Source organism: Gobius niger (assembly GCF_951799975.1).
Source record: "Gobius niger genome assembly, chromosome: 1".
NCBI lineage: Eukaryota > Metazoa > Chordata > Actinopteri > Gobiiformes > Gobiidae > Gobius > Gobius niger.
In genome coordinates, this window is record NC_136852.1 from 74,461,956 (window position 1) to 74,606,134 (window position 144,179).

Here is a 144,179-nt window from a genome sequence, read left to right on the forward strand (position 1 = left end):
CTCGGTTCAGGTGGGGGTTAAGAGGTTAATAAATAGGATTCATGCACAGAAAAATCTTCCTACGGCTCTGTTCTCCTGTGTCCACTCGCCTTCCTTTGTGTCTTCATATTCCTTTAGGACAGTTTGAGGAACCTTCAGTCTTTTCAGCTTTGAGGCCCGGTCTGAGCTGCAGGAGTGTGTTCTGGACCACAGGTTGTGCAGCTTTAGCAGAGTTCAATCCAAAAACATTTTTTTTTAACTCCACAATCAACAGGTCTCCATAGAGTTTATACCAACAGCCAACGAGACCTGCTGTTAAATCTGCATCTCATGGACTCGACAAACATCTTTTACAGTGGAGCTCACCTGCGTCCTAAAGCTAAGACTAAATACTCGACCTGCTGAAATGTTTGAAGATAAAAAAACATTTCATTTTTTCATTTTATTTATTTACTTCATTCAAAAGTGATGTCATGCAATCACAATAAAACCGCCAACACAGTATGAATGAAACGGAGCAGAGGAGAAGAACAAGTCTTACAATATCTGCCCCTTTTCTTACTTCACACTACAGAAAGTGAATATCAAGCATTGGCTTAAATGACTGGAATTGAGGAAATGTATCTTGTTTTGAGCGGTTTTCACTCATTTAGACACTTTTCCTGATCGGACCGAGTTCACTTTGCTTGTTTGAGGACATTTCAGACCAGTTCTAGGGTAAATCTCGCTTGAAATAAGAAAGTAAAACTGCCAATGAGATAAAAAGACCAATTTTCTTTCCCCATTGGCAAAGACAATGACCTGAAATAAGGACGAAACGTATCGAAACGAGTCAGAAACATCTCAGAACAAGTGAAATAATCAAAGACAAATGCCCAACAACTTCTTAACTAGTCAAAACAAGAGACTTTTTGCAGTGCACACTTTACACTTCACACTGCAAAAAGTAATTAACTAGATCAGTATAAACATCTCAATTTGAGCACAATAATCCAGATTTTAGTTGTTTTGCCAAGTTAAGAAGTTGTTGGGCATTTGTCCTGGATTATTCCACTTGTTCTGAGATGTTTCTGACTCGTTTCGATACGTTTCCTTATTTCAGGTCATTTTCTTTGCCAATGGGGAAAGAAAATTGGTCTTATCTCATTGGCAACTTTACTTTCTTATTTCAAGCCAGATTTACCCTAGAACTGGTCTGAAATGTCCTCAAACAAGCAAAGCAAACTCGGTCCGATCAGGAAAAGTGTCTAAATGAGTGAAAACCGCTCAAAACAAGAAACATTTCCTCAATTCAAGTCATTTAAGCCAATGCTTGATATTTACTTTTTGTAGTGCACACTGTTGTCCTTTGGAAAATGGTATGTATTTATGTCTACATTCATATATTTACAGTCTTATGTATATACATATGTATATTTACAGTATTAACAGATGTTTTTGTATTCTATATTCAGTTTTTTCACTATATAAAATACAGAACCTTTGTATTCTTGAATGTTCACAAATGAAAAGAAACAAACCGTCGTATTCATGTTTGTTCAAATCAAATATCCCACATTATTCATGTCCAAGTACTTCATCCTTTTTTAACATTGTAGCTTTTATGTGTATTTTAAACTCCAGGAGAGTTTCTGACTTTTTCACGTCTTTCTGGAGTTTCTTCCTTAAACTGATTCCTGTCACTGTAACAGTTCGTTCCATCGCTTTAAAATTGAACCTGGGTTTGTTAAAGACCTTTCAGTTCCTTTCAGATCACAGTGACTTTCTCTTTTCTCAAACATTTCTCGAATGTTCACAGGCAATATTTTTCTATTTGCTTTATACAAAACCTGGAGGATGTGAAACATTTAAAAGCAGTGAATGAACTGCTGAACGCGTCATAAAGGTTGCACCATCAGTAAACAAGATGGCGCAGAGTCGGGATGTGGAAAGGCTTTGAGTAAAGGCTTAACTCCAGTAGAGCCTCTGTTGAAATAAATAAATAATGTGGCCACTCTTCATCCTTTGTTTCCGCTCATGGATTTGTTTTTAACCCTGTCCCCTCACCTGTTTGTTTGTTTCTGCTGTCGCACCACGCCTGGGCAGGTGATCTGAGGACAGGTTTAAAAGCTCATCTAAAAGAGAAATGAAGAGGAAGCTTTGCCTGCAGACGGTTACTGTTTGTAATTGGAACAAATCCCCAAATCATTATCATTTATATCACATTTATTTTACAGCAGGTCACGGACATCCAGCGAAAGAGTAAAACAAGACGAATACTCCGAGTTTTATTTTTCGGTGGGGTTCGTATTGAGAGATTACCCAGTCGTGCCGATATTGTGCGAATATTAACGAGTTAAAGGGGGGGTGTTATGCAAAATGGACTTTTTCAAGCTTTCCATCATGTTATTCTGTCATTCCCTCATTAAAAACATGGCTGAAGTGTTGCCTTGGCACATTCACGTATTTCTGAGTCATCTGTAAAAACTCTGATGGCGGCCATTTTAGGGATAGGTTTTTGTCACATTTTTGTTCAATTTTTGTCACATTTTTGTTCAATTTTTGTCACATTTTTGTTCAATTTTTGTCACATTTTTGTCAAATTTTTGTCACATTTTTGGTTGAATTTTTGTCACTTTTTGGTTGATTTTTTGTCATTTTTTGTCACATTTTTGTTGAATTTTTGTTGAAAATTTGTTGAAAATTTGTCACATTTTTGGTCATTTTTTTGTTGAATTTTTGTCACATTTTTGTTGAATTTTTGTCACATTTTTGTCGAATTTTTGTCACATTTTTGTCGAATTTTTGTCACATTTTTGTTGAATTTTTGTCACATTTTTGTTGAATTTTTGTCACATTTTTGTTGAATTTTTGTCACATTTTTGTTGAATTTTTGTCACATTTTTGTCACATTTTTGTCGAATTTTTGTCGAATTTTTGTCACATTTTTGTCGAATTTTTGTCACATTTTTGTTGAATTTTTGGCTGATGGCGGCCATTTTAGGGATAGGTTTTTGTCACATTTTTGTTCAATTTTTGTTCAATTTTTGTTCAATTTTTGTCACATTTTTGTCGAATTTTTGTCATATTTTTGGTTGAATTTTTGTCACTTTTTGGTTGATTTTTTGTCATTTTTTGTCACATTTTTGTTGAATTTTTGTTGAAAATTTGTTGAAAATTTGTCACATTTTTGGTCATTTTTTTGTTGAATTTTTGTCACATTTTTGTTGAATTTTTGTCACAATTTTGTTGAATTTTTGTCACATTTTTGTCGAATTTTTGTCGAATTTTTGTCACATTTTTGTCACATTTTTGTCGAATTTTTGTCACATTTTTGTCCAATTTTTGTCACATTTTTGTCGAATTTTTGGCTGATGGCGGCCATTTTAGGGATAGGTTTTTGTCACATTTTTGTTCAATTTTTGTTCAATTTTTGTTCAATTTTTGTCACATTTTTGTCGAATTTTTGTCATATTTTTGGTTGAATTTTTGTCACTTTTTGGTTGATTTTTTGTCATTTTTTGTCACATTTTTGTTGAATTTTTGTTGAAAATTTGTTGAAAATTTGTCACATTTTTGGTCATTTTTTTGTTGAATTTTTGTCACATTTTTGTTGAATTTTTGTCACAATTTTGTTGAATTTTTGTCACATTTTTGTCGAATTTTTGTCACATTTTTGTCACATTTTTGTCACATTTTTGTCGAATTTTTGTCACATTTTTGTCCAATTTTTGTCACATTTTTGTCGAATTTTTGGCTGATGGCGGCCATTTTAGGGATAGGTTTGCCTGAGTCCTCCTAGGAACGCCCCCACCTCCTGGAGACGCCTCCGAGCTTTGGTCACCAGCCGAGTAACCGACCACTGCTCCTCAGCAGAACCCCCTCCCCACTGATGCCACAGACAGCGTGTGGAGGGGGCGTGTCTAAAGGCTCAGAGGTTCTTAAAGAGACAGAGGCCTATTTCAAGACATTCACTACAGCCATTTTGAGAGAGACATTTTATACAAGGCAGTTATTCTGATTTACTGCATTTACAGACCAACAGAAGGTTTGTCATCAGTGTAGTGTGATATAGACTGGTGCTGTGGGACTGAGAAAAGCACAATACCCCCCCTTTAAGACGTCACAAAGGGCATAACACACGGCCACCAGGGGGAGCTGTTCCCCAATGCTGACAGAGAAGAGCAATCCATAAACTCGCTCATGTAATTTCCAAAAAATACCGAATCTTCCGATCGTCTGACAGCGAGTTGATGAGTCTGGGTTCTTTTTTATCCTCAGGGTGAGAAGTGAGGTGGGGGCTCCCCCCCCCCCCCCCCAAACATTTATGCATCTTTCTAATGGTTTTATGGAGGAAGTTCCCTCGTTACTGAGATATTCCCTTTTGTCAATATCGTCCGGTTCTACTGCAGTATTTAACCCCTTAACTCCCACCTGAACGAGCACATTTTCTCCAGTTTGGCTTTGCCCCAATCCAAAAGCTTCTGGAAAAAAGGTGAGAAAGTAGCGACAGAACTGAGACAAAAACAATGATGAAGATGTGACAAAAAAGTGAGAAACTTAGACAAAAAACGGAACAAAAAATTGAGAAACATTTGACAAAAAATATATGAAAAAATGACCAAAAAATGAAAATAAATTGACCAAAAAGTGAGAAAACTTAGACAAAAAATTGACAAAAAAGGACAAAAAAACTGATGAAAAATAGACACAAAAAAAGTAAAAAAATGATGAAAAAATTATTAAAAAGTTGCAAAAATGTCACAAAAATGTCACAAAAAATTGACAAAAAAGGACAAAAAAATGACTAAAAATTATGAAAAAGTGTCAAAAATGTGACAAAGATTTGACAAAAAATTGACAAAAATTTGACAACAAAATGACAAATGTGACGAAAAATGTACAAAAAAATGATGAAAAAATAACAAAAATGTGACAAAAATGTGAGAAACACAAAAAACGGACGAAAAATTGACGGAAAATTGACGGAAAATTGACGATTCAGATTCATTTTATTGGCCATTTACAGTTTGAAAAACCACATTGGAAAGAAATGTGCAAAGAGCTCAAAGTGCGATATGTAAAACACGTAAAAAGATACAATATAGAAAACAGAACAAACAAACAATGCCACATTAAAGCCTAAGGGCAAAATATTGTACAATAAAAGTCAACACAGATAAATAAATAGAAGTGATGGAAAAATGATGAAAAAGTATCAAAAATGTGACAAAGATTTGACGAAAAATGTACAAAAATGTACAAAAAAGTTACAAAAATTAGTTGAAACTCCCCCAAAAAAATGATGGGAAAAAAATCTGATGACGTGAGGAAAAAGATCCATTTATATGAGTTTTGTAGATCTTAGCTTTCAAATGTGGCGTTAAACTGGCCTACAGGATTTGGGTGAAGCTGACCTGGAGAAAATGCTCTCGGTTCAGGCGGGAGTTAAGAGGTTAAGTGATCATCCAATGTCCAAAGACACTAAGCTTCATCATGTGGATATTGTTAGTTGCACATCACATGTATGACCAAAGGTTTGGATCATATTGTCTCATATGCCGCACCTGTGAACTTAACCAATTCTCATTTCTTAATGTTTATTCCTTGCATAAGAAAATGCAAATGTGAAGTTAACCTCCACCCTCTGGCTTGTATAAAGGAGGCTCTGCTCGAGCAGCAGCACAACATTCCCCTGGTTCATCTAAGCAACACAAGACTATTGTTCTTAGGTAAGATTATTATTCACATTATTGTTATTTTGATGATTACAAAGCTGTAATGGAAGAATATCTGTTGTTTTTCGGATGTGTTTCAGGTGTGTAACCATGCTGCAAGTACCTCTGATTCTGGGATGTCTCCTGAGCCTCACGTTGGCTTTTCCTGTAAGTCACAGACGATTCACCTTTCGCCAAAGCCCCGCCCCTTTAGCAACTGTTTATCAGACTCTAAATTTGACTACAACCCCGATTAAAGTTCTAAAACTAAATGAATCCACTGTAGAGATGTAGGATAACCGGGGAACAGGCTAGTTAGCTTACTGACTCATTCATTCCTATGTGTAGCTTAGCCTAGTAGCTTCTATTCATTTACATGTATCAGTTAGCATTAGATTTAAGCCATGTTTATTTGTACTTGACACGTGAATATATTTGGTTTCATTTTAAAGGAGCAGGCCCGAGTTTTTAAATACTGAGATCTGTTCTTACCTGAGCTTAGACGAGTTGATGTGAACCTGGTCTTTACAGCTGCGTCTGAAACCATCAAATTGTCTCCTCTAAGCTCTAACACTGGCAACAAACTCCTTAACCTTTCATGGGTCGACTGTTAGATCTGTGCAGTTAGTGAACTAGAGCACACTTTTCCCTTTAGTCTTATTTTATCTCCACAGCTGTTTCTTAAAGCTACAGCAGCAAATGATCCATGTGGCTTAAGTTTCTACTAAATGAAAACAAAAGCATTTAATCTGTTTCCTGAGTTTCCTCTTTAACACTGACATGTGACTGAGCTGTGGGGACGACAACATGGATTTATCACTTTATAAAGTTTGGCTTGTGCAGAATCTTATTTTTTATTATTATTATTTTATTATTAAATGTGCTCCTGTCAATCAACAGTGGTTGCGCATGAATCACTCGAGGGCGGGGCCGAGGGGGGTGGGGGGGGTTTGGCGCAGTGGCTTATGGGACGGCACATAGCTCCTAATCACTGGTTAGTTAGCATCAGAGGTCCCTGTGCTAAAGTGGCTATGATAGTTAGCATCAGAGGTCCCTATGCTAAAGTGGCTATGATAGTTAGCATCAGAGGTCCCTATGCTAAAGTGGCTATGATAGTTAGCATCACAGGTCCCTATGCTAAAGTGGCTATGATAGTTAGCACCAGAGGTCCCTATGCTAAAGTGGCTATGATAGTTAGCATCACAGGTCCCTATGCTAAAGTGGCTATGATAGTTAGCCTCAGAGGTCCCTATGCTAAAGTGGCTATGATAGTTAGCATCACAGGTCCCTATGCTAAAGTGGCTATGATAGTTAGCCTCAGAGGTCCCTATGCTAAAGTGGCTATGATAGTTAGCACCAGAGGTCCCTATGCTAAAGTGGCTATGATAGTTAGCCTCAGAGGTCCCTATGCTAAAGTGGCTATGATAGTTAGCATCAGAGGTCCCTATGCTAAAGTGGCTATGATAGTTAGCATCAGAGGTCCCTATGCTAAAGTGGCTATGATAGTTAGCACCAGAGGTCCCTGTGCTAAAGTGGCTATGATAGTTAGCACCAGAGGTCCCTGTGCTAAAGTGGCTATGATAGTTAGCACCAGAGGTCCCTGTGCTAAAGTGGCTATGATAGTTAGCACCAGAGGTCCCTGTGCTAAAGTGGCTATGATAGTTAGCATCAGAGGTCCCTGTGCTAAAGTGGCTATGATAGTTAGCATCAGAGGTCCCTGTGCTAAAGTGGCTATGATAGTTAGCATCAGAGGTCCCTGTGCTAAAGTGGCTATGATAGTTAGCATCAGAGGTCCCTGTGCTAAAGTGGCTATGATAGTTAGCATCAGAGGTCCCTGTGCTAAAGTGGCTATGATAGTTAGCATCAGAGGTCCCTATGCTAAAGTGGCTATGATAGTTAGCATCAGAGGTCCCTATGCTAAAGTGGCTATGATAGTTAGCATCAGAGGTCCCTGTGCTAAAGTGGCTATGATAGTTAGCATCAGAGGTCCCTGTGCTAAAGTGGCTATGATAGTTAGCATCAGAGGTCCCTATGCTAAAGTGGCTATGATAGTTAGCATCAGAGGTCCCTATGCTAAAGTGGCTATGATAGTTAGCATCAGAGGTCCCTATGCTAAAGTGGCTATGATAGTTAGCATCAGAGGTCCCTGTGCTAAAGTGGCTATGATAGTTAGCATCAGAGGTCCCTATGCTAAAGTGGCTATGATAGTTAGCATCAGAGGTCCCTATGCTAAAGTGGCTATGATAGTTAGCATCAGAGGTCCCTGTGCTAAAGTGGCTATGATAGTTAGCATCAGAGGTCCCTATGCTAAAGTGGCTATGATAGTTAGCATTAGAGGTCCCTATGCTAAAGTGGCTATGATAGTTAGCATCAGAGGTCCCTATGCTAAAGTGGCTATGATAGTTAGCATCAGAGGTCCCTGTGCTAAAGTGGCTATGATAGTTAGCATCAGAGGTCCCTATGCTAAAGTGGCTATGATAGTTAGCATCAGAGGTCCCTATGCTAAAGTGGCTATGATAGTTAGCATCAGAGGTCCCTATGCTTAAGTGGCTATGATAGTTAGCACCAGAGGTCCATATGCTAAAGTGGCTATGATAGTTAGCACCAGGGGTTTTGTGAAAAGTCAATACTCTCAAGCTATTTGTAAATCTTGCTTGATTCTTTTTGACCTCCTGAAATGTTTACTGCAATCAGACCGGCATTTCTAAAGTAACAATGTTGTGTTTTAACGTATAGGTGAATGAGGAGCGCCGGCGTGATGCTCGCTCAACTGGCACGCCCGGCACAACCGACCCTCGTGGCGTTTACTACTCAACCTACAATCCCGGCTCTAATGGCGATTACGAAACAACTGACTCTAATGGCTACTACCGCACAACCGACGATCCCGACACTAATGGCGTTTACGAAACAACTGACTCTAATGGCTATTACCGCACAACCAATGATCCCGACACTAATGGCGTTTACGGCACAAGCAACTATCCCGACACTAATGGCTATTACAGCACAACTGACTATCCCGACTCTACCGGCACATTCGACTCTCTTGCTAAACTCCTTGTGGCACTCCGGGAGTTCTTTGGATAATTGCTTGTTTTGGTAAAGATTTAACCAGAGTGTGCTGTTGCATAATGAATAACTTAATCTTGTCTGTGATGAACTGATTTTATGTTGATGTTTCATTGTAATTCTCTGTGAAACACTTCGAATTGCCTCGTGTATAAGAGATGTGCTCTACAAATAAACTTGCCTTGCTTCAATGCGACATGTGCCTCCTCTTGTGTTGTTTTATGTAAGGATTTCATTTCAAAACCTCTCCTTTGAAACATGTTTGACCTATATCACACTACAATGACGACCAAACCTTCTGTTGGTCTGTAAATGCAGGAAATTAGAATAACTGCCTTGTATAAAATGTCTCTCTCAAAATGGCTGCCCTGAATGTCTTGAAATAGGCCTCTGTCTCTTTAAGGCGAGACACGGCAGTTTGTATTGATTTTTCACGCAGTGGTCGAAGTGGAAATTTGTATCTATTTTCCTCCCTTTACATCTTAGTTTTCATGTCAGATATAGAAATGATGATGTTTATTTGATGATGTTTTGTCTGCGAGGTGGGGGCGACCCGGAAGTAGAAAGGCCGTCTTTCCCGCGGGTTTTCATTCATAAATATTGACAGATTTGACATCCACGTGTCCTGCTAAGGGGCCCCGTGATGACGCTTTCACCAAAATATTGTGTTTTTCCTCCTACGAGACGCTGGAGCGGAAAAGTGGAAGAACGGGCCGAGCATGCGCACTCGCTACAAAACTTCAGGGCTGGTTTTCTCTGAATGAGAGAAGCCGCACTCGGGCAGAGCCTGAGCCCTTATAGAAGCTCCCACAGACTCCAAACTTTACAGCCTGAGACACAACAAGGTTTAGAAGGTTTTTTCAGAGGGATTTTTTAATATCTAATTCCTAGCCTGATTTATTCAGCTTTGAAACCAAAAAAACAGGCGGAATTTGAGTTTTTACAGATTTTTTCCACTGATGATTAGTTTATTGAAAAACTAAACAAAATATCCAAAATCCCCTCTGAAGAAATCTTAGTTACTAATATGTCAATGAAATAAAACCATAACATTTAATCTGGCTCAATTCATTATTTTGATTTTGTTGCCCAAAATATAGGCATTTGAGCATTTAATACTCAAAATGCCTTATTTTTTTGTGAAAACATAAAATGACAGAAACAATGCACTACATTTTTTTCTCATATTTATATCTGTGATGTTCAGCAAAAGTTTCAAATTGACATCTCTACATTAATTATTTTTCCCTATTCCCGCCATCAGAGTTTTTACAGATTACTCAAAAATACGTGAATGTGCCAAGGCAACACTGGGAATGACAGAATAACATGATGTAAAGCTTGAAAAAGTCAGTGTTTGTTCCACATTTCTGGGCCTTTACACGCCACACTAAGACTTGTGCACTCGAGTGTCCTCGTTTTTCCCTTTAAGAGGGTTTTATGTCTTATGTTGTGATCATGAGCAGGTGCAGAGGTTGGGATGAGTTGAGCCAGTCTATCCTTAGGTCTAGACATGACAGTATACATCTCGGTTGTTATTTTTGTACAGTTCTGTGATGTATTGTACATAGTACATGTTCGAGTTTAGTTTTGTTAATGCCAACAGTATTAAATGTATTTACTGAGGTTGATAGATAGATAGATGAACTTTATGTGCGCACAATGATTTAACTCAGGGTCTTGTGTTTTACTGAGGCCAGGTCCTCAAGTCTTGGATGGGGAGCTGTAGACAGGCCTCGAGCCCGAGCCTAAGGATCTCCACCTCAACCTGAGCTCCACCCGGTCTGGTCGGGCCGGTAGGCGGCTTATAGCCACAACCCCTTACCTCGTACCTCACTGCTCTGCGGCCCTTTGCACTATCCCATACACCCCGTTCCTATAAACTGAACTCTCATGACGAACTGTCATTCAAATCCCATTAGGCCTGACAGTGCGACTCTTGGTGCCCTCAGTTCAACAGCATGTGTAAGAAGCTGAGGCTCCAGGGCCACCAGCCTGTAGGAGATACTCAACAGGCTCTTGATATTTGTGACGTCTTTCTAAGTCCTGCGTTTGTCGCCGAGGTTCATCACCTCTGGGACATATGTTGTGTTCACTCTTGTATAAACATGTCCTTGATTGTGCTGGAGGGCAGAACACTGTGAGCCGACTGTCGTGTTGTCCTGTGTTCTCCCTGTGCTCAGAAAATAAACATCCTTTTGACTCAGACTCCATCTCTCTCTGATCGATTATTCTTTATTGACACAAAAACCCATAACAGGATGAACTGTTGCAAATGAACTCTTGAACAGTTCGTGGGAACCGTGAACTGAACTCCATGAACTCTCGATCCTATTTGCATGAATTGCAGACTAAATGAACTATCGAAGTAATGAACTCACCCAGCATTGTTGTTGACGTTTTCTATTTATTTTTGTTTATTTGAATGGACATTCCTGTGCAGGTTTTGTATGTCCACTTTTAACAACTAATAACACTGATACCATCTAAAAGCAATGTCTGTCCTATCCCTCCGAGAGTCGTAATCTAGACTTCTGATTAACCCAATAACGACTATACTCTACTACAATAACTACTATACTCTACTACAATAACTACTATACTTTCTAAAGTACCTGCTACATGTGCACAATAAATCTGAACAGAAAGAGACATTTCAACAACAGTTCAAAAGGAGTTTTATTTCACAAACCTGTTACGAGACATTGATTTTCTAAAGGGTTCAGAGTCGTGAGACAGTGAGACAGTGAGAAACCGTGAGACAGTGAGACAGTGAGAAACCGTGAGACAGTGAGACAGTGAGACAATGAGACAGTGAGAAACCGTGAGACAGTGAGACAATGAGACAGTGAGAAACCGTGAGAAACCGTGAGACACAGTGAGACAGTGAGACAATGAGACAATGAGACAATGGGAGACAGAGAGACAGTGAGACCGTGAGCCGTGAGAAACAGTGAGACAGTGTGAGACAGTGAGACAGTGAGACAGTGAGAGACGGTGAGACAGTGAGACATTAGAGACCGTGAGACAATGAGAAACCGTGAGCCCGTGAGACAGTGAGACAGGGAGACAGTGAGAAACCACGAGAGACCGTGAGACAGTGAGAGACAGAGAGACAGTGAGAGACAGAGAGACAGTGAGAGACAGAGAGACAGTGAGAGACAGAGAGACAGTGAGAGACAGAGAGACAGTGAGACAGTGAGAGACCGTGAGACAGTGAGACAATGAGAGACAGTGAGAGACAGAGAGACAGAGAGACAGTGAGAAACAGAGAGACAGTGAGACAGGAGGGAGGCAGCAAGTCTTCAAAGCAGGCAGGATTTAAAGACCACATAGAAAAGAACTCCTCTGACACCAGACATAAGTCCTGCTTCAGTCCTCTGTCTCTGGTGGTTCTCGTCCTCGGTGAACAGGTCCTGCTTTAGTCCTCTGTCTCTGGTGGTTCTCGTCCTCGGTGAACAGTCCTGCTTCAGTCCTCTGTCTCTGGTGGTTCTCGGTGAACAGGACCTGCTTCAGTCCTCTGTCTCTGGTGGTTCTGGTCCTCGGTGAACAGTCCTGCTTCAGTCCGCTGTCTCTGGTGGTCCTCGTCCTCGGTGAACAGTCCTGCTTCAGTCCACGGTCACTGGTGGTTCTGGTCCTCGGTGAACAGGTCCTGCTTCAGTCGCTGTCTCTGGTGGTTCTGGTCCTCGGTGAACAGTCCTGCTTTAGTCGCTGTCTCTGGTGGTTCTGGTCCTCGGTGAACAGTCCTGCTTCAGTCCGCTGTTTCTGGTGGTTCTGGTCCTCGGTGAACAGTCCTGCTTCAGTCCGCTGTCTCTGGTGGTCCTCGTCCTCGGTGAACAGTCCTGCTTCAGTCCGCTGTTTCTGGTGGTTCTCGTCCTCGGTGAACAGGTCCTGCTTCAGTCCGCGGTCACTGGTGGTTCTCGCCCTCGGTGAACAGGACCTGCCGCTGTCTCTGGTGGTTCTCGTCCTCGGTGAACAGCAGGAACCCGCTGAACTGACTGTCCTTCACCAACCCGCTGCGGCCGTCCTTGACCACCACGTACACCCGGTCGCCCGTGCGCAGGTTGGCGATGGTGCTGCCGCTGGACATGATGTACCCGCGGTGCCGCGTGTTGTAGGAGTGCAGCAGGACGGCGTCGTTCCGCATGAGGTCCACCCCGACGTCGGCGTTGTAGATGGCCAGGGTCATGTGGAACTCGTACACCCCGGGGACCACGCACGTGAAGACGCCCGAGCGCGGGTCGTAGTGTCCCGGCCGGTTGTAGATGACCTCGTGGAAGACGATGGGCTTGCGTTTTGTTAATTTGCTGCTGCCCAGGCGAGCGGAGAAGGCCACTTTGTGAGCGGGGCCGGAGGGGCCGGGGGGACCAGGGGGGCCTGCACAAGAACACAGCATATTTGCTAAATGCTGACAACATCTTTGGTTTCTGTGTGACTGTCACATTTTTGTCATTTTTTCGTCTATTTTTTTTAATCAAATTTTTATAATTTGTTTTTCATTTTTTTGTCACATTTTTGTCTTTTTTTTTAATTTGTATCAAATGGTATCACTTTTTTTTCCATTTTTTGTCACATTTTTGTCATTTTTTCCTCTATTTTTTTGTCACATTTTGTCACATTTTTTTCTTTTTTTTTTCTTTTTTTATCAAATTTTTATCACATTTTTTTCATTTTTTTTGTCACGTTTTTGTCTTTTTTTCCTCTATTTTTTCATCAAATTTTTATCATTTTTTTTTTTCATTTTTTCACATTTTTGTCTTTTTTTCGTCAATTTTTTTGTCACATTTTTATTATTTTTTGTCACATTTTTTTCATTTTTTATCAAATTTTTATCAATTTTTGTTCTTTTTTTTGTCACGTTTTTGTCATTTTTTCCTCTATTTTTTCATCAAATTTTTATTCGTTTTTTGTTCATTTTTTGTCACATTTTTGTCATTTTTTTTTCATTTTTTCACATTTTTGTCATTTTTTCGTCTATTTTTTTAATCAAATTTTTATCATTTTTTTGTCATTTTTTTTGCCACATTTTTTTCTTCTTTTTTTAAAATGCTAACAACATCTTTGGTTTCTGTGTGACTGTCACATTTTTGTCTTTTTTTTGTCACATTTTGTCACATTTTTGTCTTTTTTTTTCATTTTTTGTCACATTTTTATAATTTTTTTTGTCAAATTTTGTCACATTTTTGTCCTTTTTTCGTCTATTTTTATATCACATTTTTATCATTAGTTTTTTTTTGTCCCATTTTTGTCTTCTTTTTTTTTTACATTTTTGTCATTTTTTCGTGTATTTTTTATTAATTTTGTATCTTTTTGTCACATTTTTGTCTTTTTTTTCAATTTTCTCAAATTTTATCACATTTTTTTTTCATTTTTTGTCACATTTTTGTCTTTTTTTTCAATTTTCTCAAATTTTATCACATTTTTTTTTCATTTTTTGTCACATTTTTGTCTTTTTTTCATTTTTTGTCACATTTTTGTCTTTTTTTTTTCATTTTTTCACATTTTTTTCATTTTTTTGTCACATTTTTTTCCGTTTGTCATTTTTTGTCACATTTTTTTTTCATTTTTTTTATTTTATCACATTTTTGTCATTTTTTCGTTTATTTTTTAGAACATTTTTATCAAATCTTTTTCATTTTTTGTCACATTTTGCCACATTTTTTTCTTCTTTTTTTTTTCTTAGTTTGTTGCTGCCCACTTTGTGAGCGGGGCTGGGGGGACCAGGGGGGCCTGCACAAGAACACAGCATGTTTGCTAAATGCTAACAACATCTTTGGTTTCTGTGTGACTGAGCGCACAAAGACCAGGCAGGTACACATCAACTCGTCTAAGCTCAGGTAAGAACAGAGTGTGGAAACGGTTCCTGTTCCTTTAAGAGCTGCTATTCTAAACTAACCCAGCCTTTTCTTCACAGTTTTCCTTTTATGGGCCCAAGAGATATTAACTGTAGGCTCTTAGCATGATTTTGACTTGTGGATGTTGCTTCAAAGATAAAATAATACATTTTGGATTTACCTGGTGGTCCTGGGGGTCCTTGACCTAGAAAGACAAACAGGTCGGGTTAGAACATTCAGATTGAATTTGACGCGGCATCTTTCTATATCATGAGCAATGAATGGAATCTACCGCATGCCTAAACTTTTATGAAGGTTCAAAAACAACACAAAACTATGACAGAGCAATGGAATGGGTCTGTAGCTTTGAATAGGAATACTTAAAGGGCCGATATTGTACTTTATTCAAGCCGCATTGTTAAAAAACGTATCCTTTCTAATGATCAGTTTAAGGTAATCGGTGTAGAAAAGAAATAAAGGTAAATGTTTAGTATCAGCCGGTTACATAATATTAACCTCTTAACTCCCGCCTGAACCGAGAGGATCTTTTTAATCACGTCATCAGATTTTTTTTTCATCATTTTTTTGTTGGGTTTTCAACTCATTTTTGTAACTTTTTGGTCATTTTTTGGTCATTTTTGGTCATTTTTTGTTTTCATTTTTGTTTTCATTTTTTAATCATTTTTTTGTCTTTTTTTGTCAAATTTTTATTACATTTTTGTCACATTTCTCTAATTTTTTTGTCACATTTTGACACATTTTTGTCATTTTTTTTTCCATTTTTATCAAATTTTAATATTTTTTTTCATTTTTTGTCACATTTTTGTCATTTTTTTCATCTATTTTTTCGTCTATTTTTTATCAATTTTTTATCATTTTTTTGTCACATATAATTTTTTATTTTATTTTTTTTAATCAAATTTTAATAATTTTTTTTCATTTTTTGTCAAATTTTTGCCACATTTTTGTCATTTTTTGGTCTATTTTTTTATCAATTTTCTATAAATTTTTTTGTCACATTTTTGTTATTTTTTTGTGATTTTTTGTCACATTTTGTCACATTTTTGTCATTTTTTCGTCTGTTTTTTATCAATTTTTTATATTTTTTTTGTCACATTTGTTTTTGTCTTTTTTTTCATTTTTTTATCAAATTTTAATATTTTTTTTTTCATTTTTTGTCACATTTTTGTCATTTTTTCATCTATTTTTTCATCTATTTTTTCGTCTATTTTTTATAATTTTTTTGTCACATATTTTTTTTTGTTTTTTTTTTTCATTTTTTATCAAATTTTAATAATTATTTTTTTATAATTTTTTTGTCACATTTTGCCACATTTTTGTCTTTTTTTTTTTAATCAATTTTTTATCATTTTTTTGTCATTTTTTTTGTCACATTTTTGCCACTTTTTCATCCATTTTTCGTCACTTTTTTGTCACATTTCCATCATTGTTTTCGTCTCAGTTCTGTCACTATTTTCACACCTTTTTTCCAGAAGCTTTTGGACAGAGCTAAAGCCAAACTGGAGAGAATGTGCTCGGTTCAGGCGGGAGTTAAGGGCTTAAAGCAGAACATCTTCTAACATCTCTGTAGACTCATTGTCTTCTGTGTGATAGTTGGAGGGTCTTACGTGACTTCTCCTGCCAGGGGGACAGGTCCATCTCCGGGATGTTCGAGCAGGAGGTGTAGCCGTAGCCCCGCGGGCGGTACCGGAAGGGCTGGTCCGGGACCTCCGTGATGCCGGTGTTGTCACAAAGGATCCGTGGGAAGGAGGCGTCTCGCAGCGACCTTCTCTGGCGCTCCGTGAACACACCTTCGTTCTCCCACCACAGCCTGCAACACAACCACAAACAATTTAATTGACATATTAGTCACAAAGATTGTTTCAGTTCATCGCAGGCTTTGTTGACTCTAAAAACGTTATAGTTGAGGCCAAAAAGTTCTGTTTTGGTTTCATCCAAATGACTTTGTTTCAGAAATGTTGGGGCTTGTCTCTGTGCTGTTTGGCATATCCCATCCAGTGAGCGCCTCCTTATTGTGCAGCTTGAAAACGGCTACACCACTAGCACAGTATTAAGTGGTTATATGCCTTTAATTTGAGCGTACGCCACACTCAAAGCACTAAGATCCGTGTATAATCAGGCTTTAAAGGCACTCGATAAAAAAACACTTCATCATCATCACTGCAATATCCTGAGTAAGTACAAAGTGCTCAGTTTTGACAATCTCATTTTATACAATAATGTAAGAACTATATTCAAAATCACCAATAACGCAGCTCCACCACCACTGAAGAACTTTGTCAGATTTTGTTCTGAGCAAAATACAAGAGCCACTCGATCCACTGCAAATAAAAACTGTGTCAAACCAAAAAGATGGTCGGCCTTTGCACAATGTGCCTCCTCGTTTCGCTCCATTAAACAGTGGAACGAACTTCTAGACCGTCTGAAAGTGTCTGTGGATTTTAACAGTTTTACTCGAAATTTGAAAATGTACATTTTAGATCATCAGTCGTGTCAGCATTAATGAATGTAAACTATAGAGATTGTTTAGTTTTGTTGTTGTTGTGTGTACACTTTTAGGAAAAGCAAAGAACGTATTTTAGACAGTGATTTTATTGTAGATTGGATTTATAGATTGTAATTGTAATGTTTTATGTTCACACCTGTCCAGGGACTGCGGATGGAAAATAGCTACTGAGCTAAATCTGGTACAAACCATCTCCTCTTGTAAAGACTCATGCTTCTGTAAATTGTCCCTGTTTCAATAAATAATGATAATAATAACGTGTATTACCGAATGTGCCCAGTAGAGGGTGCTGCAAGTTTTGCTGTGAGCAACACCCCCATCTTGTGGAAAAGCCAATTGCCAGATGTACTGGAGGAGAGGATTTGTCCCGTTTTGTTTTCATCTTCTCTCCGGTTGGTTTTTGATCGACCTGATTCGAGTCGGACCATTCGATGTGAGCCTGGACTGGAGTTTCTGGATCCTCAGTCGAGGACGTTCTGGACGTTCTAACATCCTTGGTGGACCTGGGTCCCGTCGTACACCGTTAAGCTGAGGTATTGTGCACGAAAGGTCATACAGAGCTCTGAGCATTCTTTTTATTTGTATGGACATTCGAGCCCTCTTGGGTGTTTTTGAGTTTTGTGAATTGGATCGAGGATGGAAGGACTGTGAGGACTCTTTAGGGGTAAACAAAAGAAACTTCTGGAACTTGTGGAAATGGAAAATAAATGCCGGCTTTGTTCATCTTTATTATAAACAGTGTTCTATTTTTATTTCACCTTCATTCCTCCTTTAGAACCTAGATTCCTGGTACTTGTATTGAGCTTAGTGGTTCACTTTATACAGGCTACTAGGGCTGCAACTAAAGATTGATCGATTAATCTATTGAATATTTTTACGATTAATCGATGAATCGCTTGGCTGTGAATGGTGGAGGAAAATTGGATTTATAAAAAACAAAAGAAAAATCACATGAAGCTAAAGTGGCGCCGCTCGAGGACATGTTGATGGAGGAAACTTAAAGTAAACGTTTGTTGGAGGCTCTTGGCGCTAATTCTGCTTCAGATTGGACGAGGATATTTATGAAATTTACAATATACAAAACACTACAGACACTTACTATGAAAAACAAAGTAGGTTTTCTTTAAAAAATACTGCATTTTCATGTCAGTTTTGCTCTATTTGAGTCTGTGTGAACCAGAAAACGATTAATCGATCACTAAAATAGTTGTCGACTATTTCAATAATCGATTAGTCGTTTCAGCCCTACATGCTACACTTGGGTATCTTTTTTGTAACCATTTTCCATTTTATACAGTTCACCCACCTATTTTCATAGCTCTTTACTTACCTTTTATTCTCATTTTCAGACGGAAAAATGTTTCCAACGACAAAGACGGAGCCAGAGCCGTGGGAAGATAGTTTAGTTAGGGGGCGCTGAGGGACAAAATGTACCCCCAAAGTACTTTTTCTGTGCATAAATCCTGTTTATTAACCTCTTAACTCCCGCCTGAACCGAGAGCATTTTCTCCAGTTCAGCTTTACCCAAATCCTGTAGGCCAGTGTGACGCCTCATTTGAAAGACCTACAAAACTAAATTGATCTTTTTCCTCACATCAGGTTTTTTTTTCATCACTTTTTTTGTTGGGCAGTAGACTCATTTTTGTCAAATTTTCGTGACTTTTTTGTCACTTTTTCGTCAAATTATTCGCATTTTTTTGTCAAATTTTTAGCACTTTTTCGTCAATTTTTTCTCAATTTTTTGTGTAATTTTTCTAATTTTTTTGTCAAATTTTTGTCATTTTTTGTAAATTTTTCGTCATATTTTTGTCAAATACTTAGCATTTTTACGTCAATTTTTTATCACTTTTTCGTCAAATTTTTCTAACTTTTTTTTCAAATTTCTGTCCATTTTTGTCATTTTTTCTCAATTTTTCGTCACTTTTTCGTCAAATTATTCGCATTTTTTTGTCAAATTCTTATCACTTTTTCGTCCATTTTTTCTCACTTTTTCTTCAAATTTTTCCAACTTTTTTGTCAATTTTTTGTCAATTTTTTTCACTTTTTTTACAAATTTTTGCCCATTTTTTGTAAACTTTTTTGCCAAATCATTCGCATTTTTTTGTCTAAATCCTTATCACTTTTTCGTCCATTTTTTCTCAACTTTTCGTCAGATTTTCGTCAAATTTGTGTACATTTTTTGTCACTTTTTCGTCAAATTATTCGTATTTTTTTGTCAAATTCTCATCACTTTTTCGTCCTTTTTTCCCGTAATTTTTCAGCAAATTTTTCTCGCTTTTTTGTCAAATTCTTGTCCATTTTTGTCACTTTTTCGTCAATGTTTTCTCACTTTTTTCACATTTCCATCCTTGTTTTCATCTCAGTTTTGTCACTATTTTCTCACCTTTTTCCCAGAAGCTTTTGGATTGGGGTAAAGCTGGAGAAAATGCGCTCGGTTCAGGTGGGAGTTAAGGGGTTAATATTGCCTGCAGTTCACCAACTATCCGCCAGGGGGTGCTGCAGCGCCCTCAGCACCCTGGGTTCCCACGGCCTTGGACGGAGCCCGTTACGAGCCTCCTGCAGCGCGTTACCTGTCGCCCTGCTGGATCCTCCTGAACTGGTCGGCGATGAGGCAGGCGAACAGCGGCCCCACTCGCCCCCCACACACAAAGGGCTCGGCCAAACCCCCCAGCCACACGTCGATGTTGTCCGGGGTCTTGTAGATGTTTATGAGTCGCCGAGCCAGCTGAGGGTTCCTCAGGACTTTCCCCAACTCCTGCGCGTTACTCGGCTGGGACAGGCCGCAGAAGCGTCGCCACGTGTTGTAGCCTGGAACCAAAAACACACGGGTGAGGACGGGCTGGCAGAGGAATGTGGAGGCGTCCCTTCTTAAAGGGGGGTATTATGCAAAATGGACTTTTTCAAGCTTTCCATCATGTTATTCTGTCACTCCCTCATTAAAAACATGGCTGAAGTGTTGCCTTGGCACATTCACGTATTTCTGAGTAATCTGTAAAAACTCCGATGGCGGCCATTTTAGGGATAGGTTTTTGTCACATTTTTGTTGAATTTTTGTCACATTTTTGTTCAATTTTTGTCATTTTTTTATTGAATTTTTGTCACTTTTTTGTTGAATTTTTGTCACATTTTTGTTGAATTTTTGTCATTTTTTGTCACATTTTTGTTGAATTTTTGTTGAATTTTTGTTGAATTTTTGTCATTTTTTTGTCATTTTTTGTCATTTTTTGTTGAATTTTTGTCATTTTTGGTCATTTTTTTGTTGATTTTTTGTCATTTTTTTGTTGAATTTTTGTCACATTTTTGTTGAATTTTTGTCACATTTTTGTTGAATTTTTGTCATTTTTTGTCACATTTTTGTTGAATTTTTGTTGAATTTTTGTTGAATTTTTGTCATTTTTTTGTCATTTTTTGTCATTTTTTGTTGAATTTTTGTCATTTTTGGTCATTTTTTTGTTGATTTTTTGTCATTTTTTTGTTGAATTTTTGTCACATTTTTGTTGAATTTTTGTCACATTTTTGTTGAATTTTTGTCACATTTTTGTTGAATTTTTGGCTGATGGCGGCCATTTTAGGGATAGGTTTGCCTGAGTCCTCCTAGGAACGCCCCCACCTCCTGGAGACGCCTCCGAGCTTTCGTCACCAGCCGAGTAACCGACCACTGCTCCTCAGCAGAACCCCCTCCCCACTGATGCCACAGACAGCGTGTGGAGGGGGCGTGTCTAAAGGCTCAGAGGTTCTTAACCTCTTAACTCCCGCCTGAACCGAGAGGATCTTTTTCCTCACGTCATCAGATTTTTTTCCCATCATTTTTTTGTTGGGTATTCAACTCATTTTTGTAACTTTTTTGTCATTTTTTCATCAATTTTTTATCACATTTTTGTCACATTTTTTGTAATTTTTTTGGGTCAAATTTTTATCATTTTTTTTTTTTTTGTTGTCAATTTTTTATCACATTTTTGTAAAAACAATTGTCACATGTCACATTTTTTTTTCATTTTTTCGTCATTTTTTTTCATCAAATTTTGGTCATTTTTTTGTCATTTTTGCCACTTTTTCATCCATTTTTCGTCACTTTTTCGTCACATTTCCATCATTGTTTTCGTCTCAGTTTTGTTGCTATTTTCGCAGCTTTTTTCCAGAAGCTTTTGGATTGGGGTAAAGCCAAACTGGAGAAAATGTGCTCGGTTCAGGTGGGAGTTAAGGGGTTAAAGAGACAGAGGCCTATTTCAAGACATTCACTACGGCCATTTTGAGAGAGACATTTTATACAAGGCAGTTATTCTAATTTCCTGCATTTACAGACCGACAGAAGGTTTGTCATCATTGTAGTGAGATATAGACTGGTGCTATGGGACTGAAAAAAGCAGAACACCCCCTCTTTAAATTAAACATGTCATTTAGTGCTACGTCTCATGTCCTAATTCCGCTCGGACAGGGGGGAGTATCCCGGCGGAGGGAGTACCTGGCAGGCCGTGGTCCCGCCCTCTCTGCAGGTTGAGCGAGGCCAGGTCCAGAGCCAGTTCTTCGCTGAACTTGAACAGCCTCTCCCGGATCTCGTCGGGCGCCATGTTCTGCTGGGTGTTCAGCTTGGCCGGACGTCCCACCACTCCCCGCAGTATGGGGTCCAGACCACCTGAGGGCAGCGCACACCGCACAGTCAGAGGGGAGGAGCCACAGATACAGTATATATACTAATAAAGACAATCTACTGGAAATAACGTGATGGCCCATTGTACTCAAGAAGTCGTATACATTAAGTAGAGGAAAAAGTGACCCTTTAGTTGCCGGTAAATGCTGTAATATAGTCCGGGGGCCTTTATTTACTCAAGGGCATCAGGACCAGGCCTTTATTGGAACCAGGCCACAATTAGAGACAGGCCTTTATTTCTATTTGAGCAAAACGGACGACCAGGAAAAACGAAGAAAAACGAGATTTGTGTCCATTTGCACCTAAAATATTAGGTTCATTTATTAATTAACATTTCAAACCCTCTCCCAGCGGCTGGAAACACTGACGCCTTTTATTTTGTCGGGACAACAGGAAGTGTTTCGTTGCTGTTAGCGGAGCTTTGACATCAGTCAGTCACTGCAGGTTTCTGTTTCGTTTTACCGCGGACCGGATTATTTGTTGTTATCTTGTGTAAAAGTTGAGTTTAGACGGAGCGTTTGTGTTTGTGATCGATCATGAGACTGACCACGAGAGAAGACGAGACGCTCGCGCTGATGGGAGGAGTTATTTTGAGGCGTGGGACTGACCTGCCACACGGAGCAGCTGGACGTGCTTTGAAGACGCGATGGAGACTTTATTAAAACCCTGGAGGGTCACACAACATTTGCCCTGTTTCCAAATATGGTCACAGGAGGTTGAAAAGTGGCTAAATCTGTGTCAAAGTTACGCTCGGATCAGCTCCTCCGCAGCGTCCCCCCCTCGGCCCGGGTTCAGTTTGTTACTTCCTGCACGTGAGTTTTCATTTACACCAGTATGAGACAAATTCCTAACATGGGGAATATTTCTACTGTTATAGTTTCTAATAAAAGCCCCGGCCTGTTTTAGAGACCGGCTTTAATTTGCCTCCGCCAGCAACGAACCCGGCCCCTGTCGGAGACCCGGCCGCTGATGGAATACAGGCCAGTATTAAAGAATTTACGGTAATGTACATTTCAGGGGGCTGGGGGTGTGGGGATGCTAATGTGTGAGTGGGGTGTGCAATAATACTGTGGGTGTACGTGGGTCTGGGAAGGCGGCCTATGTGCAGAATCGATGTTGATTGACTGATTGTTGCTTTGTGAGTGAGTGGTGCGTAGCCGGGCCTGGTCCGGTTGGGGACAGAGTAGTAAGTATATTAAGTAAGTATATTTCTTTTTTAATTGTAAATGCATTGTCCCTTTAAATAGATACATGCAAATACAAGTAATAATAAGCGCCTCGTGATGCGCCTCGACCTATTTTCTTTGCGGGGGTCAGAGCGAAGTCGCCCCTCTGTGTTTCCTTTAAACTCTTCATATTTCATTCTCTGGCGTGGCCTCCCTGAACTCCACAAGGACAGAGTCACACCTTCAAACACCAGCCTCCACGGGGCGAAGAACGCTCGGTGCAGGAGCGGGCTGGGGAAGTCCGGGTGCTCTTTGTAGTTCTCGTCCAGTCTGAACAGGTGCGGCTGGACCGTGAGGTGTCCGAAGCGGAGCGCCGCGGTGGCGAACACGTTGGAGATGCTGGGGTCCACCTCGCTGTCGTAGCCTGGGTACACGGACAGGCGCTTGGACATGGCATTAGAGCCCACGATGTGCCCCAGGTAGTCCCGGAACGTGATGACCTGCAGACGGAGACAGGAGGTGAGGAGGATTCCAACAGGGAGCCGTGTCAGAAACAAACTGCTGGACTTTCTACACAGGGAGACCACAGCATTCACTGCAATTGACCTTTCGCAAAAGCCCGTCTACTCAGCTACTGCTGCTGGAGTGACTTGTGTTAGTGACTCTTACTGGATCAACACCAGTGCGATATCCTCCAGATCGAGGCCAAAGGGGCAGCAATCTGCAACACGTTGGACATATACCGTAAATGCTCTAATATAGGCCGGGGCCTTTATTTACTCAAGGGCATCTGGGACCAGGCCTTTATTGGAACCAGGCCACAATTAGAGCAAAACGGACGACCAGGAAAACGAAGAAAAACGAGATTTGTGTCCATTTGCACCTAAAATATTAGGTTAATTTACTAATGAACATTTCAAACACTCTTTCCCAGCGGCTGGAACATTGACGCCTTTTATTTTGTCGGGACAACAGGAAGTGTTTCGTTGCTGTTAGCGGAGCTTTGACATCAGTGTCACTGCAGGTTTCTGTTTCGTTTTTACCGCAGACCGGATTATTTGTTGTTATCTTGTGTAAAAGGCGAGTTTAGACGGAGCGTTTGTGTTTGTGATCGATCATGAGACTGACCCGAGAGAAGACGAGACGCTCGCGCTGATGGGAGGAGTTATTTTGAGGCGTGGGACTGACCTGCACACGGAGCAGCTGGACGTGCTTTGAAGACACGATGGAGACTTTATTAAAACCCTGGAGGGTCACACAACATTTACCCTGTTTCCAAACATCGTCACAGGAGGTTTGAAAAGTGGCTAAATCTGTGTCAAAGTTACGCTCGGATCAGCTCCTCCGCAGCGTCGCCCCCTCGGCCCGGGTTCAGTTTGTTACTTCCTGCACGTGAGTTTTCATTTACACCAGTATGAGACAAATTCCTAACATGGGGAATATTTCTACTGCTATAGTTTCTAATAAAAGCCCCGGCCTGTTTTAGAGACCGGCTTTAATTTGCCTCCGCCAGCCGCGACCCCGGCCTCTGTCAGAGACCCGGCCTCTAATGGAATACAGGCCATTATTTGAGAATTTACGGTATTCAAGGTATTAAACTATCTAACAAAGGGTAAAGGACTCTTGAGACTAAAGCAAACAAGAAAAACCTCATGATCTCGTCCTGAAATGAAGCCGCACAGGTTTGTGGACCAGTCGTGCCCGGTGAGCACTCTCTTATCTTTGTCGCATTGTTTAAAATAAGAGCATTGCTGGTTTGCTAAAGTTAGCTAACGCCAGCTAAACCTACAGGTGCCCAAAGATAATCAGCTGCAGTTATTGTTAGAACTGTGACAAAATGCATAATATTCTGATCATAAAGAGAGACGGCTACCTGGCTCCAGTTTGTGTACATTTTGTGACTGCCAGTTGCTAGATGTTAGCTACCTAAGCCTTTAGCCTAGCATTATCTTAGAGCAGACGTAAGCCTGTTTATCTCACATTTAGCTTTTGTTTTTGACTTTGGGAAAGAACTCCCCCAGACACCTATGGTACCTGGTGTCTGAGTCTCCATAGGCAGATCGCTTCACCACTTTTTTTTTCTTCTTCATCTGGTCGGGCAGGGACGTGCACAGAGAGAGCCCAGGTGGTGCTCAAGCACCTGCCCCTTTGCCCTGTGCCCTTTAAGTGCCCTATTTTTTTTTTTATTAGCCAATATGTTCTGAAAATACAGCTTTAATTCTCAACTTCAAATTGAGAATTCCTGCCGCTCGTGATCACAAATGGGCATCTGCACTGTCCCCGTGTTTCCCGCTTGAGAAGATATTAAGTTAACTTTTATGTACAAACAAGCGCAACAAGACTGGATGATTAAGAGAACTTGAAATGAGAAGGGCCGATAGGGTGAGGACGTCAGCGCCAGCAGTAAGAAGTCAGGAGCTTTAGCGGTTCTGTTTGTCGCGCTATAAAATGTTTTTAAAATGAGCTCTATTGAGCTCTCTCTAAGTCACCGGGCGTAGACCAGGGCCAGACCAGGGTGAGGAGGAGAGGTGCCTGGGCTCTGGAAACTGTGCCTCTGTGGGAGGAACACAGGAACAACCCAGTGGATAATTATTAGCATGTAAGCATGATATAGACAAAACAATGATATTGGACAAACCAGCTGTAAGTTTTAAGTGTATAGTACCTTTTCATTACTTATTAATATTTATGTTAGTCGTAAATGCAGAGCCTTGTGATTGACTTTGTAGGGCGAGGTAGAACAAACAAGTTAGTATCTTATTAGGTCCACATTATGGAACATCGCATTTTGCATGTTACATTACATTTCGAAGTCAGTGGCAGTGTCATAGTTACAAAAAATAAAGAAATCACTTTTTTTTTCCGACAGGAGAAGGAGCCCTTTTTTCATGGTTGAGCACCTGCCCCTCAAAATGTCTGTGCACGTCGGGTTTTTCATGGTTTTCTTCTCAGTGCTGGTTTGTACCTTTGTTTTGCAGCTTGATGGACCTATAGCTTCATAGTAACGGTTGCTCGGATGTGTGATTGGACAATTACCTTTTTGGGCCGGGTTTTGCGAAAGGTCAATTCCAGAACCATCTCGCTGAACAAAGGTGGCCCACAGGGTTGTGTGCTGACCCCCCTCCTGTTCTCTCTCCTTCCCCATGATCATGAAGTTTGCGTGTGAAGTCGTACCTGGCTCATGGCTCCCTGGATCTTACGGGCCTCCTGGTACAGGCGCTCCCCGTCCCAGTGCGGGTTGAGCTCGGACAGTTTCCGGGCCAGACGGTTGTGCTGCCTCATCATCAGAGTGTGCATGGCGGTCAGGGCGATGTTCTCGTTTGCACGGGAATCGCCTGGGGAGGAACACGTTAAGAACACGTTAAGAACTTTAGGATCGCACTTAGTAGATTAACATCCGGGCACTTCCGCTGAATGTCCTTTTATCCTGTGCCGGGGCAAACTAAATGTTGGATCTTGTGAGGTCAGTGGCAACAGACGGGATCGATCGGGAGCTTTTTTTCTTCGGAATGGAACAATGAGAGCCATGTTCTGGATTGCTACTCTCTGCCGAGGATCATTACTGGGGAAACAGCTCCACACGGTGGCTGTGAATCAAACCTTCGTTGTCTTCTTTAATCGGTGAACTTTGGGGCTTATTAAATTGCTCAGCATTAGGCCTAATTTATGATTCCACATTGTCCTGCTCAGAGCTTCGTATAAATTAGGGAGGCACCGATACCACTTTTTCTAAAACCGATACGAGTACTTTGATTTAAGTACTCGCCGATACCGAATACCGATACGAGTACAAGGCATTTTCTTCAACGTTCTTACTTTTTTCACAGCAGATTGGTTTGTAATTAGTAAATTCACTCATTTACATTTCCTTAAGTAAAGCAGGCGACACATTTAAGAGCAGTTATATTAGAATTGTGCTGATGCCATTTATTTATTTATTTTATTTTCATTCAATATAATTTATTTTTATGTCTCTGTCCATCATAGACAGAAAAGCCCATGTCCTAAAGCTCCCAATGCCTGAGCTGTATTCATTGATGTGTTTTTATTTAACAATAGTATTGAGATGTGACTTAAATGGTCTCTTCTCGTCTTTACTTCAGCTCCTGTAGATTTTCTCGTGTGTTTGTAGTAACTTAGCGAGAAGCTACAGCGTTTTCATTGCTCTGCTGCAGCTCATTTTCCCTCAATATAAACATGCTGTATGTCTTTACTTTGGATTTTCTGAGGACTTTTTAGTCGCTGGGTTAGTTTTTCAGATGAATAAACCCCAGGGCATAAAACGGCGTCAGAATGGCCAAAACTGCTAGCCGTGAGTTAGCAACGTTAGCATCGTTAGCCTGTATGTTGTAAACACTGCAGACGCTGCAGCTCTAAGAACATTAAGCTCTGGTTAAATCCAGCTCAGACTCTGGTTTAGAGAGCGCAGTCTGTAATAAAGTCAGCTCTATGTGGATTATTGTGTTTACACTAAACTATTCTCCAGTTCGTTGCTTCTTCTCTCCTCAGCTGAGAGCTGCGCCTCGTAGCTGCGCCTCGTAGCTGCACTGGCCGCACATCTAATGGTATTGGTTTCTGGTTTTGGGACCTCATGAATGAGTACAAGCATGTGGTATCGGCCCGATACTCGATACCGTTATCGGTATCTGTGCATCCCTATTATAAATATGTTGCTATTGTAATTATCAGGAAAGGTTCAACATCCTCTCTCTCCACTCTGAGGGCATCGAGCACCACACAGGAAAGTAAATACTCGCTGCACTGACTATTTTAACGAAAATGTCACTATTTTGCACAAAATGACCTCAGTATTTCCACTCTGCAGAAGCCTATTACTTTACAAAACAATCACACAACACGATTACACTTTTATCGCCCTCATTCACGTAACCTTTCTCTGCACCTCTGTCCCTCCACGCAGGAGAGAACAAAACTGAAAGAGAAGTTTGAAAGTGTAGACTGTCTTCCTCTGCCTCCTTTTCATATTTGACAAATAAATAAAACAAATAAAATGAAAGTTCTCAACTAAACTCATTACATGATTCAAATCAAGGCCGTGGGAACCCAGGGTGCTGAGGGCGCTGCAGCACCCCCTGGTGGATAGTTTGTGAACTGCAGGCAATATTAACCCCCTTAACTCCCACCTGAACCGAGCACATTTTCTCCAGCTTTACCCCAGTCCTAAAGCTTCTGGGAAAAAGGTGTGAAAATAGCAACAAAACTGAGATGAAAACAAGGATGAAAATGTGAAAAAAGTGAGAAAACATTGACGAAAAAGTGACTAAAAATTTACAAAAAATGGACAAAAATTTGACATAAAAGTGAGAAAAATTTGACAAAAAATGGAGAAAAATGGACGAAAAATGTACAAAAAAATGACAAAAATTGACAAAAAAGTGAAAAAAATTGACAAAAAATGGACGAAAAATTGACAAAAAAATGGACGAAAAATGTACAAAAAAATGACAAAAATTGACAAAAAAGTGAAAAAAATTGACAAAAAATGGACAAAAAATGACAAAAAATTGCGGAAAAAAATGACAAAAAGTGATAAGAATTTGACAAAAAAATTCGAATAATTTGACGAAAAAGTGACAAAAAATGACCAAAATTGACCAAAATTTGACAAAAAAGTCACAAAAATGTGACAAAAATGAGACGACTGCCCAACAAAAAAAGTGATGAAAAAAAATCTGACGTGAGGAAAAAGATCAATTTAGTTTTGTAGATCTTAGCTTTCAAATGAGGCGTTACACTGGCCTACAGGATTTGGGTAAAGCTGAACTGGAGAAAATGCTCTCGGTTCAGGCGGGAGTTAAGAGGTTTGGGGGTAAATTTTGTCCCTCAGCGCCCCCTAACTAAAATAACTTCCCACGGCTCTGATTCAAACTGAAGTCCAGCTGCTGACCCTCTCACTACAAGACACAAACGTCTGCCTTCCACTCGCCGTGTCCCAAGAACATCCCTCTTTAAGTCCCGCTCACCGGCCTGAAAGCAGGGCACCTCCTTGGCGTTGCCGTCGCCCGTCATGCGCCTCCTGGTGGCGCAGATGTTGCCGGTCATGGGGCTGAAGTGCAGCAGCTCGCGCCCGTTGTCGTTGTACTCCTGGTTGACCCTCAGGAGCCCCTTGTCGGAGTCGAAGTCCCGGAGCTCCAGGGCCTTGACGTGGTCGGCTCCGTACACCTGCCCCATGTCCACGAAGGCCGTGATGGCGTTGATCTGCTGCCGGACCTGCCCCCCCGTGCACGCCGGAGACGAGCGCACGAAAGGCATGCACTCGCCCCGGGTCAGCCTGGAGTCTCCACGAGGAACCTGGACATGACGGGATCACACTTAGTTTATGAACCAGAAGCCTGTGATGACAGTGAGGACACAGTGACCACACATCAGGGCTGACCTTTATGGGGAAGCAGGGCTCGGCGCGCTCGCACGTCTCCTCACAGTTGCTGGAGGAGTTGTAGGACCGGGTGACCGGAGTGATGGGCGTCAGCGTGATGTCGTGGGTGATCCACTGTCCGAACAACGTCAGCAGCATGGAGAACGAGCCGTCGTTGATCACCATGTTCCCGGTGGCCAGGATGTGAGTGGACACGGCTCTGACCTGCAGGAGCCACACCCAGCGTCAGACAGAGAATAAAGGCCCTGTACCTGATGATTTTGGATTACAATGGAATTTTATTGTCTACCGAGGTAGAAATTCATCTTTGGCCCAACGACACACAGAAATACAAGACTGTGGACAACACAAACATGCCCGATAAAAAGATAAAACAAAAACACATATATAAGAACAGTTCATTTCTGTGGCGGTCGCTGCTTCATTCAGAATCCCACAGCACAGGGGACAAAAGGTTTCTGAAACACAGCCTTTTTAGGTCGAAGAAGCTTTAACCTCTTTCCACCCGCCTAAACTGAAGACATGCTGTCCTCTTTCGCTATTGGCCTGTGTAACACCTCATTTGAAAGCTAAGACCCACTTGTTGAGTTTTTGTCACTTTTTTGTTGAATTTTTGTCAATTTTTTTGTCAATTTTTTGTCACTTTTTTGTTGATTTTTTGTCATTTTTTTTGTTGAGTTTTTGTCACATTTTTGTTGAATTTTTGTCATTTTTTTGTTGAGTTTTTGTCACTTTTTTGTTGATTTTTTGTCATTTTTTTGTTGAATTTTAGTCAATTTTTTTGTTGAGTTTTTGTCACTTTTTTGTTGATTTTTTGTCATTTTTTTGTTGAGTTTTTGTCACATTTTTGTTGAATTTTTGTCATTTTTTTGTTGAGTTTTTGTCACTTTTTTGTTGATTTTTTGTCATTTTTTTTTTGAGTTTTTGTCATTTTTTTGTTGAATTTTTGTCAATTTTTTGTTAAATTTTTGTCACTTTTTTGTTGAATTTTTGTCAATTTTTTGTTGAGTTTTTGTCACTTTTTTGTTGAGTTTTTGTCACTTTTTTGTTGAGTTTTTATCTCTTTTTTGTAGAATTTTTGTCAATTTTTTTGTTGAGTTTTTGTCATTTTTTTGTTGAGTTTTTGTCATTTTTTTGTTGAATTTTTGTCGATTTTTTTGTTGAGTTTTTGTCACTTTTTTGTTGAGTTTTTGTCATTTTTTTGTTGAGTTTTTGTCATTTTTTTGTTGAGTTTTTGTCAATTTTTTTGTTGAGTTTTTGTCACTTTTTTTTTGAATTTTTGTCGATTTTTTTGTTGATTTTTTGTCACTTTTTTGTTGAGTTTTTGTCACTTTTTTGTTGAGTTTTTGTCACTTTTTTGTTGAGTTTTTGTCCATTTTTTTTGTTGAGTTTTTGTCAATTTTTTTGTTGATTTTTTGTAAAAAATTTTGTTGAGTTTTTGTCAAAAAAAAGACAAAAAAACTGCAAAAAAAGACAAAAATCTATCAGAAAAATGACAAAAATCCAGCAAAAAAGTGACAATAATCCAGCAAAAAAGTAATAAAAAAGTGACAAAAACACATAAGGGAAATAAAAATGGCAAAGAGGAGAGAATGCATTTGGTTTTGGCGGTACCACTTTTTAATAACTACACATTATTCATCCTTTATAAATGATGAGTTAACAGTTAATTAATCATGTACAATGCATTAGTTAAGTGTTACTAACACTTAATAACTATTTAACCAAGCAATAAGGCAAGTATTTAAACGATTCATTATGAGTTTGGCATTAAATGTAGTAGTTAAGTAGTTATTAAGTGTTGAAGTAGTAGTGGTGGTAGTGTTAACTCATCATTTATTAAGGCTAAATAAGGTGTAGTTATTATAAAGTGTTACTCTGGTTAAACTGCATTATACTACATGCATATATATATAGTACATGTGTATATGAAGTACTGTATACGTCTGAAATAGAAACAGTACCAGTGGGAGCTTGTGTCCGTTGACCAGGACATCGGGGTCCCAGCCTTTAGGCAGAGAGAAGCCGTCCTGGTACTCGGCGGGCAGCTGCCGCAGTAACGGGCCGTTGGAGGCCCCCCACAGCGGGTACTCCCTGGGCAACAAACACAAGCATGTTAGCAGGAAGTACCGTAAATTCTCTAATACTGGCCTGTATTCCATTAGAGGCCGGGTCTCTGACAGGGGCCGGGTTCGCGGCTGGTGGAGGCAAATTAAAGCCGGTCTCTAAAACAGGCCGGGGCTTTTATTAGAAACTATAGCTGTAGAAATATTCCCCATGATTTGTAGCTTATACTGTTTTAGTTCAAGCCAAGGGTTTATTGTTTTGCTCATCACCTCGACTATTGAATATGACTGTTTTTTTTTTTTTTTAGAGGGCCGGTCTTGACCCAAAAGTCCCGGGCCCATTTTTTATGCCAGTCCAGCCCTGCTAGAACCTGAAAACAAACAATCATGAAGCTTCTGTCCCACGTCAGCCTCCTGCCAGGAGGACCAAAGAGAAGGGCAAACACACTATCGCAGAGCCGTGGGAAGATATGTTAGTTAGGGGGCGCTGAGGGACAAAATGTACCCCCAAAATACTTTTTCTGTGCATAAATCCTATTTATTAACCTCTTAACTCCCGCCTGAACCGAGAGCATTTTCTCCAGTTCAGCTTTACCCAAATCCTGTAGGCCAGTGTAACACCTCATTTGAAAGATCTACAAAAGTAAATGGATCTTTTTCCTCACGTCAGGTTTTTTTTCATCACTTTTTTTGTTGGGCAGTCGTCTCATTTTTGTCAAATTTTCGTGACTTTTTCGTCAAATTATTCACATTTTTTTGTCAAATTCTTATCACTTTTTCTTCAATTTTTTCTCAATTTTGCGTCAAATTTTTCTCACTTTTTTGTCAATTTTTTGAAAAAATTTTGTGTCAAATTTTAGTGACTTTTTCGTCAAATTTTTCGTTTTTTTTTTTTTTTTGTCACTTTTTCGTCAAATTATTCACATTTTTTTGTCAAATTCTTGTCACTTTTTCTTCAATTTTTTCTAAATTTTTCGTCAATTTTTTCTTACTTTTTTGTCAAATTTTTGGTCAATTTTTTTTCAATTTTTGTCATTTTTTGTAAATTTTTTGGTCAAATTTTTGTCACTTTTTCGTATTTTTTTTCAAAATTTTTGTCCATTTTTGTCATTTTTTGTCACGTTTTCGTCAAATTTTTCGTTTTTTTTTTTTTTTCGTTTTTTGTCACTTTTTTGTACATTTTTGTCCATTTTTGTCATTTTTTGTAAATTTGTTGTTCAAATTTTTGTCACTTTTTCGTAATATTTTTCTAAATTTTTCGTCAAATTTTTGTCCATTTTTGTCATTTTTTGTCACTTTTTCGTCAAATTATTCACATTTTTTTGTCAAATTCTTATCACTTTTTCTTCTATTTTTTCTCAATTTTGCGTAAAATTTTTCTCGCTTTTTTGTCAAATTTTTGCCCATTTTTGTCATTTTTTGTAAAAAAAAATGTCAAATTTTTGTCTCTTTTTTGGTAATTTTTTGTAAATTTCTTGTCACTTTTTTGTCACATTTTCATCCTTGTTTTCGTCTCAGTTTTGTCACTATTTTCACACCTTTTCTCCAGAAGCTTTTGGATTGGGGTAAAGCTGGAGAAAATGTGCTCGGTTCATGTGGGAGTTCAGGGGTTAACATTGCCTGCAGTTCACAAACTATCCGCCAGGGGGTGCTGCAGCGCCCTCAGCACCCTGGGTTCCCACAGCCTGGCCTGTTGTACATGTTTTTAGTGTTCGGGGACAGTGGACTCCCTGTTTCCTGGTGGCGAGTGTGTGAAACAAACACGAGTGCGTCTCACAGGTTGTTGCAGACGGAGTCAGCCGTGCGGTACTTGTGCAGGTTGGGGATGTATTCACAAGGGGGCGCTGTGGTCACGCGCGAGCAGCCGGACGCCGCAATGAGGTCCTCCATGTCCAAGTCCGACAGCTCTATCTCGCTGTGATGCTCTGCAGAGGAAGGATCAGGGTCAGTGGACACGTCAGAGCTCTTCTGTTCCAGCTGCTTCTGTATCTGGATTTTCTACACGCTTTCTTCTTCGTGTTTGTCTCCACATGTGTGTGTCGCTCACTGACCTGGGGCCCTGGACATGGACAACCTCTTGCACTGGGCGTGGAGGTCGCTGAGCGCGGCGTTCAGGTAGTCGGCGAACAGAACCGCCTTCTTGGTCTGACCCGTCGGCTGCTTCATCAGCCGCAGGACGTCCCCGGGAGAGACACTGTTGTCCTTCATGCGGCTCTGGCTCCTGGAGCAGACGGTTCACAAACACGTGAACATATATTTAACGTTATGATACAATACGGAAACCGATACAAACAGCAATACTTTACCCTCATGATTTAATACGAAAGCACAGGTTTTCAGAGGTTTTACTAAACGTCAGACATGGGCTGTGTCCGAATGTCCACCCTCGTCCCTGACCCCTCATTCACTACACAGGCCGCACTATATAGTGACTGATTCTGTTGGCGATTCGGACACAAGCCACTACTTTCTCCAAGCTGCGTGACGTCAAAAAAAATTTAATCAATTAATCTGAATTTATTTATTTTTACAAACGTTTATTTTAAGAAACAGAACGACTGTTTTGGCACTTTTACAGGCGTTACTCTCATCACAAAAAAAAAAATCACCCCAGCGTGAGCTCAGAGACGCCGAAAGTCGGTCAGGCCGGTGTCCGAACACCAGCAGATTGAGCGACTACATCTGATAAAGTTCGCTAAACTCCGGGAATAAAGTATTTCTGTGATAAAAAACAAACTCAGAGACAGTGGAATATTTATGGATTAATACGAGTCAGATATGCTTTATTTCACATGGATTTTACATGAATGACTTGGATTATTCGAGAGGAAGCGATCGGTCATTTAACAGCTCAAGCTAAAGGTTAGCAGCTAACGTTAGCATCTTTTCACCGTAACCGTTTATATTTAAGTCGTTTATTCATGAGAAACACAAACACACGACTGAAACAGCTGATTTACTTCAGTCGTGTTTAGTTCAAAGACCTGTCTCTGTCAGGCTCTTCTCCCACTCTCGCAATGCATTGTGGTCTATATTGACCCGTTTAGTGACCATCGATGCTCACTACTTTTCCAGATGCATTGTGGGAAATTTCGACTGCACAAATTTTTTCTCTCTGGACATTCGGACACCCCTACAACATGTGACCACTATATAGTGACTATATACTGACTATATAGTCACTATATAGTGACTATATAGTCAGTATATAGTCACTATATAGTGACTATATACTGACTGTATAGGGGATAGTCTGGACATTCGGACACAGCCATGGAGTCAAATCGCAGAAAATTGAAAATGGCCGACACATTTTAAAAGTATCGTCTTTTGTTTAAACCGGGGGGGTCGAACTCATTGGGGCCTGACAGCGCTGTGATAAATAATTACGGCTTACACTTGTTGCACTTTACAACCCTGTGTCACCAGTGACTCAGAGCACACTGTAGTCATTATTATGTAGCCACAGCCGCCCTGGGGCAGACTGACCATTTACCGTAGCTATAATGTGTTGTTCATATCCTGATTTTTTAATTTAAGTTGCCCTCTAGTGACTGTAATGAGCAAACTGGTTATTTCCTTTACAAACACTGCATGACCAGACTGCTCCGAGTTCAGATACTAATGATCACAGTTTAAAGTGGACATTCCCAGCCTTTCACAGCCTTCATTATGTTGGATAATTAAAGTGATTACAGCGTGTGTTCTGAAGTGAGCGTGTGAGGTGTTTCTGCCTCACACGTCGGCTCTTTACTCACTCGTACTTGGACGTCTCATAGGCCGAGTCCACACAGGCTTTAGCCGCTCTCACCGCCCTCTGCAGCTCCCGCCTGCTCAGATCTGCAACAAACACACACAGTTTAACCTCCCCTTTATCTGTGAGGCGTTAAAGGGATGGTTCAGGGTGTTTGACAGAGGGCCTCACTGCCAAGTTATCCAGAGTGGTGCTGATTTCTGGAGATTTTTGGAGATTTTTTGAGCTTTCTTATTCATGCAGTCATTATATTTGGAGAGTTTAGTGGTGCTAAGGCTAGTGCTAGGCTAGTGCATGTCTATGGTAACTAGTAGCCTGCATTAAAAACAGTCTGACCGGAGCACTGAGCACCTGAGGAAAATCACTTATAACACCAGACTAGCCATAGAAATATGAATCATGTTTGAAGTATAACCATTTTGCATTTAAAATAACTTATATCTGAGCAGCATCAGCTTCCTGGTTGTAGCTACGCAGCAGCAGCGGAGTGATCTGCTCGGTGACCGGATCTACATTAGTTTGTTTACCTGCGGCCGCCATTACTACACGTGGAAATCACAAAGGAGCTTCTACAAATCAGGTATGGCAACGTTTGGAGGTTTTTAATGCAGGCTACTAGTTACCATAGACATGCACTAGCCTAGCACTAGCTTAGCACTAGCCTAGCACTAGCCTAGCACTAGCCTAGCACCACTAAACTCTTCAAATATAAGAACTGCATGAATAAAAAAAATATATAATATCTCCAGAAATCAGCAGCAACACTCTGGATAACTAGGAAATATCCCTTTAAAGTAAAATATCAACGTCCTTTAGTTTAGACTGGATTTTATTTGTTTAGAAGTGTTTCTGTTTAACCTCTGCTTTAACTGAGCACATCTTCTCCAGGTTTGACTCTACCCAAATCTAAAAGCTGCTTGAAATAAGCATCAACTTACTGACTACTGAGGAAAATAAGGATGAAAAAGAGAAATAAAGTGACGAAAAGGTGGCATAAAATGATGAAAAAGAGACAAAAAAGTGATGAAAAAGAGACAAAAAAGTGATGAAACAGAGACGAAAAAGTGAAAAAGAGACAAAAAATTTATGAAAAATCGACAAAAAAGTGAAAAAGAGACAAAAAAGTGATGAAAAAGAGACAAAAAAGTGAAAAAGAGACAAAAAAAAAGTGATGAAACAGAGACAAAAAATTTATGAAAAAGAGACAAAAAATTGATGAAAAAGAGACAAAAAATTGATGAAAAAGAGACAAAAAATTGATGAAAAAGAGACAAAAAATTGATGAAAAAGAGACAAAAAAGTGAAAAAGAGACAAAAAATTGATGAAAAAGAGACAAAAAATTGATGAAAAAGAGACAAAAAATTGATGAAAAAGAGACAAAAAAGTGATGAAAAAGAGACAAAAAATTGATGAAAAAGAGACAAAAAATTGATGAAAAAGAGACAAAAAATTGATGAAAAAGAGACAAAAAAGTGAAAAAGAGACAAAAAATTGATGAAAAAGAGACAAAAAAGTGAAAAAGAGACAAAAAATTGATGAAAAAGAGACAAAAAATTGATTAAAAAGAGACAAAAAAGTGATGAAAAAGAGACAAAAAATTGATGAAAAAGAGACAAAAAAGTGAAAAAGAGACAAAAAATTGATGAAAAAGAGACAAAAAATTGATGAAAAAGAGACAAAAAATTGATGAAAAAGAGACAAAAAATTGATGAAAAAGAGACAAAAAATTGATGAAAAAGAGACAAAAAAAAAAGTGATGAAACAGAGACAAAAAATTGATGAAAAAGAGACAAAAAATTGATGAAAAAGAGACAAAAAATTGATGAAAAAGAGACAAAAAATTGATGAAAAAGAGACAAAAAAGTGAAAAAGAGACAAAAAATTGATGAAAAAGAGACAAAAAATTGATGAAAAAGAGACAAAAAATTGATGAAAAGAGACAAAAAAGTGATGAAAAAGAGACAAAAAATTGATGAAAAAGAGACAAAAAATTGATGAAAAAGAGACAAAAAATTGATGAAAAAGAGACAAAAAAGTGAAAAAGAGACAAAAAATTGATGAAAAAGAGACAAAAAAGTGATGAAAAAGAGACAAAAAAATGATGAAAAAGAGATGAAAAAGTGATGAAAAAGAGACAAAAAAGTGATGAAACAGAGACAAAAAAGTGATGAAAAAGAGACAAAAAAGTGATGAAAAAGAGACAAAAAAGTGATGAAACAGAGACAAAAAAGTGATGAAAAAGAGACAAAAAAGTGATGAAACAGAGACAAAAAAGTGAAAAAGAGACAAAAAAGGGATGAAAAAGAGACAAAAAATTGATGAAAAAGAGACAAAAAAGTGATGAAAAAGAGACAAAAAAATGATGAAAAAGAGACAAAAAAATGATGAAAAAGAGATGAAAAAGTGATGAAAAAGAGACAAAAAAGTGATGAAACAGAGACAAAAAAGTGAAAAAGAGACAAAAAAGGGATGAAAAAGAGACAAAAAATTGATGAAAAAGAGACAAAAAAGTGACGAAAAAGAGACAAAAAGTGATGAAAAAGAGACTAAAAAGTGATGAAAAAGAGACAAAAAAGTGATGAAAAAGAGACAAAAAAGAGACAAAAAAGTGATGAAAAAGAGACAAAAAAGTGATGAAAAAGAGACAAAAAAGAGACAAAAAAGTGATGAAAAAATTGACAATAAAGTGATGAAAAAATTGACAAAAAAGTGATGAAAAAATTGACAATAAAGTGATGAAAAAATCGACCAAAAAATAATGAAAAAGAGACAAAAAAGTGATGAAAAAGAGACAAAAATGGATGAAAAAGAAACAAAAAAATGATGAAAAAGAAACAAAAATGTGATGAAAAAGAGATGAAAAAGTGATGAAAAATCGACAAAAATGTGATGAAATAATCGACAAAACAAGTGATGAAAAATGGACAAAAAAATGATGAAAAAGAGACAAAAAAGTGATGAAAAAAATCGACAAAAAAGTGATGAAAAAATCGACAAAAAAGTGATGAAAAAATTTGACAAAAAAATGATGAAAAAGAGAAATAAAGTGACGAATAGGTGGCATAAAATGATGAAAAATCGACAAAAAAATGATGAAAAAATGGACAAAAAAGTGATGAAAAAGAAACAAAAAAGTGCTGAAAAAGAGACAAAAAAATGATGAAAAAGAGACAAAAAAAGAGATGAAAAAGTGATGAAAAATAAAAAAGTGATGAAAAAATCGACAAAAATATGATGAAAAAGAGAAAAAAGTGATGAAAAAGAGAAAAAAGTGATGAAAAAATTTACAAAAATGTGATGAAAAAGAGACAAAAAAGTGAAAAAGAGACAAAAAATTGATGAAAAAGAGACAAAAAAGTGAAAAAGAGACAAAAAATTGATGAAAAAGAGACAAAAAATTGATGAAAAAGAGACAAAAAATTGATGAAAAAGAGACAAAAAAGTGAAAAAGAGACAAAAAATTGATGAAAAAGAGACAAAAAATTGATGAAAAAGAGACAAAAAATTGATGAAAAAGAGACAAAAAATTGATGAAAAAGAGACAAAAAATTGATGAAAAAGAGACAAAAAAAAAGTGATGAAACAGAGACAAAAAATTGATGAAAAAGAGACAAAAAATTGATGAAAAAGAGACAAAAAATTGATGAAAAAGAGACAAAAAATTGATGAAAAAGAGACAAAAAAGTGAAAAAGAGACAAAAAATTGATGAAAAAGAGACAAAAAATTGATGAAAAAGAGACAAAAAATTGATGAAAAAGAGACAAAAAAGTGATGAAAAAGAGACAAAAAATTGATGAAAAAGAGACAAAAAATTGATGAAAAAGAGACAAAAAATTGATGAAAAAGAGACAAAAAAGTGAAAAAGAGACAAAAAATTGATGAAAAAGAGACAAAAAAGTGATGAAAAAGAGACAAAAAAATGATGAAAAAGAGACAAAAAAATGATGAAAAAGAGATGAAAAAGTGATGAAAAAGAGACAAAAAAGTGATGAAACAGAGACAAAAAAATGATGAAACAGAGACAAAAAAGTGAAAAAGAGACAAAAAAGGGATGAAAAAGAGACAAAAAATTGATGAAAAAGAGACAAAAAAGTGATGAAAAAGAGACAAAAAAATGATGAAAAAGAGACAAAAAAATGATGAAAAAGAGATGAAAAAGTGATGAAAAAGAGACAAAAAAGTGATGAAACAGAGACAAAAAAGTGAAAAAGAGACAAAAAAGGGATGAAAAAGAGACAAAAAATTGATGAAAAAGAGACAAAAAAGTGACGAAAAAGAGACAAAAAGTGATGAAAAAGAGACAAAAAAGTGATGAAAAAGAGACAAAAAAGTGATGAAAAAGAGACAAAAAAGAGACAAAAAAGTGATGAAAAAGAGACAAAAAAGTGATGAAAAAGAGACAAAAAAGAGACAAAAAAGTGATGAAAAAATTGACAATAAAGTGATGAAAAAATTGACAAAAAAGTGATGAAAAAATTGACAATAAAGTGATGAAAAAATCGACCAAAAAATAATGAAAAAGAGACAAAAAAGTGATGAAAAAGAGACAAAAATGGATGAAAAAGAAACAAAAAAATGATGAAAAAGAAACAAAAATGTGATGAAAAAGAGATGAAAAAGTGATGAAAAATCGACAAAAATGTGATGAAATAATCGACAAAACAAGTGATGAAAAATGGACAAAAAAATGATGAAAAAGAGACAAAAAAGTGATGAAAAAAATCGACAAAAAAGTGATGAAAAAATCGACAAAAAAGTGATGAAAAAATTTGACAAAAAAATGATGAAAAAGAGAAATAAAGTGACGAATAGGTGGCATAAAATGATGAAAAATCGACAAAAAAATGATGAAAAAATGGACAAAAAAGTGATGAAAAAGAAACAAAAAAGTGCTGAAAAAGAGACAAAAAAATGATGAAAAAGAGACAAAAAAAGAGATGAAAAAGTGATGAAAAATAAAAAAGTGATGAAAAAATCGACAAAAATATGATGAAAAAGAGAAAAAAGTGATGAAAAAGAGAAAAAAGTGATGAAAAAATTTACAAAAATGTGATGAAAAAGAGACAAAAAAAGTGATGAAAAAATTTACAAAAATGTGATGAAAAAGAGACGAAAAAATGATGAAAACACATCAACAATGTGAGGAAAAGATGTGTTTGAATAAACCACTGATGCTGAGTTGACTCACCCGCCTGCACGAGCCAGCCCGCACACAGCAGCACGGCACACAGAGTCACACACAGCCTCATGTCTGCAAACACATCAGGACAGTCGTACATAAAACCTTTCTTTATCACTGTTAATGGACTGTGGTGTTTCTCCCGGAGGTTTAAATGACAGAAGCAGAGGGCGGGGCTTCGGGGAGGCTTTGTTATGGCACAGATAACGCGGGACAAACACCACTTTATCATGAAGAATGTCAGCTCGAGTCCTTGGTCGGGTCGACATGACAGCGGCGGCTCAGACACGAAGCCTCTGGGACCTCCCGCTGCTTCAGGGAGAGGTCGCACGTGTGGAGCAGCGTTCCATGTGTTACATTGTGTTTTGTGTCGTTCATTTGTGTCTTTTCGTCTGAGTGGAGGCGGGAGCGCTTCAAGATGGAGTCTGGGGTGTTTGTGAAGTCACATGACACCAGCGAACCCTCACACGTCATCTTAGTCAGCAGGGGCGGACCGGCCATATGTCCAACAGAGGGGCCACCGGTCCCGCCTCAACCGAGCTTTACCCAAATCTAAAAGCTAAAAAGAAAAGCATCAAAATAGCGAGAAAAAGGGGATGAAAAGTCAACAAAAACGTGAGAAAAACAAAACAAAAAATGATATAAAAAAATAATTAAAAATATGACAAAAATGCGGCGACGTGACGAAAAGTTTCCATCACTTTTGTAGGTCTTAGCTTTCAAATGAGGCGTTACATTGTTGATCTCCAGTCGAGACGCTTTTAGATTTGGGTAAAGCCCAGTATAAAAAAACATGAATCTAAAAGGAATTCCGTGGAGTATGGTGCACCACAAGGTTCAGTTTTGGGACCATTATTATTTATTATTTATATGAATGGTTTTGCTTCTGTTTCTACGACCGTCTTTCCCGTTCTTTTTGCTGATGATGCCGATCAAAATAATAATAATAAAAAGCCGAACTGGGGAAAATGCACTCGGTAATGTGAAGGCGGGGGGTAAGAGGTTTAACCTCTTAACTCCCGCCTGAACCGAGAGGAGCTTTTTCCTCACGGCATCAGATTTTTTTTTGGATCATTTTTTTGTTGGGTATTCAACTCATTTTTGTTACTTTTTTGTCAATTGTTAGTCATTTTTTTGATACATTTTTATCAAATTTTTGTAATTTTTTTGTCACATTTTTGTCATTTTTTGTCAATTCAAACAAAAAAAATTGTCGGATTTTTGTAATTTTTTGGTCATTTTTTGTCACTTTTTTGTCATTTTTTCATCAAATTTTTATCATTTTTTCGAAAAACATTTTGTTACATTTGTTTTTATTTTTTTGTCTTTTTTTTTCACATTTTTGTCATTTTTTGTCAATTTCTTTATAAATTTTTTGTCCGATTTTTGTCATTTTTTTTTTGTCATTTTTCGTCAATTTTTTGTAATTTTTTCATCAAATTTGTATCATTTTTTCGGAAAAATTTTTGTTACATTTTTTTTTTGGGTCATTTTTTGTCACATTTTTGTCAATTTTTTGTAAAAAAAAAAAAAAAATTCACATTTTTTAAAAATTTTTGTCACATTTTTTTTATTATTTGTCATTTTTTCAGCAATTTTTCGTCACTTTTCCATCATTGTTTTCGTCTCAGTTTTGTTGCTATTTTCACACCTTTATTCCAGAAGCTTTTGGATTGGGATAAAGCCAAACTGGAGAAAATGTGCTCGGTTCAGGTAAGGGGTTAAAATATGTATTTGTGTCACAAGTGTCACAATTACGCTAATTTGGGCCAGGTTGGTCAGAGTCCAGGGCTGTTCTTTAGTCCCAGTCCTTTTCAGTGAGTGAATCGTTTTAAAGGGATATTTCAGGATTTTTGACACAGAGCCTCAGGAAGCTGATGCCGCTCAGATATAAGTTCTTTTAAATGCAAATCTGGCGTTTAAGTGATTTGCCTCAGGTGCTCCGTGCTCGGGTCAGACTGGTTTTAAAGCAACAGGCCAGTGTTTTTCCACACTGAGATATGTTCTTACCTGAGCTGTGACGAGTTCTTTAGGACCTGTCTGATCTTCAGTCACGTAAACACAGCGCAGACGGCGTTAGCATTTAGCCTCTCCCTCTCTCCTCTATAGCTCCAAAACAGGTCAAGATAGAAGCTACCAAGCTCTTCCACGTTTTCCCTATTTAAATATGGTTACGTGAAGTGTTCCACTACAAAGTATAATTACACACAATTAAACAATGTGGATTTTCTAAGCGGATAAAAGGGGGAACTATATTGTAAGGCGTAGTAATACCAGGAGTAATTTGGCATCCGCACAGTAAAGTGAAGAACGGACAATTTTTTTTTTTTAAATTGACGAAAAAATTACAAAAAAGTGGCAAAAATGTGATAAAAAAAACTGACAAAAGACGGACAAAAAAATGGAAAAAAAAATGATGAAAAAGTGGTAAAAATGTCACAAAAATTGACAAAAAATGACAAAAAAGTTACAAAAATATGACAAAAAATTGACAAAAAATGACGAAAAAATTTACAAAAAAATGACGAATAAATAACAAAAAAGTGGCAAAAATGTGATAAAAAAAAACTGACAAAAGACGGACAAAAAAATGGAAAAAAAATGATGAAAAAGTGGTAAAAATGTCACAAAAATGTACAAAAAATGACAAAAAAGTGACAAAAATATGACAAAAAATTGACAAAAAATGACGAAAAAATTTACAAAAAAATGACGAATAAATAATAAAAAAGTGGCAAAAATGTGATAAAAAAAACTGACAAAAGACGGACAAAAAAATGGAAAAAAAATGATGAAAAAGTGGTAAAAATGTCACAAAAATTGACAAAAAATGACAAAAAAGTTACAAAAATATTACAAAAAAATGACAAAAAATGACGAAAAAATTTACGAAAAAATGACGAAAAAATAACAAAAAAGTGGAAAAAATGTGATAAAAAAAATGATACAAATTTACAAACATTTTACAAAAAGTCTACTAAAAATTAGTTTAAAAGCCCCCAAAATTGATGAAAAAACAAATCTGAATGCTAACGCCGTCTGCGCTGTGTTTACGTGACTGAAGATCAGACAGGTCCTAAAGAACTCGTCACAGCTCAGGTAAGAACATATCTCAGTATGGAAAAACGGTGGCCTGTTCCTTTAAAACCAGTCTGACCCGAGCACGGAGCACCTGAGGCAAATCACTTAAACGCCAGATTTGCATTCAAAAGAACTTATATCTGAGCGGCATCAGCTTCCTGAGGCTCTGTGTCAAAAATCCTGAAATATCACTTTAAAACGATCCACCCACTGAAAAGGAAACTTCAGGGGTTTCGTGTAACTGACAAACAGGGGCCGGACTGGGACTGAAAAACAGCCCTGGACTCTGACCAGCCTGGCCCAAATTAGCGTAATTGTGACACTTCCACAGATACATGTTTTAACCCCTTACCCCCCGCCTGAACCGAGCACATTTTCTCCAGTTTGGCTTTACCCCAATCCAAAAGCTTCTGGAATAAAGGTGTGGAAATAGCAACAAAAGTGAGACGAAAACAATGATGGAAATGGGACAAAAAAGTGATGAAAAATTGATGAAAAAGTGACAAAAAATTGAAGAAAAAATTACAAAAATGTGACAAAAATGTGACGAAAAAGAGACGAAAAAGTGATGAAAAAATGGAGAAAAAAGTGATGAAAAAGAGACGAAAAAATGATGAAAAAGAGACGAAAAAGTGACGAAAAAGAGACGAAAAAGTGATGAAAAAGAGACAAAAAAATAATGAAAAATCAACAAAAAATAATGAAAAAGAGAGAAAAAAGTGATGAAAAAGAGACAAAAAATGATGAAAAAGAGACGAAAAAGTGACGAAAAAGAGACAAAAAAGTGATGAAAAAGAGACAAAAAATGATTAAAAAAAGACAAAAAAGTGATGAAAAATTGAAGAAAAAATTACAAAAATGTGACAAAAATGTGACAAAAATGTGATAAAAAATGGATGAAAAAATGACAAAAAATAAATAAAAAAATGTGACAAAAAAATGACAAAATGAAAAAAAAAGAAAAATATGACAAAAAATTTGTGTAACTGACAAACAGGGGCGGACTGGGACTGAAGAACAGCCCTGGACTCGGACCAGCCTGGCCCAAATTAGCGTAATTATGACACTTCCACAAATACATATTTTAACCCCTTACCTCCCGCCTTAACCGAGCACATTTTCTCCAGTTTGGCTTTATCCCAATTCAAAAGCTTCTGGAATAAAGGTGTGGAAATAGCAACAAAAGTGAGACGAAAACAATGATGGAAATGTGACAAAAAAGTGATGAAAAATTGATGAAAAAGTGACAAAAAATTGAAGAAAAAATTACAAAAATGTGACAAAAATGTGACGAAAAAGAGACGAAAAAGTGACGAAAAAGAGACGAAAAAGTGATGAAAAAGAGACAAAAAAATAATGAAAAATCAACAAAAAATAATGAAAAAGAGAGAAAAAAGTGATGAAAAATTGAAGAAAAAATTACAAAAATGTGACAAAAATGTGACAAAAATGTGATAAAAAATGGATGAAAAAATGACAAAAAATAAATAAAAAAATGTGACAAAAAAATGACAAAATAAAAAAAAAGAAAATATGACAAAAAATGTGTGTAACTGACAAACAGGGGCGGACGGGGACTGAAGAACGGCCCTGGACTCGGACCAGCCCGGCCCAAATTAGCGTAATTATGACACTTCCACAAATACATATTTTAACCTCTTACCCCCTGCCTGAACCGAGCACATTTTCTCCAGGGTGATATAGGGTTTAATATAGAACCTGCAGTTACACGTTTGACCTGAGGTGGCAGTAGTGAGCACAAAATGGCCAACTTGCATTTAGCATCCAGGCCAGGGGCGCCCAAACTTTTTGTCTCCGAGGGCCAAACACGGCGATGTCAAGCGTGAAAAACATAGAACTGCAAATAATAATAGCTACTTTATTTTATTTTTTCGATAACCTATACATTTGCATTTGATTCTGTCCACGCAAATAACCTGCTATATTAAAACAAATGTTAACTCTGGCAAAAGCCTAGTTTTAGTAGAAGAAAATCAACAATTGTAGCAATATAGTACAAAATGTAAAAAAAAACATGTGTATCTACAGCTCCTACAGTGACTTTACCTCATTCGTTTGTTAACTCAAAGAAAATGCCACATTCGATCATTTTGAAAGTGTCAGTTCAGCATCGATTCTTTTATAAGTCACTTTTCAAACATGTACCTTTGTAATAAAAGTCGGAAAACGGTGAAACTTGATGCTTACAAGGCTCTGTGAGAAACACCAAGACACCAACAACTGTGTTTCCTTAACTTTGGGAAAGGAGTGAAACAGCGCCCCCAATTTGACGCTGGTGGTCAAAAAGTGTACTGCGTCTATGTTTGCCTTTGAGGATGAAATGGAAGAGAATTAGTTTTAGCCACACGCAGCGGAAAAGAAGGTCACTCTCTGGCGGGCCCCACTTTGGGCACCCCTGATCCAGCCCCTTTAAACACAAGCTCTTGATTTAAAAGAATAAAGTGGTAAAATATGACTCAAGTGGAAAAGTCAGAAGTGAAATCCATCCATGTCAGTCTCACTCACCTGCTCAGCTCTGGAGTTTCCACCCCCGTCTGACTCCTTCTCTCTCTCACGCTGACTTTATATCCTTCACAGACCTGTCCACGTGCTCCTCAGGCTCCTCAGGCTCCTCCTCAGGTTCCTCCTCAGGCTCCTCAGGCTCCTCAGGCTCCTCCTCAGGTTCCTCCTCAGGTTCCTCAGGTTCCTCAGGCTCTTCAGGCTCCGTCTCTGTTCACAGGAGATAAAAGAGGGAATGTGTGTGTGGGAATGTGAACATTGAATAAATCAACACTTTTTCCCCTCGGGTCTTAGTTTTAGGATTTTTTGGAACACACAACACGCCCTCTCGGTTTCTGACAAAGCTTTTGTGTTTTTTTGACCACGCTGACTCTGCGCTGACACACAGAGAACATTAGTATGAATTTGTATCACACTGTATCTGCAAACTGAAGCATATTTTTTACACTTTGGATCCTCACGTCTCTAGATCTTTTTTCACCAGGAGGAGAAAAAGCTCACGTCGCTGAATTTACGCGAGATTGACATTTTCTTTTTCTCATTCTCGACCAGCTCTCAGACGACTTTGCCTCTGACTGTGTTTATCAGACACAGTCATGAAGTCAGCACAGATAATGAATTACATTATGTACAAATACACATAGTATTTTAATCATCCAAACTGCGCTGAGCTGATTATCAAACACAGTCATCAGATAAACACCACACGTCTGTTATAGTGAAGAGTAAAGAACGTCTGGTCCGAGATAAAACAACATGACGACGACATGACCTGCATGTTTTAACCTCTTAACTCCCGCCTGAACCGAGAGGAGCTTTTTCCTCAAGTCATCAGGTTTTATTTACATACATTTTTTTGTTGGGTGTTCAACTCATTTTTGTAACTTTGTCATTTTTTTGTCACTTTTGTCATTTTTTTGTGACATTTTTTTCATATTTTTGTAATCATTTTTTGTCACCTTTTTTTTTCATTTTTTGTCACATTTTTGTCATTTTTTGTCATTTTTTCGTCAATTTTTTATCATGTTTTTGTCACTTTTTTTTCATTTGTCATTTTTTGTCTTTTTTTTTCATTTTGTCAATTTTTTATCATATTTGTGTCATTTTTTCGTCCATTTTTTCGTCCATTTTTTTAATTATATTTTTGTCATTTTTTTGTCACATTTTTGTCATTTTTTGTCATTTTTTGTCATTTTTTCGTCGATTTTTTATCACATTTCGTGTCATTTTTTCGTCCATTTTTTAATCATTTTTTGTCACTTTTTTCTCATGTTTTTGTCACATTTTATCAATTTCTTGCGACATTTTTGTCATTTTTTCGTCCATTTTTTTATCATTTTTTGTCACTTTTTTGTCATTTTTGGTAATTTTTTTCATACATTTTTTATCACATTTTTGTCTTTTTTTCGTCAATTTTTTAATCATTTTTGTCTTTTTTTTTGTCTTTTTTTTGTCATTTTTAGTCACATTTTTGTCACTTTTTGTCTTTTTTTTTCATTTTGTCAATTTTTTATCATATTTGTGTCATTTTTTCGTCCATTTTTTCGTCCATTTTTTTTATTATATTTTTGTCCGATTTTTGTCATTTTTTCGTCAATTTTTTATCACATTTCGTGTCATTTTTGTCATTTTTTCGTCCATTTTTTAATCATTTTTTGTCTCTTTTTTATCATTTTTTTGTCACATTTTTCTCATGTTTTTGTCACATTTTATCAATTTCTTGGGACATTTTTGTCATTTTTTCATCCATTTTTTAATCATTTTTTTGTCACTTTTTTGTCATTTTTGGTAATTTTTTTCATAAATTTTTTATCACATTTTTGCCTTTTTTTGTCACATTTTTGTCACATTTTTTCGTCAATTTTTTAATCATTTTTTGTCACTTTTTTTTCATTTTTTTGTCATTTCTAGTCACATTTTTGTCACTTTTTGTCTTTTTTTTTCATTTTGTCAATTTTTTATCATATTTGTGTCATTTTTTCGTCCATTTTTTCGTCCATTTTTTTGTCACATTTTTGTCATTTTTTGTCATTTTTTGTCATTTTTTCGTCCATTTTTTAATCATTTTTTTGTCATTTTTGGTAATTTTTTTCATAAATTTTTTATCACATTTTTGTCTTTTTTTTGTCAATTTTTTAATCATTTTTTGTCACTTTTTTTTCCATTTTTTTGTCATTTTTAGTCAAATTTTTGTTACTTTTTGTCTTTTTTTTTTTTCATTTTGTCAATTTTTTTTGTCATATTTGTGTCATTTTTTCGTCCATTTTTTCGTCCATTTTTTTTATTATATTTTTGTCACATTTTGTCACATTTTGTCACTTTTTTGTCACATTTTGTCACTTTTTTGTCACATTTCCATCATTGTTTTCGTCTCAGTTTTGTCGCTATTTTCTCACCTTTTTTCCAGAAGCTTTTGGATTGGGGTAAAGCCAAACTGGAGAAAATGTGCTCGGTTCAGGCGGGAGTTAAGGGGTTAAAAATAGCTTGATCTTTTCATTACATGTGTCACTTTATTCTACAAAACGTACTTGGTTTAAACACATTTTCATCACATTTCATATCAAAGTGATTAGAAAAGTTAAATACAGATAATATTCTGAGATCATGAGAGGTTTTCATTGGTCGTCCTGAAGCTTTTTCACTAAAACCAGAAGATCCTGGACTGAGACTCACATGAAGTCGTTACATCAGCGCCATCACCGTCTAAAAACATGGCCGACCTTCATTTATCCAGGACAAAGAGTCGAGACGCAGCAGAAACTACATCTGTGCAACAATAATCAAACAAGATAATAACACACTCAGATAAAGCAGCTCCATGAGAAAGACTTTGTTTCTAGATTTGAAAGTGTTCTTTTCACCCCGGCCGTGGAATAAAGCTTTGAAGATGAACCAAAACTATCTTTCTAAAGGTTTGTTTCTGTTGAGCCTCTTTGTACCAGAGTCGTGTTCACAAAATATGGCATTTTTAAATTACAAACAGTTTCAAATCATAAAGATGAAAAGAAGAAACTAAAATCATCCAAACTTCCACCGACAGTTCCTCACGTCTCTGAGATTCCAGAAGCCGAGATTAAAAATGACTTGGATCAATATCATCAGTGCAAATTCATCTCACATTTAGCTCAGACATGTGAACACAGCATGATCTATAGCAGTGGTTCTCAACCTCCATTTTTTTGTCAAATTTTTATCACATTTTTGTAATGTTTTTGTAACATTTTGTCACATTTTTGTCATTTTTTTGTCACATTTTTGTCATTTTTTTGTCACATTTTTGTTATTTTTTTGTCACATTTTTGTCATTTTTTTGTAAATTTTTTGTCATTTTTTGTCAATTTTTTGTCATTTTTTCGTCACATTTTTGTCACATTTTTGTCATTTTTTCGTCAATTTTTTAATCGTTTTTTGTCACTTTTTTTTCATTTTTTTGTCATTTCTAGTCACATTTTTGTCACTTTTTGTCTTTTTTTTTCATTTTGTCAATTTTTTATCATATTTGTGTCATTTTTTCGTCCATTTTTTCGTCCATTTTTTTTGTCACATTTTTTGTCATTTTTTGTCATTTTTTCGTCCATTTTTTAATCATTTTTTGTCACTTTTTTCTCATGTTTTTGTCACATTTTATCAATTTCTTGCGACATTTTTGTCATTTTTTCGTCCATTTTTTAATCATTTTTTTGTCACTTTTTTGTCACATTTTTGTTATTTTTTTGTCACATTTTTGTCATTTTTTTGTCAATTTTTTGTCATTTTTTGTCAATTTTTTGTCATTTTTTCGTCACATTTTTGTCACATTTTTGTCATTTTTTTCAAATTTTTGTCATTTTTTTTGTCACATTTTTGCTTTTTTTGTCGCATTTTTGTCATTTTTTTGTCACATTTTTGTCACATTTTTGTCACATTTTCGTCACATTTTTGTCATATTTTGTCACATTTTTTTGTAATTTTTTTTGTCAAAATAATACAAACAGTTCCAAATCATAAAGATGAAAAGAAGAGACTGAAATCATCCAAACTTCCACCGACAGTTCCTCACGTCTCTGAGTTTCCAGAAGCCGAGATAAAAAATGACTAGAATAAACATCATCAGTGCAAATTCATCTCACATTTAGCTCAGACATGTGAACACAGCATGATCTATAGCAGTGGTTCTCAACCTCAATTTTTTTGTCAAATTTTTATCACATTTTTGTAATGTTTTTGTAACAATTTGTCACATTTTTGTCATTTTTTTGTCACATTTTTGTCATTTTTTTAGTCACATTTTTGTCATTTTTTTGTCACATTTTTGTCATTTTTTTGTCACATTTTTGTCATTTTTTTGTCACATTTTTGTTATTTTTTTGTCACATTTTTGTCATTTTTTTGTCATTTTTTTTCAAATTTTTGTCATTTTTTTTGTCACATTTTTGTCATTTTTTTGTCAATTTTTTGTCATTTTTTGTCAATTTTTTGTCATTTTTTCGTCACATTTTTGTCATTTTTTTGTCAATTTTTTGTCATTTTTTTTCAAATTTTTGTCATTTTTTTTGTCACATTTTTGTTTTTTTTTGTCGCATTTTTGTCATTTTTTTGTCACATTTTTGTCACATTTTTGTCACATTTTTGTCACATTTTTGTCATTTTTTTGTCAAATTTTTGTCATTTTCGTCACATTTTTGTCATTTTTTGTCACATTTTTTTGTAATTTTTTTGTCAAAATAATACAAACAGTTCCAAATCATAAAGATGAAAAGAAGAGACTGAAATCATCCAAACTTCCACCGACAGTTCCTCACGTCTCTGAGATTCCAGAAGCCGAGATTAAAAATGACTTGGATCAATATCATCAGTGCAAATTCATCTCACATTTAGCTGAGACATGTGAACACAGCATGATCTATAGCAGTGGTTCTCAACCTCCATTTTTTTGTCAAATTTTTATCACATTTTTGTAATGTTTTTGTAACATTTTGTCACATTTTTGTCATTTTTTTGTCACATTTTTGTCAATTTTTTGTCCATTTTTTGTCATTTTTTCGTCACATTTTTGTCACATTTTTGTCATTTTTTTTTCAAATTTTTGTCATTTTTTTGTCACATTTTTGTCAATTTTTTGTCCATTTTTTGTCATTTTTTCGTCACATTTTTGTCACATTTTTGTCATTTTTTTTTTCAAATTTTTGTCATTTTTTTGTCACATTTTTGTCATTTTTTTGTCACATTTTTGTCATTTTTTTGTCAATTTTTTGTGATTTTTTTGTCAATTTTTTGTCATTTTTTTGTCACATTTTTGTCACATTTTTGTCATTTTTTTTCAAATTTTTGTCATTTTTTTTGTCACATTTTTGTTATTTTTTTGTCATATTTTCGTCACATTTTTGTCACATTTTTGTCACATTTTTGTCACATTTTTGTCATTTTTTTGTCAAATTTTTGTCATTTTCGTCACATTTTTGTCATTTTTTGTCACATTTTTTTGTAATTTTTTGTCAAAATAATACAAACAGTTTCAAATCATAAAGATGAAAAGAAGAGACTGAAATCATCCAAACTTCCACCGAAAGTTCCTCACGTCTCTGAGATTCCAGAAGCCGAGATTAAAGATGATTAGGATCAATATCATCAGTGCAAATTCATCTCACATTTAGCTCAGACATGTGAACACAGCATGATCTATAGCAGTGGTTCTCAACCTCCATTTTTTTGTCAAATTTTTATCACATTTTTGTAATGTTTTTGTAACATTTTGTCACATTTTTGTCACATTTTTGTCATTTTTTTGTCACATTTTTGTTATTTTTTTGTCACATTTTTGTCACATTTTTGTCACACTTTTGTTATTTTTTTGTCACATTTTTGTCATTTTTTTGTCACATTTTTGTCATTTTTTTTCAAATTTTTGTCATTTTTTCGTCACATTTTTGTCATTTTTTTTCAAATTTTTGTCATTTTTTTTGTCACATTTTTGTTTTTTTTGTCGTATTTTTGTCATTTTTTTGTCAATTTTTTGTGATTTTTTTGTCAATTTTTTGTCATTTTTTTGTCACATTTTTGTCACATTTTTGTCATTTTTTTTCAAATTTTTGTCATTTTTTTTGTCACATTTTTGTTATTTTTTTGTCATATTTTCGTCACATTTTTGTCATTTTCGTCACATTTTTGTCATTTTTTGTCACATTTTTTTGTAATTTTTTGTCAAAATAATACAAACAGTTTCAAATCATAAAGATGAAAAGAAGAGACTGAAATCATCCAAACTTCCACCGAAAGTTCCTCACGTCTCTGAGATTCCAGAAGCCGAGATTAAAGATGATTAGGATCAATATCATCAGTGCAAATTCATCTCACATTTAGCTGAGACATGTGAACACAGCATGATCTATAGCAGTGGTTCTCAACCTCAATTTTTTTGTCAAATTTTTATCACATTTTTGTAATGTTTTTGTAACATTTTGTCACATTTTTGTCACATTTTTGTCATTTTTTTGTCACATTTTTGTTATTTTTTTTTCACATTTTTGTCACATTTTTGTCACACTTTTGTTATTTTTTTGTCACATTTTTGTCATTTTTTTGTCACATTTTTGTCATTTTTTTTCAAATTTTTGTCATTTTTTCGTCACATTTTTGTCATTTTTTTTCAAATTTTTGTCATTTTTTTTGTCACATTTTTGTTTTTTTTGTCGTATTTTTGTCATTTTTTAGTCACATTTTAGTCACATTTTAGTCACATTTTTGTCATTTTTTTGTCACATTTTTGTCATTTTTTTGTCACATTTTTGTCATTTTTTTTCAAATTTTTGTCATTTTTTTTGTCACATTTTTGTTTTTTTCGTCACATTTTTGTCATTTTTTGTCACATTTTTGTCACATTTTTGTCACATTTTTGTCATTTTTTGTCACATTTTTTTGTCATTTTTTTGTCAAAATAATACAAACAGTTTCAAATCATAAAGATGAAAAGAAGAGACTGAAATCATCCAAACTTCCACCGACAGTTCCTCACGTCTCTGAGTTTCCAGAAGCCGAGATTAAATATGACTAGAATCAATATCATCAGTGCAAATTCATCTCACATTTAGTCGACTAGATTTACTACAAAACTGAAAGACTGGATGAAAATACAGTCAGTCCATAAACATCAGGACATCCACACCATGGATTTCAAATGAAAGAACGAAGATGGACATAAAGAATTTCAGCTTTTCTTTGAGAATATTTACCAGCCTGGTTAAACCGGCTGTACCGGCTGTACCGGCTATACCGGATATACCGGCGACACCGGCTCATGTTCCGGTAGGAGAGGTGTGGCTCACGCTCGGTTATTGTGCTGAATGTCTCTCATGTGCGTCTGCTCGAGGCTCAGTGACCCGGGAGGAGCTCACTTTGAAGATCGTCTCTTAGATTGTTGAAAAAATGTCGGCCGTGGTCACATCTTTCTTTAACCTCTTAACTCCCGCCTGAACCGAGAGGAGCTTTTTCATCACAAAATCAATTTTTTTTTACATCATTTTTTTGTTGGGGATTCAACTCATTTTTGTAACTTTTTTGTCATTTTTTTGTCATTTTTTTTGGTCACTTTTGTCACATTTTTGTTTGGTTTTTTTTGTCACATTTATGTCCTTTTTTGTCCCATTTTGTCCCATTTTTGTCCCATTTTTGTCTTTTTTTGTCTTCAAATTTTTGTCACATTTTTGTAATTTTTTTTGTATTTTTTTGTCACTTTTTTTTTATTTTTTGTCATTTTTTGTCAATTTTTTATCACATTTTAGTCTTTTTTTGTCATTTTTTTGTCATTTTTTTGGTCATTATTGTCTTTTTTTTTGTATTTTTTTGTCCCATTTTTGTCTTTTTTTTTTCAAATTTTTATCACATTTTTGTCACATTTTTGTCACATTTTTGTATTTTTTTTGTCATTTTTTGTCAATTTTTTTATCAAATTTTTGTCATTTTTTGTCACATTTTTGTCATTTTTTTGTCAAATTTTTATCACATTTTGGTCTTTTTTTGGTCATTTTTTTTGTAATTTTTTTTTGTCAATTTCTTGTGATATTTTTGCCACTTTTTCATACATTTTTCGTCACTTTTTTGTCAATATTTTCGTCACTTTTTTGTCACATTTCCATCATTGTTTTCGTCTCAGTTTTGTTGCTATTTTCACACCTTTTTTCCAGAAGCTTTTGGATTGGGGTAAAGCCAAACTGGAGAAAATGTGCTCAGTTCAGGTGGGGGTTAGTACGTTCTCTGCTAATCATATTTAACCCTATTCCTTCAGTGTTGACAAAGCAGCTCATTAGCGCCATCCTGTGGGCTCTTCTTTGCTCTGCATTTAACCCTGTCAGTGTGAAGTGAAGAGCAGAGCGATCCTGGCGTCCTGTGCGACATGTTTGATAGAACAACAGAGGGGCGGAGCCGTCACCTCTGTTTCCTGACCCCCCCCCCCCCCCATGTGCTGCTGCTGTGGGGGCTTCAGTATCACAGACTCCAGCCTGTTTGATCCCAATACACAAAGTCCCACAGAGCTGATGACCTCAGGCGGGAGCTGGACTGGGACTGAAGAACAGCCCTGGACTCGGACCAGCCCGGCCCAAAGTAGCTTAAATGTGACACTTCCACAAATACATGTTTTAACCTCTTACCCCCCGCCTTAACCGAGAGCATTTTCTCTAGTTTGGCTTTACCCCAATTCAAAAGCATCTGGAAAAAAGCTGTGAAAATAGCAACAAAACTGAGACGAAAACAATGATGGAAATGTGACGAAAAAGTGACAAAAATGTGATAAAAAAATGACAAAAATGTGACAAAAATGTGACAAAAAAATACAAAAAATGTGACAAAAATGTGATAAAAATGTGATAAAAAATGGATAAAAAATTGACGAAAAAATGACAAAAATGTGACAAAAAGTTACAAAAAAGTTACAAAAAATGTGACAAAAATGTGATAAAAAAATGACAAAAAAATTTGAAAAAAATGACGAAAAATTTGAAAAAAATGACAAAAAAATTACAAAAAATGTGACAAAAATGTGATAAAATTTTGATAAAAAATTGACGAAAAAATGATAAAAATGTGACAAAAAAAGGACAAAAAAAGGACAAAAATTTGATTTAAAAAAAATCACGAACAAATGACAAAAGGTGACAAAAAATGACAAAAGTGTGACAAAAATGTGACAAAAATTTGAGAAAAAATTTACGAAAAAATGTGACAAAAAAATGACCAAAAAAATTAAAAACGTGACGAAAAAATGACAAAAATGTGACAAAAAATTGAAGAAAAAAATGACAAAAAATTACACAAAATTACAAAAAAATGACAAAAAATGTGACAAAAAATTGACGAAAAAATTGTAAAAATGTGACAAAAAATGAAAAAAACTAATTACAAAAATGACAACAAAGTTACAAAAATGAGTTGAACACCCAGCAAAAAAATGATGGAAAAAAAAAGTGATGACGTGAGGAAAAAGATCCTCTCGGTTCAGGTGGAAGTTAAGAGTTTAACCTCTGACCCCCCGCCTTCACATTAACGAGTTTATTTTCCCCAGTTCGACTTTTTATTATTATTGTTTTGATCGGCATCATCAGCAAAAAGAGCGGGAAAGGCGGTCGTAGAAACAGAAGCAAAATCATTCATATAAATAATAAATAATAATGGTCCCAAAACTGAACCTTGTGGCACACCATACTCCACGGAATTCCTTTTAGATTCATGTTTTTTTATACTGGGCTTTACCCAAATCTAAGCTTCTCGACTGGAGATCAACAATGTAACGCCTCATTTGAAAGCTAAGACCTACAAAAGTGACGGAAACTTTTTGTCACGTCGCCACATTTTTGTCGTTTTTTTGTTGTTTTTTTAAATTATTTTTTCAATCATTTTTTGTCCGTGTTTTTCTCATGTTTTTGTTGACTTTTCATCCCCCAACATGCTCCAGGAACGACACCGAGCAGTGTGGGGTGAGCAGTGTGGGGTGAGCAGTGTGGGCTGAGCAGTGTGGGGTGAGCAGTGTGGGGTGAGCAGTGCGGGGTGAGCAGTGTGGGAGGCTCCACTAAAACATGCTCTGTCTCCAGACTTTGGTGAAATAAATTAAAACCTGAAGAAGTGACATTGACGAATAAGTTGGAAAACAAAGGAAAACGGCTGAATCTTGTCTCATTTATGTTTTTGGATTTGGTTAACCTCTTAACTCCCGCCTGAACCGAGAGCATTTTCTCCAGTTCAGCTTTACCCAAATCCTGTAGGCCAGTGTAACGCCTCATTTGAAAGCTAAGATCTACAAAACTCATCTGTGATCGCCATCACATTTTTTTCCCATCATTTTTTGGAGGGGTTTTCAACTCATTTTTGTAACTTTTTGGTTAATTTTTTTGTCACATTTGTCCTTTTTTTGTCAAATTTTTGTCAAATTTTTGTCCATTTTTTAATCTCATTTTTGCCACTTTTTCATCATTTTTTTGTCATTTTTTTGTACATTTTTCATAATTTTTTGTCCGTTTTTTGTCAATTGTTTTGTCGATTTTTCGTTACATTTTTGCAACTTTTTCATCATTTTTTGTACATTTTTGTCAATTTTTTTGTCCATTTTTTGTCAATTTTGTATCACATTTTTTCCACTTTTTCATCATTTTTTGGTCAATTTTGTGCCACTTTTTGTTGTTTTTTCGTCATTTTTTTGTACATTTTTCGTCATTTTTTGTAACATTTCTGTCATTTTTTTGTCATTTTTTGTAATTTTTTTTGTCCATTTTTTTGTCCGTTTTTTGTCTTAGTTTTCTCACTTTTTTGTCACATCTTCATCATTGTTTTCGTCTCAGTTCCGTCGTTATTTTCTCACCTTTTTTCCAGGAGCTTTTGGATTGGGGTAAAGCCAAACTGGAGAAAATGTGCTCGGTTCAGGCGGGGGTTAAAGGTCAATAACGTCGTGTAACAGTTACTTTAGAGCCTTTTCATCGGCTCCGTTGGTTTGTGTATTGCCCTGAGATAAACAGTCCGACTCTAATGACCCGGGACACAGTGTCACAGTCAATCCACAGAACTGCACTGGGGTCACAGGTTCACGTCCTGCCAGCCTGTAGTTCTGTGGTGAAGCAGCTAAATGTCAAACGATGAAGGGGCGCTACGTGCAGATGCTACGCTAACACCAGTTCAATATTAATATGACCAAGACGACCTCCTAATTTATTCAGTTTAACCTCTTAACCCCCGCCTTAACCGAGCACAAGCATTAACCTCTTAACTCCCGCCTGAACCGAGAGCATTTTCTCCAGTTCAGCTTTACCCAAATCCTGTAGGCCAGTGTAACGCCTCAAAACTAAATTGATCTTTTTCCTCACATCAGATTTTTTTTCATCACTTTTTTTGTTGGGCAGTCGCCTCATTTTTGTCAAATTTTATCTTAATTTTTCGTCAAATTTTTCTCACATTTTTGTCAAATTTTGTGACTTTTTTGTGACTTTTTAGTCATTTGTTTTTGGTTAATTTTTTGCCACTTTTTGTTATTTTTTCGTCCATTTTTTGTATTTTTTTTGTAATTTTTTGCCACTTTTTTGTCACTTTTTCGTCCATTTTTTCTTCATTTTCCGTCCATATTTTCTCACATTCTTGTCAAATTTTGTGACTTTTTTGTCACTTTTTCATCAGTTTTTTTGTCAATTTTTTTTGCCACTTTTTGTTATTTTTTCGGCATTTTTTTGTCATTTTTTCGTCAAATTATTCGCATTTTTTTGGTCCATTTTTCCTCACTTTTTGTCACATTTCCATCATTGTTTTCGTCTCAGTTTTGTCACCATTTTCACACCTTTTTTCCAGAAGCTTTTGGATTGGGGTAAAGCTGGAGAAAATGTGCTCGGTTCAGGTGGGAGGTAAGGGGTTAATATGAGCAAAGTCTAAAGTTAGTGTAATTATTGTGATGTGCAATACAATTATTACAAAAAGAAATGATCTTTAAAACATATTTTAATAATATACGTCATATGATAATGTATAATACAATATAACAAAAGCAGCAGGGTCAGCATGAAGTGCAGATACAGATGGGGACTAGAACTCAAACTGGCTTCATTAAAGGGGAGGTATTATCATGTTATTCTGTCACTCCCTCATTAAAAACATGGCTGAAGTGTTGCCTTGGCACATTCACGTATTTCTGAGTAATCTGTAAAAACTCTGATGGCGGCCATTTTAGGGATAGGTTTGCCTGAGTCCTCCTAGGAACGCCCCCACCTCCTGGAGACACCTCCGAGCTTTCGTCACCAGCCGAGTAACCAACCACGAACCCCCTCCCCACTGATGCCACAGACAGCGTGTGGAGGGGGCGTGTCTAAAGGCTCAGAGGTTCTTAACCTCGTAACTCCCGCATGAACCGAGAGGATCTTTTTCCATCATTTTTTTGTTGGGTATTCAACTCATTTATGTTACTTTTTTGTAATTTTTTGTCACATTTTTGTCATTTTTTCGTAAATTTTTTGCTATTTTTCTGTTGAATTTTTATCACAGTTTTCGTCATTTTTTGGTCAATTTTGCCACTTTTTCATCAATTTTTTGTCACTTTTTTGTGACATTTCCATCATTGTTTTCGTCTTAGTTTTGTTGCTATCTTCACAGCTTTTTTCCCAATTTTTTGCCACTTTTTTGTTATTTTTTCCTCAATTTTTTTGTAAATTTTTCGTCATTTTTCTGTCCTTTTTTTGTCCATTTTTTGTCCATTTTTTGTCACATTTTTGCCACTTTTGTATCATTTTTTCATCATTTTTTGGTCACTTTTTTGCCACTTTTTTGTTATTTTTTCCTCAATTTTTTGCCACTTTTTCATCATTTTTTTTGTCCATTTTTTGTCCGTTTTTTGTCTTAGTTTTCTCACTTTTTTGTCACATCTTTATCATTATTTTCTCACCTTTTTTCCAGAAGCTTTTGGATTGGGGTAAAGCCAAACTGGAGAAAATGTGCTCGGTTCAGGCGGGAGTTAAGGGGTTAAAGAGACAGAGGCCTATTTCAAGACATTCACTACAGCCATTTTGAGAGAGACATTTTATACAAGGCAGTTATTCTAATTTACTGCATTTACAGACAAACAGAAGGTTTCATTCATATCATTGTAGTGAGATATAGACTGGTGCTGTGGGACTGAAAAAAGCAGAACACCCCCTCTTTAAAACACTATGGTTATAAACTCCCAAAGGTCCGGTCCATGTCCAATCATTAAAAGAATTCCTGTCCAAACAGAGAGCCCCACCTGGACCGATCTCCATTCCAGTTTTCAACAAAGTTATGAAATAAATCTCCAGAACTGTGGGACTGTCCTGCTTTAAAACACTGAGCAGAGTATATGTTTTATATCGTATATATATAAAAACATCAACATGAAATGAATCGATCACAATAAAAGGCGAGAGTGCAGATAAAATACTATCAGTCGTATTCACGGGTACAAAGATCTGTTTTCAGCCTCATGAAGACTGTTCCAGCCTCAGCGTGTTTAGTCCTGACTCTGGAACCACCAGGAGGCCCCTCCCTGAGATGGTTCATGTTCCTGATGTGGCTCCTTGTGAAAATGAACTGCTCACCCCGTTGTAGATTTACGCTTTCCCTCAGTCACGTAACGGAATCTACATCACACTTGTCATAGGAAAAATGTATGAAAAATGTGGAGCGGATCATATTCACTTTAACCCCTTAACCCCCACCTGAACCGAGCACATTTTCTGCAGTTTGGCTTTACCCCAATCCAAAAGCTTCTGGAAAAAAGGTGTGGAAAAAGCAACAAAACTGAGACGAAAACAATGATGGAAATGTGACAAAAAAGTGAGAAAACATTGACAAAAAAGTGAGGAAAAATTGATGAAAAAGTGGCAAAAATGTGACAAAAAAATGACCAAAAAATAAAAAAAATAATGATAAAAAAATAACAAAAAAATTACAAAAAAATAATATAAAATTGATGAAAAAATGAAAAAAATGTGACAAAAAAATGTGAAAAAATGACAAAAATTTGACAAAAAATCCAAAAAAAATTGACAAAAAATGTACCAAAAAATTACAAAAAATGTGACAAAAATGTAACAAAAAAATGACAAAAATTTCATATAAAATTGATGAAAAAATGAAAAAAAAATGTAACAAAAAAATGACCAAAATGTGATAAAAAATTTGACAAAAAATTACAAATAAAATTACCAAAAAAAATTACTAAAAAAGTTACAAAAATGAGTTGAATACCCTGCAAAAAAAATGATGGAAAAAAAATGTGATGACGTGAGGAAAAAGATCCTCTCGGTTCAGGCGGGAGTTAAGAGGTTAACTTTTCACTAAGACGTTAAAGGGACTATACAGAGTTTAAAATGTTATAACTAAGTATTTTCCTCCCCTACATGTTCCTCCATGTCCTCATGTGTAGAATGAGCTCAGACCTGTTCACCACAACTAAAATCCTATCCCTCAGAAAGCTCCGTCATGCACGAGCTTAATATAGAAGCTGCAGTTACACGTATGACCAGAGGTGGCAGTAGTGAGTATAACATGGCTAACCTGCCCCTTTAAGGTCAGTAGGTATTTGCCATAATCAACAAAACAAAATCACAATAAAAGAAGTTCCAATAAGAGCGTTTAATAAATGTTCCATCTTATGTACAAAATATACATCCAAAAGATAAATAGTACAAATATAAATCTGATTTTCTTTATGTACATGATCAAAGTTCTTCGTGATCCATCATCTCCATAGGTTGTTTAATCTCCGTCCTGAAGGTCCTTGGTCCTGGAGCTCAGCGTGGGTCAGTGACAGCCCTGACTGAAGGTCCTGGAGCTCAGCGTGGGTCAGTGACAGCCCTGACTGAAGGTCCTGGAGCTCAGCGTGGGTCCTGACAGCCCTGACTGAAGGTCCTGGAGCTCAGCGTGGGTCAGTGACAGCCCTGACTGAAGGTCCTGGAGCTCAGCGTGGGTCAGTGACAGCCCTGACTGAAGGTCCTGGGGCTCAGCGTGGGTCAGTGACAGCCCTGACTGAAGGTCCTGGAGCTCAGCGTGGGTCAGTGACAGCCCTGACTGAAGGTCCTGGAGCTCAGCGTGGGTCAGTGACAGCCCTGACTGAAGGTCCTGGAGCTCAGCGTGGGTCAGTGACAGCCCTGACTGAAGGTCCTGGAGCTCAGCGTGGGTCAGTGACAGCCCTGACTGAAGGTCCTGGAGCTCAGCGTGGGTCAGTGACAGCCCTGACTGAAGGTCCTGGAGCTCAGCGTGGGTCAGTGACAGCCCTGACTGAAGGTCCTGGAGCTCACAGTGGGTCAGTGACAGCCCTGACTGAAGGTCCTGGAGCTCAGCGTGGGTCAGTGACAGCCCTGACTGAAGGTCCTGGAGCTCAGCGTGGGTCAGTGACAGCCCTGACTGAAGGTCCTGGAGCTCAGCGTGGGTCCTGACAGCCCTGACTGAAGGTCCTGGAGCTCAGCGTGGGTCAGTGACAGCCCTGACTGAAGGTCCTGGAGCTCAGCGTGGGTCAGTGACAGCCCTGACTGAAGGTCCTGGAGCTCAGCGTGGGTCAGTGACAGCCCTGACTGAAGGTCCTGGAGCTCAGCGTGGGTCAGTGACAGCCCTGACTGAAGGTCCTGGAGCTCAGCGTGGGTCCTGACAGCCCTGACTGAAGGTCCTGGAGCTCAGCGTGGGTCAGTGACAGCCCTGACTGAAGGTCCTGGAGCTCAGCGTGGGTCAGTGACAGCCCTGACTGAAGGTCCTGGAGCTCAGCGTGGGTCAGTGACAGCCCTGACTGAAGGTCCTGGAGCTCACAGTGGGTCCTGACAGCCCTGACTGAAGGTCCTGGAGCTCAGCGTGGGTCAGTGACAGCCCTGACTGAAGGTCCTGGAGCTCAGCGTGGGTCAGTGACAGCCCTGACTGAAGGTCCTGGAGCTCAGCGTGGGTCAGTGACAGCCCTGACTGAAGGTCCTGGAGCTCAGCGTGGGTCAGTGACAGCCCTGACTGAAGGTCCTGGAGCTCAGCGTGGGTCAGTGACAGCCCTGACTGAAGGTCCTGGAGCTCAGCGTGGGTCCTGACAGCCCTGACTGAAGGTCCTGGAGCTCAGCGTGGGTCAGTGACAGCCCTGACTGAAGGTCCTGGAGCTCAGCGTGGGTCAGTGACAGCCCTGACTGAAGGTCCTGGAGCTCAGCGTGGGTCAGTGACAGCCCTGACTGAAGGTCCTGGAGCTCACAGTGGGTCCTGACAGCCCTGACTGAAGGTCCTGGAGCTCAGCGTGGGTCAGTGACAGCCCTGACTGAAGGTCCTGGAGCTCAGCGTGGGTCAGTGACAGCCCTGACTGAAGGTCCTGGAGCTCAGCGTGGGTCAGTGACAGCCCTGACTGAAGGTCCTGGAGCTCAGCGTGGGTCCTGACAGCCCTGACTGAAGGTCCTGGAGCTCAGCGTGGGTCAGTGACAGCCCTGACTGAAGGTCCTGGAGCTCACAGTGGGTCAGTGACAGCCACACTCCTCCACCATCATGTCCTCGTGGTGCCTCAGGGTGAGGTCGTCGTTCTCGTAGTAGAGCATGGAGAGCGGGCTGAGGCGCGTGGGCACACAGGAGGGGCAGCTCACCCTGTCGGGCTGGTGGAGGAGCACCAGGCTCTGGGGGAACAGCAGGGGGACACGTGAACATCAGGAGAAACCAGAGAGACACGTGAACATCAGGAGAAACCAGGCAGAGACATGAACATCAGGAGAAACCAGACACATGAACATCAGGAGAAACCAGGCAGACACATGAACATCAGGAGAAACCAGGCAGACACATGAACATCAGGAGAAACCAGGCAGAGACATGAACATCAGCAGAAACCAGGCAGATACATGAACATCAGTCAAGTACCTGCATGTAGGCGTGGTTGTAAAGGAAAAGTGACAAAAAGTGACAAAAAACGGACAAAAATTTGACCAAAAAGTGAGAAAATTTTCACGAAAAATTGAGAAAAATTGATGAAAAAAAGTGACAAAAATTTGACAAAAAATGTACGAAAAACGGAGAGAAAATGGACAAAAAATGAGATTTTTTTTACGAAAAATTTACGAAAAATTTACAAAAAAATGAGAAAAAATTGACAAAAAAGTGACGAAAACATTTACGAAAATTTGAGAAAAATGGATGAAAAAAAGGGACAAAACATCAGGAGACACCAGGCAGATACATGAACATCTGTCCTATTCCTGCATGTAGGCGTGTTTGTAAAGTGGGTGTGGCTGTAAAGTGGGCGTGTCCCCGTACCTGCATGTAGGCGTGTTTGTAAAGTGGGTGTGGCTGTAAAGTGGGCGTGTCCCCGTACCTGCATGTAGGCGTGGTTATAAAGTGGGCGTGGCTGTAAAGTGGGCGTGTACCTGCATGTAGGCGTGGTTATAAAGTGGGCGTGGCTGTAAAGTGGGCGTGTACCTGCATGTAGGCGTGGTTATAAAGTGGGCGTGGCTGTAAAGTGGGCGTGTACCTGCATGTAGGCATGGTTGGTGGGGCTGAAGGACTCGTCCAGGGGGGTGTGGTTGTAAAGTGGGCGTGGTTGTAAAGTGGGCGTGTACCTGCATGTAGGCGTGGCTGTAAAGTGGGCGTGGCTGTAAAATGGGCGTGTACCTGCATGTAGGCGTGGCTGTAAAGTGGGCGTGGCTGTAAAGTGGGCGTGTACCTGCATGTAGGCGTGGTTGGTGGGGCTGAAGGACTCGTCCAGGGGGGTGTGGTTATAAAGTGGGCGTGGTTGTAAAGTGGGCGTGTACCTGCATGTAGGCGTGGTTGTAAAGTGGGCGTGGCTGTAAAGTGGGCGTGTACCTGCATGTAGGCGTGGTTGTAAAGGGGGCGTGGCTGTAAAGTGGGCGTGTACCTGCATGTAGGCGTGGTGTAAAGGGGGCGTGGCTGTAAAGTGGGCGTGTACCTGCATGTAGGCGTGGTGTAAAGTGGGCGTGGCTGTAAAGTGGGCGTGTACCTGCATGTAGGCGTGGTTGGTGGGGCTGAAGGACTCGTCCAGGGGGGTGTGGTTGTAAAGTGGGCGTGGCTGTAAAGTGGGCGTGTACCTGCATGTAGGCGTGGTTGTAAAGGGGGCGTGGCTGTAAAGTGGGCGTGTACCTACATGTAGGCGTGGCTGTAAAGTGGGTGTGGTTATAAAGTGGGCGTGTACCTGCATGTAGGCGTGGCTGTAAAGTGGGTGTGGTTGTAAAGTGGGCGTGTACCTGCATGTAGGCGTGGCTGTAAAGTGGGCGTGGTTATAAAGTGGGCGTGTACCTGCATGTAGGCGTGGTTATAAAGTGGGCGTGGTTGTAAAGTGGGCGTGTACCTGCATGTAGGCGTGGTTGTAAAGTGGGCGGGTACCTGCATGTAGGCGTGGTTATAAAGTGGGCGTGTACCTGCATGTAGGCGTGGTTGGTGGGGCTGAAGGACTCGTCCAGGGGGTGTGGTTATAAAGTGGGCGTGTACCTGCATGTAGGCGTGGTTATAAAGTGGGCGTGTACCTGCATGTAGGCGTGTTTTTAAAGTGGGTGTGGCTGTAAAGTGGGCGTGTACCTGCATGTAGGCGTGGTTGGTGGGGCTGAAGGACTCGTCCAGGGGGGTGGGACACGCCCCCTCACAGCGGTAGGCGTTGAAGCGTTTGGGGTGGACGATCCAGGCGTCCCAGCCGATGTGGTCGAAGTCCACCCACATGTCCACCCGCCGGCACCGGGGCCCGGCGAGGGGGCCGGCGAGGGGGCCGGCGCGGGGGCCGGCGAGGGGGCCGGCGCGGGGGCCGGCGCGAGGGCCGCCCTCCTCCGGGGCCCCTGTGGGAACCGCCCCCTCCGCCCCGCGCAGCCTCTGGTTCACCACTGCACACAACACAACTGTCCATCAGCTCACAGCGCCCCCTGTCTGCTCATTAATGCCACTACAGCAGGGAGAGAGGCTCAGGATTAACCTCGAGCCCCCATCGGAACCGAGCACTGTTTCTCCAGCTTTACCCCAATCTAAAAGCTTCTGGAAAAAAGGTGTAAAAACAGCAACAAAACTGAGACGAAAACAAGGATGAAAAAATGTGAAAAAAGTGAGAAAAAATTCACCAAAAATTGACCAAAAAGTGAGAAAAAAATTACGAAAAATTGAGAAAAAATGGACAAAAAGTGACAAAAAAGTCACGAAAATCTGACAAAATGAGAAGACTGCCCAACAAAAAAGTGATGAAAAAAATCTGATGTGAGGAAAAAGATCCATTTAGATGAGTTTTGTAGGTTTTAGCTTTCAAATGAGGTGTTACACTGGCCTACAGTGTAACGCCTGTAGGCCAGTGACATTTTTTTTGTCATTTTTTGTCAATTTTTTGTAATTTTTTTGGACAATTTTTTATCATATTTTGGCAAATTTTTATCATATTTTTGCATTTTTTCCCCCAACATTTTGTCATTTTTTCGTCATTTTTTAATCAAATTTTTGTCACTTTTTTGTCACATTTCCATCATTGTTTTCGTCTCAGTTTTGTTGCTATTTTCACACCTTTTTTCCAGAAGCTGTTGGATTGGGGTAAAGCTGAACTGGAGAAAATGCTCTCGGTTCAGGCCACTACATCAGGGACTGAGGCTCACTGTTTCTTCAGTTCGGATTTACCCAAATCTAAACGTTTCTCACTTAGCGACGAAGCAACAAAATATGCCGAAAATATATGATTATTATTATGATTTAATATTCCGTAGATCCATTCTTAATTTTTCTTTGCAGTTAACCTCTTAACTCCCGCCTGAACCGAGAGGATCTTTTTCCTCACGTCATCAGATTTTTATTCCATCATTTTTTTGTTGGGTATTCAACTCTTTTTTTTTTTACTTTTTTGTTATTTTTTTAAACCATTTTTTATCACATTTTTGTCATTTTTTTGGGGCAATTTTTATCATATTTTTGTATTTTTTTTCCAACATTTTGTCACATTTTTGTCATTTTTTCGTCATTTTTTAAAATCAAATTTTTGACATTTTTCGTCAATTTCTTGTCCATTTCTTGTGACATTTTTGCCACTTTTTCCTCCACTTTTCATCACTTTTTTGCCAATGTTTTCTCACTTTTTTCACATTTCCATCATTGTTTTCGTCTCAGTTTTGTTGCTATTTTCACCTTTTTTCCAGAAGCTTTTGGATTGGGGTAAAGCCAAACTGGAGAAAATGTGCTCGGTTCAGGTGGGAGTTAGATTGCATATATTAGAGGCCTTGTCCTGAAATCTGTCATGACGCTAAGTAATATTAAATTATAGTATTATTTTTAAATGATGATTTCAGCAACTAACGAGAATCCCTGGGCTTTCACTTTGACCAATCAAACGAGCTTCTCAGTGAACCGGCCTGTCAGGTCCAATCAGGAGGGAGGGGGGCGGAGCTTGATTGTTGACTTTTGAAATTTTGCTCAGGCCCTCCTCATTTTGCAATATTACAGACTTTAAGATTTATTTTTTCACTTCATAAATGGCATAGTGCATCTTTAACCCCTAACTCCCACCTGAACCGAGCACATTTTCTCCAGTTTGGCTTTACCCCAATCCAGAAGCTTCTGGAAAAAAGGTGAGAAAATAGAGACAGAACTGAGACGAAAACAATGATGGAAATGTGACAAAAAAGTGACAAAAAAATAACAAAAAATGACAAAAAAATTATGAAAAAGTGTCAAAAATGTCACAAAAATTTGACAAAAAGTGAAACAAAAATGAGTTGAATACCCGAAAAAAATGATGGGAAAAAAAACCTGATGACGTGAGGAAAAAGATCCATTTAGATGAGTTTTGTAGGTCTTAGCTTTCAAATGAGGCGTTAAACTGGCCTACAGGATTTGGGTAAAGCTGAACTGGAGAAAATGCTCTCGGTTCAGGCGGGAGTTAAGAGGTTTAATCAAAATTTAAAAGGAAAAAAAGCGAAAAAATAAGATGAAAATGTGGAAAAACTGGGGTAAATGTGTCAAAAAAAAAAAAAAAATTGGAGAAAGTTTTAGGAAAAATGTGTAAAGACTTAGTTAAAAATGGGGAAAGTTTTTATTTCTGCCCTTTTGTCGTTAAAGGAAGTTTCTTGGTTGTTTCACCTCAAACAAATGCAAATGAAATGGAAGGAAAAGGACTGAATGAACATTATGAATCGGTTTCCTGGTTCTAAGATCAAGGCCGTGGGAACCCAGGGTGCTGAGGGCGCTGCAGCACCCCCTGGCAGGCAATATTAACCCCTTAACTCCCACCTGAACCGAGCACATTTTCTCCAGTTTGGCTTTACCCCAATCCAAAAGCTTCTGGAAAAAAGCTGTGAAAATAGCAACAAAACTGAGACGAAAACAATGATGGAAATGTGACAAAAGTGAGAAAACATTGACAAAAAATGAGAAAAAAATGGACAAAAAAGTGATAAGAATTTGACAAAAAAAAATGAATAATTTGACGAAAAAATGACACAAATTTGACAAAAAATTGAGAAAAATTTGACGAAAAATTGAGGAAAAAATGGCCGAAAAAATGAGAAGAATTGGACAAAAAAATGGGAATCATTTCACGAAAAAGTCACGAAAAAGTCACGAAAATTTGACAAAAATGGACAAAAATTTGACAACAAATTGAGAAAAAATTGACGAAAAAATGAGAAGAATTTGACAAAAATGAGACGACTGCCCAACAAAAAAAGTGATGAAAAAAAATCTGACGTGAGGAAAAAGATCCATCTAGTTTTGTAGGTCGACAGAACTGAGACGAAAACAATGATGAAGATATGACAAAAAAGTGACAAAAAAGTGACAAAAAAGTGACAAAAAAACGGACAAAAAAATAGACAAAAAATGACTAAAAAATAACAAAAAAATAGCAAAAAATTGACAAAAGTTGATCAAAAAATGACAAAAAAATGATGAAAAAATGGCAAAAATGTCACAAAAAATTTACAAAAAAATGACAAAAAATGTACAAATAAATGATAAAAAATGTATTAAAAAAATAACAAAAAATTATGAAAATATTATGAAAAAGTGGCAAAAATGTCAAAAAAATTTACAAAAAATGTACAAAATGTTACCCTAATGTCACAAATAATTGACAAAACAATTGACAAAGAAATTACGAAAAATTTACCAAAAATTTACCAAAAAATGATGAAAAAAATGACAAAAAACGGAAAAAATTGACCAAAAAATGATGAAAAAATGATGAAAAAGTGGTAAAAAATTTGATAAAAAATGGACAAAAATTTGACAAAAAAAATGACAAACAATGATGAAAAAGTGGCAAAATGTCACAAAAAATATGCAAAAAAATGTACAAAAAAATGACAAAAATGTTACAAAAAATGGACGAAAAAATGGTGAAAAAATTGACAAAAATTTAACAAAAAAGCTACAAAAATGAGTTGAAAACCCCCCAAAAAATGATGGGAAAAAAATCTGAGGACGTGAGGGAAAAGATCCATTCTGATGAGTTTTGTAGGTCTTAGCTTTCAAATGAGGCGTAACACTGGCCTACAGGATTTGGGTAAAGCTGAACTGGAGAAAATGCTCTCGGTAGTTAAGAGGGAGTTAAGAGGTTAATAAATAGGATTTATGCACAGAAAAAGTATTTTGGGGGTACATTTTGTCCCTCAGCGCCCCCTAACTAAAACATCTTCCCACGGCTCTGTCTAAGATCGATACAAAGCTCAAAGAGGTTCCTCAAAGTACCTCTCAGTAACTCACCGTCTTCCAGCCTGTTCCTCTTGCTCCTCCTGCCCGGCCTCCCCCTCCGGGACCGTCCCACGTACTTGGAGCTCTCCACGGTCCGGATCAGGCTGTAGGCCGGCCGTCCCGCCGTGGGGGGGCCGCGGAGCCTGGAGAAGATCACCAAGGTCACCGCGTTCGAGGTCCCGTACTCCCTCCGCGCCTCGCGACCGAACACCCGCCCCCGGCCCCCGGCCCCGCTCGCCTCGTCCGGCTCCCCCGACCCGTCCCCGCTGAGGCCCCCCCCCCTCCCGGTCCCGCCGCTCCCTCAGCAGGGCCGTCACGTTGAAGACCTTCCACGAGGACCTGCTGCGGGAGGGGGGCGTGTCCAGGGTTCCCCACAGGCTCGGGGGGCCCGGCGGGCTGGAGTGGTGCAGCTCCACGGAGGCGCGGCGGGAGGCGGAGAAGGCGGGGAGGCGGACGCGCAGCTCCGCCCGCTGGAGGAGGTCACCGGCGGGGACGGAGGAGAGGTCGAAGGTCATGGTCCAGCGGTCTCCGACTTGAGTGCAGCCTGGAGAGAGAGAGAGAGAGAGAGAGGGGGGGGTGAACCTTCTCCAGAACTGATGTATCTACGGAGAACGTGGAGGAACTGAGTCTGATCAAATGTTTTCGAGTGCCTTAGAAGGAAATAATCTCATTCTCAAAGGAGCTTCCCCTCTTCAGGTCGGAGGGGAGTCCTTAAGTCCTTCAGGTGGAGGAGTTCAAGTATCAAGTAAACGGATCGGACTGTCGTGGTGAAGAAGGAGCTGAGTCCATCTACGTTCCTCACCGATGGTCATGAGATCTGGGTAATGACCGGAAGGACGAGATCATGGATACAAGCAGCCGAACAAAAATTCAACAAAAATTCAACAAAAAAAATCACAAAAATTCAACCAAAAAGTGACAAAAATTCAACAAAAATGTGACAAAAACTCAACCAAAATGTGACAAAAATTCAATCAAAAAGTGACAAAAATTCAACCAAAAAGTGACAAAAAATCAACCAAAATGTGACAAAAATTCAACAAAAATTCAACAAAAACTCAACCAAAATGTGACAAAAATTCAACCAAAAAGTGACAAAAATTCAACCAAAAAGTGACAAAAATTCAACAAAAATTCAACAAAAACTCAACAAAAATTCAACAAAAACTCAACAAAAAAGTGACAAAAATGTGACAAAAATTCAACAAAAAAAATCACAAAAATTCAACAAAATGTGACAAAAATGTGACAAAAATGTGACAAAAATGTGACAAAAATGTGACAAAAATTCAACAAAAATTCAACAAAAATTCAACCAAAATGTGACAAAAATTCAACAAAAATGTGACAAAAATTCAACCAAAAAGTGACAAAAATTCAACCAAAAAGTGACAAAAATTCAACAAAAATGTGACAAAAATTCAACAAAAATGTGACAAAAAAGTGACAAAAATTCAACAAAAATGTGACAAAAATTCAACCAAAAAGTGACAAAAATTCAACCAAAAAGTGACAAAAATTCAACAAAAATGTGACAAAAATTCAACCAAAAAGTGACAAAAATTCAACCAAAAAGTGACAAAAATTCAACAAAAATGTGACAAAAAAGTGACAAAAATTCAACCAAAAAGTGACAAAAATTCAACCAAAAAGTGACAAAAATTCAACAAAAATGTGACAAAAATGTGACAAAAAAGTGACACAAATTCAACCAAAAAGTGACAAAAATTCAACAAAATGTGACAAAAATTCAACAAAATGTGACAAAAATTCAACCAAAATGTGACAAAAATTCAACAGAAATTCAACAATAATTCAACAAAAATTCAACAAAAAAATCACAAAAATTCAACAAAAAGTGACAAAAATTCAACAAAAATTCAACAAAAATTCAACAAAAACTCAACAAAAATGTGACAAAAACTCAACAAAAATGTGACAAAAATTCAACAAAAACTCAACAAAAAGTGACAAAAATTCAACAAAAAAATCACAAAAATTCAACAAAAAGTGACAAAAATTCAACAAAAATTCAACAAAAATTCAACAAAAATGTGACAAAAATTCAACAAAAATGTGACAAAAACTCAACAAAAATTCAACAAAAATTCAACAAAAACTCAGACAACAAAAAAAGAAAAATGAAAAAAAAAAACATACAAAAGGTGACACAACACAGCAACAAAAAAGCAGGAAGTTCGGTATTTAAACTGTTTTTTGAAGGTATGAGACGTCACACTGGCCTATAGTAAAAATAAAGGACTAAAAAGTCATTAAAAACATTATTTTAGATTCAAACTGGCATTAAATCCAAACGACTGAGGAAACACAGGATCGTTTCCCGGCTGCTCCGTCCGTGTGGTTCCTGGACAAATGTGGGGCCAGTGCAGAGGGAGGTGCCGACACAGGATGTGAATTGACCTCCCCCCCCCCCCTCGGTGTCTGAGGGCCAATATACAACCCCCCCCCCCCCCCCTGCCAAAGCATACCACACATAAAACACAACGGGCCCTTTAAAGTCCAATCAGCATCCGACACTGGGACGGATCGTAAAGACAGCGGCGCGCTGATAACAGAGCCCCCAACAGGACCAGAGCAGACCAGACCAGACCAGACCAGACCAGACCTGACTGAGGCTCACCAGCGCGGCTTTACCCGAATCTAGCAAAGAAGCATCAATAGTGACAAAAACAAGTATGAAAACACGACAAAAAGAGATGAGAACACGACAAATTCCTCAAAAATGTGACGTAAACGTGACAGAAAAGATACAATCACTTTCGCAGGTCTTAGCTTTCAAATGAGGCCTCACTGTCGCTCTGCAGTCGAGAGGGTTTTAGATTTGGGGAAAGCCGAGCTGAAGATATGGAGGTCAGATTCTAAGCAAGTAAACTCTTAATGTAAGAACTGCTTCTCACAGAGAGATAAAACATTCCATTCTTTAAAGTGGGCGGCTCGGTGGCACAGCGGTTAGAGCCTCAGCTTCACAGCTCGAAGGTCCCGGGTTCGATTCCCACCAGGACGGGGCCTTTCTGTGTGGAGCATGTTCTCCCCGTGTCTACCACTAAAAACATGTACAATAGGTGAATCCTCCAGCAGGTGATTCTGACCATCAGCCTGGCTCCACATCATGGAGGCGGGTCTCCGGGCGCGGCAACACTTTCCTTAAATATTAGTGTTTATTAAGAACATTTTGCTCAAAAATGTTCTTAATTTAGAACATTTTACTTAAATCAAGCAACATTTAAGTAAAATATCCACAATTTTTCACTAAATAAGAATGTTTTCCTTAAATTATTCCATTTTCTGAGGACATTTTGCTTAAATCTAGCTTTTTATTTGCTTAAATTTAGTTTTTCTTTCTTGTTTTAAGATGAGAAAAATATTCTAGAAATAAGAATTCTTAGCAAGAAAAAAACACTGACCCCGTTGGCAGAATTTTTTCCTTAAAACAAAACAAAATGTCTTATTTTAAGATTTATTTCCCTTGTTTTTAGGAGGGCACTTTTCGCAGGTTAGTTCCCAGACTCACCTCTGGCCGTGAGGCTCAGCACGGAGTCGGAGTTTGGCACCTCGGACTCGGACTCGGTGAAGGCGCGGTACAGCTGCATCATGTACAGCGGGTATCCTGAGCCCGGCGGGTGTTCTGTGCCCGGCGTGTGTCCTCCTGCGCCCGGGTGGTTCCTCTGCCCGCTCCCCAGCCCGGAGAACAGGCCGACCCACAGGACTACAAACATGGTGGAGCGGCTCATGGCTGCTGCTGCTCCTCTGGGCGTCCTGGAGCGGAATGAGAGCAGAGAGGAGAGAGCAGACGGGCTTTATAGTGTCCAGCTGCTGACCCCTGACCCCCCATGTGCCGGGTGTGAGGGCGGGACTGTGCGGAGCCGGAGCAGGAGCAAGGTCACAGTCCCAGACTCAGACGGAGAGAGTGATGGAGGCGTCGCCTGCTCTTCATCATCTCTTCATCTCTTTAACCTCTTACCGCCCGCCTGAACCAAATGCCTCCTGTCCTCTTTGGCCATTATATAGGTCTGTGAAACACTTCATTTGAAAGCTAAGACCCACAAAACTGATCTTTTTCCTCGCGTTGTTGCTGTGTTGTGTCACCTTTTTTATGTTTTATTTTTTAGTTTAGAGCTTAGAGTTTTTGTAATTTTTTTGATGAATTTTTGTCACATTTTTGTTGAATTTTCATCACATTTTTGTTGAATTTTTGTAATTTTTTAGTAGAATTTTTGTCACATTTTTGTTGAATTTTTGTCACATTTTTGTTGAATTTTTGTAATTTTTTAGTAGAATTTTTGTCACATTTTTGTTGAATTTTTGTAATTTTTTAGTAGAATTTTTGTCACATTTTTGTTGAATTTTTGTAATTTTTTAGTAGAATTTTTGTCACATTTTTGTTGAATTTTTGTCACATTTTTGTCACATTTTTGTTGAATTTTTGTCACATTTTTGTTGAATTTTTGTAATTTTTTAGTAGAATTTTTGTCACATTTTTGATGAATTTTTGTCACATTTTTGTAACATTTTTGTTGAATTTTTGTAATTTTTTAGTAGAATTTTTGTCACATTTTTGTTGAATTTTTGTAATTTTTTAGTAGAATTTTTGTTGAATTTTTGTCACATTTTTGTCACATTTTTGTTGAATTTTTGTAATTTTTTAGTAGAATTTTTGTCACATTTTTGTCACATTTTTGAAATTTTTTAGTTTAATTTTTCTCACATTTTTGTTGAGTTTTTGTCACATTTTTGTTGAATTTTTGTCACATTTTTGTTGAATTTTTGTCACATTTTTGATGAATTTTTGTTGAATTTTTGTTGAGTTTTTGTCACATTTTTTTGTGTGTTTTTGTCACATTTTTGTCGCGTTCACATCCTTGTTTTCTTCTCATTTGTGGCTGTTTTGATGCTTTTTCCCCTAGAAGCTTTTTGATTAGGGTAAAGCCAAACTGGAGAAAATGTGCTCCGTTCAGGCGGGAGTTAAGAGGTTACCCTCCTCCGATCTGAAGCAAATGACCTCTTCACCTCCACCACCTTCTCTCCAGCTCAGCTTTACCCAAATCTAAAAGCTCCTCGACTGGAGCTCACAGCCTACAGGCCAGCGTCACGTCTTATTTGAAATCTATCCTCATAATTCAGCATTTGTTAAAGTAGTTTCGGATTAATTATAGAAAGTTTAGATGTTTCTCCTCTTTGTTTTCCCTCAGCCGCCTCAAACGTGACCATATATGGGCGAAATAAAGCCTGTTAGAATCTCACAGACCTGGTGTAACATCATTTAGCTGCTGATGTTGAATGTGTTGTGACCTTAATCCTTAATAAAAGCAGTACGAGCAGCCATTAGAGTTAAAAACTATTTATTAAAAAGAATGTAACAAACCGTAGCATTTACGAGTCCACAGTGAGGTCAGGAACGGTTGCTTTTTTTCTACAGTTTCCAGAGTTTAAACACTACAAAACTAAATATGTGCACACAGTATGTAACGGTTTCTTCTGTGACTGGACCAGCGCTGGTTTGTCATGAAGCTTCCGTCACATTTCAAAGGTAAAGGAAACTGGCTCCATCACAAAAAACTGAAGAACTCCTTCACCTGCACAGACACAAAACCTTAAAGAGGGGGTGTTCTGCTTTTCTCAGTCCCACAGCACCAGTCTATATCTCACTACAATGATGACAAACCTTCTGTTGGTCTGTAAATGCAGTAAATTAGAATAACTGCCTTGTATAAAATGTCTCTCTCAAAATGGCTGTAGTGAATGTCTTGAAATCGGCCTCTGTCTCTTTAAGAACCTCGCTTTACCCCCGATCCAAAAGCTTCTGGAAAAAAGCTGTGAAAATAGCGATAAAACTGAGACGAAAACAATGACGGAAATGTGACAAAAAAGTGACGAAAAAGTGATGAAAAAGTGGCAAAAATGTCACAAGAAATTGACAAAAAATTGAAAAAAAATGACAAAAATGTGACAAAAAAATGAAAAAAAATTACCAAAAAAATGAAAAAAATGTGATAATTTTTTTTTTTAATTGATACAAATGTGAAAAAAAAAATGTAAAAAAAATACAAAAAAGTGATAAAAAATAAATAAAAAATTGACAAAAATGTGAAATAAATGACAAAAAATTGACAAAAAAAAAAAAAAAAAAAAAGACAAAAACAAAAACAAAAACAAAAAAAATGATGGAAAAAAAATCTGATGACGTGAGGAAAAACATCCTCTCGGTTCAGGCGGGAGTTAAGAGGTTAAAGCCTTTATAGATCCAGAGAGACACATCTGGATCGAATCTTTCACCTGGTTTTATTCCATCGTTTACTTCCTTGTAGTTATAAATATCAGTTGTTTTAATGTATTTTTCTGATGCCAGTTTCAAGTTTTGAGTTAAGCCTTGTGACACGTCAAGTCTTTCCTGCTGAAGTCCTGTTTGAACACTGACCTCTTGTGGACAAACTTAAATACTGCGACTTCTCATGAACACGAGTGAATCACCAACAAAATCAAACCACGATCTGGTTCAATGATCAGATCAATCATAATATTCCTGACCTATGATTGACCTACACGACACAAACTCTTCAGATCCTGTGTAGCAGCAGAAGTTCCTCATGGTTCCTCACCTTGGAGATGAACTCGAGCTGAACCTGAGGGTCAGATTTAAACTCCACACTGGCGTCGAGCAGCAGCACCGGCGCCGCCCGCAGGGACTCCGGGTGGACCCTGGAACAGACGACAGCTCAACAACCTTTCACTGATCAAGAGTGTTTTAAAAGGAGCCTAACCTGCATTTTCTCCAGCTCGGCTTTACCCAAATCTAAACACTTGTTCATCCTCATGTGCGTCTGGTTTTCGTGGGTGTTTTGCGGTCGTAGATTTGGGTAATGCCTGTGAACCGGGTGTATTTCCTTGTTCCTTTTTTACATTTTTTGTCACATTTTTGTCACATTTTTGATGAATTTTTGTTTAATTTTTATTGAATTTTTGTCACATTTTTATTGAATTTTTGTCACATTTTTGTTGAATTTTTGTCACATTTTTGATGAATTTTTGTCACATTTTTGATGAATTTTTGTCACATTTTTGTTGAATTTTTGTCACATTTTTGATGAATTTTTGTCACATTTTTGATGAATTTTTGTCACATTTTTGTTGAATTTTTGTCACATTTTTGATGAATTTTTGTCACATTTTTGTCACATTTTTGTTGAATTTTTGATGAATTTTTGTCACATTTTTGATGAATTTTTGTCACATTTTTGTTGAATTTTTGTCACATTTTTATTGAATTTTTGTCACATTTTTGTTGAATTTTTGTCACATTTTTGATGAATTTTTGTCACATTTTTGATGAATTTTTGTCACATTTTTGATGAATTTTTGTCACATTTTTGATGAATTTTTGTCACATTTTTGTAGAATTTTTGTCACATTTTTGTCACATTTTTGTTTAATTTTTATTGAATTTTTGTCACATTTTTGTCACATTTTTTTTTTTTGTCACATTTTTGTTGCGTTTACATCCTTGTTTTCTTCTCATTTGTGGCTGTTTTGGTGCTTTTTTCCCCAAGAAGCTTTTCGATTAGGGTAAAGCCAAACTGGAGAGAATGGGATCCGTTCAGGTGGGAGTTAAGAGGTTCCCCTCCTCCGATCTGAAGCAAACCGGGTGTATTTCCTTGTGTCGGTGCGAGGGGTTAGAGGTGAACGTACTCGGTGCTCTTGTCCAGCAGCCACCTCTCGTGCTGAACGTGGAGCTTCTCCAGATAATCCTGCTGCACCTCCTGCTCCTCCGGCCTGGCCCGAATCTGCAGACGCTCCATACACACCTAAGAGAAGAGAAGATAAGAGAAGATAATCCTTTACTGATCTCACAATGGAGAAATTCACCTGACACAAACACGTCCAAAACCGTCAGCACCGGGAGCCGACCATACAGCTACAACAAAAATGACAAAGAAAATGACAAAAAAATGACAAAAAACGACAAAAAAATGACAAAAAAAATGACAAAAAATGACAAAAAACGACAAAAAAATGACAAAAAAAAAGACAAAAAACGACAAAAAAATGACAAAAAAGTGACGAAAAAATGGCAGTGCAGGGCCAAGGGTTTCATAAACACGGCCGTGTACATCTCTTACCTGAGGCGGGGCCCGCAGGTAGATGATGCCCTCCAGCGCCACCCGCTGGCCAAACTCCTCCACCAGCAGCGAGTGCCAGTCCTGGTAGATGGCCCATTCTGTGGCGTTGATGCAGCCCAGCTCGAAGGAGTTCAGGGCAAAGATGTACCTGCAAAACAACATCCTGGTCCTGAGAAGGAAGACGTGAGGGAACGACAGAGTAACAAGATAAAAAGCCCCAAAAACTCTTCAATAATAGTTTTTTCTGTTTTTAGAACCACTGCTACCGGACATTGTTTCAGCCTTATGTGTCATGTGACAAAAACTCAACACAAAATGTGACAAAAATTAAAACAAAAGTGATAAAAATTCAACAAAAATGTCACATAAACTCAACACAAAAAGTGACAAAAATTCAACACAAAAAGTGACAAAAATTCAACAAAATGTGACAAAATTCAACAAAAATTCAACAAAAATGTGACAAAAATTCAGCAAAAATTCAACAAAAATGTGACAAAAATTCAACAAAAATTCAACAAAAATTCAACAAAAATTCAACAAAAATGTGACAAAAATTCAGCAAAAATGTGACAAAAATTAAACAAAAAAGTGACAAAAATTCAACAAAAAAGTGAAAAAAATTCAACGAAAATGTGACAAAAATTAACTAAAAATGTGACAAAAATTCAACAAAAAAGTGAAAAAAATTCAACAAAAATGTGACAAAAATTCACAAAAAATGTGACAAAAATTCAACAAAAAAGTGACAAAAACTCAGCAAAAATGTGACAAAAATTCAACAAAAATGTGACAAAAATTCAACAAAAAAGTGACAAAAATTCAACAAAAATTCAACAAAAATGTGACAAAAATTCAACAAAAAAGTGACAAAAATTCAACAAAAAAGTGACAAAAATTCAACAAAAATGTGACAAAAATTCAACAAAAAAGTGACAAAAATTCAACAAAAAATAAAAAAAAAATCAACAAAAATTCAACAAAAATGTGACAAAAATTCAACAAAAATGTGACAAAAATTCAACGAAAATTCAACAAAAAAGTGACAAAAATTCAACAAAAATTCAACAAAAATGTGACAAAAATTCAACAAAAATGTGACAAAAATTCAACAAAAATGTCACATAAACTCAACACAAAAAGTGACAAAAATTCAACAAAAATGTGACAAAAATGTCACATAAACTCAACACAAAAAGTGACAAAAATTCAACAAAAAAGTGACAAAAATTCAACAAAAATGTGACAAAAATTCAACAAAAATTCAACAAAAAAGTGACAAAAATTCAACAAAAATGTGACAAAAATTCAACAAAAATGTAACAAAAACTCTTCCATAATAGTTTTTCCTGTTTTTAGAACAGCTGCTACCGCACATTGTTTCAGCCTTATCGCCCCCGTGTCCCCGTGTGCTCCAGTACCTGTCGCTGTAGATGGACCTCTCATACACCTGCACGGCCCCGCCCCCTGACTGCAGCAGACGCGGCGCAGGCGGCTGCAGCTGCGTCTTCATGCGGCTCATGCACGAGTGGGTCTGGAAGGTGTAGGACCAGCGCTGGGGGTCAGCGTACATCATCTGCAGCAGGTTAGTGACCGCGCTCCCAGAGCCCTGAAGAACCACGAGGAACAGGATATTCAAGAGGACGGACCAGAACTACTGTCAGCACCGCAGCATTCTTATTTTACCTTCTATAAACGAAATGGGCAAAAAAATCAATCTAGAGCCCCCTCTCCAGGCAGGAGGGAGAATGACATGCTTTCAATATAATGATTTTTTAATACCATTTTATTGCCCAAACTCATTTTTAATGCTAAATGCTAACCTCTTAACTCCTGCCTGAACCGAGAGCATTTTCTCCAGTTCAGCAACGCCTCATTTGAAAGCTAAGATCTACAAAACTCATCTAGATGGATCTTTTTCCTCACGTCAAATTTTTTTTCCATCATTTTTTGGAGGGGTTTTCAACTAATTTGTGTAACTTTTTTGTAATTGTTTTGTCAAATAGTAAATTTTTTGTCACTTTTTGTCACATGTTCATCATTTTTTTTGTACATTTTTTGTTGTTTTTGTAAAAAATGTTTGTCCTTTTTTGTGACATTTTTGCCACTTTTTCATCATTTTTTCGTCAATTTTTAGTAAATTTTTCGTCATTTTTAGTCACTTTGTCATTTTTTGTCCTTTTTTTTGTCAACTTTTTGTCATTTTTTGTGACATTTTTGCCACTTTTTCATCATTTTTTTGTCAATTTTTTGTTGGTTTTTTGTAGTTTTTTCATCATTTTTTGTCAATTTTTTTGTCAATTTTTTGTCAATTTTTTGTGACATTTTTGCCACTTTTTCATCATTTTTTTGGTCAAATTTTAGTCAACCTTTTGCCAATTTTTTGTCTAAGTTTTCTCACTTTTTTGTCACATCTTCATTTTTTTGTAAATTTTTTGTCATTTTTGTAAAAAATATTTGTCCTTTTTTTGTGACATTTTTGCCACTTTTTCATCATTTTTTTTGTCAAATTTTTGTCAACTTTTTGTCTGTTTTTTGTCATTTTTTCATCATTTTTTGTAAATTTTTGGTCATTTTTTTGTGACATTTTTGCCACTTTTTCATCATTTTTTTGGTCAACTTTTTGTCATTTTTTTGTCTTTTTTTTGTCTAAGTTTTCTCACTTTTTTGTCACATCTTCATCATTGTTTTTCGTCTCAGTTCTGTTGCTATTTTCTCACCTTTTTCCAGAAGCTTTTGGATTGGGGTAAAGCCAAACTGGAGAAAATGGTTCAGATGGGAGTTAAGGGGTTATGTAAACACTTCTCATCACTAAAGCAAACGTAAATGAGAAGAACCTGGTCACAGCGACAGGAAGTGACCTCAGAGCTGAATCTCGCCCTGGTCTTCAGGGAGGGGACCGGCGGATACTCACCCCCTGACTCTGGACGTTCTGCCACTGACTGACCGGCTCGGTCACCACCTCCCAGTCGGGACAGGCCGACTGCAGCAGGCGCGCAAACGTGGACTTCCCCACAGCTGCACACAGGGAGGGGGCGCTCTGTTAGCATTTCACAAGGAAAATCAAAACTTACAAGACCAGAGTGTACATGTTCTGTTTTCTTAGATTATAATAACTGCTAATTACATTTTACAGAAGGGGGGCCCGAGCTGTTGGTCGAGTGATTTTGGGGTCACGGCCTGAGATTAAGGGACTCGCTCTCCCTTCCACAATCCTAAAACCTGAACATGTTAAAATGTTCAACGGTTCTTAAGGTTCCTGACGGTTTTTATTGGCAATATTTTCTCATGATTGAAGCCGTTTTACATCGAGGACAAACAATCGATTCTAAATGGTCTTTGTGGGTAAAGTATGTCATGTTGGTAATATAACTGTCATAGAGTTCGGGAAAATCCAGTTACCATGGAGATCAGCCATGTTTGTGGATGTTAGCAATAGCATACATAATCCATAGACTAACATTAGCTAAAAACAGTAGACCTGCAAAAAGTTAAGAAAAAAGCCGTGGAACAACTGAGTCACTACTGGTGAATATATATATATATATATATATATATATATATATATATATACATATGATATATATGATATATATAATATATATGGTGAATATATCCAACACACTGTGCTGTCCAAATGTTTTAATGTGAACAATAACCAGTATTTTACCTTTTAAAATCTCCATTAGTTTATTATTGCAGCAAATCCCATGATGCTCAGTGATATGACATCACAGAAAAGCTTGTAGTTCAGGACGACGGCTGAACGATATGGACAAAATGTCATATCTGGATATCGATACGATATAACTATGGGTAAGGTGAAAACTAAATAAAAACATAATACAAAAGAGTGCAGTTTTATTGATGAAAATCTGTATCGTTTCGATCTTGCTTTTTCGATTTTGATGTTTTGAATTTTCATATATCGATACGATATCGATGTATCTTTCAGCCCTCGTTTGGACCATACTTCTCGAGAACATACGCAGTCATAAAATGAGTGATTTAAAGTTTCCATTTCCTGGTGGCAGAATGAGCATTTGTTGTCTCTATCAGTGGTTCTCAGAGTGGGGGTCGGGACCCCTTGGGGGGTCGCGAGTCCTTGGCTGGGGGTCCCCAGATGATTTCAAGACTGTTTTTAGTATATTTTTTATGTAAAAGAAAAAAAAAGTCCTTTCAATTATTCAAAATAGACTGTTTAATACATCTGATACATTTTAAAATGTTTTTTCTGCCCTAAAGAAGCAATAACTTTATACGATGGGGGTCAATTTTTGGGGTCCCAGACAAAAAGGTTTGGGAACCCCTGGTCTGTATCACTACATTTAGAGAAGAACAAAGTAGTAGGAAATATTAGAACAATTGTTTTGTTCCATTTCAGCTCCTCTCCTCCCTGGGTCTGGAGCTCCACACTGAGCTCCACCATGAGCTCCACTGAGCTCCGCAGCTGCTGTGATTTTATTTTGACTGAACGCGGTTGCGGAGGCACCTGTTGTAGCATTTCTTGCTAACAATGTTAAAGGAGGTTCTTAGCTTTCAAGTCACTTCCGTTGTGTCCGCGGTGTCTTACCGATGTTGCCCTCTATGGACACCCTCTTGATGCGGGCCGCCCCCTCCTGACCGGCGGAGGCTCCGCTCACGAACCCCCGGGGGCTGAGGAGCTCCGGTTTCATGGCTTCCCCCCCGCGCCGCACGAGCAGACGCGAACACCGGGACGTTAACGACGCTGCGTAACGTGTTGTTGTTAGCATCACAGGGCTGTGGATGTAGCGCGGCTAAGCTAATGCTAACACGAGCCGGAGCGGACTCGCGGACATGATTTACCGAACAAGGACTGAATTTATCAAAGGGATTTTAGAGTTGAACAATGGAGAAACTTGTCAACAAACCGGCTCACATGGAGAGGATGGAGAAAGAAGCTCTCTCAATAAGCTAGCATGCACTTCCGGTACCGCGGGAGGATTTCACAATAAAGGACTTACAAACGACTTCAAAATAAGATAATAATCACAAGTTTACTATTAACCTCTTAACTCCCGCCTGAACGGATCCCATTTTCTCCAGTTTGGCTTTACCCGAATCAAAAAGCTTCTTGGGAAAAAAGCTGTGGAAAAAGCAACAAAACTGAGACGAAAACAATGATGGAAATGTGACAAAAAAGTGACGAAAAATGGATGAAAACAAGGATGTAAACGCAACAAAAATGTGACAAAAATTCAACAAAAATGTGACAAAAAATCAACAAAAATGTGACAAAAAATCAACAAAAATGTGACAAAAATTCAACAAAAATGTGACAAAAAATCAACAAAAATTCAACAAAAATTCAACAAAAATTCAACAAAATGTGACAAAAATTCAACAAAAATGTGACAAAAATTCAACAAAATGTGACAAAAATTCAACAAAAATGTGACAAAAATTCAACAAAATGTGACAAAAATTCAACAAAAATGTGACAAAAAATCAACAAAAATGTGACAAAAATTCAACAAAAATGTGACAAAAAATCAACAAAAAAGTGACAAAAATTGAACAAAAATTGAACAAAAATGTGACAAAAATTCAACAAAAATGTGACAAAAATTCAACAAAAATGTGACAAAAATTCAACAAAATGTGACAAAAATTCTACAAAATGTGACAAAAATTCTACAAAAATTCAACAAAAATTAATAAAAATGTGACAAAAATTGAACAAAATGTGACAAAAATTCAATAAAAATGTGACAAAAATTCAACAAAAATGTGACAAAAATTCAACAAAATGTGACAAAAAATTAACAAAAATGTGACAAAAATGGAAAAAATAAAAAAAACGTACAAAAGGTGACAGATCAGTTTTGTGGGTCTTAGCTTTCAAATGAGGTGTTACACAGGCCTATATAATAGCCAAAGAGAACAGAATGCAGTTCGGCTTTACCCACAGAAGTGATAGTAACATGTTTCCCTGTAAGGATTGTAAGTAAATCTGAACAAGCCTCTGAGGCAGGCTTTGCTCACACGCTACAGAACAAGATGTCAGTGAGATCAGCTGATACACAATGATCAACATCATAATCATTCTGAACATAACGTAAAGTACAGATAATCTGCAAACACAAACAACTGACTCACATATACAGAGTCACCCTCAGCACAGAGGAGCAAGACTGGGAAAAAAGGTCAACAGTGGTCTGGACTTCTTCTCTTTCTCTGAAGTCACCAGCTGGTTTTACTTCCTTGTAACTGGAACAATGGCAATAAAAGCCTTTTCTTTGAGACAACTTATATCTCCAGCTTTGGCTATTTCCAAATAACTGTTCTCGCGTGATACAAAAGATACCCAAGATAATTGACTTGAATGGGATTTTTCAACGTTACCGGTCATTATTTTCTGATACAGGACCTCTGAAAAAAATTATGACCGCTGCCAATGGCTACGGAGTTCGTGCTCGTAATACAGGTGTTTCATTCTAGGGATGGGCGATACCACATTTTTTGGAATCGATACGATACCGATACTTTTGGGGTCATTTTTGTCGATACCGATACTGGTCATTTCATATGGGTGAATGTATTTCAATCAATATACATTTCTAAAACTGGTTATTTTATATCATTAACTGGTCAGTTAAAATTATATTACTTTAACTGGTTAATTAAACAATACTAATGTGATATTAAACACATAAACAACATTTTAAATTAATACTTAAATGACAAACAGAACCTAAACCAGAATGATCAGCCCGGCTCAGATCAATCCTTTGCTGTTGTGACTGTTTTGGCTCAGAACAAAGAAATAAAGTCTTGAATCTTTTAACCATACTGCTCGCTGATTGCCAGACGTAACAAGTAGGGAAATAATCATTGGCCGGAGTTACGGATGGCGATGGCGATGTCAAAGGGGACATTTTGGGCGGAGCAGGAGTAGCCTGCGCTCAACACCAAGCCGACAGACATCGCAGGATGGAGGCGATCTTTCACCTGGAGGCCATGGAGGTGGACAGCACTTGTTTTGGAGGACGGGTTTGGCACCGTGGTGGTCAGCCTTAAGTGGGGCCCGAGAGGAGCCAGGTGCGCCTGGTTTGAACACTTCTCTCCATGTGTGGGTCCCCAGAGGCTCTCCAGTGTACTCGCTCAGGTCCAGCGCGGGTACTCTCGTGGAGCCGCGCTGAGCTGCTCTTTAAAGCTACTGCGCCTGGCGCTTGGTCGAGCCCGACCAGGGCTTCATTATGTTGCAAAAGTAGTTTTAACAATTGTGATCAAAAAACAGTTTCCCTTGAAGGCAACATTAATACTCCATCAATTACTGATAAATATTCAACAAAGAGTCAAACATTTGTGTGAAACACATAGTGAGGCAGGTAATATGTACATTAGTCACATTGTCAGAGTCTTTGGTCTCGTCCAGAGGGTCCAAGGCCAGCAGCTTCAAGCCTGTTTCGTGAGTGTCATAAAAGAAACAAATAGTTGAAATCTGTTTCTTTCTTTGTGATAGGACAGTCTTTGCATGGAAATCCACTGTCTGTGGGGGGAACTTTGAGCTTAAACACAAAGCCAAGATGTTGGAGATTTAGCAGAGCCAGGACTGGCCACCTTCCTCCATTTCAATCCTGAATCCAGAGGAGTGTGGCTTTTCAGCAGATGTTAAAAGCTCAAGGAAGTTTCATCTTTGTATCAGTTGTATTAGTATCAGTTCCTGTTTTTACTTTTGGCGGGTTCCTTGAAGAGGGAGCTGAGTCGGGGCAAAGCTCTCGATTTACCGATCGATCTACGTTCCCGCCCTCACCGATGGTCATGAGATTTGGGTCATGACCGAAAGGACAAGATCGCGAATACAAGCGGCCGAAATGAGTTTCCTTCGCAGGGTGGCTGGGCGCACCCTCCGAGATCGGGTGAGGAGCTCAGTTACCCGAGAGGAGCTCGGAGTAGAGTCGCTGCTCCTTCACGTCGAAAGGAGCAGCTGAGGTGGCTCGGGCATCTGTTCCGGATACCTCCTGGTCGCCTCCCGCGGGAGGTGTTCCAGGCATGTCCTAGTGGGACAAGGCCTCGTGGACCCAGGACACGGTGGTGGGACTATGTCTCCGAGCTGGCCTGGTGTGGCCTCGGGGTCAGAACAGCTGGAGGAGGTGTGTGTGGATCGGGAAGTTTGGGCATCTCTGCTGAGACTGCTGCCACTGCGACCCGGCCCCGGATAAAGCGGAAGAAAATGGATGGATGGTTCCTTGCCATCCCAGTGGGGGTCTTGCTTCTGTCATGGAGCTCCTGTATCTCTTGTTTGAGTCTGTCTTTTTCAGAAGAAGCTTCAGCTCCTTCTGTAACACTGTAGGAAGTGTCTTTGGCGTTTTCCATTTTGCTAACGTCACAAATGTTTGTAAAAGTCGATCGAAACTGTCAGAAATGTGCTGTGCGTTTGCTAAGACGGCGTCGCAATGTGAACTAAACCAACAGTCGGGCAGAAATGACTCGGACTCACCAAAGCAACAGACCCCAGCTTTCCATATGGAGCAGGAAGGAATGTGTCATGTGACTTTGGACAAGTCACATGACACATTTGGAATATGACCTCTCGCTAGGTTACAAGGTAGATTCCACTATCCCAGGTCAAAGGTCATGGTACTGTTAAAGGTCCCATGACGTCCCGCTCCACTCTCACCGTAAAACACCTGAAATCATGTGTTTCAAAGAGGAATGTGTGAGGAGTGTTGCGATGCGCTGCTGGAGCACTTCATGTTCTGACCTTGGCCTGATTTGAGCATCTTTCCGATACGACCGAAACAATGCCACTGTGTTTTCTGGAACCGGCCTGTTGCGTTACAATATCCCAGGCCCTTCATTTTCATATATGTTTAAACTACGTGAAAGTGACCCTTACAACACATTTGGAAAGTGTAAGGAGATGCTTCTGCTGATTGATAAAGATAACATAACAACATACAAATTGCTTGTTTTTTTTTGTTTCAAGTTTCAAGTTTAATGGTTTTGTTTAGCCCAATATCACAACAGAAGTCGCCTCACAGGGCTGCACCAAACATCAAGGCAATAAAACAGAGCAATAAATATGACAATTAAAAGTTGTTCCCAAATGATACTAATCTTAACCTAACCCTAATCCTAACAACCCTAACCTATAACCTAATCCTAACGATTTTAAACTAACCCTAACAATAATTATAAAACATAAGATACTATCAAATAATATTGTCGTGGATATGTTCCTACCAGCAGATGGCGCACTATCACAGCGGATCCGCCTCACCGTCGTCTGCTGGTACGAGCAGATCCACGCAGTGTTTATTTCGTCGACTAAAATATTTAGTCTTAATTTTAGTCAAAGTGATATTTTTGTGACTAAAATTGGACTAAAACTAAATGAAAAGTTTCTCATGAGACTAAAACTGTGACTAAAATGTCCAGATATTTGAGTCGACTAAAATCAGACTAAATAAAAATGAAAAGGAGAGACTAAAATCATCCAAACTTGTATTGAGCGTCTGAAAGAGCCTCAGATCATTTAAATCCTCTGTTAAAGGATCAGCTCTGAGCTTTGTTCATGTGGAGCAGCTCCATGAAGCAGAGGAACAACATTAAACATGATTATCATCAATATTATCAATGCAAAGGCGACTAAATTAGTCTTAAATTTAGTCGACTAAATTTACTTGCAATTTTAGTCGACTAAAACTAGACTAAAATCGAATTACATTCTTGTCAAAGGACTAAAACTAAATTAAAATATGTTGTCAAAATTAACCCTGGATCCACGACGGTATTATTTGATAATATCTTATGTTTTACAATTATTGTTAGGGTTAGTTTAAAGCAGCACTAAGTAACTTATTTACCTTAATAAACCCTCCCCGTAGTCCCTGTGGGGGTGATACAAGTGTTTATGGGATGATTGGAGGGTCTTTCATCGCTCCCTGGTGTCTCAGGACAGAAAACCATGTTTGCAACTTGACTGCCCCCGGTGCGGAGTCACCAATACACACTAATGGAATCACGAAGAAGAAGCTAACATGCTAACGGGCAAAGCTAACTGCGGGCTAACGTCACTTTAAACAGGATTTACAGCCTTTCCTGTCAGTGTCGTATTTACTCTCCGAGACAATTAATAAGTTAAAAAATCGTACCTTGCTACGACACCTGCAGTTGCGCTTATGGCCTCTAGGGGCACGAGTTACTTAGTACTGCTTTCACTATTGCATTGTATTTATTCCAGTAGATAAATATACTGTCAATGGTTAGTGCTAGATCGTCTGCTCCGGAGGGACAGTCTGCTGTGAAAACGTGAGACATCATGACACAAATTAAGGTTAGGGCCAGGGAAGTGGTTAACCTCTTAACTCCCGCCTGCACCGAGAGGATCTTTTTCCTCACGTCATCAGATTTTTTTTCCAACATTTTTTGTTGGGTAACTCATTTGTGTAACTTTTTTTTGTCACATTTTGTCACATTTTGGTCAATTTTTCATCCATTTTTTGTCACATTTTTTATCACATTTTTGTCATTTTTTATCACATTTTTGTCATTTTTTATCACATTTTTGTCACATTTTTATCATTTTTTTAAATCAATTTTTGGTCATTTTTTTGTCACATTTTGTCACATTTTGTCACATTTTTGTCAATTTTTTGTCAATTTTTTGTCAATTTTGAATCCATTTTTTTATCACATTTTTGAATTTTTTTCATCCATTTTTTTGGTCATTTTTTTGTCAATTATTTATCAATTTTTTGTGACATTTTTGCCACTTTTTCATCAATTTTTTGTCATTTTTTTGTCAATTATTTATCAATTTTTTGTGACATTTTTTGTGACATTTTTGCCACTTTTTCATCAATTTTTCGTCACTTTTTTGTCACATTTCCATCATTGTTTTCGTCTCAGTTTTGTTGCTATTTTCACAGCTAGTAGAGATGTGTTGGCTCAGAATTCAGGGCATAGGATAATAAATTATTAATAATAAAACTTATTGGCAGAATCTAATTTTTTTTTTGTAGGCTGCAGGTTTTTTTTGTTTTTTTGTTGTTTGTTTTAGGTTGTAAGCCAGGGTGATGATCATACACAATCTTGCTGGCGGGTGGCGGTAATGCGCTAGGGTAGTTCGCATCCGCCGTTAAACAGTCACAGAAGAAGAAGAAGAAGAAGAAGAAGAAGAAGAAGAAGAAGAAGAAGAAGAAGAAGAAGAAGAAGAAGAAGAAGAAGAAGAAGAAGAAGAAGAAGAAGAAGAAGAAGAAGAAGAAGAAGAAGAAGAAGAACTTTCCGGAAGCGGAGGAGCCGTTCCGGTTTGGTTAGTGCTAGATCGTCTGCTCCGGAGGGACAATCTGCTGGGATTTTGTATAGATCTATGAGTTGGTTTGTCTAAAAATACAAATAATCCTAATCCTAACCCTATTCGTAAAGTTAACCCCTTAACTCCCACCTGAACCGAGCACATTTTCTCCAGTTTGGCTTTACCCCAATCCAAAAGCTTCTGGAAAAATGGTGTGAAAATAGCAACAAAACCGAGACGAAAACAGTGATGGAAATGTGAGAAAAAAGTGACGAAAAATTGATGAAAAAGTGGCAAAATGTCACAAAAATGTCACAAGAAATTGACATTAAATTGACGAAAAAAGGACAAAAATGTCACAAAAAAATTACAAAAAATTGATTAAAAAAAATTACAAAAATGTGACAAAAAATGGATTAAAAATTGACAAAAAAATGACAAAAATGTGACAAAATGTGACAAAAAATGACAAAAATGTGATAAAAAAGTGACAAAAATGTAACAAAAAATTTACGAAAAATGTGACAAAATGTAACAAAAAAATGACAAAAATGTGATTAAAAAATTAGAAAACATTGATTTAAAAAATGACAAAAATGTGACAAAAAATGGATTAAAAATTGACGAAAAAATGACCAAAATGTGATCAAAAAGTGACAAAAATGTGATCAAAAAAATTACAAAAATTTTATTAAAAAATGACAAAAAAGTTACAAAAATGAGTTGAACACCCAACAAAAAAATGTTGGAAAAAAAATGTGATGACGTGAGGAAAAAGATCCTCTCGGTTCAGGCGGGAGTTAAGAGGTTAACCATTTCCCTGGCCCTAACCTTAATTTGTGTCATCTCACGTTTTCGCAGCAGACTGTCCCTCCGGAGCAGACGATCTAGCCCTAACCTTCCGGTTTCCCTCTGACCATACTTGATGACTCGCACTCCAGCCCAGTAAGTGGCGGTAATGCCCCGACGCTGGTGGCCAACTGCCAATAAATCGAACAGAAGAAGAAGAAGAAGGAGCAGTTCCGCAGCTGCCACTCCTCAGGCGACGCTCTGCAGGTGCCGCTCGATCCGCAGGTGAGTCCGACAGACACATTAAGCCTCTAATCCGGCGTCTTCAGTCATGTCATCTGCCAATTTAAAGATACTTCCAAGGTAAATGTACTTGCGAGTGAAACTAATTCGAATTTAAACAGACAAACGAAAGTGAAAGTACTCTCTCTCTGCAGTGACGCAGTTTTTAATTCATTTGGTTTTTTTTGTTTTTTTTGTTTTTTTTTATAGTTTAGAGTATCCAAATATTTACTCAAGTAACAGTGAGATAGTAGAAGTAAACAAATGATCCAAATATTTACTCAAGTAACAGTGAGATAGTAGAAGTAAACAAATGACCCAAATATTTACTCAAGTAACAGTGAGATAGTAGAAGTAAACAAATGACCCAAATATTTACTCAAGTAACAGTGAGATAGTAGAAGTAAACAAATGACCCAAATATTTACTCAAGTAACAGTGAGATAGTAGAAGTAAACAAATGACCCAAATATTTACTCAAGTAACAGTGAGATAGTAGAAGTAAACAAATGACCCAAATATTTACTCAAGTAACAGTGAGATAGTAGAAGTAAACAAATGACCCAAATATTTACTCAAGTAACAGTGAGATAGTAGAAGTAAACAAATGACCCAAATATTTACTCAAGTAACAGTGAGATAGTAGAAGTAAACAAATGACCCAAATATTTACTCAAGTAACAGTGAGATAGTAGAAGTAAACAAATGACCCAAATATTTACTCAAGTAACAGTGAGATAGTAGAAGTAAACAAATGACCCAAATATTTACTCAAGTAACAGTGAGATAGTAGAAGTAAACAAATGATCCAAATATTTACTCAAGTAACAGTGAGATAGTAGAAGTAAACAAATGATCCAAATATTTACTCAAGTAACAGTGAGATAGTAGAAGTAAACAAATGACCCAAATATTTACTCAAGTAACACTGAGATAGTAGAAGTAAACAAATGATCCAAATATTTACTCAAGTAACAGTGAGATAGTAGAAGTAAACAAATGACCCAAATATTTACTCAAGTAACAGTGAGATAGTAGAAGTAAACAAATGACCCAAATATTTACTCAAGTAACAGTGAGATAGTAGAAGTAAACAAATGATCCAAATATTTACTCAAGTAACACTGAGATAGTAGAAGTAAACAAATGATCCAAATATTTACTCAAGTAACAGTGAGATAGTAGAAGTAAACAAATGACCCAAATATTTACTCAAGTAACAGTGAGATAGTAGAAGTAAACAAATGATCCAAATATTTACTCAAGTAACAGTGAGATAGTAGAAGTAAACAAATGACCCAAATATTTACTCAAGTAACAGTGAGATAGTAGAAGTAAACAAATGACTCAAATATTTACTCAAGTAACAGTAGTAAACAAATGACCCAAATATTTACTCAAGTAACAGTGAGATAGTAGAAGTAAACAAATGACCCAAATATTTACTCACGTAACAGTGAGATAGTAGAAGTAAACAAATGACCCAAATATTTACTCAAGTAACAGTGAGATAGTAGAAGTAAACAAATGATCCAAATATTTACTCAAGTAACAGTGAGATAGTAGAAGTAAACAAATGACCCAAATATTTACTCAAGTAACAGTGAGATAGTAGAAGTAAACAAATGATCCAAATATTTACTCAAGTAACAGTGAGATAGTAGAAGTAAACAAATGACCCAAATATTTACTCAAGTAACAGTGAGATAGTAGAAGTAAACAAATGACCCAAATATTTACTCAAGTAACAGTGAGATAGTAGAAGTAAACAAATGACCCAAATATTTACTCAAGTAACAGTGAGATAGTAGAAGTAAACAAATGACCCAAATATTTACTCAAGTAACAGTGAGATAGTAGAAGTAAACAAATGACCCAAATATTTACTCAAGTAACAGTGAGATAGTAGAAGTAAACAAATGACCCAAATATTTACTCAAGTAACAGTGAGATAGTAGAAGTAAACAAATGATCCAAATATTTACTCAAGTAACAGTGAGATAGTAGAAGTAAACAAATGACCCAAATATTTACTCAAGTAACAGTGAGATAGTAGAAGTAAACAAATGATCCAAATATTTACTCAAGTAACAGTGAGATAGTAGAAGTAAACAAATGACCCAAATATTTACTCAAGTAAGAGATAGTAGAAGTAAACAAATGACCCAAATATTTACTCAAGTAACAGTGAGATAGTAGAAGTAAACAAATGATCCAAATATTTACTCAAGTAACAGTGAGATAGTAGAAGTAAACAAATGATCCAAATATTTACTCAAGTAACAGTGAGATAGTAGAAGTAAACAAATGACCCAAATATTTACTCAAGTAAGAGATAGTAGAAGTAAACAAATGACCCAAATATTTACTCAAGTAACAGTGAGATAGTAGAAGTAAACAAATGACCCAAATATTTACTCAAGTAACAGTGAGATAGTAGAAGTAAACAAATGACCCAAATATTTACTCAAGTAAGAGATAGTTGAAGTAAACAAATGACCCAAATATTTACTCAAGTAACAGTGAGATAGTAGAAGTTAACAAATGATCCAAATATTTACTCAAGTAACAGTGAGATAGTAGAAGTAAACAAATGACCCAAATATTTACTCAAGTAACAGTGAGATAGTAGAAGTAAACAAATGACCCAAATATTTACTCAAGTAACAGTGAGATAGTAGAAGTAAACAAATGACCCAAATATTTACTCAAGTAAGAGATAGTTGAAGTAAACAAATGACCCAAATATTTACTCAAGTAACAGTGAGATAGTAGAAGTAAACAAATGACCCAAATATTTACTCAAGTAACAGTGAGATAGTAGAAGTAAACAAATGACCCAAATATTTACTCGAATAAAAAGTTGCCTACGTGTAGCCATTTTTACTTGAGTGCTGCTGAGTAACGTTTGGTTTGATTTATGTTTCAGTCGTGACAAAAAAACAAAACAAAATATTTTCAAAGATAGGGGAGAACTGGGTAATGTGGGACAGTGGCTAATGTTTGACACCCCCTATATAGTAGTAGTAGTAGTAGTTTTATTCGGTCTGTTCATTCCTTTAAACGTAAAAACATTTCCAATTCTTTGTGGACAACACGACCGAAAGGGTTTAGGCTGAAGTGAAAACTTATAACGCCTAACCCAGTTTACAGACTTCCACCAGAGAAAAACAAAACATTAATAATGAACAATATCAAGTGTTAAACAGAAGAGAAATAAACATGTATCTGAAGTTAGTAACATAAATTTCAATATTCCAACAAATATGTTACATACATTTGTTTTAAATTAATTTAGTTGAAACTAAATCATGTCATCATTATTATTTTTTATTTATTTTTCTTACTTTATTCATCCTAAGCTTATATATTCTCGAATTTTAGAAGCTTTAAACAACTTTTTGAAAGCTTTGACTGTTTGGGACAGTTTTTACTGATCTTCCAGGTCGTTCCACAGATTAACACCTCTTACAGAAATACATCCACTCTTTTTATTCTTTTTAGCTTTTGCTTTTTTGAAAATAGCAGTTCCTCGGAGGTTATACTGATCACTAATTTTTCTATTTCCAAAGATAATATATTTTGTTTTACTTAGATTCATTGAGAGTTTGTTTAGATCAAACCATTGTTTTAAGACTGTGAGCTCGTCTTCTACTGTAGAAAGGAGCTGTTTCAGGTCCTTTCCAGAGCAGTACAGGCTGGTATCATCAGCATATAATACACATTTTACGTTTTCCAAAGCTTCAGAAACATCATTGATATACATTAAAAACCATTTAGGACCCAAAATAGAGGGACCAAATCCCAAAATGTGGGACCCCATGTGTAATTAGTTTTTTTTCAGAGTTGACATTGTGCATATGTACATATTGGTATCTGTTGCTGAGATAACTTTCCAGCCAGGCATAAGCAGGTCCCCTGACACCGAACCTTTCAATCTTTTTTAGAAGCCTCGTGTGGGCTATGGTGTCAAAGGCTCAGATCGATAAAAACACCCACTGCATATTCACTGTTATCTATTGCTGTGGCCACGTCTTCCACAAGAGCCATGATTGCTGTTGTAGTCGATCAGTTTGATCGAAAACCGTATTGATTGTCACTTAACAAACTGTATTTGTCAATAAAAGTGTCGAGCCTAATTACAAATATTTTTTCCAAAATCTTGGAGAATTGCGGCAGAAGCGAGATAGGTCTGTAGTTGTTGTAGTTGTTATATCTAGTCAACGGAACACAAATGTGGTCATGTGACCATTATATTTTCAAGCCCCTCCCTTTCCACACTTGCCAGGTAGGAGAGGTCGGTGCTGATGCTGTTGTAACGGAGTTAGAAAAAGCGTTTTATTTTTATGCTGTTTTATTGTGAATTTTACCGTTTTGTGTTTTATTTTGAAAATCCTGTATGCACGCTGCTCCCGGATGTTGTATTGGGTAACTTGCCGCTCCTCCTTCAGTAGCGCGGTGTCTGCTGAAGAGGGTGAGTGTGTCTCGGTGTAAAATAATATATTTAACACATTTCCAATTAGATTTCGTCCCCCATCCAAATATATATTGATAAGATAACATTTTCGCACGTAATGCACATAATCTCATGATAGTTTTCATCCTAAATTTTAAGTTTGTGCACTTTTTCCAATTAGCTAAGTATTACATAGGTATTACTGTTCCCGCCAGTTCTGCAGCCATTTCACGGTGCTGTTTTTATTTATTTTATAGGGAGCCAGTGTGAGTGTCAATGAGGAGACACTGAAATTGTATTTCTGCTGTCTCACAGGTATGTTTTTATTTTATTTTATTTTAATGCTTTTCTCTGTAAATGTATTCCCCCACTGACATCTATTGTTTTGTAAAGATTTATTATTAGTTCATATAAATATTGGAGAGTCAGCTGTATCCTGGAGAGAAAAAAAAAATATATGTATGTAATTTTTGTAATACACGGCCATATTCTGCTCCCCCTCTCTTTGAGTAGCGCGGTGTCTGCTGAAGAGGGGAGCCAGCGTGTGTCAATGAGGAGACACTGAAATTGCATTTCTGCTGTCTCACAGGAGTAAAAGCAACAAACTCCGCGCTGTTGTCCTGTCCTTTGTTTACGGCCTGCCCTACACCGTGCAGCCGTTACACTGTGGTGAGTATGTTTTTTTTTCACAAAAATGTGTTTATCACATGTAAAAGCACGTTTTCTTGATGAGAACATTATCAAATGTTGCGTCAAACCAAATCGCTTTAGGTAGAAAAACTTATATCACACATGTTGATGAACTTCCAACATGTGAACCCATGTGCTGGATGCTTGTTAAAGATTAGCCTGAACTGCTAGAGATGTTGTTCTTTCTAAAATGGCGGCTGTGGGTAAAGTGAGACAATAATCCAGGTGGGTCAGGCCTGTGTCCTGAGTCCCAGACTGTGGACTGGCTAGTTCTGATTATGTGTCTGTCGGCCACTCGCTGGTTTGGATCACCCTTCGTGCTAACCCCCAAACTGTAAATGTTAATTAATACAATTTGAGTCATATTATGTTGTATTTCATTTACTTTTAAAGTGGCCCACTTTGGATCACTTTTAAGTGTTTAAAAAATTGCTTATTTGACCCAGAGACTGTGTACGAGCTACAATAGCTACTCCTTTTGTCCTGTCCTGAGCCCCAGACACTAACTGTCCTGAGCCCCAGACACTAACTGTCCTGAGCCGACACTAACTGTCCTGACCTCCACACTGTAATTGTTAATTAAGACATTTTGAATGAATAATGTTGTATTTGATTCACTTTTAAAATTGCTACTTTTGATCACTTTCAAACATTTAAGAAAAAAGCTTATTTGACCAATCCCCATGATTCTGTTACTCGTCCAACATTAGTTTGTGAATGTGTGTTTGTCAGTATAGTTTTTATAGTTATAACATGTGTCATTATGGTGTTTCTAAAGCGGTTCACTTTACCCCGTTGATTTCTCTGGTCTGGACATGACCACTTTTTTAAGAACAATCGTATTTTCATCCTTTGTCCTGAAGACCTGCTGATCGCTTCCAGAGCTGGGCAACATCCTGAATTAATGGGAAATTTGTTAATTTTACTGATATATAATTTTAGCTGAGCTCGAGGGGAACAAATGTAAAAACTGTACCACATTACCCCGCTCTCCCCTTTCACAAAAAGACATGTTTATTATTAATTAACAAAATACATTTTTCACTTAAAGATTTACTCAAACTTACTCTTTATTAATTCAAACAGATACTTCATTTTAATATATAACTCAAGTAAAAGTAAAAAGTAAACCTACTGAAAAACTACCTGCAAAATTAATTACTTCAAGAAGTTACTTAAGTAGGCATACATGTACTTGAGTAAATGCAATGAGTACTACCCACCTCTGATATAAATCTGATTTTAGTCTGCAAAAAGATGACTTTGACAAAAATTCTAAGTAAATATTTTAGTCACAGCAGCAGAGGACTGAGGCGTCCAGATCGTTCTAGTTTAGCTTCTGTTTGTCATTAGAGTGTTCATTTTAAACGTTGTTTATGTGTTTGATTTCACATTTCCATTGTTTAATTAACCAGTTAAAGTGCCATCATTTTAATTTGCATATTAATCATATAAATTAACCAGTTTCCGAAATGTATATTGATTGAGATGCATTCACCCATATGAAATGTCCAGTATCAGTATGTGACAACCAGGCACCCGTCTGTGCATGGTCGCCTTCACCACACCCGGTTTACTCCCCTGTCCAGCCTCCCTCTCTGACATCACACTCAACGCCTCCCATTCACTCCCCCTGTTCCCGCCGCCGGTTAAGCCTCCGGGGTTTGCTCTAGTAAAATGGCATACCTTTGCGGGACAGGGAAGTAGCAGCCTCGGATCCTGAGGGGTAGCAAAGCGTTATTATTATACTCCCAACAAGTGTGGTTAATTCCTCCGCAAACAAGTCCTTGCTGGTAACATTCCCTCCTTCCATAGCGCGTGTCAGTATCGCAAAATAATTCCCTCGCAGAACCGGACCTACCGCTTCCTGGTTGCTACAGTACGTCGGTGACGTCATTCCACGCACCGTACGTACAGGTCCGCTTGGACTCTAGATTGTCCGTGAGTTTTCTTTCTTTGTGCCTTGATTCATGTATTATTCTGTGTTTTTGCTGTGGTTTCGAGCCTTGATAAAAGTATGCTAAAATAATACTGATAATGTTTACTGTAGATCACTCTGGTGCTGGCTAGACCGCACTTCCGCATTACGTCAGTGTGACGTCGCTTGGTGCTCTCGTAGTACGTATGAGTTAATGCTTTTGTATGTGTATTTTTGAAAAGGATATGTTGGTAAGGACAAATGAAGCCAACCACAGTTTTTGTTTATTTAGATACGCTGTGGAGCGGAGGAAATTGGGGGGCACTTTCTGGCTCCTTTGGACTTTTTCCCTTTTGAGTGGGGATTCATTTTGTGTATGGGGGGAAGAAAAATATGAACACTTGTGATATTAGTTAGATATTAGTGTTTACAATACACACTTGCAAAACCCACATGTTCTGTCTGTGTTGGTGGTGTTCAAAATATGTCATACATACAAAAGGGTTTATTCCATGTAGCACATGCCCTTGTGAGGATTGTAGCTTGTAAGGAAAACTCACCGACTATAGCAAACCCCTAGAATACACAGCGATACATACCCCTTTATCCTATACGGCACCCCTAAAAAGAACCTAACAATCATAATAAAAATAAAAACAAAAAGAATAACAAACTGTCAATCCGTCACAAGTATCAATGACAAAAATGACCCAAAAGTATTGGTATTGTATCAATTCCAAAAAATGTGGTATCGCCCATCACTCGCAGGATTCATTATAACAATCCTGGAGATTCACTGGTTTAAAAACATCACATAATCTCCAAATGTTTCCCTGATCATTATTTGTGAGGATTAAGTTCCAACTTCCATCCTTTAGGCTGAAAGTCACAAAGACTTCTCATATGATTTGTTATATATATAATGCATGTCATATTCTGTCCCAGGTTTAGTTTGACGCTGTGAGGATGGAGAAGGACACAGAGGAAGAGGAGGTCAGCGGGAGGAAGGACGACCGAGCGCCGCCCTCAGACCAGGTGAGACACTGCAAGTGTTATTCTTTACTTTGGACTGATGCATTATGGAACGTTAATGCAAACAAATAACTTTATATGAATGTGTGTTTGACCTTTGAGTGACCCCTGCGGCTGCATGTGCGGTTATGGCGCCTTTACCTCCATCATCTCTATAACACTCCAGCAGTGATGCTCTTTTTAGGTTTCTAGCAAGATCTTTAATAAAACTCCAGATCAGACATGACGCTCGTTGATGTAGCCAACGGGGCGGCCATCTTTGATCGTCTACTGAAGCTAATGCTAATAAAGTCATATACAAATGGGAACATTGTTTCTGATTTGTTGTATCTCAGGTCAGACATATTTACTATGTTGTGTATCTGTTAAGAAGCGATTCTCCACCTAGGAATTGGGACCCTGCGAGGGAGAAAAATTCGGGGGTTGATCACTATAGCCTATATTTTTATTATTTTATTGTAGCATGTGTGTGCTGTTTTACCAGAGTATGCTTGTTTGTTCTTCCTTTGATTTATTTTATGAAGCCATTTGTTTGTTCCCTTTATTTTTAATAATTACATAGTAACTAAACTGTAAGGACCGTGTCATGACCTCCATCTCCGTCTGTCTCAGGCCTCAGGTCTGAGCTGTGTGTCTCCGAAGAGTGACCGCTCTAAAAGACAACCTCTACACTTCAGTCCTGAACAAGCACCAGATTCACAGTAAGACCTGCACAGGTTCATATGTTTATAATAAAAACTATTCAGTCACTATAAACTTTGATCTTCTGTCATAATCAGATAATGTTTTAGGAATGAAAATTAACTTTGTCTGATTTCACATACACCTGCGATATAATACAAAGGATATACGGGGGTCTGAAAACCCCAATTATCCCATATGCGCTGATAAAACGAGCTGCCGGATCTAACCAGCATTTGTAGTGGACATTCGGTTATACCTGCACTGCTGAAAACATGCTGAACCCACTACATTACACAATGAAAATGAGAAAATACAGATCAAAACACTACAGTTTCTGATGCTGGAGAATTGTGACTGAACAAAGTGAACAGGATTTCACTGTGATTAAAGCAAAGTAATGTCCAGGTCAGTTTTATACAAGGGTATGTTCGTCTATTAAAAGCTCTTATAAGGACACATCACTTTTCAAAACACAAGGCAACAGACCTGAGTCCAGGTAATAAAGGCCTCTCTGTTCCTCAGGTCTCAGTCTGGAGTCAGCCATGTGTCTCTGAAGAGCGACCGATCCAAAAGAGAACCTCCATCCTTCAGTGCTGAACCAGGACCAGCCTCACAGTAAGAGTGCACTTTCATTGTGATTTTCAGAAGTGCTGGTTCAGAGTCAGGTGTGACGTTCAGGAGCTGCACAAACACAACAGACAGTCCTTTCAACGAGGGCTGAACAATTAATCGCATTTACAACTTTATCACATTTACCAAATCACAGAGGCACGTGATGATGGCTCCTGCTTTCGTTTACTTCTCAGTGTCATTAAGGTGCACAGCAGATCGTGGATGTACAGAGAAAATATCATGGTTTATAATACGGCCACCACAAAGGACTATTTCTTATCTCTGTTAGCATAGCACTACCCTCGGCGCTGGCCCCTCGCGCCGGCCCCTCCGCGCTGGCCCCTCCGCGCTGGCCCCTCGCTGATGATCCCAGAAACTAGGGCTGCTCGATTATTGAAAAAATAATAATCACGATTATTTTTGTCATAATTGAAATCACGATTATTTGTTGCCTTTAAAAAAAATCCATCAAAAAAGTGACAAAAATCCATCAAAAAAATGACAAAAATCCATCAAAAAAAAGACAAAAATCCATCAAAAAAGTGACAAAAATCCATCAAAAAAAGACAAAAATCCATCAAAAAAAGACAAAAATCCATCAAAAAAAGACAAAAATCCATCAAAAAAGTGACAAAAATCCATCAAAAAAGTGACAAAAATCCATCAAAAAAAAAGACAAAAATCCAGCAAAAAAGTGACAAAAATCCAGCAAAAAAGTGACAAAAATCCAGCAAAAAAGTGACAAAAATCCAGCAGAAAAAGACAAAAATCCATCAAAAAAATTACAAAAATCCATCAAAAAAAGACAAAAATCCATCAAAAAAATTACAAAAATCCATCAAAAAAGTGACAAAAATCCATCAAAAAAAATGACAAAAATCCATCAAAAAAAAGACAAAAATCCATCAAAAAAGTGACAAAAATCCATCAAAAAAAGACAAAAATCCGTCAAAAAAAGACAAAAATCCATCAAAAAATTACAAAAATCCATCAAAAAAAGACAAAAATCCATCAAAAAAAAGACAAAATCCATAAAAAAAAAGACAAAAATCCATCAAAAAAAGACAAAAATCCAGCAAAAAAAGACAAAAATCCAGCAAAAAAAGACAAAAATCCAGCAAAAAAAGACAAAAATCCATCAAAAAAGTGACAAAAATCCATCAAAAAAGTGACAAAAATCCATCAAAAAAGTGACAAAAATCCATCAAAAAAGTGACAAAAATCCATCAAAAAAGTGACAAAAATCCAGCAAAAAAAGACAAAAATTCCTCAAAAATAGTGACAAAAATCCATAAAAAAAAGACAAAAATCCATAAAAAAAAGACAAAAATCCAGCAAAAAAGTGACAAAAATCCATCAAAAAAGTGACAAAAATCCAGCAGAAAAAGACAAAAATCCATCAAAAATAGTGACAAAAATCCATCAAAAAAAGACAAAAATCCATCAAAAAAGTGACAAAAATCCATCAAAAAAAGACAAAACTCCAGCAAAAAAAGACAAAAATCCATCAAAAAAGTGACAAAAATCCATCAAAAAAAGACAAAAATCCATCAAAAAAAAGACAAAAATCCATCAAAAAAATGACAAAAATCCATCAAAAAAAGACAAAAATCCAGCAAAAAAAGACAAAAATCCATCAAAAAAGTGACAAAAATCCATCAAAAAAAGACAAAAATCCATCAAAAAAAGACAAAAATCCATCTGTTGGAAATGAGTGAGGAGATTCGTCTTGGCTTTAGTGTAGTTTTAATAACAGCTTAGAGAGCAGCTTTACAACGTGACAACATGTGAAGACCGGTAGGTGGAGCATGCGCAGTGGCAAGTACGGCATGAGATGTAGTACACACATAAGGGCAATGATCTACATCCTCTCCTTTTAGTTTGTGCCTTCTGTAAAATAATAATACACCTTAGTTGCAATAAACATAGCTGTCTTAACATAGCTGTAAAAGTAAACTTTTCTGCAATACAATAAGCAGTTTATAATTAACACATAGCTGGGTAATTTGAATTATATTTCACCACAATAACCTATGTACACACATTCTTGGGTGTAGTAGGCATTACCACTTAGCTTCAAACATTTTTTTTATTTTATTTTTTTTTTAGAAACACTGAGGCATAACAACTGAAAACACATTTGCATCTTTTGTTATCTTTTTTTTTTTTTTTAGAAATAGGCAAACAGTTCAGTCATTATACTTTGGGTTGGGCCTACATATCCGACCTGAGCGTGTCACGTATGAAGAATCACTGGATGACATGTGGGGGGGTGAGTGAGTTGGAGCTTTTGGTTGCTCATTGATGGAACGGTGGGCAGTCGGCTGAGAGGGGCGAGGAAACCGGGGCTGCGGTGTTGGCGGGTGAGCATCCGGTGAACCTGGTGTTGCTGGTGGAGAACAAGAGTCATTAGGGTCGATGTGCTGAGATGGTGGCGGCTCGGCAACAGGAAGGATGTGGCGGCGATTCCTCCTGTAGACGCCTCCATTAGATTCGACGATGTAGGAGCGCGGCTCTTTGCACGCCTGTTTCACCGTGCCAAGGCGGTCGTGTCCCTTTGTGGTCTGGAACCTAACAACTTCTCCTTCAGCGAGTGGCAGTAGTGGCCGACTAGTTGCATCATAATACTGCTTTTGAATGAGTCTTTTCCTTTGAAGTTGAGTAGCAACCTGGTTTGTGCTCTTCGAGGCAGGTGCTAGTAGATTATTGTTGACAGGGAACGTTGAGCGAGTTTGACGAGACATGAGACGTTCTGCAGGTGATCCTAGTGTTTTGTCGCGAGGAATGTTCCTGATGTTCAACAGATTGAGAAAAACATCTGTTCCGTCTCTGTGTGACTTTTCCATAAGTTGTTTGGCGCTGCGGACTGCGCGTTCAGCTAATCCGTTTGATTGTGGGTATTCTGGACTGCTGGTGACGTGAACAAAGTCCCATTGTTTGGCAAAGTCCTGGAATCGTTGGCTTGTGTACTGTCTGGCATTGTCTGAGATCAGGTTGTGGGGTGCTCCATGAACAGAAAAATGTCTTTTCAGCTTTTTGATAACGGTTGCCGATGACATGTCACGGAGAAGATCTATCTCAAACCATCCTGAGTACGAGTCTACCAACACTGAGTACTGTTGACCGTGCCATTCGAAAATGTCGGTGGCGACTGTAGACCATGGCAGAGTAGGAACGGGATGTGACTTTAACGGTTCCTTTTGCTGGTGCGGACGGGTGCTGTTACATACCGCACATGACAGTAGCTCTGTTGTAATGTCTTTGTTCATGTTGGGCCAAAACACTGTGCTTCTGGCTCTGCATTTTGTTGATTCAAGGCCTGGGTGACCTCTGTGCATAATCTGGATGTACTCTTGCTGCAGTGAGTTTGGAATGACTGGTCTGTGTCCTTTAAAGGGGGGGTATTATGCAAAATCGACTTTTTCAAGCTTTACATCATCTTATGATGTCATTCCCTCATTAAAAACATGCCTGAAGTGTTGCCTTGGCACATTCACGTATTTTCGAGTAGTCTGTAAAAACTCTGATGGCAGCCATTTTAGGGATAAAACGCCTGATTCCTTCAGGAAACGCCCTCGACCTCCAGGATACGCCTCCGACCTTTCGTCACCAGCCGAGTAACCAACCACTGCCCCTCAGCAGAACCCCCTCCCCGCAGTGTCTAGCCCTAAGATGTAAACAGAGTCGTCATGGAGGTTTAGCTTCATGTGTTGTGAACCGGAGCCACAGCAGACTTTTACAAAGACACACATCAGTGTTTCTGTTACCGAAACACCCAGTATTCAAACCGGTGACAAGAACACTTATTTCAGTGGCTGGTTCTGCGCTGGGCCTTGATGATGCCCAGAGCCTCCGGAGAAAGCTAATGCTAAGCTAAACCTCGAGTCATCACGTGGAAACGAGAAATATGCACACATAAAGTCAATAAAACCACCACACACATGAAGAACCGTTTAACAATGATCACACACGGAGCCAGGCTTGTTGATTTGGAAGTTTATTGCTCACATTTCATCTACAATGGGTCATAGACGAGTGGCTTTCTCCCGGAGCTAACAAGCTAGCCGCGACAAGCTAACGGGAAAATTCACTGAATACAAGCAGCATATTATGCATTGAAAACGTCACTAAAACAGGCAACTGCTTGAAGCAGCCTTTATGATGATCACACACGGAGCCAGGCTTGTTGATTTCGTAGTTTATTGCTCACATTTCATCTACAGTGAGTCGTAGCCGAGTGGTTTCTCCCGGAGCTAAGGCACTATTAGCCGCGACAAGCTAACAACCTTCACCTTCACAACATTCATTGAAAACAGGCAGCATATTATGCACAAATAACGTCAACAAAGCAGCAACTACTCGAAGCAGCCTTTACGATGATCACACAATGAGCCTGGCTTTACACATTTGTGGTTTATTGCAGACTTTTCATCAACAATGAGCTGTAGTCGATTATAACAAGCTAACGGGGTAACCTTGAAAAAACATTGTCCACCTGCACAGATAATGTCCGTCTTTTGAATCGTATGGGCTCCTGCAGATCCTGGTGTCGTCCATGGGGGTATAGTTAGAGATCCATAGGGCATGGCAGATGCAAAGAGAAGCCTCCAAACAGCAGTTATTTTTCAGGCAAGAGCCCCTTCCAGGCGTCCGGTGTGGAAGGTTCGTCTCCAAATCATATCATGTGTGGCCATTGTTCCCAAAGTGATAAACAGTAGGTCCTTTCCAACAATAAAAAATAAAATGCACCGATCGTAGTTTCAATACTGTGGAGAAAGTGTTGTGATGCCACAGACAGCGTGTGGAGGGGGCGTGTCGGAAAGGGTCAGAGGTTCTTAAAGAGACAGAGGCCTATTTCAAGCCATTTGCTACCACCATTTTGAAAGAGCAATTTTATACAAGGCAGTTATTCTAATTTACTGCATTGACAGACCAACAGAAGGTTTCGTCATCATTGTAGTGTGATATAGACTGGTGCTATGTGGCTGAAAAAAGCATAATACCCCCTCTTTAACAACAATGCCATCCTCCACTACCAACTCATCTCTGTAGGGAAAGTATGATTGGACAGAGGGAGGTACCTGGCGTTCCTTGTTGGGCCATCCATTTCGGATCACATTGCTGAGCGATTGGAGTACTTGGTCTTTGACTGTGTGTGCTCTGAGTTCCTCGAGCCTGGCTGTTGAGATAAAACTGACGGACATTACCTCAAACGAGCTGTGAGCATTTGACATCTGGGAAACAGTCCTCGTCGGGGCTCGTGACAGGGTGTCGGCTAGGTACATGTGTTTACCCTTTTTGTAGACGAGAGTGATGTTGAATGCTTGTAAATGTAGTAGCATCCTCTGCAAGCGAGCCGGGGCTGTGTGGATTGGCTTCTTCAGTATGGTGACCAAGGGTTGGTGGTCTGTTTCAATAGTTGTGTGTTTGCCATAGATATAGTCCTTGAACTTTGTGCATGCAAAGACGACTGCAAGCAGTTCTTTTTCGATCTGTGCATAGCGAGTTTCTGTGTCTAACAGAGTGCGAGACGCGTACGCAACAGGCTTTTCATCTTGCAAACACGCTGCACCCAGTCCGTAACAAGAAGCATCACAGGTCAATGTCACTGGCTTCTTTACGTCAAAGTACGACAGGACTGGTGAGTTGGATAGGCATGACTTGAGCTTTTCAAATGCTTGTTGGTGTTGTGGGAACCAGCACCATGCAGTGTCCTTATGAGTGAGCTGCCTGAGTGGTGCTGCAATGTTGCTAAGGTTTGGGATAAACTTCCCGAGATAGTTCACCATACCAAGGAAACGTTGCACGGCGAGAGAATCCTGCGGGACTGGCATGTTTGTGATCGCTTCTGTCTTTGTGGGGTCGGCCTTTAAACCTTCTTTTGTGAACACGTGACCGACGTAGCAGACTTGGTCGAGGCGGAACTTGCACTTTTGTGGATTGAGTCGGAGTTTGATCTCACGAGCGCGATCAAGCACTTTCTTTAGATTAGCATCATGTTCTGCATCATCGCGACCTCCAACGATGATGTCGTCGACTATGATAGCACAAGGGTATCCGGCAAACAGTTGTTCCATTGAGCGCTGAAATACTTCACTTGCTGAATTTATGCCAAATGGCATACGGAGAAATCTGTAGCGCCCGAAAGGTGTGCTAAATGTAGTTAGCATGGATGACTTTTGATCAAGCTTTATTTGCCAAAAGGAGTTCTTAGCATCGAGCACCGAAAACAGAGTTGCGCCTGACATTTGAGTGGCAACTTCCTCCACACTACGCATCGGGTAGTGAGGTCTCTTTAGAGCAGTGTTCAAGTCTTTGGGGTTGATGCACAGTCTTATTTCCTCCTTGTCTTTTTTATGTGCCGCGACCATCGATGAAACCCAGTCCGTGGGCTCATAAATGGGAGTTATGACGCCTTTGCTTGTCATTTTGTCGAGCTCAGCTTTGACTCGTGCCTGCATTGCCAAGGGAATGCGGTGCGCTGGACGGACGACTGGCTGAACGGCTGGATCCAATGTCATGGAATAGGTTGTCGGCAGTTCTCCTAGTTCGTCACTGAACACATCTTTGTATTCATCCTTGATATTTTTTAAAAAGTCTGTTTTGGTCTCTGTACTGACCTGGTGAACATGAGGGCTGAGTGTGACGAGTCCGAGACACATACATGCACGAAATCCCAAAAGCGGTGTAACATCACGCTCTACCAGGAAGAATGGTAGCATGTGCTTCTGTCCATCTAGGTAGCAAGGCAGTGTGACAAAACCTGCAGTTTCAATTTTGCTGCCTCCATAAGCCACTAGATTTGTGGTCTTGCCACATGGTATGATGTTCCCTCGTGAAAGATGAAGAAAAGTGTCTTTGGCCATTACATTGCATTTTGCTCCTGTGTCAATTTTCATTTCAATGGATTTGTCGTTTACGTGCAGAGTGACGTATCCTTCATCTCGATTTTCCACTTGAGTACCGACAGTGTGCACAGATACTCCATCTACATAGAAGGTATCATCAGTAGTGTCATCAGGCTGTTCTACATCCAACTGGTGCACTGGTCTTCTTGTGTAGCTTTTCTTAGTAAAGTGTTTCCTGTCTGTGTATTGACTGTTTGTTCTTGACTTGCAGCACTTTTTGTAATGATTCATCTTTTTGCACTTGTGGCATTGCTGACCAAATGCCGGACATTTATCTCTTTGCGCTGGGTGGCTGCCTCCGCAGTTATTGCAGTTTGTGATGGGTTTTGCGTCGTGTTTATTTGCTGGACTATGTCTTATCTTGTACTGCCCTCTAGTGGAGCTTGGATGTAGCGCATCCACTGTTGCTTGCTTCGCGAGGGCTTTCGTGTTCTCCTCAGTCACTTCATAGATACGGCAGATAGAAATGGCCTTAGGAAGGGTTAAGTCATTATCACGTAACAGGGCCTTCCTAATACTGTCATTGTGTATGCCACACACGATTCTATCGCAAATCAGTTCATCTGTTAACTCTCCAAAGTGACAACTTTTCGCTTTGATTTTCAAATCACTGATGAACGATTCTATGGTCTCACCTTGTTTTTGATTTCGAGTGTGAAATTTGTGCCTCTCCATTGTTTTGTTATGTTGTGGGTTGCACATTTCTCGAAATTTGCGTTTGAGACACTCGGGGTCTTCTCTCGTTTCGGCGGGGACGAGAACGGCTCCATTTTCACCTGGCGCCCTAACTTCTGTGGCGTAGACAAATGAACGCTCCCGTTCAATGGCTTCTGCTCCTGCGAGATTGAGGAGGATGTATGCTTTTGTCTTAGCAGGCTTATCTGCGTGTGCTGCTTCGATGAAGATGTCATATTCTCTTTCAAAAAGACGCCAATTCTCGGCGATGTCTCCCTCAAAAACGAGCGGGTCCGGTCTGCGAAATCCCTCCGCCATAGTTAGCAAGCCGTAACTTTTTCTTTCTTCTTTTTTACTTCCTTGATGCTTGGCGAAAAATGGAAAAACTCACGAACGGTAGGTCCGAAACATCTTCTGACACCATGTTGGAAATGTGTGAGGAGATTCGTCTTGGCTTTAGTGTAGTTTTAATAACAGCTTAGAGAGCAGCTTTACAACGTGACAACATGTGAAGACCGGTAGGTGGAGCATGCGCAGTGGCAAGTACGGCATGAGATGTAGTACACACATAAGGGCAATGATCTACACATAAAAAAAATGACAAAAATCCATCAAAAAAGTGTCAAAAATCCATCAAAAAAGTGACAAAAATCCATCAAAAAAGTGTCAAAAATCCATCAAAAAGTGACAAAAATCCAGCAAAAAAAGACAAAAATTCATCAAAAATAGTGACAAAAATCCATAAAAAAAAGACAAAAATCCATCAAAAAAAGACAAAAATCCAAAAATTAAAAATTAGAAGAAAAAAAAGTGAAAAAAAAAATTAGATTTTTTTTTTTTTTTTTAAATAAATAAATTGAAAAAAAATAATTATAATCGATTTTTTGCCATTATGCTAATTTGGTAATCGTTTACTGTTGTGATCGAATTTCGATTAATTGCACAGCCCTACCAGAAACTCCCTCACCTCCCACTGGATTCACATGTTTCTGCCTTCACAGAGATGAAGCAGAACCGAGAGTAAAGAGACTTTTAGAACCTAAAGGAGACTTAAGTTTGGGAATGTTTTGGATAAATATAAGAACTTATCTCAGAAGCACTGACTAAAACACAATTAGGATGCAAAGAGCAAGAATTCATTTAGGCTATTTCCAAAAAAATAACTCCGTAACAGCGGCCATGTGGACTATTTGGAATCATATTTCATACGATTATAAAGGACTTAAAAGTAATAGTTTAATAAATCAGTTGTAAATATTTCATGAGTAATAACATTGTCTCAGTTTAGGCTATATTTTAGTTATTTACAACAATAAATGGGGAAAAAACATCTAAATAAAATGGAAATAAGAAAAAAGACCTGCCCAGGTTTATAATCAACACAATTCTGTCACTGTAACAAACTATTAAATTATAAACTTGAATGAAGGAATGAAAAGGTTTTAGGAATGAAAATTTACATTGCCCGATTTCACATACACCTGCACCGTAACACGGGGATCTGAAAACCCCAATTATCCCATATGCACTGGTAAAAAGATCAAACGAGCTGCCGGATCTAACCAGCATTTGTAGTGGACATTCGGTTATACCTGCACTGCTGAAAACATGCTGAACCCACTACATTACACAATGAAAATGAGAAAATACAGATCAAAACACTACAGTTTCTGCTGCTGGAGAATTGTGACTGAACAAAGTGAACAGGATTTCACTGTGATTAAAGCAAAGTAATGTCCAGGTCAGTTTTATACAAGGGTAGGTTCGTCTATTAAAAGCTCTTATAAGGACACATCACTTTTCAAAACACAAGGGAACAGACCTGAGTCCAGGTAATAAAGGCCTCTCTGTTCCTCAGGTCTCAGTCTGGAGTCAGCCATGTGTCTCTGAAGAGCGACCGATCCAAAGACAAACCTCCATTCTTCAGTGCTGAACCAGGACCAGCCTCACAGTAAGAGTGCACTTTCATTGTGATTTTCAGAAGTGCTGGTTCAGAGTCAGGTGTGACGTTCAGGAGCTGCACAAACACAACAGACAGTCCTTTCAACGAGGGCTGAACAATTAATCGCATTTGCAACTTTATCACATTTACCAAATCACAGAGACACGTGATGATGGCTCCTGCTTTCGTTTACTTCTCAGTGTCATAAAGGTGCCCAGCAGATCGTGGATGTACAGGGAAAATATCATGGTTTATAATACGGCCACCACAAAGGACTATATCTTATCTCTGTTAGCATAGCACTACCCTCGGCGCTGGCCCCTCGGCGCTGGCCCCTCGCGCTGGCCCCTCGCGCTGGCCCCTCGCTGATGATCCCAGAAACTAGGGCTGCTCGATTATTGAAAAAATAATAATCACGATTATTTTTGTCATAATTGAAATCACGATTATTCAAATGATAATTTGTTGCCTTTAAAAAAAATCCATCAAAAAAGTGACAAAAATCCAGCAAAAAAAGACGAAAATCCATCAAAAAAGTGACAAAAATCCAGCAAAAAAAGACGAAAATCCATCAAAAAAATGACAAAAATCCAGCAAAAAAGTGACAAAAATCCAGCAAAAAAAGACGAAAATCCATCAAAAAAAGACAAAAATCCAGCAAAAAAGTGACAAAAATCCAGCAAAAAAGTGACAAAAATCCAGCAGAAAAAGACAAAAATCCATCAAAAATAGTGACAAAAATCCATCAAAAAAATTACAAAAATCCATCAAAAAAAGACAAAAATGCATCAAAAAAAGACAAAAATCCATCAAAAAAATTACAAAAATCCATCAAAAATAGTGACAAAAATCCATCAAAAAAATTACAAAAATCCATCAAAAAAATTACAAAACTCCATCAAAAAAGGACAAAAATCCAGCAAAAAAGTGACAAAAATCCAGCAAAAAAGTGACAAAAATCCATCAAAAAAAGACGAAAATCCATCAAAAAAAGACAAAAATCCAGCAAAAAAGTGACAAAAATCCAGCAAAAAAGTGACAAAAATCCAGCAGAAAAAGACAAAAATCCATCAAAAATAGTGACAAAAATCCATCAAAAAAATTACAAAAATCCATCAAAAAAAGACAAAAATGCATCAAAAAAAGACAAAAATCCATCAAAAAAAGACAAAAATCCATCAAAAAAAGACAAAAATCCATCAGAAAAAGTGACAAAAATCCATCAAAAAAGTGACAAAAATCCAAAAATTAAGAATTATTAAAAAAAAGGTGAAAAAAAAATGTGAAAAAAAAAATTTGAAAAAATTTTTAAAAAAAAAAAACATTTGAAAAAAAAAATTAGAATCGATTTTTTGCGATTATGCTAATTTGGTAATCGTTTACTGTTGTAATCGAAATCGTAATCGAATTTCGATTAATTGCACAGCCCTACCAGAAACGCCCTCACCTCCCACTGGATTCACATGTTTCTGCCTTCACAGAGATGAAGGAGAACCGAGAGTAAAGAGACTTTTAGAACCTGAAGGAGACTTAAGTTTGGGAATGTTTTGGATAAATATAAGAACTTATCTCAGAAGCACTGACTAAAACACAATTAGGATGCAAAGAGCAAGAATTCATTTAGGCTATTTCCAAAAAAATAACTCCGTAACAGCGGCCATGTGGACTATTTGGAATCATATTTCATACGATTATAAAGGACTTAAAAGTAATAGTTTAATAAATCCGTTGTAAATATTTCATGAGTAATAACATTGTCTCAGTTTAGGCTATATTTATTTATTTACAATTAAACGTTTTAACAATAAATCGGGAAAAAACATCTAAATAAAATAGAAATAAGAAAAAAGACAGTAAGACCTGCCCAGGTTTATAATCAACACAATTCTGTCACTGTAACAAACTATTAAATTATAAACTTGAATGAAGGAATGAAAAGGTTTTAGGAATGAAAATTTACATTGCCCGATTTCACATACACCTGCACCGTAACACGGGGATCTGAAAACCCCAATTATCCCACTGGTAAAATGATCAAACGAGCTGCCGGTATGAAGGTTAATTTGTGTTTTTATTATCAAGGTGTTTTTTATACACTGAATTTATGTATCTGAATTTTTTGCATCCATATTTCACCACCATATTGAAAAAAATTCAGCATATTTTTTTTCGCTGCTGAAAGAAAAAATTCGGCGTATTTTTTTTCGCTGCTGTAAAAAAGCTGCGAAAAACAGCTGATGGGCAGCCAGCCAATCAGATGGTGAGCTCCCAGAGCGCAGCCAAGGAGGAAACTGGCTGCGTCCAAACGTCAAACTAGAGTTAAAAGTACTCACTTAAACCTAGAATAAAATTGTAAAACTAAATGCATTCATTGTGGAAGCGTAGGATCTGATCACTGGTGCTGTAGCAGGCTGAAAGGAGCAGGCGTTTTAATAGAAACTTACGAATATGCGTGTTAGCTTAGCGCTCACTCATTTCAATGGGTTAGCCTAGCCTAGCGGCGACCATTGGTTTACATGAACCAGTTAGCATTGGACCTCGAGCTGTTGTTTCTCCTAAAACATTCAACAAAACTAAATGATCCCAAGCTCAACTGTATATGTGAGAACAGTCATTCATTCATTCACTCTGAACACACAACGTTATAACGGGGTCAACATCGGACCTTCCAAACGCCGGAGGCGGGCCGGTGTTCCCCGACTGCGGGTCTCGCTCATAGACATGTTATTACTGCGCGTCTTCATGTGCCCGACAGTCCTGCTGTAGCTCTCTTCACTACCACAGCGCCGGCCCGGTACAGCCAGATAATGGCGCAACAAGCGGCTTTCGCTCATAACTTGTAGATCTCGCATTGTTTTAGTCTACAACATTTTTGTACAACCTCAGAATAACGTGTTGCAGTTTAGACAAGAAAAGTAAAAGTAGCTCCACCAAACTCACCCACGCTTTTCTTTTTGGAAACATATCTCCCTCCGTTTATCCTCGCAACCCGCTTGATTGGTTCGTTGTTGTGACTGTGCTCGTGCCATAGCCGCTCCTAACTCTCAGCAAGTTTTTTTTTTTCTGATGGCTGCACTCCAGCCTTCTGCACATTAAATTAGGCTCTTTTTACGAACGGGGCAACGCATTGCGTCCTCACACCTCTCCCAGTGCCGGAGCATGTGCTTCGGCATCAGACGCTCCGAGAGGCACCACTGCGGCCACTGAGACTGAATGACGTTGAACTGTATTTGCGCCGCTGTTTTTTGACATAACAACGATCCATGTATTAAATGAGAATGCTGAGGAAGAGCAGCAAAGGAAAAGAGATCGGGGCTTATGGCACAATTACGCGGCACCGCGGGTGGACCTGTGAACACCCACTTTTGTCCTTAGCCCACCCCCCGGTTCTGATCATTCAGTGTTCACTGCCTCAGGACAGAGACATCTGTGCGGTCTGCACCTCTGTCTGCAGGACGTGCACATCTGGCTGTACCGGGCCGGCGCTGTGGTAGTGAAGAGAGCTACAGCAGGACTGTCGGGCGCATGAAGACGCGCAGTAATAACATGTCTATGAGCGAGACCCGCAGTCGGGGAACACCGGCCCGCCTCCGGCGTTTGGAAGGTCCGATGTTGACCCCGTTATAACGTTGTGTGTTCAGAGTGAATGAATGAATGACTGTTCTCACATATACAGTTGAGCTTGGGATCATTTAGTTTTGTTGAATGTTTTAGGAGAAACAACAGCTCGAGGTCCAATGCTAACTGGTTCATGTAAACCAATGGTCGCCGCTAGGCTAGGCTAACCCATTGAAATGAGTGAGCGCTAAGCTAACACGCATATTCGTAAGTTTCTATTAAAACGCCTGCTCCTTTCAGCCTGCTACAGCACCAGTGATCAGATCCTACGCTTCCACAATGAATGCATTTAGTTTTACAATTTTATTCTAGGTTTAAGTGAGTACTTTTAACTCTAGTTTGACGTTTGGACGCAGCCAGTTTCCTCCTTGGCTGCGCTCTGGGAGCTCACCATCTGATTGGCTGGCTGCCCATCAGCTGTTTTTCGCAGCTTTTTTACAGCAGCGAAAAAAAATACGCCGAATTTTTTCTTTCAGCAGCGAAAAAAAATATGCTGAATTTTTTTCAATATGGTGGTGAAATATGGATGCAAAAAATTCAGATACATAAATTCAGTGTATAAAAAACACCTTGATAATAAAAACACAAATTAACCTTCATATGCCGGATCTAACCAGCATTTGTAGTGGACATTCGGTTATACCTGCACTGCTGAAAACATGCTGAACCCACTACATTACACAATGAAAATGAGAAAATACAGATCAAAACACTACAGTTTCTGCTGCTGGAGAATTGTGACTGAACAAAGTGAACAGGATTTCACTGTGATTAAAGCAAAGTAATGTCCAGGTCAGTTTTATACAAGGGTAGGTTCGTCTATTAAAAGCTCTTATAAGGACACATCACTTTTCAAAACACAAGGGAACAGACCTGAGTCCAGGTAATAAAGGCCTCTCTGTTCCTCAGGTCTCAGTCTGGAGTCAGCCATGTGTCTCTGAAGAGCGACCGATCCAAAAGAGAACCTCCATCCTTCAGTGCTGAACCAGGACCAGCCTCACAGTAAGAGTGCACTTTCATTGTGATTTTCAGAAGTGCTGGTTCAGAGTCAGGTGTGACGTTCAGGAGCTGCACAAACACAACAGACAGTCCTTTCAACGAGGGCTGAACAATTAATCGCATTTACAACTTTATCACATTTACCAAATCACAGAGACACGTGATGATGGCTCCTGCAGCTGATGGCCACGGCTCATACACTGCGTTCCAAATTATTATGCAAATGACATTTTTCTAAGATTTTCTAAATTTTCAACTCAAATGAGAGTCAGCATCATTGTCAAGTCTTTAACTGGTCGACGATCATTTAAATGTGGTGGAAAAAACCTCCCAGTGAAAACAGTATTTTTTTCAAAAATACATATAGTAAAAACCTCAAAATCCACTGTTTAATTATTCTGCAACTCATCTTTTCAATACATTTTAAAGCTTGTAATGAACTGAAAATGGTCATTTGTTGTATTTGTAGCATTGGGAGGTCATATTTACTGAAATCAGAAGCTATTTCAATCAAAAAAATATTAACAGGTCAAGTTATATTTCACCATCGGAGCCCTTGTGTGAAGCAGCTTCAAAATTCTTAAATCCATTAAACTTGTGAGTTTTTGGACAGTTTCTGCTTGGATTTGTTTGCAGGATGTTAGAATAGCCTCCCAGAGCTGCTGTTTGGATGAAAACTGCCTCCCACCATCATAGAAGTTTTTTTGGTTGAGGCTCCAAAGGTTCTCAATAGGGTTGAGGTCAGGGGAGGAGGGGGTCCACATCATGAGTTTCTCTCCTTTTATGCCCATAGCAGCCAGTGATGCAGAGGTTTTCTTTACAGCAGGACAGGGTGCGTTGTCATGATGAAGAGGATTTTGTTAGGGAAAACACGGCTCTTTTTTTTGTAGCATAGAAGACAGTGGTCAGTCAGAAACTCCACATATTTTTCAAAGGTCATTTTCACACCTTCAGGGATCCTAAAAGGGCCTAATGGGGCCGACCTGCTCTCTCACCATGATTCTGGCCCAAAACATGACTCCGCCCCCTCCTTACTGACGTCACAGCCTTGTTGGGACATTGTGGTCATTCACCAACCATCCACTACTCCATCCATCTGACCATCCAGGGCTACACGGCCTCATCAGTGAACAAGACTGTTTGAAAATGAGTCTCATGTATTTCTGAGCCACTGCAGCCGTTTCTGCTTCAGCTTCAATGAACAGTTTAGGGGAGGCCGGACAGAAGGTTTATGCACAACTGCAGCCTCTGGAGGGTCCGACACCTTCATGTTCGGGAGACTCCAGAGGCACCAGCAGCTTCAAATACCTGTATGCTGCTTTGTAGCTGCTGTTCTATTCATCTGATGTGTTTGTCTCGCAGAAACCGTCCATATTGTGCCTTTATCGGCACAAAACGAAGTGTGCTCTGAATCATCCACAAATCTCTTATCAGTTCGATGATTATACTTAATCTTTCATGAAATATCGTTTTTCATACCTAGACCAAGACATTCAACTATTTCACGCTTTTCATCAGCAGAAAGTCCCTTTTTCTTTCCCATATTGCTTGAAAATGATGATCTGCATAATAAAGTGGAACACCCTTTTTCAGTAGTTTTTCCCTTAACTGGGCTTAACCTGAAAACTAATCATCCCAGGTCTGAGATTAATGTCAGTGATTCATAGAGCCCCAAGACACGACACCATCCATGAGTTTCATTTAAACTTTTTTTTTTTACCTTTTTGACACAAAAATCCAATTTGCATAATAATTTGGAACGCAGTGTAGACGTGAATGTAGCGGTGAGAGACGCCGGCTCCACTGTGTGCTTTTGTTTATCCTCGTTTTTAATACGGCCACCACAAAGGACTATTCATTATCTCTGTTAGGGTCGAAATAAAATCAAAATTGCAATAGAAAATTTTAGCAAAATTGTTCTACTTTCATGTGGCAGGAGTGTGAACACGGCAGACTCTAATCATGTATCTATGTAGAATATTAATGTTCTGAATGTATTTTGCAGAAACACATTAAACTGTTTTTACAGAGTCCAGGACCCAAAGGATCTCAGCGCTCAGACTGTCGATGCCACTTTCACGGTGCGTCTCCTCCACTCAGACCAACTCCTCCGTTTGTCTGTCCCTCTGTTCTTCTTCTCGAGGGTTGACTCTGTGTCTGTCTCTGTGTTTCCAGCGTCTGGAGGACGACGTCCTGATGTTTGTCAAAGAGCAGCTGAAGAGCTTCCACAGCCTGCTGTCATCAGAGCTCCCAGCTCAGAGCTCAGAGAGAGGCTCAGAGCGAGAGGAGCGCAGCAAAGAGGCTGTGCTGAACATCACGCTGGACTTCCTGAGCAGGATGGACCAGGACCCTCTGGCCGAGCGTCTGAAGAACCGTAAGAACTTTCTCCAGTCGCTCTGGGTCCAACTCGCTCTGACTCCCGTTTGCTTTTATAGAGTTTTGCAGCCATGAACTGAAGACTCACCTGCAGCAGAGGTTCAAGGTGTTTGAGGGCGTGGCAGGAAGCCGCACCCCCCTTCGGCAGATCTACACAGAGCTCTACATCACAGAGGGTGGGGCCTCAGAGGTCAACCAAGAACATGAAGTCAGATACATCGAGAACGCGTCCAGGAAACAAACAGAGCGAACTATCACCTGCGAGGAGATGTTTAAACAGCAGCCAATCAGAGTGAGGGGCATGGAGTGTGAACAGCCAATCAGGACAGTGCTGACGAAGGGCGTGGCCGGCGTGGGGAAGACGGTTCTGACTCAGAAGTTTAGTCTGGACTGGGCTGAAGACGAAGCCCACCAGGGCTTCCACCTGCTGCTCCCCTTTACCTTCAGAGAGCTCAATGTGCTGAAGGACAGGAGCTTCAGCCTGGTGCAGCTGGTTCATCACTTCTTCAGTCAAGCCAAAGGTCTCCACAGCATTAAAGATCTGCAGCTGCTCTTCATCTTGGACGGTCTGGACGAGTGCAGACTTCCTCTGGACTTCAGCCGGACCCGGGTCCTGAGGGAGCCCACAGAGAGCGCCTCAGTGGAGGAGCTGCTGGTGAACCTCATCAGGGGGAGCCTGCTTCCCTCCGCTCGCCTCTGGATAACCACACGCCCCGCGGCGGCCAATCAGATCCCTGCATGGTGTGTCTCCATGGTGACAGAGGTACGAGGGTTCAGCGACCCACAGAAGGAGCAGTACTTCAGGAAGAGGTTCAGAGACGAGGCCACAGCCGTCATCTCCCACATCAAGAGCGTCCGCAGCCTGTTTATAATGAGCTACATCCCCATCTTCTGCTGGATCCTCTCTGTCGTTTTACAGAAGCTTATGGAGCAAACAGAGAAACCAGAGCTGCCCAGGACTCTGACTCAGATGTATGCCCACTTCCTGGTGGTGCAGGCCAAAGTCAAGAACATCAAGTATCATGAGGGAACAGGAGCAGACCCTCACTGGACTCTAGAGACCAGGGAGATGGTGCTGTCTCTAGGAAAACTGGCCTTTGAGCAGCTGAAGAAAGGAAACCTGATCTTCTACGAGTCTGATCTGAAAGAGTGTGGGCTGGACGCTGCAGAGATCGCTCGTGACTCTGGAGTCTTCACAGAGGTCTTTAGAGAAGAGCCAGGCCTGTACCAGGACAAGGTCTACTGCTTCATCCATCTGACTGTGCAGGAGTTTCTGGCTGCGCTTCACGTCCATCAGACCTTCTTCAGCTCTGGGGAGAACCTGCTGTCACCACCACGCTCCTCTGAGAGTTCTGGATCAACTACCACAACCGCAACTGTGCAGTCTCCTAAGCAGGAGGCCCTGGACCGCTATGCTGCAGCCCATTTGGCCTTCAACCACTCTGATTCAGACCGTATGATCTTCTACCGTTCTGCTGTGGACCAGGCCTTGCAGAGTCCAAACGGACACCTGGACCTGTTCCTGCGCTTCCTGCTGGGGCTGTCTTTGGCGAACAACCAGAGGCTGCTGAAGGGTCTGCTGACTCCTACAGAAAGTGACTTGACCAATCAGGACATGGTAAACTACATCAAACGGAGGCTGGATAATGTGGGTCTGTCTGCAGAGAGGAGCCTGAACCTTCTCTATTGTCTGAACGAACTGAACGACCGCAGTCTGGTGGAAAAGGTCCAGAAACTCATGAGAGAAGGAGGTCTTTCTAGCAAAGAAATGTCTTCTGCTCAGTGGTCTGCTATGTCCTACATCCTTCTGTCCTCAAACTCCAACTTGGAGCACTTTGACCTCAGGAAATACTGTCCCACAGAGAAAGGCCTTCTGGGGTTGCTGCCTGTCGTCAGAGCCTCCACCAAAGCCACGTGAGTCCATTCGTCAGAGCTATACACTAGCCCAGTGATCACTAAGACTCCCCCTGGACTATTGCCTTATTTATGTTGAGCTGCTGGTCCTTAATGTGTCATTTTCTCCTCAGTCTGAGCGCCTGTGGCCTGTCCACTCACAGCTGTGCTCCTCTGGCCTCAGTCCTCAGCTCCTCCAGTCTGACTCACCTGGATCTCAGTAACAATGACCTCCAGGACTCAGGAGTGAAGCAGCTGTGTAAAGGACTGCAGAGCGCCGCCTGCACATTACAGACACTCAGGTGAGACACTCCCTTCACTCTGGGTCCACATCAGAGATTAATACTGTGTGTCTTTAGGCTGTCTGGATGTCTGATCTCAGAGAGGAGCGGAGCTTCTCTGGCCTCAGTCCTCAAATCCTCCTGTCTGACTCACCTGGATCTCAGTAACAATGACCTCCAGGACTCAGGAGTGGAGCAGCTGTGTAAACAACTGAAGAGAACCCCCCACAGACTGGAGACACTCAAGTGAGACACTCCCTTCACTCTGGGTCCACATCAGAGATTAATACTGTGTGTCTTTAGGCTGTCTGGATGTCTGATCTCAGAGAGGAGCGGAGCTTCTCTGGCCTCAGTCCTCAAATCCTCCTGTCTGACTCACCTGGATCTCAGTAACAATGACCTCCAGGACTCAGGAGTGGAGCAGCTGTGTAAACAACTGAAGAGAACCCCCCACAGACTGGAGACACTCAGGTGAGACACTCCCTTCACTCTGGGTCCACATCAGAGGCTAATGCTGTGTGTCTTTAGGCTGTCTGGATGTATGGTTTCAGAGAGGGGCGGAGCTTCTCTGGCCTCTGTTCTAAGCCCCTCTAAGCACCTGAGAGAGTTAGACCTGAGCTGCAATCACCCAGGCCCCTCTGCTGAGCGCCTGACGACTCTGTGGGAACAGCTCGGCCGTCCGTTGGACTCTCTCAGGTCAGGCACGATAAACCTTCATCGAATCGAAATTTTCACTTTGTTCATTTTTAAAAAAGACACAGAGTACGGGGGGAATGAGAGCTTGTATCTGTTGCTCTTGAAACGGTGTGCTCTGGAACATCTGCCTGATGGGAGAATTTCATATTCCCCGATAATGTGATGTATTCTCACTGATTTTCTGACTGTTTCAGACTGAAGCCTGCTGGAGTCCAGTGGATGGCCCCTGGTCTGCAGAAGTGTAAGTGACAGATTTGTAACTTGAAAGCAGCACTAAGTAACGTATTTACCTTAATAAACCCTCCCCGTAGTCCCTGTGGGGGTGATACAAGTGTTAAAGGGATGATTGGAGGGTCTTTCATCTCCCCCTGGTGTCTCTGGACAGAAAACCATGTTTGCAACTTGACTGCCACCGGTCCGGAGAAAGCAATACACACTAATGTAATCACGAAGAAGAAGCTAACAGGCTAACGGGCAAAGCTAACTGCAGGCTAACGTCACTTTAAACAGTATTTACAGCCAAGTTTGAGTGAAAAAAAATATTTCCATTGTATAATTGGATGCACAGTAACCCTCTCTCCCTTCGCCTTTCCTGTCAGCGTAGTATTTACTCTCCAAGACAATTAATAAGTTAAAAAATCGTAACTTGCTACTACACCTGCAGTTGCGCTTACGGCCTCTAGGGGGAAGAGTTACTTAGCACTGCTTTAAATGAACTGTTGACTTCCACAGTCAGTGCCATGTGTCACGTCTGTCCTCAGTTTACTCTGCACTGACCCTGGACGAGAACACGGTGAACGAGTGTCTGCGGCTGTCAGACGATGGAAGGACCGTGATCTCAGTGGGAGAGAAGCATCCAGATCTGCTTGAGTGGCCTCAGGTCCTGAGCTCCTCTGCTCTCACCAGCCCCTGTTACTATGAGGTGCAGTGGAGCGGAGGGTTTGTGGATATAGCCGTGAGTTACAGAGGGATCCGCCGCACAGGAGATCGGAGTGAGTGCGAGTTCGGGACAGATCTTCAGTCTTGGTGCCTCAGGGCGTCGGTGGACGGTTTCTCTGTTCGCCACAACAGCGAAGAAACACCATCTAACGCCTTCTCTAGTCGCTCTCAGTCTTCATCCACCCAACGATCTCAGCCTCGAATGTTCTCCTCGGGACGGGTCGGGGTGTTCTTGGACGCTGACTCGCTCTCCTTCTTTGACGTCTCCTCGGGCAGCAGAGTTCGCCTCTACAGGTTCAACACAGTTTTCATGGAGACTGTGTTCGCCGGCTTCTGGCTCTGGAACACCGGCTCCTCTGTGACTTTGGTGGACATGAGAAAAGACCTCCCGGCTCAGTCAAGCGGCATTGTTGGGGCTGACGCATCACAAAAGTAACAAGTTACAGAAATATAATACTTTTTTTTTCACATATTTCTACAACTGCTGTTTTTTCACTTCTACTGAACAATCTGTTGGCTAGCTAACCGTTAGCATTAGCCCGATGCTAACATGTAGCATCAAGTTAGCATTCTCCGTTATTCATGTATTTATGGGCTGTTGAACCACTTTGCTCCTCTCCATGTCTTTGTATCTTTATTATGTTGAAAACTATATTCATAATTCAGCATTTGTTACAGTAGCTTTTGAATGATTAAAGGGACTATAAGGAGTTTAAAAATGTTAAAATTAAGTATTTTCCTCCACCTACATGTTCCAGCCATGTCCTAATGCGTAGAATGAGCTCAGACCTGTTCACCACAACTGCCTCTAAAATCCTGCACTGTCACTCAAAAATGTGTCACTTCGGCCCGAATTGCCGTCATGCACGAGCTTAATATAGAAGGTGCAGTTACACATATGGCCAGAGGTGGCAGTAGTGTGTATAAAATGGCGAACTTGCTTCCAGCCCCTTTAAAGAAAGTTTACATTTTTTCAAAAATGTTTTCCCCCTTAACTGTTTTCAAACATGACCATATATGGGAGAGATGCCGTCTGTATCTATGGAATGTGTCATGTGACTTTGGACAAGTCACATGACACATTTGGAATATGACCTGTTGCAAGGTTACAAGGTAGATTCCACTATCCCAGGTCAAAGGTCATGGTACATTACACCAAATCTACATTAAATTACAGAAACGAGGCTAAAACTGAAAATGGTAAATGGTCTCAACGTATAAAGCGCTTTTCCACCTACATTAGGCACTCAAAGCGCTTTACAGCAAGGATCATACTCTCATTCATACACCCATGTACGCAGACACTGGGGCAATGTGGGTGAAGTGTCTTGCCCAAAGACACAACTACAGTGTGCACTTTCAGGAGGTGGGATTCAAACCTCAGGCCTTGTGATCATGAGACGACCCGCTCTACCATCTGCACCTCTGTCGCCCCTTTAATAATGATTCCTCTCAAAAGGAGCTCCGTCTCAAAGCGCTAAAACTCAGTTCAAATGAACACTGCATGGGTGCTTCGAGTAGTTGTGGTCAGTTGTTGGACAGTTGTCTTTCATTAAGTTGTGATGGTCATGTGGGGCGGTGCCAAACCCCCTCTGATCCAGATGCAGCTCCTGATGTGCTCAGTCATGTAGATCGTAGACTTGTTTTTGGCTCAGAATTTGATACGATTACGAGACACTATTGCCATGAAAAGGCCCCCCGGCTCGGGACCGACCAATGTCTCGCTCAAAAGTTGGCAGCCGTGTAATCAGCCCGATAAAAAGAACTTCAGCAAAATCTCTCAAAACATGACATACATGACACGTGTGAGTCTTTATATGAAACTGTGTCATGTCTAATAACATGAAGAGCTGCTCAGACACTTGAATATTTTGTTGCTTAAGACACATTTTTATGCAAAAGCTTTTAACACTGTCTAGGACATGCCTGGCCAAATCTAAGCTGTTAGTGCTTTGCTGTTTTGTATATTGTGTTTTGTTTCTTATATTTATATGTTTTTTTCTGTACTGTAGACCTTTTGGTCAACAGCAGTTGTTTTAAATGTGCTATACAAATAAATTTGATTTGATTTGATGAAAGAAAAGCCTCATGAGCCTCCTTCAGGAGAGAGAAACTAAATCTAAATAACTCTGTGTTACTCCAGGCCAGAGACACAGGAGCAAAGACATAAATAAACACACTAACCCTCCCCGACCTTCATCACTGTGGAAACATGAGGCTGTAGGAGAAACACCCAGGCCATCAGAGATGTCCGAGACCCAGGACACTCAGAGAAACTCAGATCAGGAACATCACACACATGTGGAAAACACCTGATGATAATATTCTAGGGTTAAACACGGTGTCGCGTTTTGTCACATTTTTAAATGTTTTGGTCGTGTTGGTGTCTCTTCTTTGTCTCATTTTTGTTGCTATTTTGATGTTTTTTTTGAGAGAGACTTATAGATTTGGGTAAAGCCAAACTGCAAAATGCACTCTGTAAACCTCTTAACCTGAACTAAGCACATTTCTCCAGTCTGACTTTACCCAAATCTATAAACTTCTCAAAAAAATAGCAACAAAAATGACAAGAAAACGTAACATAAAGTGACCCAAAGAGATGAAAATGTGGTACAAAACTGGATACAGTTCTGAGCAAAATCTTAAATATGATGAACCTCTTAACTCCCACCTGAACCGAGCACATTTTCTCCAGCTTTACCCCAATCCAAAAGCTTCTGGAAAAAAGGTGTGAAAATAGCAACAAAACTGAGGCGAAAACGAGGATGGAAATGTGAAAAAAGTGAGAAATGTACAAAAAAATGTACAAAAAAACAACAAAAATTTAACAAAAAAGTGAGAAAAATTTTATGAAAAATGGAGAAAAAATTGACGAAAAAGTGATAAGAATTTGACCAAAAAAATGAAGAAAAAAAAAAAATCGAACAATTTGATAAAGTGACAAAAAAGTCACAAGAATTTGGCAAAAATGAGACGACTGCCCAACAAAAAGTGATGAAAAAAAATCCAAAAATCTGATGTGAGGAAAACGATCAATTTAGTTTTGTAGGTCTTTCAAATGAGGTGTTACACTGGCCTACAGGATTTGGGTAAAGCTGAACTGGAGAAAATGTTCTCGGGAGTTAAGAGGTTGAGTGTTTAGGTCAGTGACACATAAAACAATCAGAATCACGTCTTTCTTGTTTTTATTTATTAAAATACATTTTTAAACATTTAATTTTCATGTCAAATGAAATAAACAGAATTAAACCTTTTATTTTCTAATATAAAACCTACGCTCTGACATTCACTGACTGTAATTATTGTCTCAGTGAGTTCAGTAGCTGGTGTTCTTGATCACGATCTTCTGAGGCGTCTCCACCTTGTAGTCCCTGATACCTGCAGGCGCACAGAGGAACAGGTCATGGATGTTCTTTACTTCAGGTGTGATGGTGTGATGTTACTGACCCTGGGTGAGCGCGGCGCCCTCTGCTGACAGGTGCCAGTACCTGCGGTCGCTCTGGCGCGCCTGTTCTCCGTTCACCACGCTGAGGAACGGCCCCCACAGGCTGGACTCCTTCGTGAACCTGAGCACAGGAACGACTCGGGTCAGTGATAATCGTGTCATGACCAACTGTGTAACGATACATTCAAATATAATTAGTGAGGGAAGCAAATATTACAATGAGAAAATCACAATATCGGTTTTGTGCAAGGTTTTAAGTGTGAGAATTCATCTTAAAGGGAGTGGAGATACATTTACATTGTTTTATGAGCCGTGCATGTGAAAGGAACAACAGTAGTTTGGTTTAACCCCTTAACTCCCACCTGAACCGAGCACGATTTCTCCAATTTGGCTTTACCCCAATCCAAAAGCTTCTGGAAAAAAGGTGTGAAAAAGCAACAAAACTGAGACGAAAACAATGATGGAAATGTGACAAAAAAGTGGGAAAACATTGATAAAAAGATGATGAAAAATGGATGAAAAAGTGGCAAAAATGTCACAAGAAATTGAGAAAAATTTGACGAAAAAATGAAGACAAAATGAAGAAAATATGACAAAAAAAATGACAAAATATGACAAAAAAATAACAAAAAATGACAAAAAAAGAAAAAAAGAAAAAAAATTGATTTAAAAAAGTGACAAAAAAGTTACAAAATGAGTTGAATACCCCCCCCCCCCCCCAAAAAAGATGGAAAAAAATGTGATGTTGTGAGGAAAAAGATCCATTCAGATGACTTTTGCAGATCTTAGCTTTCAAATGAGGCGTTACACTGGCCTACAGGATTTGGGTAAAGCTGAACTGGAGAAAATGCCATCGGTTCAGGCGGGAGTAAAGAGGTTAATAAACCCTTCCCGTCGTCCCTCTGGAGGTAAAACAAGTGTTAGTGGGATGATTGGAGAGTGAGAGCGTGAGAGTGTGGAGCTCACGTGAAGCCCGTGGTCCCCGAGGCCAGCTGCTCCAGGACGTGCAGCAGAGAGCTCCCCTGAGGAACCTCCAGGCTGTAGGAACTCTCCGCTCCCTCAGAGTTCACCACCGACAGAGACACGGGGACTCTGGGACGGGCCGGGACCTCCACCTCCGGCTGGGGAGGGTCTAACACCAGGGTGTCTGCTCACACACAGGGGAGGAGTCAGTCAATGGGGCTGACTCCTAATGGGGAAATCATTTGCCCTGGATTAATGCCGTTTAATCAGGCTTTTTAGAAACGGAGACATATCATCTAACCTCTGACTCTTCTGATCACGAAAATGACAAAAAACTGAGATATATGTGTACAACAAAAACAAGAAATGCAAAGGCAAACATACTTTATCCACTGATTTTAATAATCCTAAAATGTTTGGAACAGGTTAAATCTGCTTACTAATAAATTCTCCAAGAAACAGGGTGATTATCTAAAAAATGATCATGTTACTGTAAAAGATCCATCAAAAATTGCCTAACGCCTTTAGTGATCATTTGGCTAATTGTTGCTCAGAAACCTCAGCATCACGCTTTGATTTCCCTTTACATACTTCTGTTGTGGAGAATTCTTTTGTCTTTAAGAATATTACTCCACTTGAGGTTCAGGAGATAATTGACAGCTTAAGCTCAGAAACAAATGTTTAATCTATCTTTGAATTTTAGTCACATTTTTGTCACATTTTTGTTGAATTTTTGTCACATTTTTGTCACATTTTTGTTGAATTTTTGTCACATTTTGTTGAATATTTGTCACATTTTTGTTGAGTTTTTGTCACATTTTTGTCATATTTTTGTCACATTTTTGTTGAATTTTTGTCATATTTTTGTTGATTTTTTGTTGAATTTTTGTTGATTTTTTGTCACATTTTTGTTGAAATTTTGTCACGATATAAATAACTACAGAGCAATTTCCATCATTAATAGTGTAGTAAAAATATTCGAAAAAGTAGTCTTTACCCAAATGTCTAGATAGGTTTCTCCCAACAAAGTGTGCTCTGGTTTAGTTCACATTTACACCATAGATACCAGTGTGTATTTTTTAAGATCATTGATATAGAAATAATTTAGGCCCAAGAATTGATCCCTGTGGAACCCCATGACTAACAGATTTGTCATCATTTATCGGAACAAACTGACACCTGTGTTTATAAATAACTAAATACTGCAGTGTGAATGAACGGGTGAGCAGAGTCAGTGCCCGTGTACCGTCTTCTGCGAGGCACTGCTTGGTCCGCACGGCCACGTAGGAGCGCTGCTGCAGGGCGGGCAGGATCTGGGACAGGGCCATGGGGTTCTGGTACAGGCTGTTCCGGGCGTCGGTCCTCATGGCCTCCATCGACGCCGCGCACTCGGACAGCGGGTGACCCATCGCCAGCAGGGCCTGGGACAGCGGGGGGGGGGGCACAGGGTCAGCTGGTTTAACGGTCAGAGTCAGAGATCATCCTGGTGTTCGGGCCCCGTACCTGAACCGCCAGGCCGGTGCTGAACTGGTTCCCGATGTGCCCGTCCGGCCTGCGCGCGGCCAACAGTTTCTGCTGGATCTTGGTCAGGGCCGCGTTCAGCTCAGGGGCCCTCAGAGCGTGGGCCCCCGAGTCTTTAACGCACTGAAGGGCCATCCCCGCCATGGCGAACGTGTCTGTGGAGCCCACTGCATCAGAAGGAGGGAATCCACAGATGTTACAACCTCTGGAAGCTTTGAGAAGAAAACCTGTCTGAACCTGCATTTCATTCATGTGAAGAGGTTAGATGTGAGGGTGACAAGTGAGTTAATACTCCACGACCTCCTCCTTCTTCATGACCTCCTGCTCCACAGGCTTCAGGAGCTCATGGAGGACATGGTTAAGGTCTGTGTGAGACTCACCCTCGCTCTGCAGCAGCTGCTCCTGCTCCACGGCCTTCAGGAGCTCATGGAGGACATGGTTAAGGTCTGCTCCTGCTCCACAGCCTTCAGGAGCTTATGGAGGACATGGTTAAGGTCTGTGTGAGACTCACCCTCGCTCTGCAGCAGCTGCTCCTGCTCCACAGGCTTCAGGAGCTCATGGAGGACATGGTTATGGTCTGTGTGAGACTCACCCTCGCTCTGCAGCAGCTGCTCCTGCTCCACAGGCTTCAGGAGCTCATGGAGGACATGGTTAAAGTCTGTGTGGGACTCACCCTCGCTCTGCAGCTGCTGCTCCTGCTCCACAGCCATCAGGAGCTCATGGAGGACATGGTTAAGGTCTGTGTGAGACTCACCCTCCCTCTGCAGCAGCTGCTCCTGCTCCACAGCCCTCAGGAGCTCATGGAGGACATGGTTAAGGTCTGTGTGAGACTCACCCTCGCTCTGCTGCAGCTGCTCCTGCTCCACAGGCTTCAGGAGCTCATGGAGGACATGGTTAAGGTCTGTGTGAGACTCACCCTCGCTCTACAGCTGCTGCTCCTGCTCCACGGCCTTCAGGAGCTCATGGAGGACATGGTTAAGGTCTGTGTGAGACTCACCCTCCCTCTGCAGCAGCTGCTCCTGCTCCACGGCCTTCAGGAGCTCATGGAGGACATGGTTAAGGTCTGCTCCTGCTCCACAGCCCTCAGGAGCTCATGGAGGACATGGTTAAGGTCTGTGTGGGACTCACCCTCGCTCTGCAGCAGCTGCTCCTGCTCCACAGGCTTCAGGAGCTCATGGAGGACATGGTTAAGGTCTGTGTGAGACTCACCCTCGCTCTGCAGCAGCAGCTCCTGCTCCACAGCCTTCAGGAGCTTATGGAGAACATGGTTAAGGTCTGTGTGAGACTCACCCTCGCTCTGCAGCAGCTGCTCCTGCTCCACAGGCTTCAGGAGCTCATGGAGGACATGGTTAAGGTCTGTGTGGGACTCACCCTCGCTCTGCAGCAGCAGCTCCTGCTCCACAGGCTTCAGGAGCTCATGGAGGACATGGTTAAGGTCTGCTCCTGCTCCACAGGCTTCAGGAGCTCATGGAGGACATGGTTAAGGTCTGTGTGAGACTCACCCTCGCTCTGCAGCAGCTGCTCCTGCTCCACAGGCTTCAGGAGCTCATGGAGGACATGGTTATGGTCTGTGTGGGACTCACCCTCGCTCTGCAGCAGCTGCTCCTGCTCCACAGGCTTCAGGAGCTCATGGAGGACATGGTTAGAGTTTGTGTGAGACTCACCCTCGCTCTGCAGCAGCTGCTCCTGCTCCACAGGCTTCAGGAGCTCATGGAGGACATGGTTAAGGTCTGTGTGGGACTCACCCTCGCTCTGCAGCAGCCCGTGCTCCTGCTCCACAGGCTTCAGGAGCTCATGGAGGACATGGTTAAGGTCTGTGTGAGACTCACCCTCGCTCTGCAGCAGCTGCTCCTGCTCCACAGCCTTCAGGAGCTCATGGAGAACATGGTTAGAGTTTGTGTGAGACTCACCCTCGCTCTGCAGCAGCTGCTCCTGCTCCACGGCCTTCAGGAGCTCATGGAGGACATGGTTATGGTCTGTGTGGGACTCACCCTCGCTCTGCAGCAGCCTGTGCTCCTGCTCCACAGGCTTCAGGAGCTCATGGAGGACATGGTTAGAGTTTGTGTGAGACTCACCCTCGCTCTGCAGCAGCCCGTGCTCCTGCTCCACGGCCCTCAGGAGCTTATGGAGAACATGGTGCTCCACCCTGACCCCGCCCACACACAGGCCCAGGATGCCCAGGGAGTACTGGTAGTAGTTGGAGGAAGGGCGGTGGTGCTGGCTCACTGTGGGAACAAGGAGGAAGCGCAGAATGAAATAAAGACAGAGCAGAGGGAGAATGAGGAGATGTCAGAGCCGACAACACATCGTCAACGAGATCACGTGGAAACAGCTGTGTGTTTAAAAAATGTTCAATACCAGTACTTTACTTTAGCGATACCTGGTTTCCAATAGCGATGCCTGAACTACACTTTTTTCGATTCTGAGAGTGAAATATTTGTGATCTAGAACCAGAAAACCGAAAAATAATTAGTGGAACAAAAGTAAAATGTCAAAAAATGGGGGAATAATTTTTAATAATTGTGGCAAAAATAGGAAAAATGTTGGGAATACGTTAAGGGGGGAAATGGGGAAAACATTGGTAACAAAAAATTAGCAAAAATGAGGGGAAAAATTGGGAAAACGAAAAAAGAATTGGGGCAAAAATAAGAAAAAAATGTGTAAAAAAATAAATTTAAAAATAGGGCTTTTTTTTTAAATAGGGGGAAAATTCCAGGAAAAAATGTGCTGGAATTTTCCAGCATTAAAGGAAAATTCACTTCCATCAAAACTCGGATCTAAAGATATAGATTTATTTCGGTTCCTCCTTTCGATACTTTCATTTTTTACATTTTTTAACCTTTAGCTTCTTTTCTGATGCAACACTGCTCTTGTTTAACCCAGCCCTATTTGGAAGATAAATTCACAATATCGAGTTTATCTGTCAAGGGATGTGGAAAACATGAGAAAATTGTGGGGAAAAATAAAAGTAACCTTGAAAATGAGGGAAAAATCAAAAAAGTGGGGAAAAACATGGAAAACACTGGACAATATTTTGGAAAAATGGGTGAAAATTGTAAAAAACAAAACAAAAACTATGGTAAAAATGTGTTTTTTTTCTGTGCTTTTCGTCGTCTGTTCAGGACAATTATCTTTCTGAACGACAAAGCAAATGAAGATGTTCGTTTCTGACTGAGTTCTCTGAGTTGTGTGTTCCTGTGTCTTTTATTTTACTTTATTGCTTTTTATTGCGTTTTATTTCTATTTATCTGTTTTAATCTGCTTTTTATATCTGGTTTTATTTCTAGTTATCTGTTTTGATCTGTTTTATTCTGATGAATAGTTTTTATGAGCTTATGTGCAGCACTTTGGAAACGTTTTGTTGTTTAACCTCTTACCGCCCGCCTAAACCAAATGCATTCAGTCCTCTTTGGCTAAACGCCCGTGTAACACCTCATTTGAAAGCTAAGACCCTTTTTCCTCGTGTTGTTGCTGTGTTGTGTCACCTTTGTATGTTTTTTTTGAGTTTTTGTCATTTCATTGTTGAGCTTTTGTCATATCTTTGAGTTTTTGTCTTTTTTTTTTTAGTCACTGGTTGGTTGACTTTTTGTAATATCTTTGTTGAATTTTTGTCACATTTTTGTTGATTTTCTGTCACTTTTTAGTTGATTTTTAGTTGAATTTTTGTCTCATTTTTGTTGAATTTTTGTTGATTTTTTGTTGATTTTTTGTTGAATTTTTGTTGAATTTTTGTTGAATTTTTGTCACATTTTTGTCACATTTTTGTCACATTTTTGTCACATTTTTGTTGAAATTTTGTCACTTTTTTATTGAGTTTTTGTCACATTTTTGTTGATTTTTTGTCACTTTTTAGTTGATTTTTAGTTGAATTTTTGTCACTTTTTTATTGAGTTTTTGTCATTTTTTAGTTGATTTTTAGTTGAATTTTTGTTGAATTTTTGTTGATTTTTTGTCACTTTTTAGTTGATTTTTTGTTGATTTTTTGTTGAATTTTTGTTGAATTTTTGTCACTTTTTTGTCACTTTTTTGTCACATTTTTGTCACATTTTTGTCACATTTTTGTCACATTTTTGTCACATTTTTGTTGAATTTTTGTCACATTTTTGTTACATTTATGTTGAATTTTTGTCACTTTTTGTCACATTTTTGTTACGTTTACATCCTTGTTTTCTTCTCATTTGTTGTGGCTGTTTTTGTGCTTTTTTCCCCAAGAAGCTTTTTGATTCGGGTAAAGCCAAACTGGAGAAAATGGGGTCCGTTCAGGTGGGAGTTAAGACGTTAAACGTGCTGTACAAATAAAGTGGATTCATTGATCGATCGCTTCAAAAATGCAAATAAACCGACCACACAAAGCCCTAAAAACGTGTCTCTCATGAACCTTCGCCGCTTTGGGCCAGATCAGCAGAATCGCCGCTCGGTTACACAACGGGACTGTTCCTCGGTTACGACACGGCGAGCCCGTAAAAAACCCGGCGCCGGTGCAATGATCCCGCTTTACGAGGCGCTTACGTACGTCCGATCTCCTCCTTCTCCCTCTGCATGACGCTCTTCAGCAGGTTGAGCAGCGAGTCGCTCTGGCCCCGCACGCTGAAGGTGACCGTGCTCAGGTCGAAGCAGGACGACTTCAGGGCCAGCAGGTACAGAGCCAGGAGCCCGGGGGACGAGGGCGACGAGGGGGACGAGGGGGCCGAGAGGGAGCTGAGGGGGGACAACAACAAAACAAGATCGAAATCAAAACAAGAGCTTACGGGACAGTGCCAGGATGGGAAGAACATGTTTTATTCTATCTTAACTCACATTGCAGCTAAAATAAAGGAAACAGCTGGAAATGACTGTATTAAAGAGGGGGTGTTCTGCTTTTTTCAGTCCCACAGCACCAGTCTATATCACACTACAATGATGACAAACCTTCTGTTGGTCTGTAAATGCAGTAAATTAGAATAACTGCCTTGTATAAAATGTCTCTCTCAAAATGGCTGTAGTGAATGTCTTGAAATAGGCCTCTGTCTCTTTAAGAACCTCTGAGCCTTTCCGATACGCCCCCTCCACACCACAAAAAATCACACAAAAAATCACACAAAAAATGACAAAAAATTACAAAAAATGACAAAAAAAATTACAAAAAATCACAAAAAATAACAAAAAAATTGACAAAAAAATGACTTAAAAATGACAAAAATGCGACAAAAAATTGACAAAAAAGACCAAAAAATGACCAAAAAAATGACAAAAAATGTGACAAAAAATGGACAAAAAATGACCAACAACAATGACCAAAAAAAAATCACAAAAAGACAAAAAAATTGACAAAAAAATCACAAAAAATCTCCAAAAACAAATTGTCAAAAAAGACAAAAAAAAAGTGACAAAAATGTGACAAAAGAAATGATTAAAAAAAAAGTGAGTTGAAAAAAAAAAAGAGTTGAATGGCTGCAGTGAATGTCTTGAAATAGGCCTCTGTCTCTTTAAGAACCTCTGAGCCTTTAGACACGCCCCCTCCACACGCTGTCTGTGGCATCAGTGGGGAGGGGGTTCTGCTGAGGAGCAGTGGTTGGTTACTCGGCTGGTGACCAAAGCTCGGAGGCGTCTCCAGGAGGTGGGGGCGTTCCTAGGAGGACTCAGGCAAACCTGTCCCTAAAATGGCCGCCATCAGAGTTTTTACAGATTACTCACAAATACGTGAATGTGCCAAGGCAACACTTCAGCCATGTTTTTAATGAGGGAGTGACAGAATAACATGATTGAAGGCTTGAAAAAGTCCATTTTGCAGAATACCCCCCCCTTTAAATAATTACAATAAGTAATAAAATTTACCTGTGAAAACGTATATAAGTTTATAAACTAAATGAGAGATTCCTGATTCCTACTATTTATCCCACAATGATCATTTAGAAACAGAAGTCTTAAATGTTGAAACGTTAAAGCAACAGGCCACCGTTTTTCCATACCGAGATATGTTCTTACCTGAGCTGTGACGAGTTCTTTAGGACCTGTCTGATCTTCAGTCACGTAAACACAGCACAGACGGCGTTAGCATTTAGCCTCTCCCTCTCTCCTCTATAGCTCCAAAACAGGTCAAGATAGAAGCTACCAAGCTCTTCCACGTTTTCCCTATTTAAATATGGTTACGTGAAGTGTTCCACTACAAAGTATAATTACACACAATTAAACGATGTGGATTTTCTAAGCGGATAAAAGGGGGGACTATATTGTAAGGCGTAATAATACCAGGAGTAGTTTGGCATCCACACAGTAAAGGGAAGAACGGACAAAAAATTTCAAAAAAATTGACGAAAAAATTACAAAAAATTGACAAAAAAATGACGAAAAAGTGGCAAAAATGTGATAAAAAAAATTGACAAAAGACGGACAAAAAATGGGAAAAAAATGATGAAAAAGTGGTAAAAATGTCACAAAAATTTACAAAAAATGACAAAAAAGTTACAAAAAATGACAAAAAAATTTACCAAAAAATAACAAAAAAGTGGAAAAAATGTGATAAAAAAATGATACAAATTTACAAACATTTTACAAAAAAGTTACAAAAATTAGTTTAAAAGCCCCCAAAATTGATGAAAAAACAAATCTGAATGCTAACGCCGTCTGTGCTGTGTTTACGTGACTGAAGATCAGACAGGTCCTAAAGAACTCGTCACAGCTCAGGTAAGAACATATCTCAGTATGTAGAAACGGTGGCCTGTTCCTTTAAGTGGATAATTCCATACGAGTTTCTCCTCCGACGTGTCCTGACCTCTGGATGTGTCCGTGCAGGCGGCTGGTCAGCCTCTGCAGGTGGGCGCTCTCGTGGCTCAGGCTGTGCTGGGGGGACAGGCGCAGGGCCACGTGCACACTGGGGTTAGGCAGCCCCCCCTGGGTCGGCCCCCCCTGGGTCTGCACGGAGCCCAGCAGGGCCTTGTTCAGGGACAGCAGCAGCTCGCTGTTCGACACACTGTCTGCAACAAACAAAACCGAAGAAGAAACAAAACCAGATGTTAGAGTCACGGCACAAGAAGCAAAACCAGACACACATTATAACACAGCCGTGGGAAGATATGTTAGTTAGAGGGCGCTGAGGGACAAAATGTACCCCCAAAATACTTTTTCTGTGCATAAATCCTATTTATTAACCTTTTAACTCCCGCCTGAACCGAGAGAATTTTCTCCAGTTCAGCTTTACCCAAATCCTGTAGGCCAGTGTAACGCCTCATTTGAAAGACCAACAAAACTAAACTGATCTTTTTCCTTTTTTCATCACTTTTTTTGTTGGGCAGTCGACTCATTTTTGTCAAATTTTCGTGACTTTTTTGTCACTTTTTCGTCAAATTGTTCGCATTGTTTTGTCAAATTCTTATCACTTTTTCGTCCATTTTTTCTCACTTTTTTGTCCATTTTTTGTCATTTTTTGTATATTTTTTCTCACTTTTTCGTCATATTTTTTGTCATTTTTTGTATATTTTTTCTCAATTTTTCGTCAAATTTTTCTCACTTTTTTTGTCAATTTTTGTCATTTTTTTGTCACTTTTTCATCCTTGTTTTCGTCTCAGTTTTGTTGCTATTTTCACACCTTTTTTCCAGAAGCTTTTGGATTGGGGTAAAGCCAAACTGGAGAAAATGTGCTCGGTTCAGGTGGGAGTTAAGGGGTTAATATTGCCTGCAGTTCACAAACTGTCCACCAGGGGGTGCTGCGGCGCCCTCAGCACCCTGGGTTCCCACAGCCTTGGTCACGACGAGAGAGAGAGAGAAGTTTATTTTGAGTGTTCCTAATATTAAAGGAAGTTTAGTTTAGTTTAGTTTAGTTTAGTTTAGTTTATTTCAGTCAGTATCTTCACACAGACACGATTAAGTACAAAACATGAAAACACAGAAACAACAACTGAAAAGGGTTTTGCAACTTAATAGTAACTTAGAGTCTACAGCAGTTTTACCGTCTGCACGATGAGGACAAAGTGATTATGTTTCTGTATCAATTAGTTACAAAATTAATTCACACAAGTCACACATCAATCAATACTGTAATGTAAAGACAGGATATAGTGCACACAGGAGAGTTTATATGTGAGTTAGCGCTAGTGCCTTATAACTGCTCATTACATTAGATTTGAACATTTTTTTGAAAGCGTTTAAGGAGTTTTTTAAGGCGTCATTCAGAATATTCCAGACGTTTCCTCCTCTGACTGAGACACATCTGGATTTGGTGTTTGTTCCAAATGCACTTTTCTGACACCCGACTAAAAACAAGGAAAACAGTTTGTCTTGTTTTAAGGAATAAATTCTGCCAATGGGGTCAGCATTTTTTTCTTGCTAAGAATTATTTTTTCTAGAATATTTTTCTCATCATAAAACAAGAAAGAAACACTAAATTTAAGCAAATAAAAAACTAAAATTAAGCAAAATGTCCTCAGAAAATGGAATAATTTAAGGAAAACATTCTTATTTAGGGAAAAATTGTGGATATTTTACTTAAATGTTGCTTGATTTAAGTAAAATGTTCTAAATGACTCACATTTTTGAGCAAAATGTTCTTAATAAATACTAATATTTAAGGAAAGTATTTCCCGGAGACCCGTCTCCATGATGTGGAGCCAGGCTGATGGTCAGACTCACCTATTGTACATGTTTTTAGTGGCAGACACGGGGAGAACATGCTCCACACAGAAAGGCCCCGTCCTGGTGGGAATCGAACCCGGGACCTTCGAGCTGTGAAGCTGAGGCTCTAACCGCTGTGCCACCGAGCCGCCCACTTTAAAGAATGGAATGTTTTATCTCTCTGTGAGAAGCAGTTCTGACATTAAGAGTTGTTGATCTTAGTTTTTCTTATAATAACAGTTACAAGAAAAAATAGCATGTTTATAGTAAATTTATCTGAAATGGCTAGATTTTATTTCCTAAAATAATATTTTTTTTCTCAAGAAAACTTTGCTCAGTAAAACATTATTACTTTTTAGGGAAAAAATAAGAACTTATTTCTTAAAGTAAGACCTTTTTTACTTGCTTAGAATCCACTTTTTGCAGAGTATGAGTTCCTCTGAGATTAAAGCCAGTCTCTCTGGGTTTAAACCTTTCTTTAAACATTCAGGAAGCTCATGGTTATGAACCTTATACAAAACAATAACTGTGCCAAGATCAACTAAGTCGTGTAGTTTTAGTGTTTTTAATGTAATAAACACATGATTTGTTGGGGAATAATAATCTGACTATTCTAAACGCTTTCTTTTGTAGGATAAAAATGGGTTGGATTGTACTTTTATAATGATTCCCCCAGAGCACCACACCAGTACCAGGACGGTTCTTTTCATTGAGTAACTGTTGGAAACGACCGAGGGATTCGTCATCGCTCGTCTTTACAGGAGGAAGAGCAAAGTCCCTGAAGCGACAGGTCAAAGTGGAACATTCTGATGACGGAGAGACTTTACAGCGTCCGGTCAGATGTCACAGTCTGTCCCTCCTGCTCAGGACAAAGCATGGGGACTTTGGAAAGCTAATCTTCTTCGTTTTGTCTTTTCTATTATGTATCATTTACAGGATTAGCAGAATGTGAGCGCTCTGACCGGGACATCATTGCAAAATCACTGGTTTCCACATGAAGAATTGCTCAATAACAGGATTTCCTGATCGTTGTGGCGTAATAAAAAAGCAAAGCAGAAAAACATGATCAAGATAAAGAATAATGTAAATGAATAAATGTGTTCAGTCAGAAGCATCTCATCTTTAAGCTGTTCGCTGCACTTTAACCTCTTAACTCCCGCCTGAACAGAGAGCGTTTTCTCCAGTTCAGCTTTACCCAAATCCTGTAGGCCAGTGTAACGCCTCATCTGAAAGACCTACAAAACTAAATCTTTTTTTATTTTTTCATCACTTTTTTTGTTGGGCAGTCGTCTCATTTTAGTCAAATCTTTGTGACTTTTTTGTCACTTTTTCCACAAATTTTTCGATTTTTTTGGTCCATTTTTTGTCACTTTTTCGTCAAATTATTATCACTTTTTGTCATTTTTTTTCCCATTTTTTGTAAATTTTTCGGCCGTTTTTTCCCCACTTTTTTTTCAATTTTTTCTCAATTTTTCGTCAAATTATTCTCACTTTTTTGTAATTTTTTTGTCCATTTTTTCTCAATTTTTCGTCACATTTTTTGTCCATTTTTTGTCACTTTTTCATCAGTTTTTTCTCACTTTTTTGTCCATTTTTTCTCAATTTTTTGTCTATTTTTTCTCAAGATTTGGTCAAATTATTCTCACTTTTTGTAAATTTTTTTGTCCATTTTTTCTCAATTTTTCGTCACATTTTTTGTCAATTTTTTGTCACTTTTTCGTCAGTTTTTTCTCACTTTTTTGTCCATTTTTTCTCAAGATTTGGTCAAATTATTCTCACTTTTTGTAAATTTTTTTCCATTTTTTTTTCACTTTTTCGTCAGTTTTTTCTCACTTTTTCGTCAAATTATTCTCACTTTTTGTCAAATTTTTGTCCATTTTTTGTCACTTTTTCGTCAAATTTTTGTCACATTTTTCGTCAATTTTTTGTCAATTTTTTCTCACTTTTTTGTCCATTTTTTCTCAATTTTTTTGTCAAATTATTCTCACTTTTGTGTCACATTTTTGTCCATTTTTTGTTACTTTTTCATCACTTTTTTCTCACCTTTTTCACATTTCCATCCTTTTTTTCATCTCAGTCTTGTTGCTATTTCCACACCTTTTCCCCAGAAGCTTTTACATTGGGCTAAAGCTGTAGAAAGTGCTCGGTTCAGGCGGGAGTTAAGGGGTTAAAGTATTTGCACAGCACTCCACGCGCTCAGTATCTTCTACACAATCCAGCTGAAAAGTTTCCAAACCGAGAGAAAACTCACCACAAGGTTCTGCAGAGGCACGAGACGAGGCCAGCGCGGCGAGCACGAGGAGGGAGAGCATTCTGAACATGGTCCTTCACCTGGAGACACAGAAACACATTATTACTAAAGCAAAAAGAGTCAGTAATAACAGGTTTAACCCGCGGGAAGGAGATGTTACCTGCTGAGATGAAGCGCAGACTGGACTGAGGAGAAGCCACGGATCTGCCTATGAAGCTTCACTGTCACATGACTCGTTATTGAGATGTAACAAACTGCGGCTTTAACGGCGCTGGCGCACGTAGTGTTGTCAACAGGAAGTGGGTGTAGTCCTTTAATCTGCTCCAAACCTTCCTTTAGTCAAACATAACAGTCGTTTCTCATGGTAACAGTGAGATAATGTCGCTTTGGTGGATTTGTGATTCAAGCAGCAGCTGCTCTGGCAGAAAACACAGGTTATGTGTTTAAATGCAGCGCCTTCGAGTGTTTACAACTACATTACCCAGGATGCAACAGCGGAGGCGAGCGGAACAACAGGAAGTCAGTGTAGTTCTTTAGTCTTAACTAAGCTAAGATCTACAGAACTCATCTAAATGGATCTTTTCCCCTCACGTCCTGTTTTTTTTTTTGTGTCAATTTGTGTCATTTTTATTAACCAATTTTTTTGTCATTTTTTTCTCACTTTTTGTCACTTTTCGTCACATTTTTCTCATTTTTTTGGTGACTTTTTTTTTTTTTTTTTTTGACATGTTTTTTCTCACTTTTTGTCATTTTTTTGTCATTATTTTTTTGTCACTTTTTTTTGGTTTTTTTGTAATTTTTTGACATATTTTTTCTCACTTTTTGTCATTTTTTTAACCAATTTTTTGTCACTTTTTTGTCATTTTTTTTTACCAATTTTTCGTCATTTTTCGTCATTTTTTCGCCACTTTTTTGTCATATTTTTGTGTTTTTTTGTAGTTTTTTTACATATTTTTGTTACTTTTTGTCATATTTTTTCCCCATTTTTTGTTATTTTTTGTCATATTTTTTGTCTTTTTTTTAACCAATTTTTTGTCACATTTGTCATTTTTTCGCCACTTTTTTGTCACTTTTTTGTTATTTTTTGTCATTTTTTTTAACCAATTTTTCGTCATTTTTCGTCATTTTTTCGCCACTTTTTTGTCATATTTTTGTGTTTTTTTGTAGTTTTTTTGACATATTTTTGTTACTTTTTGTCATTTTTTTTACCCATTTTTTGTCATTTTTTTGTCATTTTTTCGCCACTTTTCGTCACATTTTTGTCATTATTTTTTTGTCACTTTTTTTTGTTTTGTAATTTTTTGACATATTTTTGTTACTTTTTGTCATTTTTTTTTAACCATTTTTTGTCCTTTTTTCCGCCATTTTTTTGTTGCACATTTTCCTCCTTGTTTTCGTCTCAGTTTCGTCGCCATCTTCTCACCTTTTTTTCCAGAAGCTTCTGGATTGGGGTAAAGCCAAACTGGAGAAAATGTGCTCGGTTCAGGTTAAGCGGTTAAACAAAACAAAACCATTATTTATTTATGTATAATTCAAACAGCACATGATCAGTTTGTGTAAAGACGTGACGCGGACTCCATTACCCATGATGCACCCGCTCATCCTGAACTGCGCAGTTGTTCCTGGAGCTCAGAGGCGCTTGTGTCGCTGCAGCCGAGGCCAGACGCTTCCCAGGCGGCGCACGGAGCTTCATCCGCCGCCACAGCCCCGAGACGTTCACCGTGAGCTCGTAATGCGCGTTTGCTCCGAAGTGTCGTCAGAAAAGTGAGCTACGAGGGCGCGCGAGCTGCGGAACCGCGAAACCCCGCGAGGAGGAGGAGGAGGAGGCGTGACAGCTGCAGGTCTGGAAACAAGTGAAGCTCGTGTTGTTTTCACGGCTCTCATTGTCGCACGTGCCCGCAGGTCCAGCATGCATCACTCTGTCCCGGTCAGTCAGATGGGACTCCTGCCCTCCATGTACCCCTTCTGCGTGCCCCCCAGCCCGCTGGAGTTTGACCTGGGACCCCAAATCGCCCCCCCGCACCCGCACAAGGGGGAGTTCTGCACGTGAGTTTTTGCAGATGCTGTTGTTGTTGCTGCAGAGGGAATAATCTGCACGTGAGAGGGGGGGGGGGGGGGGGGGGACTTTTAGGTTTGTATAGTGTCACTAAATGCAAGTCTCGAGTCAAGTCCAAGTCGTGAAGGTCCAAGTCCCAAGTAAGTCCAAGTCAATCGGTCATGGGCTCAAGTCAAGTCATAGCTTTTGTCAAGTCAAGTCACAAACGCCAGTGTCGACTTTTCAAAATGTGTTTAATCTTGAAAATAACAAGTGATTTTTTGTTCAACCAATTTTTTTGTCATTTTTTTCTCACTTTTTGTCACTTTTCGTCACATTTTTGTAAAATTTTTTTGTCATTTTTTGTCACTGTTTTGACATATTTTTGACACATTTTTGTCATTTTTTAAACCAATTTTTGTCATTTTTTCGCCACTTTTTTGTCATATTTTTTGTCATATATTTGTCACATTTGACTTTTTTTTCACTTTTTCGTCCATTTCTTCTCAATTTTTCGTAAAATTTTTCTCACTTTTTTTGTCAATTTTTTCGCCACTTTTTTGTGATTTTTTTTGTCATTTATGTGTCATATTTTTGACACATTTTTGTCATTTTTTTAAACCAATTTTTTGTCATTTTTTCACCTTTTTTTGTCACATTTTGTGTGTTTTTTTTAGGTTTTTTTTTTCATATTTTTGACACATTTTGTCATTTTTTCGCCACTTTTTTGTGATATTTTTTGTCATTTTTGTGTCATATTTTGTAACATTTTTTGTCATTTTTTTGTCACTGTTTTGACATATTTTTGACACATTTTTGTCATTTTTTAAACCAATTTTTTGTCATTTTTTCGCCACTTTTTTGTCATATTTTTTGTCATATATTTGTCACATTTTACTTTTTTTTTTCACTTTTTCGTCCATTTCTTCTCAATTTTTCGTAAAATTTTCTTACTTTTTTTGTCAATTTTTTGTAATTTTGTGTCACTTTTTGTCATTTTTTCGCCACTTTTTTGTGATATTTTTTTGTCATTTATGTGTCATTTTTGTCACATTTTTGTCATTTTTTTAAACCAATTTTTTTGCCATTTTTTCACCTTTTTTGTCACATTTTTGTGTGTTTTTTTAGGTTTTTTTTTTACATATTTTTGACACATTTTGTCATTTTTTCGCCACTTTTTTGTGATATTTTGTGTCATTTTTGTGTCATATTTTGTAACATATTTTGTCATTTTTTGTCACTGTTTTGACATATTTTTGACACATTTCTGTCATTTTTTAAACCAATTTTTGTCATTTTTTCGCCACTTTTTTGTCATATTTTTTGTCATATATTTGTCACATTTGACTTTTTTTTTCACTTTTTCGTCCATTTCTTCTCAATTTTTCGTAAAATTTTTCTCACTTTTTTGTCATTTTTTTGTAATTTTTTGTCACTTTTTGTCATTTTTTCGCCACTTTTTTGTGATATTTTTTGTCATTTATGTGTCATATTTTTGACACATTTTTGTCATTTTTTTAAACCAATTTTTTGTCATTTTTTTCACCTTTTTTTGTCACATTTTTGTGTGTTTTTTTAGGTTTTTTTTTTACATATTTTTGACACATTTTGTCATTTTTCGCCACTTTTTTGTCATATTTTTTGTCATATATTTGTCACATTTTACTTTTTTTTTTCACTTTATCGTCCATTTCTTCTCAATTTTTCGTACAGAGGGGGTAGGAAGTCACTAAATCCAAGTCTCAAGCAGAGCCGTGGGAAGATGTTTTAGTTAGGGGGCGCTGAGGGGCAAAATGTACCCCCAAAGTACTTTTTCTGTGCATAAATCCTATTGATTAACCTCTTAACTCCCGCCTGAACCGAGAGCATTTTCTCCAGTTCAGCTTTACCCAAATCCTGTAGGCCAGTGTAATGCCTCATTTGAAAGACCTACAAAACTGAATGGATCTTTTTCCTCACGTCAGATTTTTTTTCATCACTTTTTTTGTTGGGCTGTCGTCTCATTTTTGTCAAATTTTCGTGACTTTTTCGTCATATTATTCGCATTTTTTTGTTAAATTCTCATCACTTTATCATCCATTTCTTCTCAATTTTTCGTAAAATTTTTCTCCCTTTTTTTGTCAATTTTTTGTCACTTTTTTTGTGTTTTTTTGTAGTTTTTTGACATATTTTTGACCAATTTTTTTGTCATTTTTTGGTCATTTTTTTTTGTCACTTTTTGTCATTTTTTTTTACCATTTTTTTGTCATTTTTTGTCACATTTTTGTCATTTTTGTCATTTTTTTGTTTTTTTGTATTTTTTTTTCCATTTTTTTGTCATTTTTTCGCCACTTTTTTGTCATATTTTTGTCATTTTTTTGTCATTTTTTGTCATATTTTTGTCACATTTTTGTCATTTTTGTGTCATTTTTTTGTCCCATTTTTGTGTATTTTTGTAGTTTTTTTGTCATATTATTGTCACATTTTACATGTTTTTACATTTTTACTTTTTCATCCATTTCTTCTCAATTTTTTGTAAATTTTTTGTCATTTTTTCGTCAATGTTTTCTCACTTTTGTCACATTTCCATCCTTGTTTTCGTCTCAGTTTTGTTGCTATTTTCACACCTTTTTCCCAGAAGCTTTTGGATTGGGATAAAGCTGGAGAAAATGTATTCTCGGTTCAGGCGGGAGTTAAGGGGTTAATATTGCAGTTAATATTGGGTTACTGCAGCGCCCTCAGCACCCTGGGTTCCCACGGCCTTGGTCTCAAGTAAGTCCAAGTCAATCGGTCATGGGGTCAAGTCAAGTCACAAACGCCAGCGTACTTTTCAAAATGTGTTTAATCTTGAAAATAACAAGTGCTTTCTCATGATACAGCGATTTGTAATTTAGGCTAAAATCAAACTTTTTAAAATCTCATGGACTGGGATTAAAAGTCTAATTAATATTTAATCGCCACCAAATTCAAAATACATATATTGTAAATGCTCCAGTCTATGTACAAAATTGCTCTGGCAGAAAACACAGGTCATATGTTTAAATGCAGCGTCTTCGAGTGTTTACAACTACATTACCCAGGATGCAACAGCGGAGGCGAACGGAACAACAGGAAGTCAGTGTAGTTCTTTAGTCTTAACCTCTTCACACCCGCCTGAACCGAGAGCGTTTTCTCCAGTTCAGCTTTACCCAAATCCTGTAGGCCAGGGTAACGCCTTATTTGAAAGATAAGGTCTACAAAACTCATCTAGATGGATCTTTTCCCCTCACGTCCTGTTTTTTTTTGTCAATTTGTGTCATTTTTTGTTTTACCAATTTTTTTGTCATTTTTTTCTCACTTTTTGTCACTTTTCGTCACAATTTTGTCAATTTTTGTTTTTTTTAACCAATTTTTTCGTCATTTTTTTGCCACTTTTTTGTCATTTTTGTGTTTTTTTGTAGTTTTTTGACATATTTTTGTTACTTTTTGTCATTTTTTTTTACCCATTTTTAGTCTTTTTTTAAGTCATTTTTTCGCCACTTTTCGTCACATTTTTGTCATTATATTTTTCTCACTTTTTTTTGTTTTTTTGTCATTTTTTCACTTTTTTTTTTCTCACTTTTTGTCATTTTTTCACTTTTTTTTTGTCATTTTTTCGCCACTTTTTTGTCATCTTTTTGTGTGTGTTTTTTTTGTTTCAAATTCAAAATACATATATTTCAAATGCTCCAGTCTATGTACAAAATTACTCGGGACAGCATTCTAAGGAAGGGGGGTTTTCCTGCACTCTGAAAGATAAATATAAAATAATATTTTTTATTTTTATTGGTCTCTTGGCAGTTTTTCTGGCAGTGTTAATTTTGACAACATATTTTAATTTAGTTTTAGTCTTTTGACGAAAATGTAATTCGATTTTAGTCTAGTTTTAGTCAAAAAAAAAAATCTTCAATTTTAGTCTAGTTTTAGTCGACTAAATTTAAGACTAATTTAGTGGACTTTGCATTGATAATATTGATTATAATCATATTTAATCTTGTTCCTCTGCTTCATGAACAAAGCTCAGAGCTGATCCTTTAACAGAGAATTTACATGATCTGAGGCTCTTTCAGACGCTCAATACAAGTTTGGATGATTTTAGTCTCTCCTTTTCATTTTTATTTAGTCTGATTTTAGTCGACTAAAATATCTGGACATTTTAGTCACAGTTTTAGTCTCATGAGAAACTTTTGATTTAGTTTTAGTCCAATTTTAGTCACAAAAATATCACTTTGACTAAAATTAAGACTAAATATTTGAGTCGATGAAATTAAACTGGTTTCTGGCAGTTTTTCTGTCAGTGGTTCCCCTGTGCTGCCCCAGCCCCTGTATACTCGGATTCGCCCCTGCTCGAAGTAGATTCCGCGTAGCCTTCAGTCCCGCTGTCACTGGGCTGTGGCGGATGCAGAAAATAACCACGAAATGCTGTAAACTTTGTGTGAACGCCTTAAAACATCGAAAAGAAACAAGATTCCTGTAGATGAATCAGCTCTGACATGGTGGTTCTGGAGGCTCCGTCTGCGCTTTAGGTCCAGCCCATTGTTTCAAACGTTTTCCTGTCCGTAAATCTCCTCCTCTTCACTGTCTTTAGAAAACTTTTAATGCATCCAAAGAAACACGTGGTTAGGGCTGTGCAATTAATCGAAATTCGATTACGATTTCGATTACAACAGTAAACGATTACAAAATTAGCATAATCGCAAAAAATCGCTTATAATTTTTTTATTATTTTGTTTTTTAAACTTATTTTTGTTTTTTGTTTTTTACCTTATTTTTTTGTTTAAAAAATTTAACTTTTTTTTTCTAATTTTTAATTTTTGGATTTTTGTCACTTTTTTGATGGATTTTTGTCACTTTTTTGATGGATTTGTGTCTTTTTTGATGGATTTTTGTCATTTTTTTGCTGGATTTTTGTCACTTTTTTGCTGGATTTTTGTCACTTTTTTGATGGATTTTTGTCACTTTTTTGATGGATTTTTGTCACTTTTTTGATGGATTTTTGTCACTTTTTTGATAGATTTTTGTCACTTTTTTTGATGGATTTTTGTCACTTTTTTTGATGGATTTTTGTCACTTTTTTGCTGAATTTTTGTCACTTTTTTGATGGATTTTTGTCACTTTTTTGCTGAATTTTTGTCACTTTTTTGATGGATTTTTGTCACTTTTTTTGCTGGATTTTTTATCATTTTTTTGATGGATTTTTGTCTTTTTTTTAATGTTTTTTTGTCATGTTTTTGATGGATTTTTTTTAAAGGCAACAAATAATCGTTTGAATAATCGTGATTTCAATTATGACAAAAATAATCGTGATTATTATTTTTTCAATCATCGAGCAGCCCTACACGTGGTTTTTCCTCCTGCCTTTTCACGCTGTATTGATCAGACGCTCCGTGGGGAAACCGAACACGCATGTGGCTAATCACCATCGTGTAAACAAAGATGAGCCGCTTTTACAAAATGAATCCTGATCTTTTGACAGTTTCACTAAAATAAATAATGATATAAAGTCACTGAGAGTCATTGAGAGTCACTGGCCTCAAGTCCAAGTCATGTCTTTTTGGAGCTTTGGTCAAGTCAGTCTCAAGTCCCGAAAATTGCGACTGGAGTCTGACTCGAGTCAAGTCCTTTGACATATATACTATTATATACTGTTATAAACTGTCATGTCTCTTCTCTGCAGCAGCAGCAGCAGCACGTGGGAGCTGAGGTGTCTGAGGAAACACCGGCGGAGAGGGGACGACGAGTAAGTCATTTCATATATTAACCATTTTCAGTTTGTGTTTTGTCAAAAGTAACTCGGCTACAGTTTAGAAACTAATGTAGAATATATTACAGTAACTTCCCCAACACTGAACTCAACATAAAGGTCCGGCTGTAAGAACAAAGTAACAGCTCGATTGTTTATTTGTGAGTACATGGTTATTATTTATTTCAGTCTGGCTCTCTCTCTTGTTATTTAATCCTTTCTACACTGGGTTTATTATTTTTAGTTGTTTTATTCTTAGAACTTAGATCTTGGCATTTGGTGCTGATTCGAGCCCCGCCCACTCTGAGTCTCTGTGATCTGATTGGCTGCAGAGTTACACTGTAGGTCAGACACCGTGAGTCACAGTAACGTGAGGCTAAATACAGTGAGCGCTTTATTTACTGTAAAAAGGCTGAGGCCTCATTGCTCTTCAGGCTCAGACTGAGAAGTGAAGAAGGAAGTCATGGAGCTCCTGCTTGAGATTCAAGTTTTCCTTCGTAAAATATTACTTAAATATTAATGACTCTCATTCTACAAAAGCAAACCCTTGTCATTAGTATCTGCTGTAGAGTCATGTTGTCCCAGTTCCTCTGAGTCGTGGTGCACCATGACTCAGAGGAACCGGACACAGATGACCTACAGCAGATAAAGTATATGGATATTTCTTCAACCTTTATAACGCCGAATTTACCCGAGGAATTACAGCGCGTAAGCTAAAGCTCCGCCTGTGTCTCTGCTCTTCCCCAAATCACTTGGGATCATTTTGCCTATAACATGGGTGAGTAATAACATTTCTCATGATATATCATACGTTTTGCAAGTCGTACATCGAGCTCCGCCAATTCATGAAATGATTAGCTTTTTTTGTTTTTAGCTTACTTTGCTCAGCTTGTGCATTTATTT

At 38.6% G+C, this 144,179-nt stretch overlaps 6 protein-coding genes across 6 annotated transcripts in view; 2 read left to right on the forward strand and 4 right to left on the reverse strand.

The window, feature by feature from the left end:
• Positions 1–12,404: 12,404 nt before the first annotated feature.
• On the reverse strand, positions 12,405–40,390 carry LOC306978790 (eosinophil peroxidase-like; the record flags this gene model as incomplete). Its single annotated transcript, XM_079577469.1, has 15 exons — positions 12,405–12,638; positions 12,688–13,124; positions 14,763–14,786; positions 16,210–16,412; positions 19,679–19,916; positions 21,571–21,741; positions 23,164–23,422; positions 26,097–26,257; positions 28,907–29,234; positions 29,320–29,523; positions 31,284–31,413; positions 33,163–33,310; positions 33,437–33,606; positions 35,144–35,225; positions 40,330–40,390. 15 exons carry the CDS (start codon positions 40,388–40,390, stop codon positions 12,405–12,407), a joined length of 2,850 nt encoding a protein of 949 aa, XP_079433595.1.
• A 21,964-nt stretch (positions 40,391–62,354) lies between these two features.
• On the reverse strand, positions 62,355–72,400 carry LOC306978879 (nodal homolog; the record flags this gene model as incomplete). Its single annotated transcript, XM_079577580.1, has 6 exons — positions 62,355–62,507; positions 64,417–64,712; positions 68,560–68,690; positions 68,752–69,091; positions 72,080–72,324; positions 72,387–72,400. The coding sequence occupies 6 exons, from the start codon at positions 72,398–72,400 to the stop codon at positions 62,355–62,357; spliced, it is 1,179 nt and encodes a 392-aa protein (XP_079433706.1).
• A 1,640-nt stretch (positions 72,401–74,040) lies between these two features.
• dguok (deoxyguanosine kinase) lies at positions 74,041–81,363 on the reverse strand. The gene is made up of 7 exons (XM_079576112.1): positions 81,256–81,363; positions 79,597–79,700; positions 78,104–78,291; positions 76,683–76,830; positions 76,252–76,367; positions 75,165–75,264; positions 74,041–74,141 (listed from the first exon to the last, which is right to left on the reverse strand). Exons 1-7 carry the CDS (start codon positions 81,356–81,358, stop codon positions 74,115–74,117), a joined length of 786 nt encoding a protein of 261 aa, XP_079432238.1. The 5' UTR covers positions 81,359–81,363; the 3' UTR covers positions 74,041–74,114.
• A 26,361-nt stretch (positions 81,364–107,724) lies between these two features.
• On the forward strand, positions 107,725–119,171 carry LOC306978957 (NACHT, LRR and PYD domains-containing protein 12-like; the record flags this gene model as incomplete). The annotated part of the gene is made up of 13 exons (XM_079577709.1): positions 107,725–107,732; positions 107,850–107,942; positions 112,461–112,553; positions 114,580–114,631; positions 114,726–114,924; positions 114,986–116,150; positions 116,235–116,817; positions 117,036–117,121; positions 117,179–117,346; positions 117,404–117,571; positions 117,629–117,796; positions 117,991–118,037; positions 118,558–119,171. 13 exons carry the CDS (start codon positions 107,725–107,727, stop codon positions 119,169–119,171), a joined length of 3,444 nt encoding a protein of 1,147 aa, XP_079433835.1.
• Positions 119,172–121,985: 2,814 nt separating this feature from the next.
• tcn2 (transcobalamin II) lies at positions 121,986–134,220 on the reverse strand (the record flags this gene model as incomplete). The annotated part of the gene is made up of 10 exons (XM_079577824.1): positions 121,986–122,113; positions 122,183–122,301; positions 123,147–123,327; positions 124,390–124,564; positions 124,647–124,831; positions 126,740–126,889; positions 129,178–129,362; positions 131,416–131,617; positions 133,943–134,028; positions 134,213–134,220. The coding sequence occupies 10 exons, from the start codon at positions 134,218–134,220 to the stop codon at positions 122,052–122,054; spliced, it is 1,353 nt and encodes a 450-aa protein (XP_079433950.1). The 3' UTR covers positions 121,986–122,051.
• Positions 134,221–137,318: 3,098 nt separating this feature from the next.
• Positions 137,319–144,179, forward strand: part of ccdc117 (coiled-coil domain containing 117) — a gene marked incomplete at its 3' end in the record, with an annotated part of 20,607 nt that continues 13,746 nt past the window's right edge. Inside the window, exons 1-3 of the mRNA XM_079577952.1 lie at positions 137,319–137,341; positions 137,401–137,547; positions 143,223–143,273. Coding sequence (XP_079434078.1) covers positions 137,411–137,547; positions 143,223–143,273 — 188 coding nt within the window. The 5' untranslated portion in view covers positions 137,319–137,341; positions 137,401–137,410. The remainder of the gene's footprint in view (positions 137,342–137,400; positions 137,548–143,222; positions 143,274–144,179) is intronic.

Bases quoted from the DNA above. Each gene is read 5' to 3' on its own strand.
- dguok (XM_079576112.1), bottom strand. From the start codon at position 81,358: ATGAAACCGGAGCTCCTCAGCCCCCGGGGGTTCGTGAGCGGAGCCTCC. The intron at 76,831-78,103 runs GTACTGGAGCAC...GTTGTTTTGCAG, and splicing joins AGGTCCATCTACAGCGACAG to GTACATCTTTGCCCTGAACT. The intron at 75,265-76,251 runs GTACGTTCACCT...CGTCTGTTCCAG, and splicing joins CTGCTGGACAAGAGCACCGA to GGTCCACCCGGAGTCCCTGC.